Source organism: Oncorhynchus keta, chromosome 14 (genome assembly GCF_023373465.1).
Source record: "Oncorhynchus keta strain PuntledgeMale-10-30-2019 chromosome 14, Oket_V2, whole genome shotgun sequence".
NCBI classification, from domain to species: Eukaryota; Metazoa; Chordata; class Actinopteri; order Salmoniformes; family Salmonidae; genus Oncorhynchus; species Oncorhynchus keta.
In genome coordinates, this window is record NC_068434.1 from 52,155,091 (window position 1) to 52,299,269 (window position 144,179).

At 41.1% G+C, this 144,179-nt stretch overlaps 5 protein-coding genes and 1 non-coding gene across 10 annotated transcripts; 2 read left to right on the forward strand and 4 right to left on the reverse strand.

The window, feature by feature from the left end:
- Positions 1-7,943: 7,943 nt before the first annotated feature.
- On the forward strand, positions 7,944-14,083 carry tti2 (TELO2 interacting protein 2). 2 transcript variants are annotated; one of them, XM_035786432.2, is made up of 8 exons: positions 7,944-7,961; positions 8,528-9,236; positions 9,426-9,612; positions 9,726-9,818; positions 9,985-10,169; positions 10,321-10,464; positions 10,559-10,715; positions 13,776-14,083. In XM_035786432.2, exons 2-8 carry the CDS (start codon positions 8,539-8,541, stop codon positions 13,851-13,853), a joined length of 1,542 nt encoding a protein of 513 aa, XP_035642325.1. In that variant the 5' UTR covers positions 7,944-7,961; positions 8,528-8,538; the 3' UTR covers positions 13,854-14,083. The 2 variants fall into 2 exon arrangements, with proteins under 2 accessions (XP_035642325.1, XP_035642324.1); XM_035786431.2 differs by lacking the exon at positions 7,944-7,961 and adding an exon at positions 8,042-8,421.
- Positions 14,084-14,151: 68 nt separating this feature from the next.
- On the reverse strand, positions 14,152-17,748 carry mak16 (MAK16 homolog (S. cerevisiae)). Its single transcript, XM_035786433.2, has 10 exons — positions 17,581-17,748; positions 16,954-17,003; positions 16,697-16,806; positions 16,502-16,566; positions 16,261-16,412; positions 16,057-16,111; positions 15,801-15,875; positions 15,558-15,659; positions 14,825-14,890; positions 14,152-14,714 (listed from the first exon to the last, which is right to left on the reverse strand). Exons 1-10 carry the CDS (start codon positions 17,593-17,595, stop codon positions 14,505-14,507), a joined length of 900 nt encoding a protein of 299 aa, XP_035642326.1. The 5' UTR covers positions 17,596-17,748; the 3' UTR covers positions 14,152-14,504.
- Positions 17,749-26,010: 8,262 nt separating this feature from the next.
- Positions 26,011-26,106, reverse strand: LOC118394337 (small nucleolar RNA U13). The gene has a single exon (XR_004827754.1). It is a non-coding gene; the product is annotated as a small nucleolar RNA U13 (small nucleolar RNA).
- Positions 26,107-28,436: 2,330 nt separating this feature from the next.
- On the reverse strand, positions 28,437-33,050 carry spinb (spindlin b). 2 transcript variants are annotated; one of them, XM_035786434.2, is made up of 6 exons: positions 32,884-33,050; positions 31,576-31,781; positions 31,365-31,413; positions 30,982-31,232; positions 30,544-30,777; positions 28,437-29,860 (listed from the first exon to the last, which is right to left on the reverse strand). In XM_035786434.2, exons 2-6 carry the CDS (start codon positions 31,625-31,627, stop codon positions 29,661-29,663), a joined length of 786 nt encoding a protein of 261 aa, XP_035642327.1. In that variant the 5' UTR covers positions 31,628-31,781; positions 32,884-33,050; the 3' UTR covers positions 28,437-29,660. The 2 variants fall into 2 exon arrangements, with proteins under 2 accessions (XP_035642327.1, XP_035642328.1); XM_035786435.2 differs by having other exon boundaries at positions 32,800-33,045.
- Positions 33,051-43,023: 9,973 nt separating this feature from the next.
- mfsd14bb (major facilitator superfamily domain containing 14Bb) lies at positions 43,024-70,567 on the forward strand. The gene is made up of 12 exons (XM_035786437.2): positions 43,024-43,264; positions 56,443-56,535; positions 61,540-61,602; positions 62,162-62,289; positions 62,744-62,858; positions 63,172-63,390; positions 63,686-63,799; positions 64,355-64,426; positions 64,593-64,705; positions 64,891-64,988; positions 65,272-65,426; positions 67,215-70,567. The coding sequence occupies exons 1-12, from the start codon at positions 43,232-43,234 to the stop codon at positions 67,428-67,430; spliced, it is 1,419 nt and encodes a 472-aa protein (XP_035642330.1). The 5' UTR covers positions 43,024-43,231; the 3' UTR covers positions 67,431-70,567.
- Positions 70,568-77,380: 6,813 nt separating this feature from the next.
- lrrc2 (leucine rich repeat containing 2) lies at positions 77,381-126,752 on the reverse strand. 3 transcript variants are annotated; one of them, XM_052462643.1, is made up of 12 exons: positions 126,663-126,752; positions 114,181-114,243; positions 102,186-102,222; positions 101,130-101,277; positions 95,086-95,216; positions 93,829-93,890; positions 93,556-93,712; positions 93,239-93,372; positions 84,227-84,372; positions 83,547-83,699; positions 77,831-77,955; positions 77,381-77,640 (listed from the first exon to the last, which is right to left on the reverse strand). In XM_052462643.1, the coding sequence occupies exons 4-12, from the start codon at positions 101,264-101,266 to the stop codon at positions 77,591-77,593; spliced, it is 1,095 nt and encodes a 364-aa protein (XP_052318603.1). In that variant the 5' UTR covers positions 101,267-101,277; positions 102,186-102,222; positions 114,181-114,243; positions 126,663-126,752; the 3' UTR covers positions 77,381-77,590. The 3 variants fall into 3 exon arrangements, with proteins under 3 accessions (XP_052318603.1, XP_035643382.1, XP_035643381.1); XM_035787489.2 differs by lacking the exons at positions 114,181-114,243; positions 126,663-126,752 and adding an exon at positions 105,498-105,902; XM_035787488.2 differs by lacking the exons at positions 102,186-102,222; positions 114,181-114,243; positions 126,663-126,752 and adding an exon at positions 101,537-102,161.
- Between the last annotated feature and the right edge of the window lie 17,427 nt (positions 126,753-144,179).

Here is a 144,179-nt window from a genome sequence, read left to right on the forward strand (position 1 = left end):
AAGTTAAGACGAAATTAGATTCTTGAAAATAAAGTTATTGGATTTGTTCTTAATTCCAAGATGGCTAAACCCTTGTCCTAAACTCTGGGCAGTGAGAGAATAAGATCATGAAAGCAATGGAACATGTTTAATTCACTCATTGATTATTTTAAACCATTAAAATCACTAAGATACTGCTGAGGAATTGCACTTAAGAACTATCTTATTAACTTTTTTTGAAGCTTAAGTTTTTCCATGAAAAGTGTTTTGTGAATTTGGGCCCATGTGTTCATAATGTTTTGTACACTGTGGATATGTAAACGATACGCTTTACTTTTGGTATACACTATAGAATTTGTTTTACTAGTTATCAGTTTTGAGCTAATTAATTGTCATATTTAGTATGTATTTTAACAAATGACAAGAAAATCATATCAAAACTTTTGTGAATAATTCATTGAGAAAAGCAGATACTTAAATGTAATATGTATGCAAATTGTATGAATGATTTGGTGCAGTGAACAAGTGACTTTGTGAATATGTTTGTTGTATTCAGTCAATTGAAAATATACTTGTTTTAGAAACATGTCCCATTTTGATGATCTGTTGATTTATGTGCTAATAGTTGTGAAGATTTACCAGATAATTGCACCAGTGATTGAAGAAAACTGTAATAAAACACCCTGGGAGACCAGGAGCAGGCTTTTGTACGTTACTCAATCCCACTGACATCCTACTACAATATAACTTCTCTATTTGCCTAAATGAATCAGTTTACAGTGTATGGTAACACTAATTTTGATAGTCTGTGGAGCGTTGACAGATGGACAGTAACATTTCAACTAACTGCTAGCCCTTAACCTATCCTTAACCCTTACTCTTACCATAATCCTTATTCTAAACCTAACTCTAACCGTAACAAACAGTTGCTTGTCAACACATAGTTTATTATTAGTATGACTATCTGTAGAGCATCTACCGATGGACAATCCAGACTAAATAAATGTGACCCAGTGTATTGATTAAAATGATTTAATGAATCAAATACACACTTAACCAGTTCCAGCAGTGCATTGTAAAATACACCATAACTTTCAATTGTGTCTCGTTCCATTGTGCCACATGATTTCTCCATACAGCCGAATGGCTTGCTCCGTTTCAAGCATGGTTTCAAGCCATTCGGCTAATAGCTTTTAATAAAAATATAAAGTGAAATATAACCCCTACCCCTAACTTGAGTTTACTGTCGGTAGCCATTTACAGTGTGAAATGCTCAGTCTGAAGCCATTCAGCTATGGGTTTCAGAGCCCTATCATAATAATACAAATCAAACCAACCTTTAAAAAGGTTTGATTTACAACCTCTGGGGTATAACGTGTTGGGCAAAGTGGTAAAGGACCGGCTGACCCATATGATGTGGACCATTGTCATGCTATTTGATATACTGTATAAGCTTCAGTAAAAATAACACCATGGTTGCAATAAGACTTTAAAAAGGGAGTTTATAAATGTGTAGAATGTGTGTGTTTTGGGTCCACGCCGGTAAGTTAACCAACCTTATGTAAATTAGACAAGGATTTTCTTCTGAATAACTGGTCAGGGCACAAGACTTTCCATTCTGCTTCAGGCAACTTTGATGTAAGGCTTGTATTGATAACTTCTCTCCATCACGCCCAACCAGTGCAGTTCAGCATTGCGTATCCAATGTTCACTAGATCTATCAATGGAATTACACCCAACAATATTTAAAAACCATTTATTAAAAAACAATTAATCATGGACAAGTAATAATGGAGTTCATTGCAACTGCAAGGATGCCTGTTGTATGACTGAAAAAAAATAGACAATTACAAAGTGATAAATTGTAAAGTAATAAAGTGTAAAGTAATAAAGTATGTTCTTCATAAAATACAAAATACAGGTTGACTTGTTGGCTACATTTACAGTACATTTTGAACAAATAACAAACAGATGTGTTTTTAATTTAGTGTCTGCACTTGAAACACCTCATCCATTATGTAGTGTGGTAAATGAGCTCACACAAATTTACCCAATTTCTAATTCTGAAATGGCTATATTCAAAATCAGCAGACACATTGGCCCAAAAGACAACAAGTGGTGGATGGCCATTTATAGCAAAGCCCACCGTTGCCTTTAATGAGAGTCAATCACCACCTTCCGGAGACACCTGAAACCCCACCTCTTTAAGGAATACCTAGGATAGGATAAGTAATCCTTCTCACCCCCCCCCCCCTAAAAGATTTAGATGCACTATTGTAAAGTGGCTGTTCCACTGGATGTCATAGGTGAATGCACCAATTTGTAAGTCGCTCTGGATAAGAGCGTCTGCTAAATGACTTAAATGTAATGTAAATGTTAGGGCATCTAGCCTCGGGGGATGCCTTGCTTGACCATTACCCTCCTTCCTTCCTTCCTTGCTCCTGCCTGCCTCTTCCACCAAGCCTATTGTTTCTTATAGACAGAAAAAAGCAGCGGCTCTGAGCTGTCCGATCAGGTCCATTGTCTACTGAGCGGCGTACATATGAGGGGAAACAGAGGGTTAAATACACAACATGTAATTGATGGGATTGGAACTAGGTGTGAAGGAAGACAAGACCAAACTAATGGAAAATGATAAATTGATCAGTGACGGCTAGAAGATCGGTGACGTCGACCGCCGAACACCACCCGAACAAGGAGAGGGACCGTCTTCGGAGGAAGTCGTGACAGGATATCCCCAAAAATATAGTTAACTGACAAATTCCAAGAATCCTTAAATAATGTGAAGTCAACTAGGAAAATCATCAATCAACTGTTGAATAAGAAAAAGGCATCTACAACTAGTAGGCATCTATAACTATTTCTGTTATTTCACGTGAATTCAATAACTTTTTTGTGAATGTGGGTTCCTCTCTGTCAAAGAAAATGTTGGAAATTGATGGAAATCCCTTGGACTAAATTAATGGACATTTCCCTTCTCTTCTTCAGTTTGATCCTCCTGTTGTAATAGAGGTGATGGAGGTAATTGCTAACTTAAAGAGCAGGTCATGATGAGATTGGTGCCTCTTTGGTGAAATCAGGGTTTTCCTCGATTACTGAGCCTTTAAAATACAGTACCAGTCAAAAGTTTGAGCCTACTTACTCATTGCAGGGTTTTTCATTATTAGTACTAATTTCAACATTGTAGGATAATAGTGAAGACATCACAACTATGAAATAACATATATGGAATCAAAATATATTTTATATTTGAGATTCTTCAAAGTAGCCAACCTTTGCCTTGATGACAACTTTGCACACTCTTGGCATTCTCTCAACCAGCTTCATGAGGTAGTCACCTGGAATGCATTTCAATTAACAGGTGTGCCTTTAAAAACATTTTTTTTGTGGAATTTCTTTCCTTCTTAATGCATTTGAGCCAATCAGTTGTGTTGTGACATGGTATGGGTGGTATACAGAAGCAAGAACAGCTTAAATAAGCAAAGAAAATCGACCATCCATCATTACTTTAAGACATGAAGGTCAGTCAATACGGATTTTGAAAGTTTCTTCAAGTGCAGTCGCAAAAACCCTCAAGTGCTATGATGAAACTGGCTCTCATGAGGACCGCCACAGGAAAGGATGACCCACAGTTACCTCTGCTACAGAGGATAAGTTCATTAGAGTTAACTGCACCTCAAATTGCAGACCAAATAGAGTTCAAGTAACAGACACATCTCAACATCAACTGTTCAGAGGAGACTACATGAATCAGGGCTTCATGGTCGAATTTCTGCAAAGAAACCACTACTAAAGGACACCAATAATAAGACTTGCTTGGGTCAAGAAACACAAGCAATGGACATTAGACTGGTGGAAATCTGTCCTTAGCTCTGATGAGTCTAAATGTGAGATTTTTGGTTCCAACCACTGTGTCTTTGTGAGACGCAGAGTAGGTAAACGGATGATCTCCGCATGTGTGGTTCCCATCGTGAAGCATGGAGGAGGAGGTGTGATGGTGCTTTGCTGGTGACACTGTCAGGGATTTATTTAGAATTGAAGCCACACTTAACCAGCATGGCTACCACAACATTCTGCAGTGATACACCATCCCATCTGGTTTGCACTTAGTGGGACTATCATTTGTTTATCAACAGGACAATGAACCAAACACACCTCCAGGCTGTGTAAGGGCTATTTGACCAAGAAGGAGTGATGTAGAGCTGCATCAGATGATCTGGCCTCCACAATCACCCAACCTCAACTCAATTGAGATGGTTTGGGATGTGTTTGACCACAGAGTGAAGGACAAGCAGCCAACAAGTGATCAGCATATGTGGGAACTCCTTCAAGACTGTTGGAAAAGCATTCCAGTTGACGCTGTTTAGAGAATGCCAAGAGTTTTTAAATTTGTTTAACACTTTTTTGGTTACTACATGATTACATATGTGTTATTTAATAGTTTTGATGTCTTCAGTATTATTCTACAGTGTAGAAAATAGTACAAATAAAGAAAAACCCTTGAATGAGTAGTTGTCCAAACTTTTGACTGGTACTGTATATCTATACATTTTTTGCTCAGAAAACTTAGGTGGCCAAATTTACATAAATGCTGTCTGCCATTTTCCTGGTACAGTTGAAACAAGGATTAATCCGTGAAGAGCACACTTTTCCAGTGTGTCAGTGGTTATCGAAGGTGAGCATTTGCACCCTGAAGTCAGTTGCAATGCCTAACAGCAGTCAGGTCAAGACCCTTCACTGAGATGGTTTCTGACCATTTGTGCAGAAAATCTTCGGTTGTGCAAAACCCCAGTTTCATCAGCTGTCTGGGTGACTGGTCCCAGACGGTCCCGCAAGTGAACAAGCCGGACGTGGAGGCCCTGGGCTGCCATGGTTACACGTGGTCTACGGTTGTGAGACCAGTTGGACGTACTGCCAGATTCTCTAAAAACTATATTGGAGGTGGCTTATGGCAGAGAAATGAACATAAAATTATATATTTGACCCCTTTTTTGTGAAATCCAATTGGTAGTTACAGTCTTGTCCCATCGCTGCAATTCCCATACGGATTTAGGAGAGGTGAAGGTCATGTGTCCTCCAAAACACGACCCTGCCAAGCCGCACTGCTTCTTTACACACTGCTTGCTTAACCCGGAAGCCAGCCGCACCAATATGTCAGAGGAAACACCGTCCAACTGGTGACCGTGTCAGAGTGCATGCACCTGGCTCGAACCCAGATCTGTAGTGATGCCTGTAGCACTGTGATGCAGTGCCTTAGACAGTTGCAACACTCGTGAGGCCCGCCCCCTCAGAAACTTTAGACAACTGTGGCATTGTGTTGTGTGACCAAACTGCACATTTTAGAGTGGCCTTTTATTGTCTCCAGCACAAGGTGCACCTGTGTAATGATCATGCTGTTTAATCAGCTTCTTGATATGCCACACCTGTCAGGTGGATGGATTATCTTGTAAAAGGAGAAATGCGTAAACAAATGTGTGCACAACATTTGAGAGAAATAAGCTTTTTGTGCATATGGAACATTTCTGTTATCTTTTATTTCAGCTCATGAAACCAACACTTTACATGTTGCGTTTATATTTTTGTTCAGAGAAGAAAAGGCTTTTCTTCCAAAAATACCTTTGGTACCATTCAAATCAGACACCAGAAACTCTTGAGAATCAGACTGGTTCCAGGCCATGTCATATCATCTGACCCCTTACATAGTCTCTGGTACTGTCCTCTGTCAGTGCCACCTCTGTTCAATACATCTGCACTTCATGAATGAATACAGGAAAAGTATTTAGACTGGCACTTGTATTCTGTTTGGGTTATAATTTTCCACTGTTGTTTTCAAATAATAGTATATGGTGTTGTCATCCATATTGAGTGCAGTTGAACCATCCAAATATACAACCTTCATTGTGCATTGTATCTTAGTAGTTTCTATGTTCACTTGCAGACATGGCCACCTGCTTGGAGGAACAAACAGAGTGTGCTGCTCCTGACTAACAGCCTGTGCCCAATGACAATGATGAGGGTGAATTGTACTTCTAAGCAGTTCACACTGACATTATATTGACAGTGACACATTTTATGTGATATATTACGTGACTTTTACATTGCACAAAAAACATGTGTTTATTTGACAGATTCTGAATTATCACCAACTGACCTGGTTGCTGGAATGCTGGATGACTTAAATAGGCTGAGTATCGATGACAACTTCAGTGAGGCACTGGAGGCAATGGCAAAGCAATTTAATGTAATTAAAGGCAATCCATCAAGTCTTGTGTCTGCCATCCATTGCTTTGGGAAGTCTCACATCAGCCCAGCAGCCAACAGAGCAGCAGCACTCCGAAAAGCTGCCAGATGACCAGGCACTATGATTCCCTGTCAGCCTACAGTTGTTGCCTGTTGTTCCACCAAGGTTGGTACAAAAGGCCAGAACAGTGGCTTTAAGAACCCATACTGTTCACATGCTAAAAGGAAAAGGCCATCAGAAATTAGACACAACAAGTTGTCTGACTCAGTGTAATGCAAATAGTTCTCACCCAAAGTGAATAAAACACATGTGAAGTAAAATTATGTTCCCCTTGAAGTTCCTACTGTCTTAATAATATACAAAATGCTCAATGGGAGTGGTTAGCCACTGGCATAGAAAAAAATATGTATTAAGGATTTAACGAATATGATGTGAAACATAACTAAATCAGTAGAATACGCTATGCTACAGACATGGAATGTGTCTGAGCATTAATTAAGGGACGTTAATGGCTAGCTCGGTCCACAACATTATGCTATTATATTTTTCAATCTTGAAATACAAGTGCAAATGTTATTAATCAGGGACTGCATTCCAAACACTTGCCAGACACACCCTCTCCCCTCAAATTAAGTGGACACTTCCGATAAGGGACCATAACATCTGCCGAGTTTACACTTGCAGGTGAGATGGAGGAAGGAATGGTTTTCAAATGGACCGACCGGTAGTTTGTGGGTGCTTTATGCGCTACAGTCAATTATGATTACATGTCTACTTATATTAACTATATAATTATTAATATATGATAGTTCTGTATGATAGCTAGGAAATTAATTAGCTAACTAACGTTAGCCTGCATAGCTGGAACTTTTGAAGAAGAAAACGTTTTATTTAAAAAAAATTCCAAAGGCTAACCAAACAAAAACATCATTACTTTTACGAGACGAGCTACCATACAGTAGGCGTATATTAATAATTATATAGTTAATATAAGTAGACATGCAATCATAATTGACTGTGGTGCATACAAAGCACCCACAAGCTATAGGTGGCTGAAAACACAATGATCGTGGGATGAACGATCGACGAATTTCCGGGAAAAGGCGTCCATTTAAAAATCATTCAAAAAATAATAATAATTCCTTCCTCCCTTGCAAGTGTTTTCTCGACAGACGTCATGCAACGTCATCAAAGGTGTGCACTTAATTTGAGGGCTGGGGAGATATAGGTTGTCTATTTTAACTGTTTGAAATGTAACCGAAAATTCGCACTACGTGATATTCCCTTCCGGTCTTGGAGACTTGGCGAGCACTCAAAGCGTCGTAGAATGCCCCTCTGAATAACGGGTCGTGGTTTTGGCTTATCTGTGTTGGAAAAAGAAAGACGCGGAAATGACACCATGTTATGGTTCCCGGGAAATTAAAGCCTGCTCATGCAAAATTGCAAATCCTTTTAAATGTATGATATATTCAGATCGAATTGCACTCAATAAATGTTATTCCATAGTATGGCTCATATTAGCGGGCTATCCCGGGGTAAAAACACTTTTAAATCCATTACATTAGCTTTGTAAAAAAATAGTTTACAAAATAATGCGATTACGTAAATTTGACGAAGGGAAAGGACGTCAGAAGATCTTTAGGTTTGTTACAGCGTAATTATAATCATCATTACCGCCACCAACGTATACGGGGTGTAATAACAGCCGTGGTTGATGCTATTTGTCTACTCGCAAATTATGGTATGAAACGTTGATTTGAACCTTCCGACCAACTAGTGGATCAGACGGCGCCCCACTGATTAATATCGCGTGATTTCTGATGATTGTTGTCGATTATATCGACTGTTTGTTTCTGTATGGGGTGCACGTATCTGTTATAGCGTGAGCCAGAGAAGCTCCGCCTACTTCTCTCATTCCAGGAAGTATATTGCCGCGGTTTCGCCCTTCGTCAAATCATATGCTGCAAATCAAGAGTCCCTCTGCTATCAATACTAGAGCTATGAATACGAATGGCTATAAAGTATCACTCAACGGTGGCTAGCTTTAGTTTAACGCAGGTTTTATAGTATGTCTAGGTAGCGAGCTTGTTAGTCCATGTGGTCCCATCGTAAACGGCTAACTTTAGCTAGCTAGTTGACAGGTTTAACTTTTACGGATAAGCGTGCAATTTATTTTTTAGCTGGCACACATCTACAATAAGGTATGCTTTTGTGCTGAGTCAGAATTGTGAGCTGTGCCATTAATATTGCATGCATGTCTTCTATGTTTTATTGTCACAAAAACAACATAATTCCATCACCAAACAGATATTTCAAAGATGGACTTGTCCCATATGCTGCAAGACCTACAACAATGTAAGGCTCCTGAAGAGGGACATTCCCCAGCAGAACCTGATACGCTGCTCTCCCGTCCAGTGGCTGAGGTCCTGCTTCATGTCCAGGAGAAACTCAAGGCACCAGGACTTACCACAGACCAAAGTGGAGAAATCCTTCATATTGTGGAGCAGCTATTCAGACTGGGGGACAGACACTGGCTTTTTTCTGAGTGTTGCAGCAATCAGAGCACAGACTTGACAAGGGAGTATGTAGACTTTGTGAGCTCCCTGACACTGTATGCTGCTTTGCCATTGTGTGACAATGACAGTGGCACACTATCAGAGAGTTCCTTTGAGGCCATCCCGGCCCGAGCCTGTGTCGTGAGTTCAGTAGTCCTAGCCCTGGTACAAAGACTTGGGAATGGAGGAGAGGTTGTTTCCAGCCACTGCCAAGCCACCTCCTGGGTCTTCCTCACAGGTCCACTTGCCCCCCTCTTGTGTGTGTTTGCGTTGACTCATATGCAAGAGCAGGCATGGACCAGTGAGGCCTCCAGAACAGCTGCATCTAACCTCCTGGACACAGTGGTTCAGGCAGGGGACTGGGAGACCACCTCACAGCTTCTGTTTGGGAAGAACAACACAGAGCGCCAACCAGGAATCCTTGGCTCCATCTTGGAGATCCTGCAGTCTGATTTAAAAAGGTGAGTTCCATCATAATGACTTACTAGTAAATAGTGCAAGTTGAAATTATTCAGAACATTTCAAACACTTTAACCTCTGTGTTGTTGACCATATTTCATCAACAATCCCAATCTCAAAAATGAACATCCTTTGCATTAGATTTTCAATGCTGTGAATGTTCTAAATGTGTTGTTTATAATGTTTTGCAGGGATAGCTGGAAGCGAAACCAGGCCACTAAGCATGTATTTGCCTGGATCGTCATGCAGGTGGGCCGGCCGTGGCTGACCGACTATCTGGAGAAGGTTTTCCCCCCTTCACTGCTGATGTCAGATGATTACTGCACTGACAACCAAGTGCTGGGAGTACGCTGCCTGAATCACATTGTCCTCAATGTGGTGAGATGTACTATATCTCTCTGAACTTCCAGATAATGCCGTTATCTACAGTAATGGGTTGTAAAACTGTTTGGTGTTTTGTGTATCTGTTCAATTAACGTCTCCCCTTTCAGCCTGCTGCCGATCTCTGTCAGTACAACAGGGCCCAGGTGCTCTACCATGCCCTCTTCAACCACCTCTACACATCTGAGCCTCAGCTTATTGAGGTAATGCTGTGGCTTTCAATGGCATTAACAGCTTTTGTATGTACAATGCACCGACCAACATCTCATAATACACTTTGTATGTACTAGTTGAGCTGGTGACCAAGTAGCCTCATTCACATCATGGTATTCTATTGTTCCATATACTGTATCTTCCCCTCTGTCTCAGGTGGTCCTTCCATGCCTGATAGACCTTTTGCCTGTGTTGGAGAAAGACCCTGCTTGCACTGGGCTCCCCAGGAAACCTAACCGTTATGATGAGGTGCTGCGGCTGACCCTCACCCATATGGAGATGGAGCATACACTTGCACTTCGGAGTGTCTATGCCAAGTTTCTGGAACACTTCATTGAAAAGTGCGGTCTATCTCCTCTTGCTAACAATTAACTATTATTACATTGAGTATCTGTGAGAAATTGCATTTGTTGTGATCTGGTAAATGCCACTTTTTTAAATTTAAGAAATATCTAGGAAATTTACTTTTGGATTGTACTTTTCTTTTGTTAGGATGGGTATCGTCATTGTTCGCCATCTGAAACGATTGGAAAGAGTAATCATTGGGTATCTAGAGATCTCAGACGGTCCTGAAGAACAGACTAGACTAGCTATCCTGGATGCTTTAGAAAAGACCCTGCTCATCGCCTGGCCAAGGTTGTCATTACCCCCAGCAAATAAATTAGACTAATGGAAATCCCATCTCTGTTTTTGTTGTCATACTGAGTGTTTGTGTCCTCTGGACTTGCAGAATGGAGTGCCGTCTTTCCGCCCTGGTGCAGAGTCTGTTGAGGCTAGTGTGTGACCTGTCCACAGAGTCCATACCCCCAGCAGTGAGAGAGGAGCTTGTCACCAAGGCCACTCATTGTCTGCTGCTGTTGGACCACTGCACCCAGGGCAAGCTCAAGGTAGGCATAAAACAGTTTCACTACTACTCAGGGTGTTGAGTTGGCTTTTAACCTCCAAGTATATTTCCTGTTGAATACAACTTGGCAATAATCAGAAATTGATTTAGGGCTTGATTCAATGCATTGTGCTGAAGAGCTGCACTAAAGTGTATTAGGTATATAAAGGCAACGTTTCAGCGCTAGCGGAGACTGCATTCACGGTAAACGCTACATACGTCAGCTCAATCCTAAAATTACCTTTACATTTCAATCTAGCAATAAAGCTGATTTTCAGCGATACTGATTGATATGAGCCCCTAGAGCAGCCATATTCAACAGATCCGGACCCAGAACTGGGTCAATACGGACTACGAGTCCTGCATATACAGTGCATTCATGAAGTATTCAGACCCCTTTTTCAAAATTATGTTATAGCCTTCTAAAATTGATTAAATTGCTTTTTCCCCCCTTAATGTACACTACCCTATAATGACAAAGCAAAAACTGTTTTATTATTTTTGCAAATTTGTAATAAAAATCAGATCACATTTAAGTAGGTATTCAGACCCTTCAATCAGTACTTTGTTGAAGCACCTTTGGCAGCAATTACAGCATCGAGTCTTATTGGGTATGACACTACAAGCTTGGCACACCTGTATTTGGGGAGTTTCTCCCATTCTTCTCTGCAGATCCTCTCAAGCTCTGTCAGGTTGGATGGAGAGCGGTGCTCAGCTTTTTTCAGGTCATTCCACAGATGTTCTGGCTGTGCCACTCAAGGACATTCAGAGACTTGTCCTGAAGCCACTCCTGTGTTGTCTTGACTGTGTGCTTAGGGTCGTTGTTCTGTTGGAAGGTGAACCTTGGCCCCAGTCTGAGGTCCTGAGCCCTCTAGAGTAGCTTTTCATCAAGGATCTCTGTACTTTGCTCCGTTCATCTTTCCTTGATTCTGACTAGTCTCCCAGTCTCTGCCTCTGAAACATATCCCCACAGCACCACTATAGAGATGGTGCTAGGTTTCTTCCCGACGTGACGCTTGGCATTCAGGCCAAAGAGTTCAATCTTGGTTTCATCAGACTAGAGAATCTTGTTTCTCGTGATCTAAGTGTCTTTTGGCAAACTCCAAGCGGGCTGTCATGTGCCTTTTACTGATTGGTGGAGGGCTGCAGAGATGGTTGTCCTTCTGGAAGGTTATCCCATCTCCACAGAGGAACTCTGTCAGTGACCATTGGGTTCTTGGTCACCTCCCTGACCAAGGCCCTTCTCCCTTGATTGCTCAGTTTGGACGGGCGGCCAGATCTAGGAAGAGTCTTCCAAATCATGTCCAATCAAGATGTAGAAACTTCTCAAAGATGATCAATGGAAACAGGATGCACCTGAGCTCAATTTCAAGTCTCATAGCTCAGGGATAGCATATTATGTAAATAAGGTATATTTAATAAATTAGCAAACATTTCTACAAACCCGTTTCTGGTTTATCATTATGGAGTATTGTGTATAGATGAGATTTTTTAAAATTCCATTTTAGAATAAGGCTAACCTAACATGTGGAAAAAAGTTGAGGGGTCTGAATACCTAGTGTGTGTGTATATATAGATATACATTCATTTTTATCAGTCTGGCTTTTAGCTGCTGTTGTAGTCGTAAAAGGTGCCATTTTGAAATGTGGTAGTGCATGGGCAGTTTACCTCGTTATGTAATTTACTGACAGACCTTAGAGCTATTCATAACCTGTCAAATATTCAGAGCTAGGTGGGTAAATTAGGCTAACCAGCTATCTTGTAGTTAACATGGTCAGATTACACCGTGTTTGTTCACAGGCCACGACCACAAGCCCCCCCCCCCATTTGATTTTGTTGAGTCATTCGGATGACACTGTAGAATGTGTAGAATTGCAAGAAATTTGCTTTAAAATGTATACATTTTCTCTGCCAACAAGGGTGTGAACAGTTTGGGGTTAAATGTGTTGCGAGATGGGGGTTTGTTACTTTGTCAAAGAATGACAATATCCAGCTGCACCTTTGCCACCTAGGACTGGACCTTCTCAAATTGTAGTTAAATACCCCTCTAGCTTAACTAGTAATACATTTATGTATTTCAAGTTGTGTATGATATAAATCTGAGCTCAGAACTTCTGAGATAAAGGGGCAAGTTATTGCCACTTACACTGAACAGAAATGCAACTTATGTGTTGGTCCCATGTTTCATCAGCTGAAATAAACGATCACAAAAAGATTACTTCTCTTATTGTTGTGAACAAATTAGTTTACATCCCTGTTTGAGCATTTGTCCTTTACCAAGAGATAATCCATCCACCTGACAAGTGTAGCATATCAAGAAGCTGATTGAACAGCATGATCATTACACAGATTCACCTTGTGCTAGTGACAACGGTACTCTAAAATGTGTAGTTTTGTCACAACGCCACACCCATCTCAAGTTGAGGGAGTGGGAAATTGACATGCTGACCGCAAGAATGTCCACCAGAGCATTTCATTTCTGTACCTTAATTAAGCCGCCTCCGAAGTTTTTGAAAATTTGGCAGTACGCCCAACCAGTCTTACCACTTGATGGCAACAGAGTGCCCCATGGTGGCGGTGGGATTATGATATACGCTAACAAGGAACACAATTGTATTTTGCCAATGGCAATTTGAGTGCTCAGATACTGTGATGAGATCGAGGCCCATTGTCGTGCCAGTCATCCACTGCCATTATCTCACGTTTCAGCATGATAATGCGAGGCTCCATGTCGCAAGGATCTGTACACAATTCCTGGAAGCTGAATGTGACAGTCCTTCCATGGAATGCTCTGGGTCAATGTGTGCAACAGTATGTTCCTGTCAATATCCAGCAACTTCTCACAGCCATTGAAGTGTGGGACAACATTCCACAATCAATGTGTTCAACTCTGTGAAGATGTCATGTCAGATACTGACTGGGTTTCTGATGAATGTATTCCCAGTCATGTGAAATCCATAGATTAAAGGCCTACTTTATTTCAATTGAGTTCATAAGAAAATCAGTCAGTTTGAAATAGTTGTATTTTTGTTCAGTATATTAATGGTAACTATTCTTTCTTCAGATGCTTCTAAAGGATGTCGACAGCAGCTGCACCTATGTGCTGAGATGCATAGAGACAGTCACAATGGCCCAAAGATGACATATCTACAGTGTTCATTCCTCCATTGGAAATTAAACCCATGGATATCTGGAACAGTGATATGATCAAGATGAATGTGGTTAATTGAGCAGGACTGACAGAACCTGGATCATCATCTATGTAGTCTGGCAATATAAGACTGACCCAAGTGCTATTATACAGTAAACTGACATGTTCCATTCTGTGTGTCATGGATCCACTGTATTTATTAAACCATCGCTGGCTGGGGAGATTTGGTAAGTCATTCTTTATCAAACAGCAGAAACTCTTTTTCAGCCAGGTTTAAGACATTACACTATTGTCAGGCTACTCGAGATTGAGATTTATTCATTTGAACAAATGGGCAGAAGAGGACCTGTATGTGGAAAAACTGAATTTAAGACAGCAAATAATTAGAAATGGCTTTAATGGTGGGTCTAAATTTGCTTATTTCAGACTTGTGAAAATTGAATGGGGTCAAGTCTGATCACAGGATTTACGCCCCATCCTCATAATCCACCCAGGAGAGATACATTGACAAATTACTGGAAGTACAGTCCCATTAGGCAAAACATGCTTGACAGCATACCAGTAGTAATCGTTCCAGACAACATAACCAGGTTAACCTTCCAAACTAAGAAAGGCCTAGAGTCCATGTCAGTGGAAGTCTGACTATGTTGCCTTGCTTTTGGGGACAGGCTCCATCTCCTGTTCATACTCAATCTCCACATAGGCCCTTTTCTTCCTGAATACAGCGCCTTTGAGGGGCATCTTTCCTTTGGAGCCTGAGGCCTCAGGCTCCTCTTCCATCTCTTCTTCAGACTCATCCTCTTCACTGGATTCTTCATGTTCATCGCTGCCTGCCTTCAGATTGTCCATGTCCTTCCAAATGAGACATGTATAGTCTTAAAGCATATCAAGCAATATCACACCCTATTAGTCAAAATGTGAGTGATCTTTAGATGTGATCATGCTATATATTTTTAAGTTACCTCAAAGTCACTGAGATCGCTCTCTTCTATTTCATCCGCAGCAACAAATTCTTTCTTTCCAACATCCTGCAAACACATTCACTTGATTAAAATACATCAGATGGAATTGGGCCTCCTACTTGGGTTTCATTTTGATCAGTGCCAATGTCCTGCACCAGACGCTGCCCAATAAACAAGAGGTATCTTATTGGTTGTGCTGAAAGGAACACTTGCAGTCCAAGGACCAGTCTAAACTTAAGTTCAGAAGATAGTTCTTAAGTGCAATTACTCAATATCTTAAGATTGAATGATTATCTTAAGATGTGTTTCTAATCAACCTATCAAGCAATGGCAATCATGTTAGCATATTTCATACTGAGATTACTGTTCTAAAACATGTTCTTGGGTTTGAAATAAGCAATAATGAAACTTTCAAATGAAGTTTGAGTGAATTAAACATGTTCAATTGCTTTCATGAGCTTATTCTCTCACTGCCCTGAGTTTAATACAAGGTTTATCTACCTTGGAATTAAGAACATATCCAATAACTATTTAAGAAACATTTCTTAACTTGTTGCTTAAAGAGAAACATACATAATGCAATAATATTTCCAAGAACCTTTTGAGGAATAGCAACTTTGCTTAACTTTCTTCATAAGTCTATAGTTAAGGAACAAATGGCAGTTAAGACATTTCTTAATTTTGTTAATCTGGGCCCTGCTCAATAGAAACTCGATTAAGGAGCCGTTTTCACCTCATCATCCTCCTCCTCCTCTGAGTCAGTCTCACTCTCCTCATCCTGGTGCTCCAGTGCCTTATCAAAGGCATGGATGGGGAAGTTGTAGATGTCACCATACTGAAAGAAATAGAACATTAATACTCAATCTCCTGTTATGAACATACCATTTGTCTCATGCAGTTTTACTTTGTCTGAAAGTATTCTTCAGGTGGTGACAAATTGTGGAGTGATTGACACTGTACATAATCATATATTTACCGTTCCTTGTTTCAGTCTCTCCAGCAGTTCTTTCTCTATTGCGTTATCAAGCTGTGCAGCAATCAGGGCCTTTTCCTGTAAAACAATAGAATATGAATCTCATGCTTAGATCACATGACATTTTTGTAAATCATACCCTTTGACAGGAACTCTTGAGTCGCCAATGCCTTACGGTCTATTCACCAACACTCCTTGGAGCATAACAGTTGAATGCCAAGGACAAAAACACTACTGAACTGTTTAACTAAGTACGTACCTCTTTCCTTTTCTCTCTTGCCTCCACCTTTCTGCTAAGGGGGACCAGTTTCCTCCTGAAAGATCATACATTTACAGTTCACACATCATTTAAATAACAAAAAAATACAATTTGACCTTTACAAGCTAAAGGAAACCAAACTAATTTCTGCAAAGATCAGTTTGAGTGTGTGAAAGGAATGGTGTATATAGGTTGGATGCTTACTGTCGTTTGAGTGTGAGCTTGCGGATACGGATGAGGTACTGTGTGATCTTTGTGAAGCGCTGTTTACATTTGTGTCTGATGAAACGGTGCCAATAGATCAAGTTCTGGTCAATCTGTTCCAGAGCCTTCTCATAGTTCTTACTAAGTTTCACCTACGAGACAAAGTTGAAGTTAAAGAAAATACATCAAATATAAACCAATGTCTATTAACAGACAGTTCTTTAGTTCTATTGTCACTTACCTTCTCCCACATTCGGGCAGGGAAGGCTGCCCTCTCAATAACCTTCATATATAAGAAACATTGACCTAAGAAAAAAGGTAAGCAGATACATTAAACCTCAATTTGCATTGTAATCTCAATACCCTTAACTACTAAAAACATACTTCCTGGTGTAGCTAAATATTTTTGATACTTATTTCACAGGAGACAACGTACCTTTCTCCTCTCTTATAGTTGCATACTGACTGTTTGCTAATGGGCAAGATGACCTATTACAAAGCCCAGTTATATTGTATTCATTCCGGCAGAAGTTCTGAACCTTTGTCCTATTAAAAGACCAACAGAAACATTATTTTGTAAGTTAACCACCTTATCTTGATAGCTACAACAAATGAGCTGGCGTTAAAAGCAATGAATGGGTTCCACATCCACACACTTGTGAAAAGATGAAACTTCAACAGTGGGTAACTTACTTGACTTTGAAGGAACAGAACGCTCTGTTTCCTATGACATCCCAGATAACCTAGAAATTACGTGTTCGATTAGTTACCTGGTCACTTTCCTCCAAAACCATCTACCAAATATCTAACTAGGGGCAATTGTACGGTAACAGTGATGCTTAGACTGATTTTTTACTTAAAAATGTAGTTTGTGCCATCGTTTGATTCTGTCCTGTTACTACGCAGGTTAATACATTTTTGCTAAATGTATAGTAGATTTTTTTTCCACAGCAGTCCTTGTGTATAGTTTGTTTTACTTTGCAATCTTCGGTTTTTGCTTGACATACATTTTAAAGGAAAATAATATTGAGTCTCAGCATCACTCAATCACCCTGGAATTGACCCAGCTAGCAAATTTAGCCTGTTTGCTAGGTATATGGCAGAATACACATTGAGCAAGCTAACTGGCAAACCAACAAGCTGACATTTTATGTATCATTGTTAGTCGTTGAAAGATTAGATAATCTATGTGAATGCATAATTACAAGTCAATATTGTAGCTACAAGTGTAAAATAAACTGATGTCCAGAACTCGCTAGATAACGCGTGGCGTCGACACAATCGTGTCGGACATCAGCTAGCTGGTATCTCTTCACTTACATCGTCGTGCTGCATTTTTAGTTCCCCACACGAGTGTTGTGAATTCTCCGATTGTTTTAAATATATATATATATTTTTATAAACTCCAAATAGTACAACTTTACAGGCTAGGTGTAGTTAGGTTTTATCTCAGTACAACCACATGGAACAATAGGAAACGGACGTTATTTTTTTTTTTTACAGTTGTATTGCTGGATCGCAAACGTGAGGTGCCTACACCGCCACCTACTGTACTGGAGTGTGAGGACATTCACGGGGTGGTGGACCGAAGCCTTAAAACGTGAAGTTGATCGATTTCCGTCGATGTAGGGGCTGATTTTTTTTGTGTGACATTAACATATTTTGACTATAAAATATGTTGGCACCTTCAATTATTGCAATTTATGTTTATAAAAAGTATATTCCAACACTCGGACGCTCAGGCAAATATGCCGAACGCCTAAACATGGAACCAATCAGAACTCCCGTACCAACCCGTCATGACGAAGTCAACCAATGGCATGCTTATACTGCAAAAAATGGGTTTCCCGGACAGGTTCTTAGCTTGGGTGGGACTGCTGTACGGGGATATCACCAGCAAAATCCTTGTAAACGGGCATTTGTCAAAAGCAGTGGGAGTACACTGCGGCGTCCGTCAGGGCTGTCCCGGGGAGTGGGGGGGATGACCGCCAAGTGCGTATTTTACATGGACGACGTCAACATTTTATGCACTGACCTTTTATCCGTCGACAGGACTCTGGACAGGTCTGACTGGTACGGATGAGCCTCTGGGGCGAGACTGAACAGAGACAAGACAGAGGCCCAATTCTTCGGACCGTGGGCAGACCCAGACTTGACCAGACTACCTTTGACAGTTAAACTGACGGACATAAGGGTACTGGGGGTAAAGTTTGACCAGGAGGGAGGAGGGAGTGGGAACTGGAGTGGGATCCTGGGGACAGTAAGACAGAGACTGGGTTTTTGGGGACTATGACAGCTGACTTTTGAGGGCAAGGTTTTAATCATTAAAGCTGTGATTTTACCTGTGCTTTTATTAATCAGTTCTGTTTTTATCCCCCGAAGGAGTATTTTAGCCCTGGAGCGGATGCTCTTCTACATTCTGTGGGGAAGCAAGTGGGAGAGGCTGAGGAGGGAGGTGGTCAAGAGGCCCAGGTCCAAGGGGGGGAAAGGCTTGCCTGACCTCTACTTGTTCCTGGGCAGCCGCTATACAGCGTTACATCTGACTCTTGCCACCTCCCCGGTCAATAACAAGACACAGGTTCTGGCTGGGATCTTACCTCAGGACACTGAGGCTGATCCCAGTCGACCTGCGAGCCCCAGTCTCTTTCCTGCTCCCCACCCACTACGTCCAGCTCCAGAAATTTTTAAGACATTTCAAACTGGAAAAGGAAGCAGTCACGGTTTTAACTAAACACCGCTCTCTTCTCTCTCTTGTGCAGGAACGGGAACCAGTGTGTCCAGTGCGCGGGCTCGCTATAGGCGAGCCCACAACAGTCTGGCGCAACGTGGCCCATCCTGCTCTCCTGAATCGGCATCGGGACCAGTCCTGGATGGTCGCCCACGAGATCCTCCCGGTCAGGGCCGTTATGCACTCACGGGGCTGGCGAGGACATCCGCGTGCCCCCGACCGGGCTGCGGCCAAGAAGAGTCGGTGAGGCACATGCTCTGGGAGTGCAGAGCCGCCAGGGACCTGTGGAAGGAAGCAGGCCCCCTGATCACCTCGTGTCTGCCAGCAGGGGAGGACCTAACACCTCAGCTCGTGCTGTACGGGGTGGGCCGAAGGCCCATTCCACCGAAGGCCTTCACCAAGTTCTGGCCCACCCTCACGTGTCTGAAGGAAGCACTGTGGTCCTCCCGTAACCTGCTGGTAGCAAAAAGCGTAGAGACCACCCCCCAGGCAGTGGCCATGGTAGCCACGGAAGCCCTGGGGTGGTACGAAAGGAAGGGGGCCTCGACCCCAGGCGAAGGGTCCCCCACAGCACCCTAGGTCCCGGCGGCCACGGCCTGACAGCGCTGCGGCACCTAGGGCGATGCACCTAGGGGAGGGATCTCCTCTGGGCCCCGAAAGATGGGACGATGGTCTATTCAGGAGAGCAGGATGAGGCGAGCTTGATAAGGACTCACCCCGCTCCTGTACAAGCGATTGAAGACAGCCTTTTAACAAAGTGACTTTTTAACATGTTTCTAACGTCTTAAAAATGTTTTATCTTTGTTAAATCATTTCTTACACATTTTAAAAGGCTTTTACAGATTTGATGTTTTTACAAAGAAAGTATTTTTATTCATAGTTGTTGTCATTGGTTTTAACAACACGTACTTTTAACAAATTTAAATGTAAATTTCAAATGCTGTGTTTTATGCTTTGTTGCCGTTTTTATGTGTATAAATGATTAAATTAATGTATGAGCTGTTTTTAAAGGAATTGTGCAAATAAAACTTTTCCAAAAGAAAAAAAAATGGCATGCTTATATCTACGATGTAAACACAGCCTCTTGTGAAAACGTGAGCTGCTGTCTGATTGAAGGAGAACATAATCTTGCTAGCTAGCGCCCAGAATGAAGTACTACACGTATCTGTTTTCGAGTGCACTAGAAATATGTCGCATGCAATACTAATTGTCTTGATTGTATGAAGAGGTAACACTCCTTTGACCATTTAGCCAATCTATGAAAAGCTAGCCAATGTTAGACTAGCCTAGCCCGCTACTTTAAATGTCAATTTATGTTTCATTAGCTATCCCTGTCAGTAAATTCAATTGCTGAATCATGTTTTGGCATGATTATTTTTGTCTCATTTCAAGTACCTCGCTGCAGGCTTAAATTAACATTCAATCATATACTTAGCATAGAAACCCAAATAAAAGCATGCAGATAGACAGATGTGTCATGTATGCCAGAATGGAGGTTTAAAAACGACAACTGCATATTAGCCAATACATATGGCATAGCCTACACATATAGCATTGTGCTCTGCAATAAGATAACCAGTTTGATTTCTAATGAGATGAGATGAGTTCTCAAATAGCAGCTGCCCAAAACCAAGGTGGGCATGCATTGGAATGTAAAATGGAGAATGATAAAAAGCCTGTAAGATTATATAAAATGCAGTTGGGAAATGAATGTTTGCGTTTCAAATATTACATGTTCAGTGTATTTAGGTGGTTTAAATTATTAACTTTCCTACTAACCTTTAAAGAAACTCTTGCCAAATCCATTTGTTATTCTGCTATGACCGAGTGAGACTTGTTTCATGCATATACTGAACCAGTCAAAAATTTGGACACACCTACTCAATCCAGTGTTTCTTTTACCACACATGCGGAGATCATCCGTTCACCTACTCTGCGTCTCACAAAGACATGGCGGTTGGAACCAAAAGTCTCACATTTGGACTCAGACCAAAGAACAGATTTCTACCGGTCTAATGTCCATTGCTCGTGTTTCTTGGCCCAAGGCAACTCTCTTCTTCTCATTAGTGTCCTGAACAGTTGATGTTGAGATGTGTCTGTTAATTGAACAATGGAAATGCTACCAAATACTAATTGAGTGTATGTACAGTACAGTGCCTTGCGAAAGTATTCGGCCCCCTTGAACTTTGCGACCTTTTGCCACATTTCAGGCTTCAAACATAAAGATATAAAACTGTATATTTTTGTGAAGAATCAACAACAAGTGGGACACAATCATGAAGTGGAACGACATTTATTGGATATTTCAAACTTTTTTAACAAATCAAAAACTGAAAAATTGGGCATGCAAAATTATTCAGCCCCTTTACTTTCAGTGCAGCAAACTCTCTCCAGAAGTTCAGTGAGGATCTCTGAATGATCCAATGTTGACCTAAATAACTAATGATGATAAATACAATCCACCTGTGTATAATCAAGTCTCCGTATAAATGCACCTGCACTGTGATAGTCTCAGAGGTCCGTTAAAAGCGCAGAGAGCATCATGAAGAACAAGGTACACACCAGGCAGGTCCGAGATACTGTTGTGAAGAAGTTTAAAGCCGGATTTGGATACAAAAATATTTCCCAAGCTTTAAACATCCCAAAGAGCACTGTGCACGCGATAATATTGAAATGGAAGGAGTATCGGAACACTGCAAATCTACCAAGAACTGGCCGTCCTTCTAAACTTTCAGCTCATACAAGAAGAAGACTGATCAGAGATGCAGCCAAGAGGCCCATGATCACTCTGGATGAACTGCAGAGATCTACAGCTGAGGTGGGAGACTCTGTACATAGGACAACAATCAGTCGTATATTGCACAAATCTGGCCTTTATGGAAGAGTGGCAAGAAGAAAGCCATTTCTTAAAGATATCCATAAAAAGTGTTGTTTAAAGTTTGCCACAAGCCACCTGGGAGACACACCAAACATGTGGAAGAAGGTGCTCTGTTCAGATGAAACCAAAATTGAACTTTTTGGCAACAATGCAAAACGTTATGTTTGGCGTAAAAGCAACACCCTGAACACACCATCCCCACTGTCAAACATGGTGGTGGCAGCATCATGGTTTGGGCCTGCTTTTCTTCAGCAGGGACAGGGAAGATGGTTAAAATTGATGGGAAGATGGATGGAGCCAAATACAGGACCATTCTGGAAGAAAACCTGATGGAGTCTGCAAAAGACCTGAGACTGGGACAGAGATTTGTCTTCCAACAAGACAATGATCCAAAACATAAAGCAAAATCTACAATGGAATGGTTAAAAAAATAAACATATCCAGGTGTTAGAATGGCAAAGTCCAGACCTGAATCCAATCGAGAATCTGTGGAAAGAACTGAAAACTGCTGTTCACAAATGCTCTCCATCCAACCTCACTGAGCTCGAGCTGTTTTGCAAGGAGGAATGGGAAATAATTTCAGTCTCTCGATGTGCAAAACTGATAGAGACATACCCCAAGCGACTTACAGCTGTAATCGCAGCAAAAGGTGGCGCTACAAAGTATTAACTTAAGGGGGCTGAATAATTTTGCACGCCCAATTTTTCAGTTTTTGATTTGTTAAAAAAGTTTAAAATATCCAATAAATGTCATTCCACTTCATAATTGTGTCCCACTTGTTGTTGATTCTTCACAAAAAATACAGTTTTATATATTTATGTTTGAAGCCTGAAATGTGGCAAAAGGTCGCAAAGTTCAAGGGGGCCGAATACTTTCGCAAGGCACTGTAAACCACTGGGAATGTGATTGAGTGTATGTAAAGTTCTTGACATTTTCCAGATTGACTAACATTTCTCTTTGCTTATTTGAGCTGTTCTTGCCATAATATGGACTTGGATTTTTACCAAATTGGGCAATGTTCTGTATACCAACCACCCCTACCTAGTCATATAACAACTGATTGGCTCAAACGCACTAAGAAGGAAAGAAATTCCACAAATGAACTTTTAACAAGACGCACCTGTTAATTGAAATACATTCCAGGTGACTACCTCATGAAGCTGGTTGAGATAATGCCAAATACAACACTTTTTTGGTTACTACGTGATTCCTTATGTGTTATTTCATGGTTTTGGTGTCTTCACTATTATTCTACAATGTAGAAAATAGTAAAAAAAAAAAAAAAACCCTGGAATGAGTAGGTGTGTCCAAACTTTTGACTGGTACTTTACATACAAACAATGAACACCATCAACTAATATTTCACCATTTATTCAGTAAGAAGACAAATTGCAAAGGTGTCAGGCAGTATTTGAAGTATCTAAATATTGTGTAACCAACCAATGTATGTCTGTATGAATGAAATTAGTGGGTCCTGCCATGATCACGATTAGATGTACACTAGTTGTCAGTGGTGTAAAGTACTTACGTAAAAATCCTTTAAAGTACTACTTAAGTAGTTTTTTGGAGTATCTGTACTTTACTATTTATATTTTTGCCTACTTTTACTTTACTACATTCCTAAAGATAACAATGTACTTTTTACCCATACATTTTCCCTGACAGCCAAAAGTATTCATTACATTTTGACAGGAAAATGGTCCAATTCACACTTATCAAGAGAACATCCCTGGTCATCCCTACTGCCTCTCATCTGGCGGACTCACTAAACACAAATGCTTTATTGGTTAATTATGTCTGAGTGTTGGAGTGTGCCGCTGGCTATCCGACAATAAAAAAATAACTGGAAAATTGAGCCGTCTGGTTTGCTTAATATAAGGAATTTGAAATGGCTTATACTTTTGATACTTAAGTACATTTTCGCAGTTGCATTTACTTTTTATCCTTAAGTATATTTCAAACCAAATACTATTAGACTTTTACTCAAGTAATATTTTACTGGGTGACTTTCACTTTTACTTGAGTTATTTTCTATTAAGGTATCTTTACTTTTACTCAACTATGACAATGGAGTACTTTTTTTCCACCACTGCTAGTTGTCCTATAGATTTTTGTAGTCTTAAATTATTACTTGAAATAAATTGAAAGCTAAAATGCATGTGACCGAACGTACAGTTGAAGTTTCACGTTTACATACACTTAGGTTGGTTGGAGTCATTAAAACTAGTTTTTCAACCACTCCACACATTTCTTGTTAATTAACTATAGTTTTGGCAAGTCGGTTAGGACATTTACTTTGTGCATGACACAAGTCATTTTTCCAACAATTGTTTACAGACAGATTATTTAATTTATAATTCACTGTGTCACAATTCCAGTGGGTCAGACGTTTACATACACTAACTTCACTGTGCCTTTAAACAGCTTGGAAAATTCCAGAAAATTATGTCATGGCTTTAGAAGCTTCTGATAGGCTATTTGACATCCTTTGAGTCAATTGGAGGTGTACCTGTGGATGTATTTCAAGGCCTACCTTCAAACTCAGTGCCTCTTATCTTGACATCATGGGAAAATTAAAAGAAATCAGCCAAGTCCTTGTAGGTGACCAAATACATATTTTCCACCATAATTTGCAAATAAATTCATAAAAGATCCTACAATGTGATTTTCTGGATTTTTTTCCCTCATTTTGTCTGTCATAGTTGAAGTGTACCTATGATGAAAATGACAGGCCTATCTCATCTTTTTAAGTGGGAGAACTTGCACAATTTGGTGGCTGACTAAATGCTTTTTTGCCCCACTGTATATCCACAGTAAAACGTATATCCACAGTAAGGAAGAAGCCACCGCTCCAAAACCGCCATAAAAAAAGCCAGACTACGGTTTGCAACTGCACATGGGGACAAAGATTGTACTTTTTGGAGAAATGTCTTCTGGTCTGATGAAACAAAAATAGAACTGTTTGGCCATCATGACCATCGTTATGTTTTGAGGAAAAAGGGGGAGGCTTGCAACAAGAAGAACAAGCCAAAGAACACCATCTCAGCCGTGAAGCACGGGAGTCGGCAGCGTCATGTTGTGGGGATGCTTTGCTGCAGGAGGGACTGGTGCACTTCACAAATTAGATGATGATCATAGAAAATGATGTGAATATATTGAAGCAACATCTCAAGACATCTGTCAGGAAGTTAAAGCTTGGTTGCAAAGGGTTCTTCCAAATGGACAACGACCCCAAGCATCTTTCCAAAGTTGTGGCAAAATGGCTTAAGGACAACAAAGGCAAGGTATTGGAGTGGCCATCACAAAGCCCTGACCTCATTCTCATAGAAGATTTGTGGGCAGAACTGAAAAAGCATGTGCGAGCAAGGAAGCCAACAAACCCGACTCAGTTACTCCAGCTCTGTCAGGCGGAATGAGACAAAAATGTTGACCCAAGTTAAAAAATGTTAAAGGCAATGCTACCAAATACTAATTGAGTGTATGTAAACCACTGGGAATGTGATTGAGTGTATGTAAACCACTGGGAATGTGATGAAAGAAATAAAAGCTGAAATAAATCATTCTCTCTACTATTATTCTGACATTTCACATTCTTAAAATAAATGATCCTAACTGACCTAAGACAGGGAATTTTTACTAGGATTAAATATCAGGAATTGTGAAAAACCGAGTTTAAATGTATTTGGCTAAGGTGTATGTAAACTTCCGATTTCAATTGTATGTTCGACCTAGCATAGCATCATTCGGGATTGGGTCGTGGGAGGGGTTCAAGTGCGTCGTAGGTTGACATTTTTGGCATGTAATAAATGAATCCATTATAGTGTCAGTCAGCCCCTTAAAACTGACCAGATTTAAGATCTTTATAAAACTAAATGTTCTGAAGCTGAGGTTTTATTTTGTACTTATTATTTCGGCCCATATTTTACACCGCTATTCTCTATTGGGTTGTAACAACTCGGGCACGTTGTTTTAGTAGTTCACGAAGCCAAAAACGCGTGGGAACCCCAAAAACGAATTAAAGCCTCAGCTGTATTTACCCTTCAGCGAAAACTGCTTGTGTGCAGAGGTTAACCAAAAATCGAACCTTTCAATGTTTCGAATATCGGTCACATTTTTTTAACCATTTAATGAAACCCTGGTTCATGATCAGACGGCTGAGGTGCATTGCGTAACAATGAGGTCACACCTGTCACAGAAACACTATGACGCTCCCGATCATCACATTAATGAACCGAAGGATCAATGTTGGTAGAGGTCCCAAAAGTATTAGAGGAATGCTCATAGTCTTTTACAAACTGGTTTGGAAACAAAGTCCACGTTTTCATGTATAATTAACTACATTAAACGATCAGTACAAAAATATAATTACAATTTCTCAACATGAAAGAAGCTCAAATGTTTGTGAATTTCCAATAAAGTACAGCAAACCGTCAGTAGTTCGCATTATAATATATTCACAAATGATGCATTATGGGACATTGGATATAGTTGGCAGAGAGGAAGAGGCGACGCGAGAGCGAAAAAATCCGTCTTCTCCAGCAGGTGCCGTTTTTTAGTTTTTGTATGGAGGTCAATGAAAGTGAATTTGGTTAACAACACATCTTATGGCCTATTTGCTATGTGTGGCTTATTTGATCGAATATATGTTTCGTAATGATTAGGTTGTTTAGAGTTTACTGATAAATCTGGGACTCGTAAACTTTGAGGAAAAACATTTATCGGAGTTGTGCCTCGTCGTCATTAGTTACCACAGTCATAACGTCATACACCTCGCCTATTTTCGCAATTTATCTTCTTAAATTGTGATTTTAAACCTTAACCTCACTGTTAACTTTATGCCTAACACTAACCTCAAATAAAAAACACATTTTCGTTTTCATGAATTTTACAGACTATTTTGATTTTGGCTGTAGTAACTAATGGGCACCGTTGAGCCGGTTTTTCACGCGAGTATATGCTCTCTCATTGGCTAGAATGTGCCCACCTGATCTTGCCTCCTCCCGACTGCCTCTATTTTTTTAAGACATGTATTTTCATTGTTAGAGTGGCTAGTAGAGTATCTGGTCAATATAATGGATAATATGTGTAGTTGCTCTGTCCCTTGACATCCAAATCGACCAATAGCCCCTCCTCCCTAGATCTAAAGGGTTTAGAGAGGTGTAAAATCAGTGACACGTCTTCTTTACATTATACGACCTCATGCTATGGAAAAAAAGAGGTTTCTTATTTACTTGTTTTTATGCTCGTTCATAACCAACCGGGAAGGGGGTAATTACAGTTGGGAAGTTGTAAATACCAGTTGGATGCATTCACATGCTCTGAACTCGTTGAGAAACGCTGATTGGCTAATGGCCAACAACCTAGTGTCAACCATAACCAAAAGTACAACTATCATGCTTGTAAAGAAATTATGGTGCTAAAAAAAACGAATTAATAGAGTGCTTTTCATAAATAAAGTGTTGTTGTAATTACCATAGTAAGTGATGTCAGAGGTCAGCATGTGGGAGAAGTCAGTGCTCAGTGTTGGAAGATGAGTTTCCCACTAGTAATTACCAGTTGAAGGGGCATTCAAATGCGCAATGTAGTGATTTTGTCTGTGTGTGTGTGTAAATGTATGGAGATTCTTCCTCCCCCTGGTTTAACGACATTCAGGTGCGCCAGTCGTATGTGGTAAATACCACTTTCTCACTTTGTTATGAACGCAGCACTAGTGCCTAAGAAAACTCAAGTGAGACAAGATTAGGATCTGAAAACAAGAAACATGACATCCTTCCTCTCAGCCTTACCCTACGATGGCAGACGTAAAAGTGACAAGTGGCAGAACCGGATCTGAGGGCCTAGTTCCTTGACTATTGTTTTCGCTCATGATGTGCTAAAGTATTGATAAAGTAATCATCTAATAAATTATACAAGTTTGACAATATCTTGCTGCTAAATACACAGCAATCCTATAATTCATATTATATATGTAATTCTATTGCTAAGTATTTCTCAGAGTTAGCATGACAGAGGGAATGGCTAGCTAGTATTTGTGTTTTGCAACACTCAATGTTATGAGAGCTTTTCCATGGACCCCATTTGGACTACTACACCCCGCTACACAAACAATCGACAATCTTCCAAGGTTGTTAAAATTAAACATAACATTAAAACATATGACATACTTGTTTTAATATTCAGAGTAGTCTTTAATTATAAAATGTCCTTACAGAATTATGTAACATTAAAGTGTTTGTGCCAAATGACAAACTGTAACCATTTTCATTATTCAAAAATAATGCATTAGGTATATTAACTGAATGTAGAACACACAATGCCTTTAAGAACACATTTTACCTCTATATTGATGTATAAACAGGACTTCACTACTGTTCCTTAGCTATATCTAAATTCTCTTCCATTTCAACTCAAAATATGTTAGTCCTATTTTGACATACAACCACTGTGACTGAATATGTACACACAAGCTCCATCCTTACATGCACACACATTTCTCCCAATCAAATAAGGCAAGCTCTTTGTTGATACATACAAATAAGCCATGTTTTTGTGGAAAAAACAAAAACAAAAAACAGACAACTGATTTATTTAGAAATGTTACCCATTAAATGCTGTACAACACTGGCACCATTAGTTGGCACTCACTTAGCATTACCAGTCAACTGGTTTCTGTAATGCATGGTACAAAAACAACAAAATAAATGTCACAGTTTACATAAGCTCATAACCTTGAAAAGAACAAACTGACATGCAACTCACATCAACTTACATTTAGCTATAAACATGAAAACACACGTCTGCTTTTCAGAAGTGGAACTGACATTGCACACAATACAGCACAACAGTAATGTAAAATGTTAAATGCCCTGATGCCTCTCACAGCCATTGACAGCATGTGATGATTTCCACACCTTGTGGAAATCATGAAGGGGCCATCAAGGATCTAGCATTTTGACCAAAGTATATCCAGGTGCACATGGTTCAGAGACCTGTTGCAGACCTTCAAGATGTCTTATCAATAATACTACATTGAGGTTAGGCAGGAGCTGATCTTTGTACACAAGAGTGACTGTAGTAGCGGTAAGTAAACCTGCAGCAGCATCAGAAGAGCTGCATAGGACAACAGTGACATAGGCTTCAGTAACACAAGGTGAACAATTGAATTGTGTTAACAATACAACAATTATCTCGTAAAAGAACCATGACATGGTTCTTTTTAGGTGAGAATTAGTTAAAATTCAAAAAGCTGCAAGCAGGGTTCTAAGGAATGCAACTAAATATTTTGCTGTGCGACCTGGAGTTTTAATTTGGGAGCACTGTGCGAAATAATTATAATCCCATATATATATTTTTAATAATTGCTGTAATGATAAAGTGTCACTGTAACATTGTTTCCAGAGTGCAGATTAGTTAGCGTCATGCTTGCACCATTAATACAGTGAAAACTAAAGTTAAAAAGATCTGACCCATATTACCAGCGCAATTATTTTTTTCTTCCCACATTTTACATTCATAAACCATGTCGCACATGGCGTCTGGCCCAATTGAACAGTGTAAATGTTCAGACATGCCGAAATCTGCAGAGGTTTCCCTTCTTTTAGAAACAAAGTGGACTTGAAACAAAGTACACTAAAAGATTTCGCATTGGAAGCAGTGACACAGGAAACGACAAGTTCCACATTTGCAGCCTGTGAAGGAATTGTCCATTTTGAATGGAAATGTATGTTGTTTCAAAGAAAGCGTCAGAACATTTGCCAAGGTCTGTGGATCAATGATTTTCTCAATGCCTATGCCCTAAGACGTTTTTACTAAATCGTAGACGTAGATGTGAAAGTCATCATCAAACTTGATGAAATAAACAGAGGGTTTGGCTTCAACCTGATGGATAACCATGCCAGTCCTTTTGCCGCCATCCTCTTTGGCATACTCCACTTGTTTGCCAACAAGGCTATCCACCACTTCTCCAGGCTCTCTCTCTGCTGGAGGCGAGTCATCTGCAAAAGCATAGAATATTACCAGCTTTAGTGAGATAATTGGTTGACTACATCTATGTAGTATGATTGTATTTACAGTAAAACAATTTAGAATGAAATGTTGTTTTTTAAAAGAGATAGAGACATTAAACAATGAGCACGGTTACATGCACACAATAATGTGATTATTGTGGATAGGTTAATATAATAGTTTGTTTAAAATGTTTACATGCTTTGCAAGAAGAACGGTTTCCCTAATAATACACATCAGGCTACTGATAGGCCTTTTGATAAGTGCAGAAAAATCGTCAATAAAAATATATTTGATTCTGTGTTCAGACAAAGTTTGTATGTGAAAACTATTTATAAGACGCATACTTTCAGTTTTTCCAGAACTCACTTCACTTGCACTACCTGGTGCTGGCACAGGCGCAGATCAAATACACCACCGGAACACCGATTAAGCTGTTTAAATGTCCTAATAATTCAAAAGATTGCTCAGAAAACTATGTGTTCTAATCTGTGTATGCTTACTTCAATTTTGAGCTTATGCTGATTAAAATAAGCAGAGTACGGTGTTTACATGACTATTGCATAATCTGCCTGCTGCCATAATCAGTTTAATACCAAACTATTACTGTGCATGTAAATGTACTCAATGTCTACATTTTAAACACTGAAGATAATTTCTGATGGACTCTCACTTGAATCAGGCATTATCCGGAGATCCCCCTCTTTGTAGTCATCCAAGAGTTGGTACATGTACAAAACAGGGTCCTTTTCGTAAGTGATGTAGAACCATGTGTTCATAATGGGAGCCTGTGCTAGCACCATGCCCCTCCACTCCTCCTTTGGTCCTTCATCTTGCTCAAACATGTGCTCCACTGCTTTACCTATCATGGTTTCTGCTAGCTGGGAATCGCTGACACGAGCTGGAGCTACAATACAGAGAGCACTTTCAAATGGACAGCTAATATGGCTATGAAAAGACACATTTACTAATCTGTGATATAAGGTATGCATGATCAAACACACATCAAGCACATAAGTATATTGGTTATACCATACTGAACAGACATAAGAGTAATATGCTTTTTATGGCAGAGCAAAGCCGATTTTTGTCATGTCTTCACAACACATACCAACTCGGTCTGGTAAAACCTCCAGGCCTTGCACCCGCTCATCTTTGTGAAGCTCAAGTCCATAGATGCAGTCAAATCCATCATACTTGATTAGGTAGAGAGAGGGGTTAACAGGGACTTGGTCGAGAACTGTTCCTTTCCACTGGGAAACCTTGGAGTCTTCCTTCCACTGGTGTGTTATCCTGCAACCCACTATGTTTCGTCTGGGTTGGGCAATAGGCTTGCTTGGACCAACATTATTCTTTTGCTTCCTATAGAGATCCCAATTTTGAGAGTCAAGGACAGCAATATGTAAATGAATGTCAAATCAATCTATGTAGTATCAGTTTGTAAGCCAACCTGCTTTTGGTCTTATGCTGTGTCTACACAATGAGAGAACTTACTTGTGGGAATTTTTCTTCTTCATCATATTTGCAGATACCCCAATATTCCCTAAAATGACAAAACAAACGTGTGCATGAAATCTCTCCAATCAGTATTTATTACTGTATCATATTTATATCTTCAAAATTACAGCCATATAGTGTAGCAGGCTATATGTAATGTGTAACGTTCCTGCTGCCTTCATGTACACAAGGCGAGAATGTGTCTCACCCCCATCAGCTCTGGGGCGCTGGCCTGGCCTCTTCCCAAATGGGGTCTTCATTGATATACATGTAGGTAAGCAGCCAGGCTGCCAGACTAGGGTGACAATGTCTCTACTAGGTAATCAGGAGAAAGAAGGACAGTGTGCAGGTGGTGGCCCCAGGTGGGAGGATCACTCCCCTCCAGGGCAGGAACACTTAATGTGGCAGTTCAAACTGTTGAAAAATGAGCATGTGTTAAACATGGCAACATTATGATGAAGAATGACTTTGGGGTAGAAAATGTCATAACTAGCAAGTATCACATTGCAAATGTAACTGTTATGAACCTATTCAGTCATGCTGACTCGTGTGCTATAGACCTGCCTTTTATACAATCATATATAGCACCCGTAGCTGCCTAAAAACAATTGCAGAACAATATATATTTTTTGTTTTTGCAGGATGGCTTAGTCTTGCACACCATGTTCAACGAGTCATAAGTACAGTAGAGACCAAGTAGGCCTACCAACACAGGTCAATCAGACTCGATTTACTATTAGTGGTCCATAGAGAAAGTAGGCCCATCTTGGCTCAATTTGTCACAATTCTGATGTCATTTCTACAACGTTAGGTGTAATAGAATAATGTATACTTATGAAAATAGACAACATAGGCTGTATTTCCTGAAAATGTATAAACAATAGGGATTTACACCCGTCCCCCCCGATTTTTTTTTATCCAGACAGCAGAAATTATTTTTTAGTAGACGAGGATTAGACCCGCCCCCTTCAGACATGTTTTTTCAAACATTACTTACCTACAGGTAACATTGAAATAACGTTCGTCTCATTTCCTCGAACTCACTGTTGTATACTTTTATTTAACAGAAATGACAAGCAGTTCAAGCTAAGTAAAACTACTCAAGATGCTCTAGAGTGACCCAAGAAAGTATAGGATTGTCATTTTGTTTACAATGAATAAAGTCAAAGGGAGGAAATATGTTGCTTGACGTTGCATACATGTGCATCCTGAAGCACCGATTCGCTTGATTGTCAAATAGGCGGATTGACTGGATTTTAACTGAGGAGGTATGGTACCTCAATGTCAGCCATGTTGCACCAGTATATACAAACCCCGCATCAAAACCAGCGCAAGCGAACAAAGGAGGGGAAGGTTTGGGTCTGTCTGACATGCATTTGAAATGCAAACAACAAAGCAGGTTTATACACAAATTGCTCATGCACATGCATACCTCCCAATGAACTAGTGTAGTTAGTGGTCGTCTGAGTCCATGCATTTGATTACCAATCGAGTGATTCGTTTGGGGGTTGCTTACCCGATGAATTGTACAGCTAAATTGATCCCATCTCGCTTTTCCTCTGACTCCGTTTGCATACAACCCAAATCCTATGGCCGAGTCCCACCTATCCCGCTTTCTACCAAATAGTGATCTGGAAATGTGGATGGGGACGCGGGAATCTCGGTCTTCCTGCCAAATAGTGGGTTCTTCGACCGCAAATTGCGCATGCGCGGACAATACAACACCATTCGTAGAAGCCTACAAGTATTTGAAAACATCTGTATTTCTGTTTTATACAAGCAACTGTGATTGGCTACCACTTGCAACTTTGTGATGAACATGAAATATGAATACAGGTACATGAATATAAACAAGTAAACAGTTGTTATTACTTATTGTAGTACCGATATTGAAAAATACCACACTTTACTTTAGAATAATTGCTACATTACTTATTATAGAATAGAGTAGTAAACTGTAATATGGTATACTACACACTGTAGTACCCCTTGATTGTGTAGTGCTTACTTTAGAATGTTGTAGTATATTGTGGAATAATATACTACACACTGTAGTATCCCTCGATCATGTGTAGTACTTACTATAGAATGTTGTAGTATACTGTAGAATACTATTATCTGAAAAAAAAACAATGTAGTAAATATTACAGTAATGTCCGCAAAAACACTACATTCCACAAAAACACTACAATGAAACTATAGTAAATATTACAGTATTTAATTTGCATATACCCTGCCCATTCCCCCATATCACAATTTGTGCCACTCATAAGTGAGAAACCTATATGCCAAGTACATACCATTTATTGTGTTCCCTACAGTTCTAGAATGAAAATGGTCCCTTGAGAAGGCACAAACAAGAGGTATGTCAGGAGAAGTGCAGTGTTATCATAAGGAGCTGTATACTTGGAATACGGAGGAGGCAGAGGAGGTCAAAAAGAGCAACGGAGGAAGAGGGTGAGCTTGAATCAGTTAAAAAGGGCTTCTATAAAGAACAATGTCAGAAAGTGTAAGCAGAGTGAGCTGGACATCGGATCGAAGACAGGAGGAGGGCGAAGTATTGGAGGGTTAGGTGTGGTGAAGTTCTCGGAGCCCTAGGCACCAAGGGATAAATATCAGTCTGTGACGGTAGGAGTGACATTTTTGGAAAAAGTGGACCCTTGCCTTTTGGCTGATCCATTTGTGGTTTCAGGGTAGGTGAAAACAGAGTTGGGTGCAGTGGAATCGGTGAGGGTTACCAGAAGTGGTCTTGTGATAATTGTTTGTATTTCTGCAGGTCAGAGGGAGCAGGCGTTCCGGGTTAAATAAATGGGGACAACCGATGTGAATTGTTTTGCTCTCAAGAAAAGGGCACCATTGAAAGGAGTGATTACTGGGGTAGTGATAAATGTGAAAATTGATCAACTGAAAGGGAAGATTCCCGGTGTTTGTGATGCTCATCGTTTTGTGCGACGCAGACAGGGTGGCGTGACTGGTGAAACAGAAGAGTCGTCTGTTCTTTTGAGTTGTGATGTTGCCTTTTCCCTACAAAGTGATGTTATTGTATTTATGTTGTCCTGTATAAGCTTTTGTGCCGAATACATTACGTTGTTACAGCTGTCAAGCTTATGGGCATGTGGCAGCACTGTGTAGGAGGGAGGTTCTTAGCTGTGATAAGTGTGCAGAAGTCATGAGACAAAGGGATGTATAGCATTGGGGAAAGTGGTATGTGTTAGTTATAGGGGTGCCCATGGGCTATGGATCAGAAATGTCTGGTGTGAGCGAGGCAGGTTGAGGTTTCCAGGGTGAGAGCAGTGCAGAAGTCGATGTATTCTGAGGCAGTGAAGAAAGTCGATGAAGATGGGTCAACGGGGAGGGATCCTGAGAGGAGTGGTGTGAGTAGTATATCTGTACCAGTACAGAGGAATAGGCCAACAAGTGATATATGCTTCAGCAAGATTGGATTTTTAGCGTTTATAGCAATGGTTATCTACTGTACTGCAGGAATGGAACGTAAAGTCGTAGAAAATGTAGGTTGTGGTGGCAGCTGCAGAGAGGTATTTGGGTATACGAGACTTGACGTCAGAAGAGTTACAGGGTTGTGTTGTCCTAGCCTTTCAGGTTGTTAGCCTGAGGTAGGACTAAATAGATTTAAATAGTGGAGTAGGGTGGTGGGTATTTAGTTAGTGTAGTGTTAAATTGTAGGTTATTTGTTGAGTTATTTTTTTGAGTTATATGCAACATATATTGGATGCCAACCGCCATTAAACCTCATCGAAGAAGAAGTATAGTTATTTTAATTCAACCTTTATTTAACTAGGCAAGTCAGTTAAGAACAAATTCTTATTTACAATGACGGCCTAGGAACAGTGGGTTAACTGCCTTGTTCAGGGGCAGAATGACAGATTTTTACCTTGTCAGCTCAGGGATTTGATCTTGTAACCTTTCGGTTACTGGCCCAACGCGCGAACCAAATAAAATCAAATCAAAGCAAATCACAGTTTTTTTGTCACGTGCGCCGAATACAACAGGTGTAGACCTTACAATGAAATGCTTACTTACAGGCTCTAACCAACAGCGCGATTTCTTTAAAAAAAGTATTAGGTGAACAATAGTTAAGTAAAGAAATAAAAACAACATTAAAAAGACAGTGAAAAATAACAGTAGCGAGGCTATATACAGTAGCGAGGCTATAACAGTAGCGAGGCTATATACAGGCACCGGTGAGTTGGGCTGATTTCGGTAGTATGTACATGTAGACATGGTTAAAGTGACTATGCATATATGATAAACAGAGAGTAGCAGTAGCGTAAAAGAGGGGTTAGCGGGTGGTGGGTGGCGGGAGGCGGGACACAATGCAGATAGCCCCATTAGCCAATGTGCGGGGCACTGGTTGGTCGGGCTAATTGAGTTAGTATGTATATGAATGTATAGTTAAAGTGACTATGCATATATGATAAACAAAGAGTAGCAGCAGCGTAAGAGGGGTTGGGGGGGCACAATGCAAATAGTCCGGGTAGCAATTTGATAAATCTCCTAAATTTTCAGGAGTCTTATGGCTTGGGGATAAAAAAACTCTTGAGAAGCCTTTTTGTCCTAGACTTGGCACTCCTGTACCGCTTGCCATGCGATAGTAGAGAGAACAGTCTATGACTGGAGTGGCTGGGTCTTTGACAATTTTTAGGGACTTCCTCTGACACCGCCTGGTGTAGAGGTGCTGGATGGCAGGCAGCTTATCCCCAGTGGCCACCACTTGGCTACCTGCCACCCCAAAGTTATAGAACAGATCAGAAGCTCTGAACTATCTAGTCAGACCCCAGTCTGACCTACCTACAGGATATGGAAAATTTGCTCTATTAGTTTTTCTCCCGTAGGTTTCCTGAAGGAGAAAGCTTCCACTTCTATGTCAAAGATAATAAAACAAAAACAATATAGTAAATACTACAGTAAAGTCTGCAAAAACACTGCAGTAAATAATAGTGTACTTCAAGCCGCAAAAACACATTTAATTACTATAGTGTATACTATAGTTATTTTACTACAGTCTTTATACTAAAGTTAACTGTACATACTACAGTATACTACAGTAAATACTACACAAAGTATTACAGTATTCACTGTAGTGTTTTTGCACTACAGTGAATACAACAGTAAAATCAGCAAAAACACTAAAGTGAATACTATAGTATTTATACAATAGTATACTGTAGTATACCTTCCCCCAAATGACAGTGTATAATGTAGCGACCTGAGTACAACACAACAACCTAGTTGGACTGTTGGACTGACAGTTGTAAGGACTGTAAAGCGAATTCCCCAAGACATTCAGACCACTTGGTGTATTGGTGTATGTTGGACTGACAGTCGCAGGGGCTGAGTTAAGAGTTATGTTCTGGCTACTCTGCTATATATTTTCAAAGTCAACAAAGATTTTCTAAATATAATATTGTAGGCCTCTCATTTCCACTAGAAGACATTAGATGGCATATGCACATTTTGAAATCAATGATTTGAACCAATGAGGAAGATCCCAATGCCCCAGGGCAGTGATTGGGGACACTGCCCTGTGTAGGATGCCGTCTTTCGGATGGGACGTTAAATGGGTGTCCTGACTCTGTGAGGTCATTAAAGATCCCATGGCACTTATCGTAAGAGTAGGGGTGTTAACCCCGGTGTCCTGGCTAAATTCCTAATCTGGCCCTCAAACCATTCACTGTCACCTAATAATACCCAGTTTACAATTGGCTCATTCATCCCCCTCCTCTCCCCTGTAACTATTCCCCAGGTCGTTGCTGTAAATGAGAATGTGTTCTCAGTCAACTTATCTGGTAAAATAACGGAGATTTTTTAAAAATTAGTATTATATTTATTTTTTTTAAATAAAGAAAGCTGCTGTAAAAGTAGCTGCTGTTCTAAAGTCATGCTACCAAGTGTCATATTTGAAAATATATAATTCCCGTTGCGTTCATGATGGAAGCGGGGGCAAGAGGAAGAAGAATGTCATACCTCTGATAACTCTGAGGCCAGCAAGAATATGCAAGACCAAGCAAGAATAAGGCCGTGACCTCAACGATTTCTCTTCAAAATAAAAGTCCTGCAAAGAAGATGGTAAAAAAGAATACAAACGTTCGAAATTCGTAACATTTTATTAGGAAATGTTAGAAGACTAAGATTGTTGTTTAACAATATTTTTAAAAATGAATATAGCATTGACAATATGTGTTACAGAATTAGAAGTAATGATTACTAGATCGTTATTATGGTAGCAACAGTCATCCAAATAACAAAACATTATTTATAATGCAACTGTTAATGATAATATTAATATCAATATTAATAATAATATTAATATTATAATAATCAACTTTAGAAAACCCATTTAAATCCCATTGTTATTTAGTCCATTAGTATTGCATGATGTTCAGTATGCTTTTCAATTTGCACCGTACATAATTGCCTGTACATTGTATCGCAGTAAAAGGGGGTCCATTCTACTCAGGAGCACTTTTACTTTCCAAAAGGGCCAGAGTTGCTGTTCATTTTGCGGCCCTTAAAGTAACAGTCCAGCGAAAATCTCACTTTTAAAAGTTAATCATCTGTTAACTCATACCCAAATAATGTTGTTGACTCATCATGATAACTAGCGTTGAAAAAGTGAATCCATTGTTCTCTAATTCCCTAATTTTTGAATCATACCTGTAATGTCAGTAGCTATAGTGAACTATGCATGCTTCAGAGGAAGGGGGAGGGGCAGGTAGCCTACACACATACACACACACACACACACACACACACACACACATACACACGGGCAAATCATTTTTCTCTGCCAGGAGTACCCCCTCATGTACATTGTACTAGTAGGCCTATGGTCTCATGAGTCTTCTCAAGTACCTCCTGTGGATAGGCCAAGTACCCACAGGGGTCCTAGTACACCTGGTTGGGAATCATTGACGTATAGCACCGCCCACCGGGTGAAATGGCTTGAAAAGAGTGGGCACATACGAGCAGATTGACCAATGTTGATCACTGCCTTTCAATGTGTGTTGCATTATGGGTATAAAAATTGTCTGACTTGCGGCTACTTTCCCTCGGGGGAATCCCTGTTGAAACCGGATGCAGTTTGATTGCCATCTTAAGTGGAGGTCCAATTCACAAATGTTGCCCTCTCGTTCCCTCGATTTAGTTCGAGGGAGCGAGTTAAGAACTTTGATCTCTTGTGGGGTTGATATGACCCACAATTCAATGCCAATTGTAGTCACTTGTCAAGCTCTGGTGACTGCGAAGTGTGAAATGTAATCAACACGGCTGCATTGTCGGCATGTCAGACAAAATTATAATGCTAGCGTGCTAAAATATATATATTTACAAGTAGATGACATTGATTTTAGCATTGGCAAAGTGGCTTAGTGTCGTAGTGAAGAGCCTGTAAAATGTAGCTAGCTTCATGAACATATTTTTGGGAATTCTGAAATGTTATTGGAATAAATGACCAAACTGTAAAACTAGCTAGCCAGCTATGGGTAACTGTAGCTACTCCTGACAGGAGTGCTAGCTAGCTACATTAGCTTGCTAAGTACATTAATAGCTTTAGGTTGGTTGTTTTTAGCTCAACTTCAAGATTTCTACCAAGAATGCTGCCTCTCCGATCATCACTCGCATGGGCAAGAGACATTTAAGGTACACTTGGATGTGACGATGTAAAACGTCATTCAAGGGCTGAGGGTTTAGGGCCGAGGGCTGTCTACTTTGAGTTTGGACTGCAGCCAATGTTGCCGGTATGACCTTTATAACAAGCATGTGATCAAAGGTGATGAACTTTCTACAGCAGTTGACTGGAAATTTCTGCAGTTGCTTCCACAACTGCTACTTGAAGTCGGAACCAAAGCATTGTGGGAGACAACCTTTTTATGTTCGTTTTTTTTAAACGCAAAAGGCACTACAAGCTCATAAATGGTTGATTTCACCACCTATCATTGGTTATTATCAATGCATGTTTAGTGTTTTGGGTCTATGACTATTTAGAGCTTAAATACATATTTATCCTTACAATCTAAATACATTGGCCTACATATGCTGCACATTTCTAACATAAATAAATACAATATCCAGTTTGCAACAACATAGCTAATGTATTTATCTGTTTGGCCCTGTCCGGGGGTGTCCTCGGATGGGGCCACAGTGTCTCCTGACCCCTCCTGTCTCAGCCTCCAGTATTTATGCTGCAGTAGTTTATGTGTCGGGGGGCTAGGGTCAGTTTGTTATATCTGGAGTACTTCTCCTGTCCTATTCGGTGTCCTGTGTGAATCTAAGTGTGCGTTCTCTAATTCTCTCCTCCTCTCTTTCTTTCTCTCTCGGAGGACCTGAGCCCTAGGACCATGCCCCAGGACTACCTGACATGATGACTCCTTGCTGTCCCCAGTCCACCTGGCCGTGCTGCTGCTCCAGTTTCAACTGTTCTGCCTGATTATTATTCGACCATGCTGGTAATTTATGAACACTTGAACATCTTGGCCGTGTTCTGTTATAATCTCCACCCGGCACAGCCAGAAGAGGACTGGCCACCCCACATAATTCTCTCTTTCTCTCTCGGAGGACCTGAGCCCTAGGACCATGCCCCAGGACTACCTGACATGATGACTCCTTGCTGTCCCCAGTCCACCTGACCGTGCTGCTGCTCCAGTTTCAACTGTTCTGCCTTATTATTATTCGACCATTCAGGTCATTTATGAACATTTGAAAATCTTGGCCATGTTCTGTTATAATCTCCACCCGGCACAGCCAGAAGAGGACTGGCCACCCCACATAGCATGGTTCCTCTCTAGGTTTCTTCCTAGGTTTTGGCCTTTCTAGGGAGTTTTTCCCCTAGCCACCGTGCTTCTACACCTGCATTGCTTGCTGTTTGGGGTTTTAGGCTGGGTTTCTGTACAGCACTTTGAGATATCAGCTGATGTACGAAGGGCTACATAAATAAATTTGATTTGATTTATCTAGATGTTACTGTAATGTTTTGTCCCATGTTATAGCCTACACTTTCTCTTGTCTGTAATATTGTTCCCCAAACAAATTCACATTTTTTGATTGTTTATTTTATGTGAATAAAATGTAATACATATTGTAGGATATATGTGTTATTGTAGTGGATTTCTACACTGGGGATTTCTACACTTGCAATTTTGGAGAATTAATCTGTGTATGTGTCAGGACCCGGTTACGAACCCAGGTCTCCGGAGTGAGAAACAGTCACTTAACCAACTGAGCCACGAATAGTCGGCAGAACCCAGAAGATGAGGCAGACACAGCAATACTTGAGATGGTGTATTTAATGAAGTAAAAAGTGAAGTTCTTCAGGAAAACATGTAACTCCACAACCTCAAAAGGAATTCCACAAGAACAAAGGTAATCCTCCAAGACAAAAAAGGTAAATCCACAAGGTGGAAGGTATAGCACAAAAAGCCTCAAAAGATACTCAAAAACAAACAAGAACAAAAAAAAACAGAATTCCACAAGAGAGTCCACCGGGATCCACAAGAGAGTCCACCGGGATCAACAAGAGAGTCCACCGGGATCAACAAGAGAGTCCACCGGGATCAACAAGAGAGTCCACCGGGATCAACAAGAGTTCACAGAGTACTAGGGCTGGGTGCTAACATAGAAACACAGAGCAAAGAACTGAGGAAAACAAAGGGTTTAAATACAATCAGGGGAAACGAGGCACAGGTGCAAATAATAATGGGGATCAAGGGAAAACAAAAGGTCAAAAGGCACAATGGGGGCATCTAGTGACCAAAAACCGGAACAACCCTGGCCAAATCCTGACAGTATGGGGAACCGTCCCTTAATGAGCAAGTACCCCAGACACCAGTTGTGGAGTCAATACCAAGCGTTTTTGACTGCTTAGCATATTTCTTGGAATATTGTTTACCCAGTAACTTATGTGAACTGATGTACATGTATTGTCTAATACCTTTCTGCACAATGAGTGTTTTGTCCTTCATGTGATTGAATCAAATTCTGTTCTTTACATGCTTACTGACAAAAGCAACAACAGTTGAGAATTAAAGAAATACACTGCAGGCTGTAGTGATGCTGACATGCAATCAATTACCATACAGTAAGAATCTTTGTGGACTGCATTTAATCACATCTATTACAATTCCATGTTGCACAATCACAAATAATAATGAGGAAGGTACAAGGGTAAAGTAATGGCAAACAACAGAGCATAGCCCACAGGCTGCAAAACACCTATATGTTCTCGTTCTAGTAGCCTATGTACTAACTACCAGGTTATATTTTGAGAAACCATCACAAAAATACAAAACAAGTCTTGTGAATGTTAGAAAGAGCTTGGACTGGTATATAATTTCCTTATCATCAGGATATTCATTCATTGGAACATGTTGATAATGTTCTGCTTTGTGTAGGAAAGGTGAATTTTCGATACCATCAACTTCATCGGCAATAACAAAGACGAATGCCAATATGTGCCATTTTCGTCTGTCCAAGAAACATCAGAAGTTGTCCGACTTGCTATCGGGCAGATGTACCTCCCTCCACTTTACTCGTTGACTTCCGTCTACCGTCGGCTACTTTCGCCTTACCACTCAAACGTGTGTCCGTTATTTTGAAGGATTCCAAAAATCTTTGACCCAGACGTGCTTAGTTATTCTTGCCTGCTTCTCAAGGTCGTCACTAGATAACACAGCCACTGTCATAAACCTCACCTTTTTCTACAATTTATATTTTAAAACCTTAACTACACTGCTAACCTAATGCCCAACCCTAACCTTAAATTAAGACCAAAAAGTTAATTTTTGTTTTCATTAATTTTTACGGTATATCCAATGTTTACTTTGTAGCTGTGCTAGCTGATGGAATCTTCTTCACACAGCCGAATCAGGGACGGAAGAGGAAGCGAGACATCCCACTCCCTAAGCTTTTGTGCTGAACCCACTAAGGTGTTTCAGATGCCAAGCTTATGGTCATGTTGCATCAGTGTGTAGGAGGGAGATTCTGAGATGTGATAAGTGTGCAGTAGGGCATGGGACAAAGGAATGTGTAGTATTGGTGGGAAAAATGGTGTCAATTGTGGTGGTGTCCATGTTGCTGGGGATCAGAAGTGCCTGGTGCGAGAGAGTCAGGTTGAGGTTGCCAGGGTCAGAGTAGAAAAGAAGGTGTCGTATGCTGAGAAAGTGAAGAGAGTAGAGGATGATGGATCAAGGGTGAGTAGTAGCCCTAGGCCAATACAGAGTGATAGGAATGTGTGCTTTAAGGTTGGCTTCTTAGCATTCATTGCCAACTGTACTGCAGAAATTGAATGTAAATCAGAGAAAATAGATGTTTTAGTGGCAGCTGCAGAGAAGTACTTAGGTGTATGGCGTTTTACTGCAGAAGGGTTACAAGGTGTGTTGAACAAAAGAGGCCTGTCCTCCCAGGCAGTAGGCCTGGTGTAGAACCAGTTAAGATCAAGGTAGTGAAATGGGGTGATACCTTGTTTTTTGTAGTATTGGTATATACAGTAGGTGTAGGGTTAGTTGGTAGTGTATTATTTTCCTTCCTTTCCCCCTTTTTTATTTTTGTATCACAAAATGTAACGTGATCGACCACACACGACAGACAGCACAGTAGGTGACCTCATGCGCAAACAAAATGTGCGAACGCCACATAATACCAAAGAAGAAGAACGTCATGACGTAAATTCAGAATCTGACAGAAAAACTCACAACTGTTTACTCAGTCCGAGTAATAGTCATAATCATCAAGACAAACTGGAAGAGACAGATGTATCTAAGAATATTACACAGCATGGACTTTATGTAAATATCGTTACAGCAAGATGTGAATTGACCCAGGAGAAAATACCGACTGAGACCAAAGACGACATGTTGGTTCGAAACATGAGAGATGGGACCCCTGTAAGTTAAATTAACGTTACCCACGTTTGGACATCCTTCAAAAATATTTAGCTAGCTACTGTAGTTAGCTAGTAACGCGTTAGGTATGGCTATGCCGGAAGTGTCAATAACGTTATTTATAGCCGAAGTTAGCATGCGACTAGCTAGTACGTTAGCTTTCTAGCTAACGTTAGCTATCTCTTCTGTTTTCGCTAGATAATATCTCTGCCATTTCGACAATCGTATTTTCACGAGGTTTATGTGTCCATATAGCTACGTATTTTCACATGATTCGATACATACACGTTAGATAGCTTTGTCGCTACATTTTGCGAACTCGTTAGCAATAAAGTTTGCTGTCCGTGCTCTTGAATTCCAATCTGATATGATTAGCTTGGCGAGGGTCGGGGTCATATGAACAGGGTACACATGACAGTAAGTGGCTATATCTACCACAATAACATACAGCTGGGTGCCCTAAAATGTCTTTATCCAACATAACATTGTAGTAAAGCAAAATGTTTGGTCTGGAGCTATGCATGTAACGTTAGCGAACTATCAAATCCCATTACTTGGCTTTATTTTTTTTAGACTGATAGGACAGTTGAAAATACAACATTTTTGCTTATGGAAAATATATTCGACAGGTGTTTAGGTGTTACAATCATATTCTACACTATACTTGCTTGTTTTGTCACACAAAAAATAAATAGTCGAACTATTCGAACTTTAGCAACCAGGAAATGGCGACGCGATTTCTGCATAGTGCATTTTTAATTGATACAATCAAGATGTTTTGTGGCACTGGCCTACACATAATACCCCATAATGTCAAAGTGGTATGATCTTTTTCGAAAATGTTACAAATTAATTAAAAATGACATTGAATATCCCTTTGGGCATCGTAAAGTTAATAATTACACATTGGATGGTGTGTCAATATCAATACACCCAGTCACTACAAAGATACAGGCATCCTTCCTAACGCAGTTTCCGGAGAGGACATGAAGCCAATGGTGACTTTAAAACAGTTAGAGTTTAATGGCTGTGATGGGAGAAAACTGAGGATGGCTCAACAACACTAGTTACTCCACAATAGTGATTAACACCGGGATCCCGGGACCACTCTTCACATTTCCTGGAAAAATTTAATGACAAGACCTGGGAAATGACAAAATTGTCCCCCAATGTCGCACTAATGCAATTCCAAAAAATACACAACATACGCAACAGCAGATTGGCCACAATCTCCAAACAGGTTGTTGCATCGAAGCCTTTAGACTAGCGTATTTCCTTCACACGAAGATGCAATCATTTCAAAGCGCACGCATAATTGACACTGCCGGACTGCACACGAGAACCGAATGCAGTTTAGAGTTCTCATCAGAACTGAAAATTAGATTGTGGTCCGACCCATGCCCGGTGAGTTGAAGCCCGAGCCCCAGTGTGTTAGAATAAAGTAGACTAATGCAATTGAAGATATGTATCAAATTCTTGCTTATACTGAAACTCCCAAAGTCATATCCAACCGTTAACTAATTTAAAGCAATAGTCGTGTGTGTGTGTGTGTGGTCACCTAAATTATAATTTCAGCACCATTTTGATTGGGACAGCACCATTGTATTGCTTTCAGACAAGCGTGGGGGACATGTATAGATGAATCAATCCAAGTCAGTTTTTTGTTTTCACTAAATCTCTGTTTGAATATTTGGTAACCGACTGGGGAAATGTTAGCTAAATTGAGTTGAGCGCTAATGTTTGCTCATATATTAGTAGAGCAGAATCTTTTGCTAGCACATTATACAAATCTGCTTGGTCTTCAATCGTGTAGTAAGTAGCCTGTCCTACTCTTGACCAAAAGCCTTTGGTTAATTCATCTCTGGCTGGACAAGTGGAAGTGGTAGCTCATTTATTCGTTTACTCATCTATCTACTGATCAGAAACATTTAGCATAATGTAAATCAAGTGTATTATTTATCTATTGACTCATGTATTAGCCTTATAAAGCCTAGGCTATTTCCCCACTGAATCCCAGTGAAAGAGTAGGCAAAAACACATCTGCCACGCTGATCCTTAACACTGGGTCCCCTCAGGGGTGTGTACTTTGTCCCCTCCTGTATTCCCTGTTCACCCATGACTGCGTGGCCTAACACTACTCCAACATCATCATTAAGTTTGCTGACGACACAACCCTGATCACCGACAGCGATGAGACGGCCCATAGGGAGGAGGTCAGAGAACTGGCAGTGTGGTGCCAGGACAACAATGTGAGCAAGACAAAGGAGCTGATCGTGGACTACAGGAAAAGGCGTGCTGAACAGGCCCCCATTAACATCGACGGGGCTGTAGTGCAGCGGGTCGAGAGTTTCATGTTCCTTGGTGTCCACATCACCAGCGAACTATCATGGTCCAAACATACCAAGACAGTTGTGAAGAGGGCACGACAAAACCTTTTCTCCCTCAGAAGACTGAGAAAAGATTTGGCATGGGTCCCCAGAGCCTCAATAGGTTCTACAGCTGCACCATCGAGAGCATCTTGACCGATTGCATCACTGCCTTGTTTGGTAACTGTCCGGCATCTGACCATAAGGCGTCACAAGGGTAGTGCGAACGGCCCAGTTACATCACTGGGGCCAAGCTTCCTGCCATCCAGGACCTACTATATAATAGGCGGTGTCAGAGGAAAGCCCTCCAGTCACCCAAGTTATACTGTTTTCTCTGCTACCGCCCGGCAAGCTGTACCAGAGCGCCAAGTCTAGGACCAAAAGGTTCCTCAAAAGCTTCTATCCCCAAGCCATTAGACTGCTGAATAGTTTATAAAACTGCCACCGGACAATTTATATTGACCCCCTCCCCCCTTTTTGTATACTGCTGCTACTCGCTGTTTGTTTATTACCTGTGCATAGTCACTTCGCCCCCACCTACATATACAGATTACCTCAACTAGCCTGTACCCCCGCACACTGACTCGGTACCGGTGCCCCCTGTATATGTGTTACTTTTTATTATAACTTTTTATTTTAGCCTACTTGGTAAATATTTTCTTCTTCTTGTTCTGCACTGTTGGTTAAGGGCTTGTAAGTAAGCATTTCACGGTAAAGTCTACACTTGTTGTATTCGGCGAATGTGGCAAATAAAGTTTGATTTGATTTTGAAACCCAGAATCGCATGAAAATTGATAACTTTATTTTGTAATCCATAGGTTGCATTATCAAAGCACGTCTCACCTAGTCATGTCAAAATACCGTTATAACATTTACCCTGCTGTCTCCTGTTGCGGCCCATATGAGAGCTTCGGGAGAGGATGTGTGATCAACAGACTGAATGAGAGTAGGTATGGATAGTTTGTTTACAGAGTTGGTCCCTGTTAAGATACCTTGAAGAGAGGAAATAGTTTAAATATCATCTCCCTGTTTTATTCATGAGCTGATCTGTTTAATCAACAACTCAATTTAGCCAAATAGGGGATATTCTGTCATTTGTTGGGAGTTTATCGAGCAAGCTTAGCAACGTTGGTAATTTGATGTTTGTTTGACTGTTGTTACAAAGTTTGTATGACTCAAAAACGCTATAGCCTACTCTGGGTGCATCCTGAGCACACTCTGTGGAGATACCCTAGGCCTACTGCTTAATTGCGCTGAATTAATTGAGGAATATGATAACACTTGGAATTTATGAACAGCCTGTTTCACAATTGTCGATCAAAGTTACTCTATCATTACTAAATATCAGTTTCACTTGCTGTGAAATCTTAACATAGTGGTGTAGCCGGCAATGTGTCGCACCGACAATGTAATTTTGGGAGATCCCTGTCATAGTGACTGTATCTCGGTTTTAAACACTTTAAATGGGCACTTCTAATTTTTGCTGTATTTCCCGGGACACTAACCTAACTGACAGAGTGAAAAGAAGGAAGCCTGTACAGAATAAAAATATGCCAAAACATGCATCCTGTTTGCAGCTAAATGGCTCTAAATTAATACAGCAAAAAATGTGGCAAAGCAATTTAACTTTTTGTTCTGAATTCAAAGTGTTACTTTTGGGGTAAATCCAATCCAGTACATTACTGACTACCACTCCACATATTTTCAAGCATTGTGGTGGCTGCAGCATGTTATGGGTATGGTTGTAATCGATAAGAACTGTGGAGTTTTTCAAGATAAAAAATAATGGGAGTAGAGCTAAGCACAGGCAAAATCCTAGAGGAAAATTTTGTGGAGTCTGCTTTCCACCAGACACTGGGAGATTAATTCACCTTTTAGCAGGACAATAACCGAAAACACAAGGCCAAATATACACTGGAGTTGTGCATTTGGAAAGTATTCAGACCCCTTTTACACATGTTGTTATGCCTTATTTTAAAATGGCTTAAATACAAATTTCCCTTAGTAAATCTACTCACAATACCCCATAATGAAAAAGCATAAACAGGTTTTTATACATTTTTGCAAATATATTTTAAAAAACGAAACAGAAATACCTTATTTACGTAAGTATTCTGACCTTTTGCTATGAGCCTCAAAATTGTGCTCAGGTGCAACCTGTTTCCATTGATCATCCTTGATGTTTCCACAACTTGATTGGAGTCCACCTGGGGTAAATTCAATTGATTGGATATGGTCCCACAGTTGACAATTCAAAGGAATTGTCCGTAGAGCTCAGAGACAGGATTGTGTCAAAGCACAGATCTGGGGAAGGGTACCAAAAAATGTCTACAGCATTGAAGGTTCCCAAGAACACAGTGGCCTCCATCATTCTTAAATGGAAGAAGTTTGGAACCACCAAGACTCTTCCTAGAGCTGGCCACCCGGCCAAACTGAGCAATCAGGGGGAGAAGGGCCTTGGTCAGGCAGGTGGCCAAGAAACCTGATGGTCACTAACAGCGCTCCAGAATTCCTCGTCTGAAGGAAACCTGGCACCATACCTACGGTAAAGCGTGGTGGCAGCATCATGCTGTGGCGATGTTTTTCAGCAGCAGAGACTGGGAGACTAGTCAGGATCGAAGAAAAGATGAACGGTGCAAAGTACAGAGAGATCCTTGATGAAAACCTGCTCAGGACCTCATACTGGGTTGAAGGTTCACCTTCCAACAGGACAATGACCCTAAACACAGCCAAGACAACGCATGAATGTCCTTGAATGGCCCAGACAGAGCCCGGACTTGAACCCGATCCAACATCTCTGGAGTGACCTGAAAATAGCTGTGTAGCGACGCTCTCCATCCAACTTGAGTGTCTGCAGAGAAGAATTGAAGAAACTCCCCAAATACAGATGTGCCAAGCTTGTAGTGCCATACCGACAAAGAATTGATGCTGTAATTGCTGCCAAAGGTGCTTCAACAAAGTACTGAGTAAAGGGTCTGAATACTTATGTAAATGTTTTTATTTGCAATAAATTTGCAAAGATTTCTCAATGTGTTTTTGCTTGAATAGACCAGGGGAGGACCTTCCTCAGTGAATTTCATAAAAATAATGAAACATTTTTAGATAACGATGCTAAATATAGTCATGTCACCAAATAATTTATTAAAACATACTGTTTTGCAATGAAGGTCTACAGTAGCCTTAACAGCACTCTATAGGGTAACACCATGTTGTAGCCAGAGGACAGAGTTTCCATCCTCCTCTGGGTACATTGACTTCAATAAAAAACCTAGGAGGCTTGTTCTCATCCACTTCCATTCGGGCTGGGTGATACTGTATATCGGATTAATTTGATTTAATTCAAATTAGTTTTTGAGCTATGTTACAAATGTCTGTAGGTTTTGTTGTTTTTCTTTTTTATGAGCGCTTACGTCCACTTGCTCTGTTGTATTTTTGGTCTCGTCTCCTTCACTCACTGGGGCGGCAGGTATTCTAGTGGTTAGAGCGTTGGACTAGTAACCGAAAGGTTGCAAGATCGACTCCCCGAGCTGACAAGGTAAAAATCTGTCGTTTTGCTCCTGAACAAGGCAGTTAACCCACTGTTCCTAGGCTGTCATTGAAAATAAGAATTTGTTCTTAACTGACTTGCCTAGTTAAATTAAGATAAAATAAAACTCCTGTGCTGTGTACACCTTCTCATTTACATCAGAGATCTGTATATAATGACGAAAGGCACATCTCCGCCCTAACAATGGGAGTCGTTGTCTCAAATGCGGGAAGGCAGGCGTCAAGCTTAGGTCCAAAATAAGCCCACACTCTAAGCCTCTTCCCCTGCCTCTCACACCAAAGTTGAGAGTTCACATCTTCCTCTTTCACCAGGGTTGCCATGTTCACGTTTTTCCTGCAAAATTGGGATACGTTCAAAATGTATTGGTTGCAGGTTTTTGGGCTACTTCTAAGTTGCACTGCGGGCGCCGTGTGTGTGTGTGTGTGTGTGTGTGTGTTGAGAGAGCATGCAGCTTAGTCCACTATTGGCTGAGTCATGTGAGTGAGAGGAGACAAAGCAGCACACATGCTCGGCAACTTTTTACCAGTTGTAGGTAGACTATTTAACTAGTCATTATGCGCAAGTGAAACTTGAAATGGAAGTTATGGAACTCCCTCGCTTGCTTCTGTTATGGGGAAAAGTCCTCAATTAATATATTTTCATCTGTTGGCCATCAAGTAGCCTACCTGGAGCTGACAAACAGATTGAATAAATAGCCTATAACTTCAGTGCATTCTAGTTGTAGCCTTGTGTTATGCAATTATTAATGGCCACATTTAGTTATTCAAATTGGAAGTTATCAAAGCTGTATCGCAATTGCCAGTCAGTGGTTAGAATGCATTAGATTGATGGTAACAGACAGTCAGTCAGATTTAGGCCCCAGGTTTAAAAAAAAAAAAAAAAAAATAAGTTAAAAAAAAAAAGAGAATAATAATAACAATAAACACTGGCTGTTGACAAGCATATTCCGTTCATAAACATATTATTCATATTTAATTTGGTGATTGAAATTATGACCCCATTCTCAGTAGCCTATTCCAGCAGGCTATTGGGAAACAAGCACTTCTTATCTCGAAATCGGCAAACTATTCATGTTCAAATAAATTAGTCTGTAACTTTGAACTAAGCAAGCTGCTAAATCGTTCAGATGACATCTTGCCTACGTTAGGCTACTATAGACTGAAGATGTAGGCCAATCAGGGGCTATAGGCTACTTGCATCTATCTAAGCAAACCATGGCAAAGTTGAAGTACAATCGTAAACCCAGATTTTTAGTTTGTAGCCTATGCCTATTGAAATGACAAGTCAGTCTCTCAAATGGACCATTTATAATTGTTTGTAGTCTTAATAGCTGGCACATAATAACGGCACAATGGCCAGAAATTAGCCTAACATTTAAAAAAATGTAGTTCATCGAAGTGTTTCTTGCTCAGAGATTGAGATCCTTTGTCCATATTTTATTACTCAAACTCCCCTGTCAGATTTGTCTATAGTTATGCTCATGCACAAAAGGGATTTACTTATAATTATAAACCGGGTTCGAGCCCTGAATGCTGTTTGGTTGGCATATCAGACCATATACCATGGGAATGACACAATTACCTTTACGTTGGCAACCAGTTTATAATAGCAATAAGGCACCCTGCGGTATATGGCCAATATACAGTACCATGGCTAACGGCTCTATCCAGTCGGCCTGTTTGTGCCTTATTGCTTAATCATAGCAGTCAAACAAGTTCAATCGAAATCCATTGATGGAAAATTCTGGCGATGTTAAGTGCAAATTCTTTTCTCTTGCGACAATCAACTTAGTTTATTAAGTCTAGTCATAATTTGCAAGGCCACTTGATTTCAACATCTGAACGAAGTGGAAAGGCTAACATGCTTTTCAAGCAGTTGGAGACACACAGAAGGGTGTGTTTAACAATTCAACTGTTCAACCTTGTTAGCTAGCTAATAGATCCAAATAGGCTGAACTTGAAATATAAAAATTAGCTGGCTAATCACTAGCAGGTGGGTTTGACAGATTTTTGATGAGACCTGTGTTCATTTTTAATAGCCTAATACATGTTACAAGAAGTTTGTCATTTTTAGTGAATGTGCATTATGCATGGTTCTAGTTACATAAACAAAATAATTGAATTTTCGTGGATAGACTTGAAAGCCAGATCAGTGATTTTTTAATTTTTAATTTTTATTTATTTTTGCCCCAAAAAAGCAGGTTAAACTATTTTAAGAAAATAATTAAATTATTAGTGGGTCTTATGGTTGTGGAAGGCTTATATTTAGCCTAGTTATAACTTCACAAGCCCTGAATTCATTGGATTATTGCTGACTGTTTGAAATGCAGTGTATTTGACCTTTAATTGTAGAACAACACTTATTTAGAGAACATAAAAACCATCAAGATATATATATTGTGAATCTCCCATAAGTTTGAAAAAAAATCTGTATGATTTTTAGGCCATGTTGCCCAGCCTTTACCTTCCATAGACTTACACAGTAATTATGACATCACCCAGATGATGTCCTCCAACCTATCACAGCTCTTGCAACATGAACTGACATGTTGTCCACCCAATCAAAGGTTCAGAGAATGAATCTAGTACTGAAAGCTTAAGCTACAGCTAGATATCAATGCAATGGATGAAATGTGGTTGAGTAGTTTACTCAGAGAAAGTCAATAGTTGAACAGTTTTGAACAAATTAATTTGTTCAAAAATGAAAGAAGCGAGAGAGAGCTATATTTTGTATTTTTTTCACTTAGCTTGCGAAGGCTGTTAGCTAGTTTAGCATACTCAAGCAGACTGGGATCTTATGCTAGCTAGCTGGCTATGGCTATCCAACACTAGAACTCTTCCAAGTCAAGGTTTTATAAATGTATTGTCACCGGGGCCCGCCAGTGTAACTGCTAAAATACTTGCTGACTACACTGTACTGCATGACTGTAGCGGGTTTACTAACACGTTAGTTCTAGTGTAGATATGTTCTAGTGTAGATATGTGTGTTAGTGCCTGTCACCTTGATTACTCAAATTTCTCTCGACCTGTGCACCTACGTTTTAATCTTTTATTTAGGGCTGTCTCCAACTAAAAAAAATATTAGTTGCCCAAATACATTTTAAAATGTTTATGAATCTATTTTTCCATATTGACATCCTATGTGTTTTAACCTCTCTGGTACAAGTGGGATGCTAGCGTCCCACCTTAACAGCCAGTGAAATTGCAGGGCGCCAAATTCAAAACAGAATCCCATAATTAAAATTCCTCAAACATACAAGTATTTTACACCATTTTAAAGATAAACTTCTTGTAAATCCAGCCACAGTGTCCCATTTCAAATAGGCTTTACAGCGAAAGCACACCAACCGTGGTCTAGGTCACTGCAGCGCTAGCTGTGCCACCAGAGACTGGGTTCGCACCCAGGCTCTGACGCAGCCAGCCGCGACTGGAAGGTCTGTGGGGCGATGCACAATTGGCCTAGCGTCGTCCGTGTTAGGGATGGTTTGGCCGGTAGGGATATCCTTGTCTCATCGCGCACCAGCAACTCCTGTGGCGGGCCGGGCGCAGTCCGTGCTGACCAAGGTCACCAGGTGTTTCCTCCGACATTGGTGCAGCTGGCTTCCGGGTTGGATGCGCGCTGTGTTAAGAAGCACTGCGGCTTGGTTGGGTTGTGGACGCATGACTTTAGGCCTTCGTCTCTCCCGAGCCCATACGGGAGTTGTAGCGATGAGACAAGATAGTAACTACTAATAATTGGATACTACAAAATTGGGGAGAAAAAGGGGGTAAAAGAAAAAAAAGAAAAAATGCATTGTCTCAAACAAACATCTGGTGACAGTGCAGAGAGCCACATCAAATAACAGAAATACTCATCATAAACATTGATAAAAGATACAAGTGTTAAACATACGAATACAGAAACTTCTCCTTAAGCCTTTATTACAGCAAAGTTAAAAAGAATCGCTTTCATTTAATGAATGCAATTTCCGAAATGGAAAGGTTTATTTATTGTTTACTTGAATTATTCAAAAGTCTCTCTATTTTTGATATACTTTGCCTTGACAGTTTTGCACACTCTTGGCTTTCTCTCAACCAGCTTCACCTGGAATGCTTTTCCAACAGTCTTGAAGGAGTTTCCACATATGCTGAGCACTTTTTGACTGCTTTTCCTTCACTCTGCGGTTCAACTCATCCAAACCATCTCAATTGGGTTTAGGTCGGGTGATTGTGGAGGCCAGGTTGTCTGATGCAGCACTCAACCACTCTCCTTCTTGGTTAAATAGCCCTTACGCAGCCTGGAGGTGTGTTGGGTCATTGTCCTGTTGAAAAACAGATATTCTCACTAAGCTCAAACCAGATGGGATGGCATACTGCTGCAGAATGCTGTGGTAGCCATGCTGGTTAATTGTGCCTTAAATTCTAAATACGTTTCTGACAGTGTCAAAAGCGAAGCACCATAACACCACCTCCATGCTTCACGGTGGGAACCACACATGCGGAGATCATCCTTTCACCCACTCTGCGTCTTACTAAGAAGACACAGCGGTTTGAACCAAACATCTTAAATTTGGACTCATCAGACCAAAGGAAAGATTTCCACCAGTCTAATGTCCATTGGTCGTGTTTGTTGGCACTAGCAAGTATCTTCTTATTATTGGTGTCCTTTAGTAGTGTTTTCTTTGCAGCAATTTGGCCTTATTCACACAGTCTCCTCTGAACAGCTGATGTTGCAATGTGTCTGTTACTTGAACTCTGTGAAGCATTTCCTTGGCTGCAATTTCTGAGGTGCAGTTAACTCTAATGAACTTATCCTCTGCAGCAGAGGTAACTCTGGGTCTTCCTTTCCTGTGGTGGTCCTCATGAGAGACAGTTTCATCTTAGCACTTGATGGTTTTTGCCACTGCACTTGAAGAAACTTTCAAAGTTCTTGAATATTTCCGGATTGACTGACCTTCATATCTTAAAGATATGATGCATGGTCATTTCTCTTTCCTTATTTGAGCTGTTCTTGTCATAATATGAACTTGGTTTAAATAGGGCTATCTTCTGTATACCACCCCTGCCTTGTCACAAAACTGATTGGCTCAAATGTATTAAGAGAAGGAAAGAAATTCACTTAACAAGGCACACCTGTTAATTGAAATGCATTCCAGGTGACTACATCATGAAGCTGGTTGAGAGCATTTTTATTTAGTGTTTTTATTTTGTGTTTAACCTTTCATTTAACTAGGCAAGTCAGTTAAGAAGAAGTTCTTATTTACAATGACGGCCTACCAAAAGGAAAAAGGCCTCCTGTGGGGACGGGGGCTGGGATTAAAAATATATGACAAAATGCACATTACGATAAGAGAGACAACAACATAGCAAGGCAACAACACATGACAATACAGAATGCCAAGAGTGTGCAAAGCTGTCATCAAGGAAAAGGGTGGCTACTTTGAAGAATCTCAAATATAAAATGTATTTAGATTTAACACTTTTTTTTGTTTTTGTTGGTTACTACATGATTCCATATGTGTTATTTCATAGTTTTGATGCCTTCACTATTATTAGACCAATGTAGACAATAGTACAAATAAAGAAAAACCCTGGATGAGTAGGTGTGTCCAAACGTTTGACTGGTACTGTAGGTGCTGGGCTTATAAAGAATTCTAGTAAAGAACAGTAATTCCCCCACACTGTTAAAGCTCCCAAATCACTGCTTATTGACAAAGTTTCGATCCGGACAAACAAACAAACTGGGTGCTCACAACCCAAAATGTGATAACAATGAGATGGGTACATGTAGTAGTTCCAGATAATTACAAAATGTCCAAGTAGGTGACCTGGAAGACGAGACAAATCAAAGTGACATATTCATGTAAAAAATGGTCAGATATCAAACTCTTGGTTCAGACCTCTAGGAGATATTGTACACATGGTGAATCCAATCCATTACATTTCTCTTCTTCAATAATAGATTATCAGTATCTTCCCCCCCTCTTAGGAGTCTTAACATGTTCGATGCCAATGTATCTCAGAGCTAATGTGGTGACGAGCCTCCATGAAATTATTTAAACACCCAATTCTAATTTTCCCCTTAAAATCAGGGGTTCACATACTTTTTCACACATGGATATTGCATGTTGAATCATTTGTGGATAAATAAATGTTGAAAAAGTATCATGTTTTTGTGTAATTTGTTTAATCCGGTTATCTTTATCTATTATTAGGACATAGATTATGATCTAACATTTTAGGTTTGAAATATGTGAAAATGATAAGGGGTTCACAAGCTTTCTCCGCACTGTACATCTAATAGCCAATTAGCTATATTAGCTAGCTACTAGCTCCCTGTGTCCCCTCCACTGAGATTTATAGTCCCCTCTTGCAAACTCCTTGCGCACATTGTCTGTTTTTCTTCATCTGTGGGGTTTCACACTGGCTGTTGTTGCCTGGACAACTGGCTGCACACTGGCTGTTGCCTAAAAACACGCCACATCGATACAACTATGACTAAAAGTTACTGTTCCCAACAAGCATAGGCAACCTCTTCCGCCTCATGTTACCAAAACCCGCCCACAAGTCAAAACCGATAACCTAAACTGCAAAATTAAGAATTGCGATTGATTTAATTGAATTTGATCATTTGAATTTTGACATTCTTAAACCACACAGAGTATGGAAAAGCATTGTCAATTGCCAGTTGAGAATTCATTAGATTTGTCACAATTCATGTTATCACAACAATGCAATTTAAATGGCAAACATGAGAAATGATTTGTGATTTACACATTTACGTTAGATTTTTAAACGTGTCAGTGTTGTACTGGTTAGTACCATGGGAATTAAATGTCACACTTTTCTTTTTCAAATTGACAGACATGCGTACTCAATCATGAAAATGATAATGCAATTTATTTTACATTTCAATTTGAATTTCGTCACCCATTGAGGAAAAGGAATTGCAATCTTGATATTGATTTATCATTTGTCCATTTGCATTTCCAATTGAGTTTCGGCAGGTAACTCCTTCCATTAATATTAATCAGAATCAAGCAATAGGAAGCTTTAAGAGTCTACGTAACTAACTTACATTAATTCTGAGGTCCCGAGTTTCTGACATGACCTGAACGCGGCAGTAGTTCCCCTATTGTAGCATCTCCCCACGTTGACATATTTTCACTTTTAAAACAACAAGGAATGGTGTGGCAAGTTCTTGCTCAATGTTGTTATTACAGATCAGGCACTGCTATTTTGCACCGTGGAATGTCCTAAACCGCCCCTGTCACTATCTTCCCATTGCAGCACACCACCGGCCGTGCCAAGGTGTCCCATGCAGTTGTGGTCATCTTTCTAGAGTTCTTTGCTTGGGGGCTGCTTACAACACCAATGCTGACTGTAAGTAAACACACCAGACACCCAAGTTTTAAGTTTGATATTTTATTAGTAATTTTAACACAGGAGACAGTTTTATTACTCATCCTTGAGATGTTTCTACCTGTGGTAAATTCAATTGATTGGACATGATTTGGAAAGACACACACCTGTCTATATAACGTCCAATAGTTGACAGTGCATGTCAGCCAAAACCAAGCCATGAGGTCAAATGAATTTTCCCTATAGCTCCGAAACAGGTTTGTGTCAAGGCACAGCTCTGTGGAAGGGTACCAAAACATTTCTGCAGCATTGAAGGTCCCCAAGAACACAGTGGCCTCCATCATTCTTAAATGGAAGAAGTTTGGAACCACCAAGACTCTTAGAGCTGGCCGCCCGGCCAAACTGAGAAATCGGGGAAGAAGGGCCTTGGTCAAGGAGGTGACCAAGAACCCGATGGTCACTCTGACAGAGCTCCAGAGTTCCTTTGTGGAGATGGGAGAACATTCCAGAAGGACAACCATCTCTGCAGCACTCCACCAATCAGGCCTTTATGGTAGAGTGGCCAGACTGAAGCCACTCCCTATGACAGCCCACTTGGAGTTTGCCAAATGTTACCTAAAGGACTTTCAGACCATGAGAAACAAGATTCTCTAGTCTGATGACTTCTCAGGACCGAGGGAAAGATGAATGGAGCAAAGTACAGAGAGATCCTTGATGAAAGCCTGCTCAGGACCTCAGACTGGGGAAGAGGTTCACCTTCCAACAGAACAATGACCCTAAACACACAGCCAAGCCAAGCCAACACAGAAGTGGCTTCTGGACAAGTCTCAATGTCCTTGAGTGGCCCAGCCAGAGCCCGGACTTGAACCCGAATGAACATCTCTGGAGTGACCTGAAAATAGCTGTGTAGTGACGCTCCCCATCCAACCTGACAGAGCTTGAGGATCTGCAGAAAACAATGGGAGAAACTTCCCAAATACAGGTGTGCCAAGCTTTTAACGTCATACCCAAGAAGACTCTAGGCTGTAATCACTGCCAAAGGTGTTTCAACAAAGTACTGACAAAGGGTCTGAATACATATGTACATGTGATATTTCAGTTTTAAAAATGTCTAACAAACTGTTTTGCTTTGACATTATGGGGTATTGTGTAGATTGATAATAAAAATATATATTTTTAGAATAAGGCTGTAATGAAACTAAATCTGGAAAAAGTCAAGGGGTCTGAATACTTTCCGAATGCACTGTAAATAAGTAGGTGCTACCAAATGTCATTATTGGTGAGTTTGTACATTTTACATGTGAATGTGAACGAGAGACATTGTGCAAATGAACAGTACTGGCTATGGAGCAGCATGTGTACATGCTGTGTCTGTGTGGAGTCTGGAGTTGTTAGGGCAATGAGCCTGCCTGGAGAAGATGGCAAAAGAGCAGACAGGCTGAGAACGGAGAGGAGAAAAAATGCAAGGAAATCAAAAGGCAATTCATCCAAAGGGCTTTGACTTCTCAAACACGACAGAAAGCCCAAACAATATGATGCCCCGTCACCTTATTAATTCAGCCACTTACTTAGATAACTAGAAAGTTGAACTTAAGGGTTGCTTTAATGTAGAATTCTTTGTTTTTCACACTGGGAAAAAAAGTTAACGCATAAATATCTTTCTTCTCGGCATCAGACAACTTTGTGCTTTTTTTGCACTTCTCCAGTTGGATGAGAATTCAAAAACGGGCACTCTATCAGCAGACAGCGCTCTGACTGATGTGTAGCTACGTTTCTCTGGTACTTTTTGAGGTGTGGCCAGCCAACTTTTCTCCGGTAAAATGCAAGCCGGCTACATTCTTTCTGCGATCAACTGAAATATGATGGCCGTGCATTGATTTAGCAAAAAAATACCTTGCTTTTTCATTGTAAGCTAATTTAGCCTACTTCCAGCCAAATAGCGTTGCACTTCTGTTGTCATCCGATGAAAATGACTATTTTCTGCCAATTGTGTTGCACTAAAGTACTTTCTGTAATGGAAAACTATAGTTGCACGTCCCTGAACAGTCTCTTGAAGCAAAAAATAAAGACTTTCAATATAAAACGCATCTGCTGTCAATAAACAGCTGTACTCATCTGCTTCTGCTTTCTCCAGTTGTGCTATTTACAAACAAACACATGACTGGCTCAAATGTTCTGGGGAACTACGGTATGCTTCATAATGTTACAGGTGAAATGGAGAACGCAATCTGCTTTATCTTCTAACATATTGCACAAGTTGACTGCAGGTATTTACTTAAAAAGTAGCTAATAATGTTAAAATGTATAGAAAAACATGTAATAAATAGTTTTACCGGTATTGAAAAACCATCCCGTGGCTATTTTCAAATACCTTGGTATACAGTATACCACCCAAGCCTAGTGTTCACCACCCGCTGGCGGTAGTTAGCGGAGCAATTCCGGTACCAGGCTGCGATGCAACTGGTCAGGATGCTCTCGATGGTGCAGCGGTAGTATTTGGAGAGGACCCGGGGTGGCATGCCACATTTCTTCAGCCTGCCTTAGGAAGTAAATGTGCTGTTGCACCCTCGACGAGTGGTGGTGTTGGTCCATGTCAAGTCCTCTTTGATGTGGATGCTGGCCCACGTGTTAAGAGTCTGTATGGAGGAGGGTCTGTTGCTATTCCTGACAACCTGTGTTCTGCCCATCAGGAATTCTAGCGTCCAGTTTTAGAGGGTAGTGTCCAGAGTCGGGACTCTGACATTAGAGGGAACAATAGTGTTGAATGCTGAACTGTAGTCAATGAATAGCATTCTCACATAGGTGTTCCTCTTGTTCAGATGTGTTAGGGCCGTATGAATAATGGTTGTAATGACATCTTCCGTGGATCTGTTGGAGCAGTAGGCAAATTGGAGTGAGTCCAGTGTGCCTGGCATGCTGGCCTTGATGTGAGCCATTACCAGCCTCTTGAAACACTTCATGATGACCGGTGAGTGCGACTGGGCGATAGTCATTTGCGCATGTCAGCTTGTTTTTCTTGGGCACTGGGATGATGGTGGTCTCCTTGAAGCAAGTGGGGGGACTACAGCATGGGACAGGGACAGGTTGAAGATGGCAGAGAAGACGCCCCCTGGTCAGCGCACACTCTTGAGGACGTGGCCAGGGATGCCATCTGGGCCGGCGGCTTTGTGTATTCACTCATGAGAGTGCCTCACGTCAGACTCGGAGAGCAAAAACATCTGGTTCCGGAGCAGCGAGAGCCTTCCAGGATTGCTCAGTATTGTCTGCCTCGAAGAGTGCATAGATTGTGTTAATCTTATCTGAGAGGGAGGGCACCACACAGCTGGATTTGCCTTTGTAATCTGTGATAGCCTGTTCCTTGCCACATGCGTTGCCAGTCTGAGTTGTCAAACATCGATTTAAAATTTGAGTGTAGTGTCTTTTTGCATCCCTAAAGGATTTGTAAGAGCTTGTTCATTATGCTTGCCTTGTACGCGTGTCACGCCACCGAATTGTTGAGATTCGCGCTGCTGACATTGAATGCTGCAGTATGGGCTCTCGGCATGGTACGGATTTCTCTGTACTTCCAGGGTTTTGGTTGGGGCATGTCCGGATTGTTTTTGCAAGTACATCAACACATTTCATAATGAAGCCTGTGACTGACAATGTATATACCTCAATATTGATGGATGAGTCCTGGGTGAATGAATCTTTGAACATATTCCAATTAATATTCTTAAACCCTCCTACAGCATTGAGTCTGCATCTGTCCAGCACTTCACTATTCTTTGTGTTGGTGGCTCCCTCTTGAGTTGCTGCTTCTAGGCAGGGAGTAGGAACAGAGAGACGTGATCTGATTGGCCGTTGTGGAGGCGGGGAAGGCTTTATATGCATCACAGATGTTTGTGTACACATGGTCCAGCACGTTGCTTCCTCTTGTGGTCCCGGATACATTTTGATGATACTTTGAAATAATAAAAAATAAACTTGCTTTGTTAAAATCTCCCCCGTCTATAAAGACTTCTTCCGGTTGAGAGGATTCTTGCTGGCCAATCTTCTTGTACGATTCGCTGAGTGCTGCCTTGATGTTTGCTTCTAGCTGTATGTATGCAGCTGTGCTAATAACGCATGTGAATTCCCTCGGTATATCGTGGGGTCTGAATTTTAGCACCAAAAACTCCAGGTAGGGTGAACAGGAGCTTGAGATGTTTTTAACTTCGGTACACCATGAACTGTTGACGAGGAAGCCTATGCCTCCCCCTACTCTTACCAGAAGCCTGCGTTCAATCAATACGGAAAATTGAAAAGTTGTCTGGTTGAATAACAGAGTCAAGTGAATTGTCCATATGCCATGTCTCTGTAAAAACCAAGACTCAGCATTCCCTGAGGTCCCTCTACAATTTGAAGCCTTGCTCGGAGTTCACAAAGTTAATTTTCCAGCGATTGGACATTAGCCATCAGGATGCTAGAAAGAGGAGGCCATGTAGCCTGTCTCTTCAGCTTTGCTTGGAGTCCCCCTTTCGTTCTTCGTCACCGGCATTGTCTTCTGTCGTCTCGGCCAGGAGCAACAGGTAAGCCAGCTGTGCGAGACATTTATTATTCCAGATCTGGGAGGCTGAGCGATAAGTCTGTAGCTTCTGATTTTTTAAATATTTTTTTTACCTTTATTTAACCAGGCAAGTCATTCTTATTTTCAATGACTGCCTGGGAACAGTGGGTTTAACTGCCTGTTCAGGGGCAGAACGACAGATTTGTACCTTGTCAGCTCGGGGGTTTGAACTCGCAACCTTCCGGTTACTAGTCCAACGCTCTAACCACTAGGCTACGCTGCCGCCGCTCGTAGGAAATTATTGCACAAACATTCTGAGCAAACAGTCATAATTAATGCAAAAAATACCAATGAATAAAAGCAAAGTCGAGCAGGAAGCGGCAAGACGCGCGCCCTCCTCAGTGCCCCAAAGGACATGAATAAATGACAGCATCTGTAGAGACTTTGCAAATGACCTAACAAGGGTATTTATATTGTCTCATTCCTCTGTCCTCCAGGTTCTTCATGAAACATTCCCCCAGCACACATTTCTCATGAATGGTCTGATTCAAGGTGTTAAGGTAAGAGGCATTTCCATTTGGGTTGCTTTTAAGAATCAATGTTTACTATATATTTTTTAATTAGGAACTTTTAGTTGCGATGAGAGGATATTTGGTCACTATGCTCACTTTGAGAGGTGCAGGGGGGAAAACCTGTTTGTCAAGTTTCTACTAGGCATCGTCTTTTCGCCTATCTGGTTTGTTCAGATCAGCATTAGTCAATGGTGAAAAGAGCTCAGTATTACAGCATTGTAATATAACTTATTTTCATGTATGACATAGAGATGGTTGTCAGTCAAAATCACAGAGGATTGAGCTTGCCTGGTAACTCAGGTCTGCCTATGGCTTGGTCATGATCGTCTTTGTGCTGCATTTACTACCCACAGCAAGACCCCATGTTACTATACTTCAGTTAGCTATGTCACACTCTTTATGTGCTTAGGTGAGCAATTTTAACACTGGTAATGTAGCTCTTTCACACCTACATTGAGTTGTGTCAAACGCCTTCCCATATAGGTCTCGTGCTTGATGCATTTTTGGCGTAGCATTGTGATGACATTTTACCCACCCCCCTGTGTAGGGGTTGCTGTCTTTCCTGAGTGCCCCTCTGATAGGTGCCTTATCAGATGTTTGGGGCAGGAAGTCCTTCCTGCTGGTTACAGTGTTCTTCACCTGTGCCCCAATCCCCCTAATGAGGATAAGCCCATGGTAAGAGGCACCGGTAGACATAGCACCCTTTGTGCTCAGTCACATGCTTCTCATGTGAGTGATCTCTATAGCGCTCTCTGTGGCTTCTGCAAACCTGCTGGGAACAAGGGTTGTATGTGTGCAATGGGAAAATCTCAATTGCATACTCCTCGTGTCCTCTCTCTTCGCCTCCTTCTCAAAACCTATTGGATGAGAAAGCCATAGGTCCCTCCCCTCTGATCTTCTCCTCCAATGGGTTTTGAGAAGGAGGAAAGAAGCGAGGAGTATGAAATTGAGATTCTCCCTATGTGTTTTCTGCTGACTTCTCACACTGAGACAAATGTGTCTTTGCTGCTGAATTTAAACAACTTTGTTTTCAATATTGTTTTCAACTATACATTTCTATCAGTGTTGAATATATGTGACATTTCCTCTGTTTTGAGTAAGATTTTTACTTTTGAATGTCTCTCTACAGGTGGTATTTTGCCATGATATCAGTCTCTGGTGTCTTCGCTGTGACTTTCTCTGTAATATTTGCATATGTTGCTGACATCACTGAAGAACATGAAAGAAGCACCGCATATGGACTGGTAATGGCTCTTGTCTGTCCCCACCACCCTTATTTATTTTTTATTTTTGTAACCTTTATTTAACTAGGCAAGTCAGTTAAGAACAAATTCTTATTTTCAATGACGGCCTAGAAACAGTGGGTTAACTGCCTGTTCAGGGGCAGAACGACAGATTTGTACCTTGTCAGCTCAGGGGTTTGAACTTGCAACCTTCCGGTTACTAGTCCAACACTCAAACCACTCGGCTACGCTGCTGCCCCATATGACTTATATGTTAAAGAGGATCAAATAAATTAACACACAAATGTTGAGGATGTTCCACCTTCTGCTTCAGGTGTCAGCAACGTTTGCCGCCAGTTTGGTCACGAGTCCCGCAATCGGTGCCTACCTTTCTGCAAATTACGGCGACAGTTTGGTGGTGCTAGTGGCCACTATCATCGCAGTGGTGGATATCGCCTTTGTCCTTTTGGTTGTGCCAGAATCTCTCCCAGACAAAATGAGACTGACGTCCTGGGGGTCGCCTATCTCCTGGGAGCAAGCTGACCCCTTTGCTGTGAGTGACATTGACATAACCTTACCCAAATTGAATGAACTGTTATACCGTATGTACATATACAATGCAAGAAGGCAATTAGCTCCGTAAAATGGCCATTTTGCGGAGTAAAAAATTGAAGGGCTGCATACGTCTGCATATTTTGGCTACGCAGGATTGTCATTTTGCATTCTTGCGTATGTTGGTTGGGTACAAATTAGCCTCAAGTCTTACAGCTGTTCAATATGTTTAGAATTTCACTGTGATACTGAATGTTGACCACTTGGTTTTTCTTCCTCCCATGTCATTTGTCCAGTCTCTTAGGCGAGTGGGAAAGGACCCGACAGTGTTGCTTATATGTGTCACAGTGTTCCTGTCCTACTTGCCAGAGGCAGGCCAGTACTCCAGTTTCTTCCTCTACCTGCGACAGGTGCGACTGGTTATAAGTCAATTATAAGCATCATGGGAAGTCTTAAGTCATTCTAGCATTGTTATCAATCATTATGTAATGTTATCTGACCAGTGTTGCCAACCATTTTGCGGTGAGTTTCGCTATTGGCTCCTTGATTTGTCGCTAGAAGTCTCTAGATGTTTTGCCATTTCTGTGACGACGTCACAGCACATATTTGGCTTACTGCGGCATAGCTGCAGTCCCCGTTTTCGCACCCTCTCTCGCCGCACATCCTCTCCCCGTGTGCTTCTCAGCTGGTGTGTGTGTCGTTGCTGTGAATCCAACTCTCGTTTGCGGCAGAATTTAGTGTGCAAAGCTCTCGTGTCAAAACTTCCCAAAGGCACCCTGAAAAGTAGCTGAATTTGTCACTAGAACCAATAAAAGTCACTGGAGTGGTCTGAACAAAGTCACTCAATTGGCAACATTGCATCTGCCTTGTCTAAATTAATTGGATATGGGGAGGGTGACGTGTATACTTCACTTTTATCCACGCTGTGTAATATGAGATGCACTGTGCTTTGCGTTCCTTTTCAGGTTATTGAATTCTCGCCTGCGGCAATTGCTGCTTTTATAGCAATGGTCGGGATCCTCTCTATTATCGCTCAGGTATTTTGTTGCTATATTAGTATTTCCTCTATTCATCAACTGTGAAAAGTGTCACTATTTATGATGTTCCACGTCAATATTTACCTCAGTATACTATTAAAATATAATGAAGAATACAATATTTTGGATTTACTGTAATTTTTCCTCTACCCTTTTCTTTTAACAGACATTGCTCTTAACCTATTTTATGAGAACTATTGGAAATAAAAACACAGTGTTACTTGGACTGGGGTTTCAGCTGTTCCAGTTAGCCTGGTATGGCTTTGGATCAGAACCATGGTAAGTTTGTGTTTGATCCACAGCCAAAATGATATCTCATACGTGCTAGAATACATAGGGTTGGTCTTTTAGTCTTTAGTGTTGTCCAGCTGTCCAAGTGTTGGCACCGCGTCAGTGTGGAGGGGATTTGTCCATTGTCCGTGTGAAATAGCTCTAACCCCACTGTGGGACCTCCTGCCTTTCAGGATGATGTGGGCTGCGGGTACAGTCGCAGCCATGTCCAGTATCACCTTCCCTGCAGTCAGTGCTTTGGTGTCCCGGATAGCAGCCTCTGATCAGCAAGGTAAGACAACACTAGTCTCCTCTCTGTGGCTCTACCTTTTCCCCTCCACACATTGCCCTTACACGGAGCTGCAGAGGTCACTGCCACTGACCAACTAAAGAGCAACAGCTGACATGTGACAACTGATTCAAGCCTTGGTCTATGTAATCTCTACCTTGTTCTCCCTTTCACCATAACAGGCGTTATGCTTTTTATACCCTTTCTACCTGAGGTGTCTGAAAGGAGGTGAATTGTGAGTTTATCTGTGCCGTCAGAGTAAAATCTGGTTTTGTTACGCTTACAGGATGTGTCCAGGGAATGATTACGGGTATCAGAGGCCTATGCAATGGGCTGGGTCCAGCTCTGTACGGCTTCATATTCTTCCTGTTCAACGTGGAGCTGAACGAGCTTGACCCTATGACAGGAAGAAACAAAAGCACATCTCAGGAGCCCAGTGAGGTACAGAGCCCAGAATACGCTTACATCTTTAATTTCATGGCTGTGTAACTCTGAGATCATATGAGTACAGCTGTGATGGTGAATGTGATAGTCAGTTTGCTTTAGGCCCTTCGAGCACCTAAAACCCTTCTGTTGGCTAAAAAACAGTAGTTTTATTTTATGGAGTTGGATTAGAAAAACAAAAAGTTATCCCATTAAGAGAAGCTTCTTCTACTTTTTGATGATGGTTAAAATAATCATTATCAAAGTAAAACCTATCATCAATACATACACTGCATTACAAAAGTATTCAGACCCCTTCCCCTTTTCCATATTTGGTTATGTAAAAGCCTTATTCTAGAATGGATTAAATAAATAAAAAATCCTGATCTATCTACACACACTACCCCATAATGAAAAAGCAAAAGCAGAAATACCGTATTTACATAAGTATTCAAACCCTTTGCTATGAGACTTGAAGTTGAGCTCAGGGGCATCTTGTTTCTATTGATCATCCTTGAAATGTCCACCTGTGGCAAATTCAATTGATTGGACATGATTTGGAAAGGAACACGCATGTCTATATACGGTCCCAAAGTTGACAGTGCATGTCAGAGCAAAACCCAAGCCATGAGGTCAAAGGAATTGTCCATAGAGCTCCAAGAGGATTGTGTCAGCACAGATTTAGGGAAGGGTACCAACACATTTCTGCAGCATTGAAGGTCCCCAAGAACACAGTGGCCTCCATAATTCTTAAATGGAAGAAGTTTGGAACCACCAAGACTATTCCTAGAGCTGGCTGCCCGGCCAAACTGGGCAGAGAGGTGACCAAGAACCCAACGGTCACTCTGACAGAGCTCCAGAGTTTCTCTGGGGAAATGGCTGTCCTTCTGGAAGGTTATCCCATCTCTGCAGGACTGCACCAATCAGGCCTTTATGGTTGAGTGGCCAGACGGAAGTCACTCCTCAGTAAAAGATGCATGACAAGCCCGCTTGGAGTTTGCCAAAAGGCATCTAAAGACTCTGACCATGAGAAACAAGATTCTCTTGGTCAGATGAAACCAAGATTGAACTCTTTGACCTGAATGCCAAGCGTCACGTCTGGAGGAAACCTGGCACCATCCCTACGGTGAAGCATGGTGGTGGCAGCATCATGCTGTGAAGATGTTTTTCAGCGGCAGGCGCTGGGAGACTAGTCAGGATTGAGGCAAAGTACAGAGAGATCCTTGAAAACCTGCTGCAGAGCGCTCAGGATCTCAGACTGGCTTGAAGGTTCACCTTCCAACAGGACAACGATCCTAAGCACACAGCCAAGACAACGCAGGAGTGGCTAGAGGACAAGTCTCTGAATGTCCTTTAGTGGCCCGGACTTGAACCCAATCGAACATCTCTGGAGCGACCTGAAAATATCTATGCAGCGATGCTCCCCATTCACCCTGACAGAGCTTGAGAGGAGGATCTGCAGAGAAGAATAGGAGAAAGTCCCCAAATACAAGTGTGCCAAGCTTGTTGCGTCATACCCAAGAAGACTCGAAGCTATAATCCCTGCCAAAGGTGCTTCAACAAAGTACTGAGTAAAAGGTCTGAATACTTATGTAAAAGTGTAAGTGTAATATAACCCTGTTTTTGCTTTGTCATTATGGGGTATTGTGTGTTGATTGATGAGGGGGGGAAACAATTCAATCCATTTTAGAATAACACTGTAACGTAACACAATGTGGAAAAGATCAAGGGGTCTGAATACTTAACGACAGCATTGTACATGCAAGCGGTTCATTTTGGTAACCGTTATAGTGAATTTTCTTTCAGAAACCGACCATTCCCGGTCCGCCCTTCCTGTTCGGAGCCTGTTTAGTGTTGCTGGCTCTCCTTGTGGCCATCTTCATCCCTGACCACCACAGTATGGCAGTGAAGACCTACACGGACACGCGCAAAATCAGCACCAGCAACAACCTCCAGAGTTTAAACCCCCTGCCTGCCAGCGAAGAGGACATAGAGCCTCTCCTGCAGGACAGCAGCATGTGACTATCTGAAAGAGACTCCAACATGAGCCCCCCTAATGGCCCCTAAACTACAACCTCAACCAGCAGCAGCCGACATGGAGCCATGCCGGGTATATCCTTCAACCACGTTGAACACAGTTCTGTTTCTATGATTAGGGATCGGTCTTTTGTCCAGCGAGATGGTTTTATCGTTTATTGTGATTTTACATTGCGACAAGGACAGAAACACTTCTTAATGCACCGGGTTGAGTGACAATGTGTTTTGGTGTCAAACATTGGCCTAGACAGTGTTTGTGGAGTTGAAGAGATGACCGTAAACTCTGCTGGTTTCTCATGCTTAAAGAACTCCCCTCCTATTAATGGGTTTAAAATGCCAATCAATGCCCACTCCAGCTTTATGTTAATAAAATATTGACCTGTATCTCATCAAAGTTACTGTGCAATCTAGACTGTAAACGGATTGGTGTATAGTTAGGTAAATACACTACATGACAAAGTATGTGGACACCTGCTCTTAGACCATCTCATTCCAAAATCATGGGCATTAATGTGAAAGTCACTGAGCTCTTCAGTAAGGACATTCTACAGCCAATGTTTGTCTATGGAGATTGCATGGCGGTGTGCTTGATTTTATACACCTATCAGCAACGGGTGTGGCTGAAATAGTCGAATCCACTAATTTGAAGGGGTGTCCACATGCTTTTGTGTGTATATATAGTGTATGTACCTTAAAGGTGATGCAATTTATTATAAATGCTGTGCCATATATTATTTTTTATTTTTGCTTTTTGTCATGCATTGTTGAATCAGCCGAGTGAGACTTGACTTGGACTTGAATGTTACAGAAATAGTTGCTGAAAGAGTTGAACATGACATTCCAAATATGCCTATCCACCCTACAAATCCCAACCTGAGTATATTGTCAGCTACCTCAAATTTTTACCTCTTCATAAGATGTAAATTAAAGACAAATCTTGGCCCCCTGATTTGGTATAGCTTCTCATAACCTTTAAAAACTAAATCATCACTTTTACAGGAACTGTTACCTTTTTACATCTGAGTGTTAGTTCTTGTGTTGCATAAAGGTCTGGTGGGATTGTGGCTACCCGTGACGTATTAATGGATTAACTTGAGACCCACAGTACAGTTGTACTCCTCAGTTTTTAACTTGAGATTTTAACTGCCAATCCTGAATTGAAATTAAAACCCGTGATAATGGCATATTGTGGTACTTTAAAAATGTATTTTCAGTTGTTTGGCCTCATAACTATTGCAACTAGTTGGAAAGTGCTTTTTTGTGGTATGGTGACAGTAACTGTCAAAATAAAGGATACACTTGAGTAAATGAGGGTTTTGGCCATTCTGTTATGGTGCATTATCCTGGTATGGTTTAGTTCCACTCGACCCCTTTAGAGGACAAGGTAAACACCAATGAATACACAGCCATTGAGTGATCACCTTCAACCTATGGTGAATCCTTTCTGTCCTGATGGAAGTGGTCTCTTCTAGGATGACAATGCCCCCATCCACAGGGCACGAATGGTCACTGATTTTTTTGCTGAGCATGAAAATGATTTAAACCATATACCATGGCCGTCTGTTTCCAGATCTCAACCCTAATGAACACTTATGGGAGATTCTGGAGCGGAGTGTGAGACCGTTTTCCAACACCAACAAAGCACCAAATTATGGATTTTCTCGTGGAAGACTGGTGTCTCATGTAGTTCCAGACAGTTGTAGAATCTATTGTAGGCCAAGGTGTACTGAAGCTCTTCTGGCGTGGTGACCCAATGACCTATTAAGACACTTTGTTGGTGTTTCCTTTATTTTAGCGGTTTCCTATTATGACCCCAGACTGAATGGAGACCAAGATGTTGCTCTGTCAGATCTTAATATTTTTTAAATGTTGCTCTCAAAGATGGTTGGTGTAAAAAAACACAATACAACCTATATTTTTGCATACAATCATAACTAACCTGTAAAAGTGGAATTTAGTGTTACATTTTCCATGTTGTGTACTGTATTAATTTTGCCAGCAGGTTTGAATCTAACTTATGACATATCTCATGTTGATGAAACGATATGAATCTGTTCAATAACTTATGTAAGACCCAAGTCTTGGACTTTCGTAATGCAGCACTTAGTATATTTTAAGAACAAGGTTAATATATTTAGCCATTGTTATTGCTAAAGAAAACGATTCAATTATGCAGTTAAAATACCTATTTCTACTCTTGCAGTGTAAATTATGCATTCGTTTGCTGAGTACTGCACCTTAATTTCAATGAATATGTGTACCTAAAAATATATATACATGTTTAATATACTGAACAAAAATATAAGCGCAACTTGCAACAATTTCAAAGATTTTACTGAGTTACAGTTCATGTCAGGAAATTAGTCAATTGAAATGAATTAATTCGTCCCTAATCTATGGATTTCATATGCCTGGGCAGTGGTGCAGTCATGGATGGGCCTTGGAGGGGATAGGCCCACCCAATGGGGAACTAGGTACAGGCAATCAGAATGACTTTTTCTCCAGAAAATGGTTTTATTACAGACTGTAATATTTCTAACCCCCTACAGTTTTGAGGCCGGTTGGACGCACTTCCAAATTCCCTAAAACGACGTTGGAGGCAGCTTATGGTAGAGAAAGTAACATTCAGTTATCTGTCAACAGCTCTGGTGGACATTCCTGTAGTCAGCATGCTCCCAACAAACTTGAGACATCTGTGGCATTGTGTTGTGTGACAACTGCACATTTTAAAGTGGCCTTTTATTGTCCCCACCACAAGTTGCACCTGTGTAATGATCATGCTGTTTAATCAGCTTCTTGATATGCCACACCTGTCAGGTGGATGGATTATTTTAGCAAAGGAGAAATGCTCATTTACAGGGATGTAAACAAATTTGTGCACAAAATTTGAGAACATTTCTGTGCATATGGAACATTTCTGGGATTTCTTTTTATTTCAACTCATGAAACATGGGACCAACACTTTACATGTTGCGTTTTATATTTTTGCTCAATCTATTTTGAGGTCTTTTTTAAATTGATTTTGAATTATTTCTTCATGGGTTGTGCATTTGTAATAGCTTTGTTTTCTCTTAAATCATAATTCTGAATAATATCTACAATAATAAAGAAATGTATAGCCATTGTTGGATGTCTGATTTGGATGTACATAATTTATACTAGTATGTATGGATTTTATAATCTACACATTTTGACCACCATTATGTGGGTATTATATAAAATGTGCTTTTGTGAAAAGGATTCCTCATATTTGCTCTTGGTATCAGAGTGCAGACTTCGAAAGTGTTTAATCATACAGCATTGTCTATAACAAATCATACAAACTGCTCACTTGCAGAACACTCAGCATCCCAGACACTCATTCAGTAAACTTGATTGACAATTGTTGTCTTTGAGAAAAAAGTTAGAAAAATATAATAATATAAACCTAGATTCAGGCCTTTAACTATTGCAATGCAACAAGTGTTTGGTCACATCAGAACACATATACCATATTACAACTACCGTATGGTCTCCCATAACATGTGAGAGACCTTTAGTAAATATTGAAGCTAGTGCTAGCCCAATCTGCACAAATTCTACACCTAACAAATGTATATCGATATGGTCATGTCATTTACAAGCCTTATTGATCATGGATTAAAAAGTGGGGGACCATGCTTTCCTTTGCAAAATGCAAGGTCCCCAAAAGGCATTTGATATGTCAAGTAATAATCACACAGCATACTATATTGCAACATTTTAAAATGATATTGCACTCCAGCAGAGACTAGTAATCATGGCACAACATTAACCCATCCATAATCTTGAAAAACTAACTGAACTGTTCCAGGTCAACTTCATTGCAGACATTGCATTGCATCAACCAATGGTTGCGTTGGCATCAGATTGCAAAATCATATGATGGAGTTAGTTTATATGTTAAAACAGTGGCATGGGCCAATTTTGTGTTTTTTTTTTCATGGGGCAAAGAGAAAAATGTGCTGTTTTATAGCTAATCTCATGCTATTCTTTACATTTTGCCATAAGGCTGAGAGAGAATGTTGCTGTTTTAAAGATAATTTCCTGGAATTTTATAGCTAATTAAAGATCAAATTTAGGTGGTTGACTGTGATAAAGGCACTGGAATATGAGCTGTCTTGTTTGCTAAATTAACAAATGAAACCTGAAGTGGCATAGAAGCACAATGATATAAGCTTCATTGCAGTCATATTTGTGGCTTATTGGGGGTGTGGCTTCCAGTTAGTTATTTTTGGCAACCCATCCCATGAGAGTGAATGTCATTCACTGGACGGTTCTGACCTAGAATACGTGGACAACTACAAATACCTAGGTGTCTGGCTAGACTGTAAACTCTCCTTCCAGACTCATATCAAACATCTCCAATCCAAAATCAAATCCAGAATCGGCTTTCTATTTCGCAACAAAGCCTCCTTCACTCACGCCGCCAAACATACCCTAGTACAACTGACTATCCTACCGATCACCGACTTCGGCGATGTCCTCTACAAAATAGCTTCCAATACTCTACTCAGCAAATTGGATGTAGTCTATCACAGTGCCATCCGTTTTGTTACCAAAGCGCCGTATGCCACCCACCATTGCGACCTGTATGATCTAGTCGGCTGGTCCTCGCTACATATTCGTTGCCAGACCCACTGGCTCCAGGTCATCTATACGTCTATGCTAGGTAAAGCTCCGCCTTATCTCAACTCACTGGTCACGATAACAACACCCACCCATAGCACGCGCTCCAGCAGGTATATCTCACTGGTCATCCCCAAAGCCAACACCTCCTTTGGCCGCCTTTCCTTCCAGTTCGCTGCTGCCGGTGACTGGAACGAATTGCAAAAATCGCTGAAGCTGGAGACTTACATTTCCCTCACTAACCTTAAACATCAGCTATCTGAGCAGCTAACCGATTGCTGCAGCTGTACATAGTCCATCTGTAAATAGCCCCCCCAATCTACCTACCTCATCCCCATATTGTTTTCATTTACTTTGCTGGTCTTTTGCACAACAGTATCAGTACTTACACACCATCATCTGCTCATCATCATCTGCTCATCTATCAATCCAGTGTTAATCTTCTAAATTGTAATTACTTTGCTACTATGGCCTATTTATTGCCTTACCTCCTCATGCCATTTGCACACACTGTATATATATATAGACTTGATTAGTGTAGTGTTAGCTAGCTACATAGTTGTCTTTGCTGTCTTCGTATCCAAGATAATTGTGTAGTTTAGAGCGTGTAGTCTTAGAGTGATTATCTTAATTTACCGAGGTTAGCTAGCCAGCTATTTGTCGTCCTTAACGTAGGAGACACTGCTAGCTAGCCAACAGCTAGCCAACATCTACTGAATAGAACTTCCGCACTCAACAACCCGGTCGCATTCCGCTTCGCTCCACAGGTAGTATCACATTTTCATTTCATTTCATTACAGCACAACGGTTTGATTTGTTTGATCGTAGCTAGCTACATAGCTAGCTACATAGCCGTCTGTGTATCAAAGATAATTGTGTAGTCTAGAGCGATTTTCTAGGTTAGCTAGCCAGCTATTGTCGTTCTTTTAACGCAACGTAACGTAATCAACACTGCTAGCTAGCCAGCTAGCCCCCGAATAGCAGCACTGTAGAAACTATTACACTCAACGGAACGACTTGATTAGTGTAGTGTCAACAACGCAGCCACTGCCAGCTAGCCTACAAAGTCAACAACGCAGCCACTGCCAGCTAGCCTACTTCAGCAGTACTGTATCATTTTAATCATTTTAGTCAATAATATTCTTGCTACGTAAGCTTAACTTTCTGAACATTCGAGACGTGTAGTCCACTTGTCATTCCAATCTCCTTGCATTAGCGTAGCCTCTTCTGTAGCCTGTCAACTATGTGTCTGTCTATCCCTGTTCTCTCCTCTCTGCACAGACCATACAAACGCTCCACACCGCGTGGCCGCGGCCACCCTAATCTGGTGGTCCCAGCGCGCACGACCCACGTGGAGTTCCAGGTCTCCGGTAGCCTCTGGAACTGCCGATCTGCGGCTAACAAGGCAGAGTTCATCTCAGCCTATGCCTCCCTCCAGTCCCTCGACTTCTTGGCACTGACGGAAACATGGATCACCACAGATAACACTGCTACTCCTACTGCTCTCTCTTCGTCCGCCCACGTGTTCTCGCACACCCCGAGAGCTTCTGGTCAGCGGGGTGGTGGCACCGGGATCCTCATCTCTCCCAAGTGGTCATTCTCTCTTTCTCCCCTTACCCATCTGTCTATCGCCTCCTTTGAATTTCATGCTGTCACAGTTACCAGCCCTTTCAAGCTTAACATCCTTATCATTTATCGCCCTCCAGGTCCCCTCGGAGAGTTCATCAATGAGCTTGATGCCTTGATAAGCTCCTTTCCTGAGGACGGCTCACCTCTCACAGTTCTGGGCGACTTTAACCTCCCCACGTCTACCTTTGACTCATTCCTCTCTGCCTCCTTCTTTCCACTCCTCTCCTCTTTTGACCTCACCCTCTCACCTTCCCCCCCTACTCACAAGGCAGGCAATACGCTCAACCTCATCTTTACTAGGTGCTGTTCTTCCACTAACCTCATTACAACTCCCTTCCAAGTCTCCGACCACTACCTTGTATCCTTTTCCCTCTCGCTCTCATCCAACACTTCCCACACTGCCCCTACTCGGATGGTATCGCGCCGTCCCAACCTTCACTCTCTCTCCCCCGCTACTCTCTCCTCTTCCATCCTATCATCTCTTCCCTCTGCTCAAACCTTCTCCAACCTATCTCCTGATTCTGCCTCCTCAACCCTCCTCTCCTCCCTTTCTGCATCCTTTGACTCTCTATGTCCCCTATCCTCCAGGCCGGCTCGGTCCTCCCCTCCCGCTCCGTGGCTCGACGACTCATTGCGAGCGGAAATGGAGGAAAACTCGCCTCCCTGCGGACCTGGCATCCTTTCACTCCCTCCTCTCTACATTTTCCTCCTCTGTCTCTGCTGCTAAAGCCACTTTCTACCACTCTAAATTCCAAGCATCTGCCTCTAACCCTAGGAAGCTCTTTGCCACCTTCTCCTCCCTCCTGAATCCTCCTCCCCCTCCCCCCCTCCTCCCTCTCTGCAGATGACTTCGTCAACCATTTTGAAAAGAAGGTCGACGACATCCGATCCTCGTTTGCTAAGTCAAACGACACCGCTGGTTCTGCTCACACTGCCCTACCCTGTGCTCTGACCTCTTTCTCCCCTCTCTCTCCAGATGAAATCTCGCGTCTTGTGACGACCGGCCGCCCAACAACCTGCCCGCTTGACCCTATCCCCTCCTCTCTTCTCCAGACCATTTCCAGAGACCTTCTCCCTTACCTCACCTCGCTCATCAACTCATCCCTGACCGCTGGCTACGTCCCTTCCGTCTTCAAGAGAGCGAGAGTTGCACCCCTTCTGAAAAAACCTACACTCGATCCCTCCGATGTCATCAACTACAGACCAGTATCCCTTCTTTCTTTTCTCTCCAAAACTCTTGAACGTGCCGTCCTTGGCCAGCTCTCCCGCTATCTCTCTCAGAATGACCTTCTTGATCCAAATCAGTCAGGTTTCAAGACTAGTCATTCAACTGAGACTGCTCTTCTCTGTATCACGGAGGCGCTCCGCACTGCTAAAGCTAACTCTCTCTCCTCTGCTCTCATCCTTCTAGACCTATCGGCTGCCTTCGATACTGTGAACCATCAGATCCTCCTCTCCACCCTCTCAGAGTTGGGCATCTCCGGCGCGGCCCACGCTTGGATTGCGTCCTACCTGACAGGTCTCTCCTACCAGGTGGCGTAGCGAGAATCTGTCTCCTCACCACGCGCTCTCACCACTGGTGTCCCCCAGGGCTCTGTTCTAGGCCCTCTCCTATTCTCGCTATACACCAAGTCACTTGGCTCTGTCATAACCTCACATGGTCTCTCCTATCATTGCTATGCAGACGACACACAATTAATCTTCTCCTTTCCCCCTTCTGATGACCAGGTGGCGAATCGCATCTCTGCATGTCTGGCAGACATATCAGTGTGGATGACGGATCACCACCTCAAGCTGAACCTCGGCAAGACGGAGCTGCTCTTCCTCCCGGGAAGGACTGCCCGTTCCATGATCTCGCCATCACGGTTGACAACTCCATTGTGTCCTCCTCCCAGAGCGCTAAGAACCTTGGCGTGATCCTGGACAACACCCTGTCGTTCTCAACTAACATCAAGGCGGTGGCCCGTTCCTGTAGGTTCATGCTCTACAACATCCGCAGAGTACGACCCTGCCTCACACAGGAAGCGGCGCAGGTCCTAATCCAGGCACTTGTCATCTCCCGTCTGGATTACTGCAACTCGCTGTTGGCTGGGCTCCCTGCCTGTGCCATTAAACCCCTACAACTCATCCAGAACGCCGCAGCCCGTCTGGTGTTCAACCTTCCCAAGTTCTCTCACGTCACCCCGCTCCTCCGCTCTCTCCACTGGCTTCCAGTTGAAGCTCGCATCCGCTACAAGACCATGGTGCTTGCCTACGGAGCTGTGAGGGGAACGGCACCTCAGTACCTCCAGGCTCTGATCAGGCCCTACACCCAAACAAGGGCACTGCGTTCATCCACCTCTGGCCTGCTCGCCTCCCTACCACTGAGGAAGTACAGTTCCCGCTCAGCCCAGTCAAAACTGTTCGCTGCTCTGGCCCCCCAATGGTGGAACAAACTCCCCCACGACGCCTAGACAGCGGAGTCATTCACCACCTTCCGGAGACACCTGAAACCCCACCTCTTTAAGGAATACCTAGGATAGGATAAAGTAATCCTTCTCACCCCCCTTAAAAGATTTAGATGCACTATTGTAAAGTGGCTGTTCCACTGGATGTCATAAGGTGAATGCACCAATTTGTAAGTCGCTCTGGATAAGAGCGTCTGCTAAATGACTTAAATGTAAATGTAATGTATATAGACTTTATTTTTTTCTATTATGTTATTGACTGTACGCTTGTTTATTCCATGTGTAACTCTGTGTTGTTGTTTCTGTCGCACTGCTTTGCTTTATCTTGGCCAGGTCGCAGTAGCTTACCTTGTTAAATAAAGGTGAAATTTAAATAAAAAATAATAATAATTCCAGTTCATCTCTTCTGTTATATTTATTCAAATCTGACTAACCCAATGCACTCTCTTCTAGGGGCAGTATTTCATTTTTATAAAAAGACGTGCCCGTTTTTTATTTTTCGAAAAGAAATCTGACTAGTTTTTGGAAAGAAGACAACGTTTCCAGAATGCTGTGAGTGCCATAGAACAATATCTACAGGCAAAACCAAGATGTTTGAGTGAAATCAACAGGATTTTTGAAGGCACGTTTTCAATGATCTCCTTATATGGCTGTGAATGGCACAGGAATAGTGTCCCGCATGGTGTCTGCGTGGAAATTGGTGCGCAAAAGTCAGGTCCCAGTATTTTTCCATCCGAATCAGAGAAGACTGGCATTTCAATGAAGAGATATATGACCAAACACCTTGAGGATTGATTAAAGTTAATTCGGAAAAAAACGTTTAGGTGAAATAATAGTAACAAAACGGAACTTTGTGTCCTACACAAGCATCTTTCAGGAAAAACTGGAACATCTGACATGTAACTGAGAGTTCCTCATTGAAACATCTGAAGTTCTTCAAAGGTAAATTATTTTATTTGATCCCTTTGCTGGTTTTTGTGAATGTTGCGTGCTAAATGCTAACGCTAAATGCTACGCTAGCTATCACCACTCTTACACAAATTATTGATTTTCTCTGGTTCTAAAGCATATTTTGAAAATGACAGGATTGTTAAGAAAAGGATTTGAGGACAGGCATATTTATTTCATTTATTTTGCAATTTTCAGAAATCGCTAATGTTGCGTTATGGTAATGAGCTTAGGCTGTAGTCACAATCAGCCTAACAGGTAAATAATATCCCATTTGGAACACTGACAAGTAAAGAGCGTTACATGCCTACGCCCCTGTGTTAAACATCTATCCAGGTGATGTGAGTTTTGGCATGCATCTGCAATGTAGTCAGCCTGGAACTCGACCACTGTTTACAAGTGTTCAGAGGATTGACATGCAATGCATGCACAGCAGCATGGTTGTCCGTTTTCTTCTGGTCATCTGAATCTCCATTACAGACAGCATGAGAATGACACTTTGGTGGTGTATGTTGGGGCAGTTTCTGGAGAGAAATTATACATTTACATGTCGAACTCTGCATTTATAGGCTACACAATAATACAGTAATAGACATATGAGTGCCTTGAGTGGTAAAGAAATCGTCTGTGGTGGATGGATCTAATGTCTTGCTAAGTGATTGCTAACTTGGCCAACAGTGAAACAACCCACAAATATGAAAAGCGATGTCTTACCTCTGTCCTTCACTGTGTCAATGTATGTCTGCATAAATTCTTTGTGATGGTCTTGCCGTGTTTCCAATATCTCATCATCCCCCTCCATTATTTCATCAACCATGTTGTCATATAGCTTAATGAATCTGAAAAGAAAAGGCATATCAGATTGCAAAATTATATGATGGAGTTAGTTTATATGTTAAAAACAGTGGCATGGGCCAATATTATTATTATTTTTTCATGGGGCAAAGAGAAAAATGTGCTGTTTTATAGCTAAGCTCATGCTATTCTTTACATTTTGCCATAAGGCCGAGAGAAAATGTTGCTGTTTTAAAGATAATTTCCTGCAATTTTATAGCTAATTAAAGATCAAATTTAGGTGGTTGACTTTGATAAAGGCACTGGAATATGAGCTGTCTTGTTTGCTAAATGAACAAATGAAATAGGCAGTGGCATAGAAGCACAAGGATATAAGCTTAATTGCAGTCATATTTGTGGCTTATTGGGGGCGTGGCCTCCAGTTAGTTATTTTTGGCAACCCATCCCATTTGCAATCTTTTAAATTTTAATTTAATATTTATCATCTGGACCCAGTTTTTTAATACAGAAAAAATTATCCTGTGTTGTCCCAATCTTGTTCCCCCATTTGATTTAGTTCCCCCTTCATTAGAACAAATGTCATGGGATCATATAACATGATCTTTGTTGTAGTATATGATGTAATATGTTACAGATTTGATTCATTTTGATCTGGGAAAGCTTTCCACTAGATGTTGGAACATTGCTGCGGGGAACTTGCTTCCATTCAACCACAGGAGCATCAGTGAGGTTGGGCGATTAGGCCTGGCTTACAGTCGGCGTTCCAATTCATCCCAAAAATATTTGATGGGGTTAAGGTCAGGGCTCTGTACAGGCCAGTCAAGTTCTTCCGCACCAATCTTGACAAACCATTTCTGGATGGAACTCGCTTTGTGCACGGGAACATTCTCATGCTGAAACAGGAAAGGGCCTTCCCCAAACTGTTGCCACAAAGTTGGAAGCACAGAATTGTCTAGATTGTCATTGTATAATGTAGCATTAAGATTTCCCTTCACTAGAACTAAGGGACCTAGCCTGAACCATGAAAAACAGCCCAGACCATTATTCCTCCTCCACCAAACTTTACAGCTGGCACTATGCATTGGGGCAGGTAGCGTTCTCCTAGCATCCGCCAAACATAGATTAGTCCGTCGGACTGCCAGATGGTGAAGCATGATTCATCACTCCAGAGAACTTGTTTCCATTGCTGCATAGTCCAATGGTGTCGAGCTTTACACCACTCCAGCCGACGCTTGGCATTGCACATGGTGATGTTAGGCTTGTGTGCAGCTGCTCAGCCATTTCGTGAAGCTCCCGATGAACAGTTATTGGGCTGACGTTGCTTTCAGAGGCAGTTTGGAACTCGGTAGTGAGTGTTGCAACTGAGAACAGATGATTTTTATGCGCTACGCGTTTCAGCACTCGGCAGTCCCGTTCTGTGAGATTCTGTTGCTTGCAACTTTGTGGCTGAGCAGTTGCTGCTCCTAGACGGTTCCACTTCACAATAACAGCACTTACGGTTGACTGAGACGACTCTAGCAGTACAGAAATTTGATGAACTGACTTGTTGTTGTTGTTAAAAAAATGGTGCCGATAGAGAGGGCAGCCATGCTTCTAGCCCCTAGGCAACGTTGCAGCATTTTGTTTTGATTATGTGTTATTTCTTACATTATTAGGCCAGAATAATTTTTGTGTTATTACATACAGCCGGGAAGAACTTTTAGATATCAGTGCGGCGATATCTCACCAGCATTACCAGCATTACGACCAGGAATTCGACTTTCCTGAATCAAATCCTTTGTTTGTACCCCCCAGGGCAATTTAACTGATTCCAGAGGCTGACCCAAAACATCACCGTCTGACTCAGGAGGCGCGCACAGCACCAACCGCTTCTGAGTATATTACTCACTAATGTTTAGTCTCTCGATAATAAAGTTGATGACCTGAGGATTTCCTTCCAGATATACATCAGGGATTGTAACATACTCTGGTTCACGGAAACAATGCTCTCTTTGGATTTACGATCTGAGTCCGTACAGCCAGTTGGGTTCTCTGTTCATCGCACAGCCAGAAATAAATATCTCTCCAGGAAGAAGGAGGGCGGGGGTGTATGTTAAATGATTTACTAATCATTGTGTGATTGTGATAACAAACAGGAACTCAAGTCCTTTTCTTCATCTGACCTAGAACACCTCACAATCAAATGCGGGTATAGTCACAGCCGTGTATATTCTCCCTCAAGCCGATCCCACGACAGCCCTCAAAGAACTTCACTGGACTTTATGCATACTGGAAACCACATATCCTGAGGCCGCATTTATTGTAGCTGGATTTTTAACAAGGCAAATTTGAGGAAAGTGCTACCAAAATTCTATGAACACATCGACTGTAGTACTCGTGCTGCTAAAACACTTGACCACTGCTACTCCAACTTCCGGGATGCCTGCAAGGCCATCCTCCGCCCTCTATTCGGCAAATCTTATCATGACTCCATTTTGCTCCGCCCTTCCTATAGCCAGAAACTCAAAAAGGAAGTACGGACTATTCAACGCTGGTCTGACCAATCAGAATCCACACTTCAAGATTGTTTTGATCACACAGACTGGAATATGTTCCGGGTAGCCTCCAAGAATAACATTGATGAATATACTGATACGGTGACTGAGTTTATCAGGAAGAGTATAGGAGAAGTTGTTTCCACTGTGACTATTAAAACCTACCCTAAAAAGAAACCGTGGCTAGATGGCAGCATTCGCGTAAAACTGAAAGTGCAAACCACTGCATTTAACCATTGAAAGGTGACTGTGAATATGGCAGAATACAAACAATGTAGTTATTCCCTCTGCAAGGCATTCAAACAGGCAAAACGTCAGTATAGAGACAAAGTGGAGTCGCAATTCAACGGCTCAGACTCAAGGGGTATGTGGCAGGGTCTACAGACAATCACGGACTACAAAACACCTTCTTCTCCTGCTTTGATGATGAGCGCCACCGATGCGGCCCGCTTACCGAGGACTGTGGGCTCTCCTTCTCTGTGGCCGACAAGAGTAAGACTTTTAAACGTGTTAACCCTTGAAAGGCTGCCGGCCCAGACGGCATCCCAAGCCGCGTCCTCAGAGCATGTGTAGACCAGCTGGATGGTGTGTTTATGGACATATTTAATCTCTCCCTATCCCAGTCTGCTGTCCTCACATGCTTCAAGATGGCCACCATTGTTCCTGTACCCAAGAAAGCAAAGGTAACTGAACTAAATGACTATCGCCCCGTAGCACTCACTTCTCACAAGTGCTTTGAGAGACAAGTCAAGGATCATGTCACCTCTACCTTACCTGACACCCTAGACCCACTTCAATTTGCTTACCGCCCCAATAGATTCGCAGACGATGCAATCGCATTGCACTGCACACTGCCCTATCCCATCTGGACAAGAGGAATACCTATGTAAGAATGTTGTTCATTGACTATAGTTCAGCATTCAACACCATAGTACCCTCCAAGCTCCACATTAAGCTTGAGGCCCTGGGTCCTCGACTTCCTGACGGGCCTCCCCCAGGTGGTGAAGGTAGGAAACAACACCTCCACTTCGCTGATCCTCAACACTGGGGCCCCACAAGGGTGTGTAATCAGCCCCCTCCTGTACTCCCTGTTCACCCATGACTGCGTGGCCACGCACACCTACAACATAATCATCAAGTTTCCAGATGACACAACAGTAGTAGGCGTGATTACCAACAGCGACAAAGCCTACAAGGAGGAGGTGCGGGCTCTGGGAGTGTGGTGCCAGGAAAATAACCTCTCACTCAATGTCAACAAATCAAAGGAGATTATTGTGGACTTCAGGAAAGAGCATCCCCCTATCCACATCGAAAGGACACATCACTAACAAACTAAAATGGTCCACCCACACAGACAGTGTGGTGAAGAAGGAGCAACAGCGCCTCTTCAACCTCAGGAGGCAGAAAAAATTTGGCTTGGCACCTAAAACCCTCACAAACTTTTACAGATGCACAATTGAGAGCATCCTGTCAGGCTGTATCACCGCCTGGTATGGAAACTGCACCGACCACAACCTTAGGGTTCACCAGAGTCTGCCCAATGCATCACTGAGGGCAAACTACCTGCCCTCCAGGACACCTATAGCACCCGATGTCACGGTAAGGCCAAAAAGATCACCTGTCTCAGCGTCAACAGTGAAAGGCGACTCCGGGATGCTGGTCTTCTAGGCAGAGTTCCTCTGTCCAGTCTTCTTTTCCCCATCTTAATCTTTTCTTCTTATTGGCCAGTCTGAGATATGGCTTTTTCTTTGCAACTCTGCCTAGAAGGCCAGCATCCCGGAGTCGCCTCTTCACTGTTGACATTGAGACTGGGGTTTTATTTATTTAAGCTGCCAGTTGAGGACTTGTGAGGCGTCTGTTTGTCAAACTAGACACTCTAATGTACTTGTCCTCTTGCTCAGTTGTGCACCGGGGCCTCCCACTCCTCTTTCTATTCTGGTTTGAGCCAGTTTGCAGGTTCTGTGAAGGGAGTTGTACACAGCGTTGTACGAGATATTCAGTTTCTTGGCAATTTCCCGCATGGAATAGCCTTCATTTCTCAGAACAAGTATAGACTGACGAGTTTCAGAAGAAAGTTCTTTGTTTCTGGCCATTTTGAGCCCTTAATCGAACCCACAATTGCTGATGCTCCAGATACTCAACTAGTCTGAAGAAGGCCAGTTTTATTGCTTCTTTAAGCAGCATAACAGTTTTCAGCTGTGCTAACGTAATTGCAAAATGGTTTTCTTATGATCAATTAGCCTTTTAAAATTATAAACCTGGATTAGCTAACACAACGTGCTATTGGAACACAGGAGTGATGGTTTCTGATAATGGGCCTCTGTACGCCTATGTAGATATTCCATTAAAAATCAGCCCTTTCCAGAAACAAATGTCATTTACAACATTAACTGTATTTCTGATCAATTTGATATAATTTGATGTTATTTTAATTGACAACAAATGTGATTTTCTTTCAAAAACAAGGACATTTCTAAGTGACCCCAAACTTTTGAACGGTAGTGTACATAGACATGAAATCACTGGCCACTTTAATAAATGAAACACTAGTCACTGTAATAATGTTTACATATTTTGATTTAGTCATCTCATTTGTATATACTGTATTCTATTCTATTGTATCTTAGTCTATGCCGCTTTGACATTGCTCGTCCTTATATTTATATATTCTTAATTCCATTCCTTTACTTAGATTTGTGTGTATTGTGTGTATTCTTGTGAAATAGTTTGATGTTACTTGTTAGATAGTTTTGCACTGTTGGAGTTAGAAACACAAGCATTTCGCTACACCCGCAGTAACATCTGCTGAATGTGTATGTGACCAATATAATTTAATATAATTTTATCCTATGACAGTACCAAGTTGAAACTGAGCTCTTCAGTAAGGCCCTCCTACTGCCAATGTTTGTCTTTGGAGATTGCATGACTGTATGCTCGATTTTATACACTTGTCAGCAATGGGTGTGTCTGAAATAGCCAAATCCACTAATTTGAACGGGTGTCCACATACTTTTGTATATATAGTGTATATGTGACCACCAGGCGTAGTTATACAGTGATATTATGATACTAATCACTCTCAGTCATCTCGTCAGACTTACTTGATGGCAGGATTTTCTTTAAGCCCTGAAGGCCAGCAGATCAATGTGTCTCCACTAACAACAATCATCTTGAGTGTAGTGATATTTACCAAACACTTTGGCAAATATGACATGTTATTCTTATGAACAAACAAGGATTCCAATTCTTCCAACCTGAATCGGACACAGGAGATATTGGGAATAGTTAAAGAAGCGGCGGCCAACCCTCCTCCTAGAGAGCTACAAGGTACTGGGTTTTACCTTAACCCAACACATATCTAATTCAGGGGTGTACTCACTAGGAACTAAACCAAAGCAAATGCGACAAAACGTGGAGGGTCCTACCTGAATTTGTCCAAAAATTAACTAGTTTTTCTTGCAGAACATTTTTCGTTGCCAAATACTTTGCTACGATTTGCACTAGCAAATACACCCCAGCTAATCAAGATCCTGATGAGCAGCTGATTAACAGAGCATTCAGCAGGGTTGGAGAAAAAACCTGCACACTCAGTAGCTCTCCAGGCAGAAGGTTGCCCCCACCCAAAGTGGAAACATGTCATCATTATAACCATTTTAATATCATTTATGAATATGAAACTTTTATCATTAGATGATCATGATGATAATACATTATGGTAATGTGTGAGTGATGAATGATGAAATGGTAATCTGTTATAGTATTAAGGCTATGCTTCACATACCTGTCCATATCCTCAGGCAAATCCGTCAACATGTTGATACTCATATCCAACAATTGTAGGCTTGTCATACGAAGAGCACAGATGGGTATGCTGGCGAATTGGTTTTCTGCTATATCCAGATGTGTGACTTTCTTGAGATTGCTTAACTGAAACAAAGACTCTGATTTATTATGTGTTTACATAGAAGAACAATAGCAAGAAAACAAATCCCTACAATAAAGGCCTTATAAAACATTATCATCACAGAATGAGACCTTTTGCATTTTTGTTAAGTTTTCGCATGGTTGTGGTTCGCCATTGTTGCTTGTTGTACAGTATACATACTGAGTGTACAAACATTAAGAACACGTTCCTAATATCGAGTAGCCCCCCTTTAGGACAGCCTCAATTCATAGGGGTACGGACTTTAAGGTGTCGAAAAGCGTTTCACAGGGATGGTGGCCCATGTTGACTACAATGTTTCCCACAGTTGTGTCAAGTTGGCTGGATGTCCTTTGGGTGGACCATTCATGATACACTGTTGAGCTTGTAAAACCCAGCAGTGTTGCAGTTTTTGACACAAACCAGTGCTCTTGGCACTTAGTACCATACCCCATTCAAAGGCACTTAAATCCTTTGTCTTGCCCATTCACCCTTTAAATGGCACACATACACATTCCATGTCTCAATTGTCTCAAGGCTTAAAAATCCTTCTTTAACCGGTCTCTTCCCCTTCATCTACACTAATTGAAGTGGATTTAACAAGTGACATCAATAAGGGATAATAGTGTTCAACTGCATTCACCCGGTCAGTCTATATCATGGAAAGAGTGTTCTTAATGTTTTTTACACTCAGTGGAAATACCTGGTTCTAATACATTTAACTGACAAAATAATGGAAACACTTGAGTAAATGAGGGATACAAAGTATATTGAAAGCAGGTGCTTCCACATAGGTGTGGTTCCTGAGCAATAAACATCCCATCATACTTAGAGTCATATATAAAAATGATGGATAGGCCATTATTTTGGCTACCATGGCTATGCCCCCATAGGATGACAATGCCCCCATCTACAGGACACAAGTGGCCACAATGGTTTGATAAGCATGAAAATGATGTAAACCATATCCCATGGCAGTCTCAGTCACCAGATCTCAACCCAATTAAAGACTTATGGGAGATTCTAGAGAGGCGCCTGAGACAACATTTTCCACCTCCATAAACAAAACACCAAATTATGGAATTTCTCGAGAAATAATGGTGTTGCATCCCTCCAATAGACTTCCAGACACTTTTGGAAAGAACATGGACACTATAAACATCCAGCTAGAGGTCAGAGATCAGCGGAACAACAGTAATATAGCATGGCTGCTATTCAGAGGATTTTTGCTCTGTAACATAACTTGCAGCGACTGCCACGCAGTTGGCTGGTGTATATAAATGTGCATATTCACAACAACCTGAGCCCGTTGCAGACTCACAATGATGGGGCTTTCCTTAAAAAATACAGGGTCCCACGAGAGGAGATAATCAGACTGCTTGACCTTGTGTCTCCCTCAATAAGCCGACCAACCCACTGCAACTTTGCCTGAGTGCTGCAACCTGGGCTTAGGGTAGATGTAACATAGTAAACAAAAATCTGGGACACTCTAATTAGTATGATATGTTACGTTTGTATGTATTACTTTGTGGATGTCCATCATCCATTTCGTATGATATGTTACAAATTACAATTAGCATGATATGGTTTGAATTACAATCCGTATATGTCAGAAATTGCAATTCGTACAATATGTTCAATATATGCAATACATTATATTTTATGAATTCCAATTTGTTGTGGCTAATGTTAGCTAGGTGGTGTTAGGAAATTATGATTAATATGACTGAACAAATCATTTTAAATGGAACTGTAACTAAGTAAACTTATACTCTATTTTATTATATCTGATTAACTATATGAGTTCATAAGGTGGGATTGTGAGACACGGACAAGGAGTAATTAAAGTTAATGAACACCATTCCAACTAGGAAGAAACTAATGGGTTGGGGACTGTGTAAACAAATAATGTCGTTAACCTAACGTTGAACCTACAGAAACTTAGCTCTGGGGTTTTTAGATAAGGCAGTGAGTGCATTCCTGGGTTTTCTGTTAATTAAAACTGTCAATTCAGTGGTGATCGATAATGTTGAGGGGTCAAAAGTTATCTGGGAGTGTGTTAGTAAGTTAGAATGAACTTTTCACCTTACTTTGTCCCAGTCGAGAGGAGGGGATTCTGTTAAAGCAATGAAATGACTTCATGATCTGTATATAAACTGCTGCACGTGATTAAGTGGGAGCACGCTCCGAGAATAAATTCTATGACCTATTATTGAAAGACTGTTCTGCGTCTATTTTATGCAAACAAGAAATCTTAGAAATTCTCATAAAATAGATTAAGGGCTTTCAATTGATGAAAGCACATTGGCATAATTAAATTACAGTAACAGGTGGCTAACGCTAACATTAACTAGGTGGCTAACGTTAGGTAGGCTAGGGTTTAAGGATAAGGTTAGAAGTTAGGTTAAAGGGTTAATTTTGGATTTTCATTTATGATGTTACATCTAGTCTATGAGACCATAGTGGTATCATACAAATCAGGTTTGAGGAGTTAGTGACGTAACTTTGGTCAACTCTGAGTTCAACTCGGGATAACCAGTCATATGATTATGGCTTATCTTTTAGTCAGGTCAATTTCTATGGCAACAAATCCTTCAGATCTAACCTGCTCAGGGGCAGACTAACTCAGGGCTAACTCCATTTATCCTGAATGAAGTGTTTGAGCTGCGAGTTGAGGACCAATGAAATCAGAATGCCTCCCTCTTGCAAAGATTGTGTCATCACGCCCTTTGTTCGAGGAAGACAATTTATTAAATATTGTATTTTTCAACTGTTTTTGTGTGTAAATACATACAGTACCAGTCAAAAGTTTGGACACCTACACATTCAAGGGTTTTACTTTATTTAGACTATTTTCTACATTGTAGAATAATAGTGAAGGCATCAAAACTATGACATAACACATATGGAATCGTGTAGTAACCAAAAATGTTTTAACCTCTTTGGGCTTTTGAGTAGCTTGGATGAATAAGGTGCCCAGAGTAAACTGCCTGCTACTCAGGCCCAGAAGCTGAGATATGCATTTTAGGATGTCTGTGAGTATAACAGAACTCATATGGCAGGTGAAAACCTGAGAAAAATCCAACCAGGAAGTGGGAAATCTGAGGTTTGTAGTTTTTCAAGTGAGTGCCTATCCAATATACAATGTCCATTGAGTCCGATTGCACTTCCTAAGGGTTCCACTAGATGTCAACAGTCTTTAGAACATTGTTTCAGGCTTTTTCTATGAAGGGGGAGGGAATAAAAGCTGTTTGAATCAGGGGTCTGGCAGAAAGCCATTAGTTTAGTCACGCTTACAGCCGTGAGTACGAGCTGAGCTCCTATTCCTTTTTAAAGACAAAGGAATTATCCGGTTGAAACATTATACAAGATTTATGATAAAAACATCCTAAAGATTGATTCTATACATCGTTTGACATATTTCTACGAACTGTAATATAACTTTTTAGACTTTTCATCTGGACCTAGTGCTCTTGCCTTGTGCATTTTGGATTACTGGACTAAACGCGCTTACAAAAATGAGGTATTTGTACATAAATCATGGACTTTATCGAACAAAACAAACATTTATTGTGGAACTGGGATTCCTGGGAGTGCATTCCAATGAAGATCATCAAAGGTAAGTGAATATTTATAATGCTATTTCTGACTTTTACTGACTCCACAACATGGCGGGTATCTATATGGCTTGTTTTTTAAATCTGACACAGGGGTTGCATTAAGGAGAAGTATATCTTTAATTATATGTGTAACACTTGTATCTTTCATCAACGTTTCTGATGAGTATTTCTGTAAATTGATGTGGCTCTCTGCAAAATCACTGGATGTTTTGGAAGCAAAACATTACTGAACATAACGCGCCAATGTAAACTGAGATTTTTGGATATAAATATGAACTTTATCGAACAAAACATATATGTATTGTGTAACATGAAGTCCTATGAGTGCCACCTGATTGTCACGCCTTGGTCATTGTATTTTGTGTTTTCGTTATATTATTTGGTCAGGCCAGGGTGTGACATGAGTTTATGTTGTTGTATTTCGTATTGGGGATTTTGTATTATTGGGATTGCGGCTAGGGGTGTTGTATGGGCTTGGCTGCCTGAGGCGGTTCTCAATCAGAGTCAGGTGATTCTCGTTGTCTCTGATTGGGAACCGTATTTAGGTAGCCTGGTTTCGCTTTGTATTTCGTGGGTGATTGTTCCTGTCTCTGTGTAGTTTCACCAGATAGGCTGTAATAGGTTTCACGTTCCGTTTGTTGTTTTGTATTTTGTATTAGTTATTGCATGTGTCGCTTTTTTCCAATAAAGTCATGAGTAACCACCACGCTGCATTTCGGTCCGACTCTCTTTCGACAAACGAAGAACGACGTTACACTGATAAAGATCATCAAAGGTTAGTGATTAATTTTATCTCTATATCTGCTTCTTGTGACTCCTCTCTCTGGCTGGATAAATTGCGTTTTTTTGTGACTAGGCGCTGACCTAACATAATCGCATGGAATGCTTTTGTCATAAAGCCTTTTTGAAAAAGAACACTGTGGTGGGATTAACAACAGCTTTATCTTTAAAATGGTGTATAATACTTGTATGTTTGAGGAATTTTAATTATGAGATTTCTGTTGTTTGAATTTGGTGCCCTGCACTTTCACTGGCTGTTGTCAAATTGATGACAGCTTTGCACACTCTTGACAATCTCTCAACCAGCTTTATGAGGAATGCTTTTCCAACCGTCTTGAAGGAGTTCTCACATATGCTGAGGAGCACTTGTTGGCTGCCTTTCCTTTACTCTGAGGTACAACTCATCCCAAACCATCTCAATTGGGTTGAGGTCAATTGATTGTGGGGGCCAGGTCAACTGATGCGATCAGACGGATTACCACCATTGCCCGTGTTTCTTGGCCCAAGCAAGTCTCTTCTTATTATTGGTGTCCTTTAGTAGTGGTTTCTTCGTAGAAATTTGACCTTGAATGCCTGATTCACGCAGTCTCCTCTGAACAGTTGATGTTGAGATGTGTCTGTTACTTGAACTCTGTGAAGCATTTATTTGGTCTACAATTTCTGAGGTTGGTAACTCTAATGAACTTATCCTCTGCAGCAGAGGTAACTCTGGGTCTTCCTTTTCTGTAGAGGTCCTCATGACAGCCAGTTTCATCATAGTGCTTGATGGTTCTTGTGACTGCACTTGAAGAAACTTTCCAAGTTCTTGAAATTTTCCGTATTGACTGATCTTCATGTAATGATGGACTGTAATTTATCTTTGCTTATTTGAGCTGTTCTTGCCATATTGTTCTTGCCTAATTTGAGCTGTTCTTACCAACTACCTACCTCCTCCCCTTATTTGATTTTGTTTTTCTGCTATTTTGCACACCAGTATTTCTACTTGCACATCTTCATCTGCACATCTATCACGCCAGTGTTAATTGCTAAATTGTATTTACTTCGCCACTATGGCCTATTTATTGCCTTACCTCCTTACTTAATTTGCACACACTGTATACAGATTTTTCTATTGTGTTTATTGACTGTGCGTTTGTTTAACACATGTGTAACTCTGTGTTGTTGTTTTTGTCACACAGCTTTGCTTTATCTTGTCCAGGTCGCAGTTGTAAATGAGAACTTGTTCTCAACTGGCCTACCTGGTTAAATAAATGTGAGAAAAAAAAATAGACTTGGTCTTTTACCAAGTAGAGCTATCTTCTAAATACCACCCTTACCTTGTCACAACACAACTGATTGGCTCAAAAGCAATAAGAAGGAAAGACATTCCACAAATTAACAAGGCACACCTGTTAATTGAAATGCATTCCAGCTGACTACCACATGAAGCTGGTTGAGAGAATGCCAAGAGTGTGCAAAGCTGTCATCAAGGCAAAGGGTGGCAACTTTGAAGAATCTCAAATATAAAATGTATTTTATACACTTTTTTTGGTTACTACATGATTCCATATGTTATTTAATTGTTTTATATATTTTAAAAAAAATCACCTTTATTTAACCAGGTAGGCAAGTTGAGAACAAGTTCTCATTTACAATTTGATGTCTTCACAATTATTCTACAATGTAGAAAATTGTCTAAATAAAGAAAAACCCTTAAATTCGTTTTTTGTATGACTTAATCAAATTCAAACTTTTGTATGACTTAATCAAATTATTTTATTGATAGGATAGAAGCTGACACCAAGACACCCAAGACCCACTCCAATTTGCATACCACCCCAAAATATCCATAGATGACGCATTCTCAATTGCTCTCCACACTGCCCTTACCCACCTAGATAAGAGGAATACATATTGTATGTGAGAATGCTGTTCATTGACTACTGCTTGGCATTCAACACCATTGTCCCCTCCAAGCTCTCCACCAAGCTTAAGACTCTGGGTCTGAACACCTCCCTCTGCAACTGGATCCTGGACTTCCTGACGGCCCGAGCCCAGGTGGTGAGGGTAGGCGACGTCACCTCCGGCGAGCTGACCCTCAACACAGGGTCCCCACAGGGGTGTGTGCTTAGTCCCTTCCTGTTCACCCACAACTGCGTGGCCACGCACGACTCCAATACCATCATCAAGTTTACTGATGACATGACGGTGGTAGGCCTGATCACCGGCGATGATGAGTTAGCCTACAGGGAAGAGATCTGTAACCTGACAGTGTGGTGCCAGAACAACAACTTCTCCCTTAATGTCAGTAAGACCAAAGAGCTGATCATGGACTACAAGAAACGGGGGAGCGAGCACGCCCCCATCCACCTCGACGGGGCTGCAGTGGTGCAGGTTGAGAGCTTCAAGTTTTCAAATCACTAAAGACCTAAAATGGTCCAAACACACGCACAGTTGTGAAGAAGGCGCGACAGCTCCTCTTTTCCCCTCTGGAGGTTGAAAAAGTTTGGCATGGGCTTTCAAATCCTCAAAAAGTTCTACAGCTGTACCATTGAGAGCATTTTGACTGGCTGCATCACTGCCTGGTATGGCAATAGCATCGCCCTCAATCGCATGGAGCTACAGAGGTTGGTGCGGATAGCCCAGTACATCACTGTGTCCGAGCTCCCTGACATCCAGGACATCTATATCAGGCAGTGTAGTAGGAAGGCCAAGAATTTTTTTAAAGACTCCAACCACCCAAGCCATAGCACTATTCTCTCTGCTTCTGCACGGCAAGCGGTACCGGTGCATCAAGTCTTGCACCAACAGGCTCTTGAACAGCTTCTATCCCCAAGCAATACGACTGATAAATAGATAACAAAATAGCTATTTGAGTTAACCTTGTATCCTTATCGACCTTTTACTTTTTATTTTTGCACTGCACTCTCACAGGGCCCTACACACTCACACACACACTCACTCCATCATCTTCTCAATCACACATAATATGCACAAACATTTATACTGACTCTACACACACCCACTCACATACAAGCTGCTACTACTCTGTGTATCTTATATCCTGTTGCCTAGTCACCTTACCCCTATACATATCTACCTCCATCACTCCAGTATCCCTGCACATTGTAAATGTGGTATTGGAACTGACCCTGTATACAGTATGCTTACTTACTTATTGTGTTCTTCATATTTATTTGTATTTCTTGTGTTTTTTTCTTCTAGTTGTACATTGTTATTGATTATTGCATTGTTGGTTTTCGAGTTTGCAAGAAAGGCATTTCACTGTATTGCATGTAACTGTCACGACTCCTACCAAAGGTGGCTCCCCCTCCTGTTCGGGTGGCGCTCGGCGGTCGTCGTCACCGGCCTACTAGCTGCCACTGATCCCTTTTCCCCCTTTTCTGTTTATTAGTTACACCTGTGTTTAGTTTAGGATAATTGGTTGGGCTTTATTTACCAGCCGGCCAGCCTGCTTGTTGTGCGGGATTGTTTTCAGTGTACATGTTGTACACCGCTGTCGGTCACGGTTGTCAGTGTATTTTGTATTTTGCTGGACTGTTTAACTTCCCCGTGTTTGGGGCATTTGTTTGGGTTGCCGTCGTTTCCCCGTTGTGGTGCAAATAAAGTAGCGCTACCCTGAACTCTCTGCTTCCTGACTTCTTCCTCCACTACACCCTGGGCGTTACAGTGACATTAAAACTTCAAACTTCAATCTTGAAAAGAGGTGCTCGTGTATTGATAAGCACACAAAAGACGGCATTAATGATAAGGAAAAAAATAAAGATGACACTTCTAAAAGCCTATTTCACACCATAGCCTGCTTGATTTGATTGATCTCTAGAGAAACTGCGCAATGTGCACATTGAGCTCACAGAAAAAAATAATACCAAAATTCAATTAGCTCAGCACTAGAGCTTAAGCACTGTAGAAAAGAAGACGACGGATTCAAATCTTGAAATCAATGGATTGTTTGTTATTTATTTTTGTCATTTATTTTCATTCTTAAAAACGAATCTGTGAAATGTATTGACATAGTTTACATTTCACATGAAATGTGGGCTATTAGTTGTGTTTGCGATTTCAGCACCAGGGAACTGGACGGGATCACGTGAAAAAAACGAACATGGCAATGATGCTCTTAGCTGTCACACTTACAAATTCACTCTGCGTGCTTGTTTGGGAAACACTAAAAAGTAAATAACTTGGGAATTTAATTTGTGTCACAACTAGGAAACGAGGCCCAGATCTGTCTACAAATGCAAGATATTCAGATCCAATGTGTGCATGACTAACTCCGGAGGTGGGCAAGAAGATCTGATCACAATCAGATCACAATGTGTATTTTGATTGTCTACCCCTGTTAAAAAAATGTTGGGCACAATCAGAATCTGGATGAAATCAGGAAAATGGATGCATGTTAGAACAAGGTATAAATGGAGCTTTTGAAGATATCATACCACACAAGCCATTTCACACAAATACCCCTTACCTCAAAAGGCAACTGTTCAAGATAATTTCCAGTTAGCTCCAATCTCTCCAGATTCTCACATTCACCAAGTTCTGGAGGAATACTGGACAGCCTATTGTAATTAACTTTCAGCACCCTCAGCTTTGTTAATTGACCTTACAAAAAAACATTGGAAAGACATGTAATGGAATGAAGAAACAGATATGTTCTAAATCGCATTTAAATTAAATTCAAATGAAGGATGTTTAATGAGCTAATGTAACAAATAAAGAGTCATAGGAGAGACTTCAACTTTCATATTTTCAAATAGGAGGACATGCATGATACATAATAATTACCTATTTCAACAGGCAGCTTGTCAATTCCGTTTTGTGGTATATCCAATACGCAGAGGTCCGGAAACTGCACAATCCACTCTGGTAGTTTGCAGATTTTAGTTCTTCTTATGTGCCATTCTCGAAGGTATGTCATATCAAGAAGATTATCAGGAAGTTCCTGCATCGAAAGTAATACAACATGAAAACAACAATAATGCGGATACATACAATGGTAGTGATTTTATCTGAAAACAATCACGATGAAAAAGAATGAGATGGTATGAGCCAATTTACCATCCATTTATCACCATCCAGCTCAAAAATGAATTTGATGCCCTCAATTATGGAATTTGCATCTGTAGGATAAAAAAGTCAGTTAAAGAGTGGAGCATGGAATTGATTGAGAGTGAGAAGAGAGAGAGCACAGTAACTATGGCACAAGTACTTATTCAGATAAATATACAGTGCATTCGGAAACTATATTCCGACCCCTTCCCTTTTTTCACATTTTGTTACATTACAGCCTTACTCTAAAATTGATTAAATTATAACATGTACTCTACACACAATACCCCATATTGACGAAGTTTTATTGCAGTTTTTTTGCACAAATAAAAAACAGAAATACATACAGTAAGTATTCTGACCCTTTGCTAATGAGACTCGAAATTGAGCTCGGGTGCATCTTGTTTCCATTGATCATCCTTTAGCTGTTTCTACAACTTGATTGGAGTCCACCTGTGGTAAATTCAATTGATTGGTCATAATTTGGAAAGGCACACACCTGTCTATATAAGGTGCCACAGTTGACAGTGCATGTCAGAGAAAAAGCCAAGCCATGAGGTCAAATTAATTATCCGTAGAGCTCAGAGACGGGATTGTGTCGAGGCACAGATCTGTGAAAGGATACCAAAAAATGTCTGCAGGATTGAAGGTCCCGAAGAACACAGTGGCCTCCATTATTCTTAAAAGGAAGAAGTTTGGAATGACAAAGAATCTTCCTACAGCTGGCCGTCGGCCAAACTGAGCAATCGGGGAAGAAGGGCCTTGGTCAGAAAGTTGACCAAGAACCCGATGGTTCTCACTCTGACAGAGCTCGAGAGTTCCTCTATGGAGATGGAATAACTTTCCAGAAGGACAACCATCTCTGCAGGACTGCACCGATCAGGCCTTTATGAATGAGTGGCCAGACTGAGGCGAAGGTTCACCTTCCAACAGGACAACGACCCTAAGAGCACAGCCAAGACAATGCAGGAGTCTCTGAATCGAACACCTCTGGAGCGACCTGAAAATAGCTGTGCAGCGACGCTCCCCATCCAACCTGAAAGAGCTTGAGAGGATCTGCAGAGAAGAATTGGAAAAGCTCCCCAAATACAGGTGTGCCAAGCTTGTAGCGTCATTCCCAAAAAGACTCAAGGCTGTACTGAGTCTGAGTAAAGGGTTTGAATACTTATGTAAATGCATATTTGTTTTATTTTTATACATTTACAACATTTTCACGGGACATATTGGATTGCTGTCCTAATGATTTAATTGTTTTGCTGAGCTTGCCTGTGTTTGGTATATCCTGGTGGGGCTGAATTTCATTCAGAGCTGTTCTCGTCAGGTAGTGTTGGAGCACTTCCACCTCGTTGGACTTCAATGTCTTGCATGCTATGCGATACTGCCATTGTTGATTGATCCTTGGGAAAAACATTTAAAAGTTTTTCTGGAAATGTTGACATTTGCGTAGTAGCATATTTACAAAAGGCATGGTTCGACCAGATCATCACAGCACCATCAATTGTTGAAAATACATTGTCTGGATGAGAGCAACGAGAAAGACACTGCTGTTGAATGTCATTATTATCACATAGCTGAGGTGAATCTAGTTTACCGGGGTACCAGTCTTTTTTTGTGCCATCATGCTACTCGTCTTGTCACACCAAATATTTTGTCGCTCCAAACAAGGAGTTGCATGATGGCACAAAAAGACTGGTAATCTAGGTGACTTAAAAGGAAAACTCCACCCAAAAACTATCTTTTGGTATTTGTTTCATTAGAACATTGTTGGTATAGTTCCAAAATGTTTTGCATGCCAGAAATCAAGATATATATATAAGATATATACGAAATCAAGATATATAACTTTCAAAATACAGGAATACAGCTGGTATGATTAATTTTGCATCAAATAATGCTGCGTTCAAATCAAATCAAATTGTATTGGTCACATTGGTCACATGCACATGGTTAGCAGATGTAAAAAGGGCTGAAAATAAATTTGATTGCTGTTTTTGCAAGTGTAGCGAAATGCTTGTGCTTCTAGTTCTGACAGTACAACAATATCTAACATGTAATCTAATAATTCCATAACTAACTAATACACACACATCTAAGTAAAGGAATGGAATAAGAATATAAACATGCAAAGTCTGAAATTTACATACACCTTAGCCAAATACATTTAAACTCGTTTTTCACAATTCTTGACATTTAATCGTAGTAAAAATTCCCTGTCTTGCGTCAGTTAGGATCACAACTTTATTTTAAGAATGTGAAATGTCAGAATAATAGAAGAGAATGATTTCTTTCATCACATTCTCAGTGGGTCAGAAGTTTACATACACTCAATTGGTATTTGGTAGCATTGCCTTTAAATTGTTTAACTTGGGTCAAACGTTTCGGGTAGCCTTCTACAAGCTTCCCACAATAAATTGGGTGAATTTTGGCGCATTCCTCCTGACAGAGCTGGTGTAACTGAGCCAGGTTTGTAGGCCTCCTTGCTCACACACGCTTTTTCAGTTCTGCCCAAAGAATTTCTATAGCATTGAGGTCAGGGCTTTGTGATGGCCACTCCAATACCTTGACTTTGTTGTCCTTAAGCCATTTTGCCACAAATTTGGAAGTCTGCTTGGGGTCACTGTCCATTTGGGAGACCCATTTGCGACAAAGCTTTAACTTCCTGCTTGATGTTTTGAGATGTTGCTTCAATATATCCACATAATTTGTTTGCCTCATGTTGCCATCTATTTCGTGAAGTGCACCAGTCCCTCCTGCAGCAATGCACCCCCACAACATGATGCTGCCACCCACATGCTTCACGGTTGGGATGGTGTTCTTCGGCTTGCAAGCATCCCCCTTTTTCCTCCAAACATAACGATGGTCATTATGGCCAAATTGTTACATTTATGTTTCATCAGACCAGAGGACATTTCTCCAAAAAGTACAATCTTTGTCCCCATGTGCAGTTGTAAACCATAGTCTGGCTTTTATATGGTGGTTTTGGAGCAGTGGCTTCTTCCTTGCTGAGCGGCCTTTCAGGTTATGTCGATATAGGACTTGTGTTACTGTGGATATAGATACTTTGTACCTGTTTCCTCCAGCATCTTCACAAGGTCCTTTGCTGTTGTTCTGGGATTGATTTGCACTTTTCGCACCAAAGTACGTTCATCTCCAGGATACAGACCGCGCCTCTTTCCTGAGCGGTATGAGAGCTGCGTGGTCCTATGGAGTTTATACTTGCATACTATTGCTTGTACAGATGAACGTGGTACCTTCAGGCATTTGGAAATTGCTCCCAATGATGAACCAGACTTGTGGAGGTCTACAATTTATTTCTGAGGTCTTGGCTGATTTTCTTTTGATTTTCCCATGATGTCAAGATAAGAGGCACTGAGTTTGAAGCCATGACATAATTTTCTTGAATTTTCCAAGCTGTTTAAAGGCACAGTCAACATAGTGTATGTTAACTTCTGACTCTCTGGAATTGTGATACAGTGATACAGATAAGTGAAATAATCTGTCTGTAAACAATTGTTGGAAAAATGATTTGTGTCATGCGCAAAGGAGATTTCCTAACCGACTAGCCAAAACTATAGTTTGTTAACATGAAATTTGTGGAGTGGTTGAAAAACAAGTTTTAATTAATAACTCCAACCTACGTGTATGTAAACTTTCGACTTCAACTGTATAAATATATGGATGAGCAATGACGAAGCGGCATAGGCAAGATGCAATAGATCGTATAGAATAGAATACAGTACATACATATGAGATGAGTGATATGTAGACATTATTAAAGTGGACAATGATTTCAAGTCTGTATGTAGGAAGCAGCCTCTCTGTGTTAGTTTTGGCTGTTTAACAGTCTGATGGCCTTGAAATAAAAGCTGTTTTTCAGTTTCTCGGTCCCAGCTTTGATGCACCTGTACTGACCTCGCCTTTTGGATGGTAGTGGGGTGAACAGATAGTGGCTCAGGTGGTTGTTGTCCTTCCTGTGACATTGGGTGCTGTAGGTGTCCTGGAGGTCAAGTAATTTTCCCCCGGTGATGCGTTGTGCAGACCGCACCACCCACTGGAGAGCCTTGCGGTTGTGGCGGTGGAGTTGTCATACGAGGTGGTGATACAGCCCGACAGGATGCTCTCAATTGTGCAGCTGTGAAAGTTTGTGGGTTTTAAGTGACAAGCCTAATTTCTTCAACATCCTGAGTTTGAAGAGGCAATGTTTCACCTTCATCACCACACTGTCATGATAACACCCACCCGTAGCACACGTTCCAGCAGGTATATCTCACTGATCATCCCCAAAGCCAACACCTCATTTGGCTGCCTTTCCTTCCAGTTCTCTGCTGCCAGTGACTGGAACGAAATGCAAAAATCGCTGAAGTTGGAGACTTTTATTTCCCTCACCAACTTTAAACATCAACTATCTGAGCAGCTAACGGCTAACCGATCGCTGCAGCTGTACATAGTCCATCTGTAAATAGCCCACCCAATCCACCTACCTATCCCCATACTTTATTTATTTGATTTACTTTTCTGTTCTTTTGCACACCAGTATCTCTACTTGCACATCATGAGAACTTGTTCTCAACTAGCCTACATGGTTAAATATAGGTGAAATAAAAAAAACTGTCTGTGTGGGTGGAACACTTCAGCTTGTCCATGATGTGTACGCCAAGGAACTTAAAACTTTCCACCTTCTCCACTGCTGTCCCATTGATGTGGATAGGGTGGTGTTCCCTCTGCTCTTTCCTGAAGTCTTTATTTTTTATTGACGTTGAGTGAGAGGTTATTTTCCTGACACCACACTCCGAGTGCCCTCACCTCCTCCCTGTAGACTGTCTCGTCATTGTAGCTAATCAAGCCCACTAATGTTGTGTCATCTGCAAACTTGATGATTGAGTTGGAGACGTGCATGGCCACGCAGTCATGGGTGAACAGGGAGTACAGGAGGGGGCTGAGCACATACCCTTGTGGGGCCCCAGTGTTGAGGATCAGTGAAGTGGTTTCCTACCTTCACCACCTGGGGGCGACCCGTCAGGAAGTCCAAGAACCGATTGCACAGGGCAGGATTGAGACCCAGGGTCTCAAGCTTAATGATGAGCTTGGAGGGTACTATGGTGTTTAATGCTGAGCTACAGTCAATGAACAGCATTCTTACATAGGTATTCCTCTTGTCCAGATGAGATAGGGCAGTGTGCATTGTGATGGCGATAGCATCGTCTGGACATATTTGGGCGGTAAGCAATTTGAAGTGGGTCTAGGGTGACAGGTAAGGTGCAGGTGATATGATTGATCCTTGAGTAGTCTCTCAAAGCACTTTGTGATGACAGAAGTGAGTGCTACGGGCGATAGTCATTTAGTTCAGTTACCTTTTCCCACTTGGGTACAGGAACAATGGTGGCCATCTTGATGCATGTGGGGACAGCAGACTGGCATAGGGAGAGATTGAATATGTTTGTAAACACACCAGCCAGCTGGTCTGCGGCATGCTCTGAGGACGCGGCTAGGGATGCCGCCTGGGCCGGCAGCCTTGTGAGGGTTTAAATGTCGTTTAAATGTCTTACTCACGTCGACCACAGAGAAGGAGAGCCCACAGTCCTTGGTAGTGGGCCGTGTCGGTGGCACTGTATTATCCTCAAAGTGGGCAAAGAAGGTGTTTAGTTTGTCTGAAAGCAAGACGTCAGTGTCCGTGATGTGGCTGGTTTTCCTTTTGTAGTCTGTGATTGTCCTGCCACATACGTGTGATGTCTGAGCCATTGAAATGCAACTCCACTTTGTCTCTATACTGACGTTTTGCTTGTTTGTTTGCCTTGCGGAGGGAATAACTACACTGTTTGTTTTCGGCCACATTGCCAGTCACCATTCCATGGTTAAATGTGGTGATTCATGCTTTCTGTTTTGTGCGAATGCCACCATCTATCTATGTTTTCTGGTTAGGGTAGGTTTTAATAGCCACAGTAGCTACAGCATTTCCAATACACTTACTTATAAACTCACTCTCCGAATCAGCGTATACGTCAATATTATTGTCTGAGACTACCCGGAACATGCCTAATCCGCGTGATCAAAACAGTCTTGAAGTGTGGATTCCGATTGGTAAGACTAGCATTGAATAGCCCTTAGCACGGGTACATCCTGTTTGAGTTTCTGCCTCTATGAAGGGCGGAGCAAAATGGAGTCGTGGTCAGATGTTTCGAAAGGAGGGCGGGGGCCTTGTATGCATTGCAGAAGTTAGAGTAGCAGTTATCCAGTGTTTTATCAGTGTCAGTACTACAGTCAATATGCTGATTGAATTTAGGTAGCTTTGTTCTCAAATTTGCTTTGTGAAAATCCCTGGCTACAATAAATGCAGCCTCAGGAATGTGGTTTCCAGTTTGCATAAAGTCCCGTGAAGTTCCTTGAGGGTCGTCATGGTATCGGCTTGAGGAGAATTCCCTTGGGTGATAAATATGGTTGGCATTTTATTGTGCATTTTATTGTAGGTCAGGTGTAGGTCAGCTGAACAAAAGGACTGTATGTTGTTACAATTACACTATGAGACGTTAATCATGAAACATACACCCCCACCCTTCTTCATCCCGGAGAGATGTTTATTCATGTTGGCACTACTCACAAAGAATCCATTTGGCTGTACCGACTCCAACAGCATATCCCGAGAGAGTCATGTTTCTGTGAAACAGACTATGTTACTATCCCTGATGTCTCCCTGGAAAGCAACCCGTGCCCTAATTTTGTCTACCTTGTTATCTATAGACTGGACACTAGCGAGTAATATACTCGGGTGGGTGGTGTGCGCGGAAGTCTGACCAGAAGACCGCTCCGTCTGCCTCTTCTCCGGCGGCGTTGTTTTGGGTCAGCCTCTGGAATCAGTTCAAATGCCCTGGGTGGTTTGAACAAAGGATCCGCTTCGGGAAAGTCGTATTCCTGGTCGTGGTGCTGGTAAGTTGACGTCGCTCTGATATACATAGTTCTTCCCGGCTGTATGTAATAACACTTAAGATTTTCTGGCCTAACAATGTAAGAAATAATACATAAAAAATACAAAATACTGCTAAGTTTCCTCAGGACTAGAAGTGAGGCAGCCCTCTCTGTCGGCGCCATATTTTCTCCACAATGCATCATACCAGCGGTACTCTACTTTGAAAGTTATGTATCTTAAAAACTTGATTGCTGTCATGCAAAAAAATGGGACCATATTAACAATGGACTAATGAAACAAATACCTTAAATATAGTTTTGGGGTTTAATTTTCCTTTAAGTTAAAAATAATATGAGAATATATCTAGACTATGGTTGTCAAACCTCTGAGCTTTGATTAATAAACATACTTTGCCAGAGCGCTTTTCTGTACTCGCTCGTGTTCCTTCTTCTGCTTGTTTTTGTATTTTTTCTCTCTGCCTTCCCAAATGTTCCTGAGCAGTGAGATGTCATAAACTGGTATATCAACCGTCCTGTCCACCCTCATGTTAATTTCCCCTGTGGAAAAGTGCATACATTTAGGGTAAGTAAAAAACATGACATTATAGCCACAAACAAAAATATATTTCACCTCAAGCCTCTATCCTTTTGAGAAAATCTGTTATAAAATTATATTTAAAAAAGGATTGTGTTTAGCTAAAAGTTAAGCAGCATCAAGGGGGTAAAATGTAATATCTTGTTAGAAATAAGATGACAATCTACCATAAAACAAGGGCAATCCAAAAATTGTGTCTAGCCGTTTGACCCACCATCTTACCTCTGGAACTGTTAGATTGAATTTCACAGTTCATTGTTGATTCCATGTTATGTGTTTTAAACGTGTCTGCCAATATGAATGACACTGTACAAGTTCAGATGTAGAGTTGTAGATCTTTGATTCCATATTGAAATTGGTATCAATTGACACTCCTTTTTTGGGCTCCCGGGTGGAGCAGCGGTCTAAGGCACTGCATCTCAGTGCTAGAGGCATCACTACAGAACCTAGTTAGATTCCAGGCTGTATCACAACCGGCCTTGATTGGGAGTCCGATAGGGCGGCACACAATTGGCCCAGCGTCGTCCGGGTTAGGTTTGGCCATTAGGGTAGGCCGCCATTGTAAAAAAGAATTTGTTCTTAACTGACTTGCCTAGTTAAATAAAAATGTATTAATTAATACCATAGTGCAGGAAGTGCCTTTGAAAACAAACATTGGTTTTGTGCCCTTTGTCTTTTATGTGTACTTTAGATTTTAGTCAATTAGCAGAAACTTTTATCCATAGCGACTTGACATGCATTTTCTAGAGCTTTGGGAGAAAATCTTACACAAATAATTTACTCTACAGTTGTTAAGACAAGTATTAGCATCAGAAGCACAGGCTTCCCCAAGCGAGATTGGACAAGAACAAACATGCTTTACCATGCTTACTTTTCAGTGCGCTGAATAGGAAAAGTCTTGATTTCTCCTGTAAAAAAAACATTTGATATTGATTAAAAAAAGGATCATGCTATATAAAATAAATGCTTAATTTATTATTATTTTTTACTATTTTCCACATTGTAGAATAATAGTGAAGACATCAAAACTATAAAATAACACATATGGAATCATATAGTAACCAGAAAAGTGTTAAACAAATCTAAATATATTTGAGATTCTTCCAAGTAGCCACCCTTTGCCTTGACAGCTTTGCACACTCTTGGCTTTCTCTCAACCAGCTTCAAGAGGTAGTTAACTGGAATGCATTTCAATTATCAGGTGTGCCTTCTTAAAAGTTCATTTGTGGAATTGCTTTCCTTCTTAATGCATCTAAGCCAATCAGTTGTGCTGTGACAAGGTAGGGGTGGTATACAGAAGATAGCCATATTTGGTAAAAGACCAAGTCCATATTTTGGCAAGAACATCTCAAATAAGCAAAGACAAATTACAGTCCATCATTACTTTGAGGCATGAAGGTCAGTCAATGTGGAAAATTTAAAATCTGAAAGTTTCTTCAAGTGCAGTCACAAAAACCATCAAGCGCTATGATGAAACTGGATCTTATGAGAACCACCACAGGAAAGGAAGACCAATAGTTACCTATGCTGCAGAGGATAAGTTCATTAGAGTTACCAGCCTCAGAAATTGCAGCCCAAATAAATGCTTCACAGAGTTCAAGTAACAGACACATCTCAACATCAACTGTTCAGAGGAGAGTGCGTGAATCAGGCCTTCATGATTGAATTGTTGCAAAGAAGGCACTACTAAAGGACACCAGTAATACAAATAAGAGACTTGCTAGGGCCAAGAAACATGAGCAATGGAGATTAGACCGGTGGAAATCTGTTCTTTTGTCTGAGTCCAAATATGAGATTTTTGGTTCCAACCGCCGTGTCTTCGTAAGACACAGAGTAGGTGAATGGATGATCTCTGCATGTGTGGGTCTCACTGTGAAGCATGAAGGAGGAGGTGTGATGGTGTGGGGGTGCTTTGCTGGTGACACTGTCAGTGCTTTATTTAGAATTCAAGGCACACTTAACCAGCATGGCTACCACAGCATTCTTCAGCGATATGCCATCCCATCTGATTAGCACTTAGTCCCACTATCATTTGTTTTTCAACAGGACTATGACCCAAAACACACTTCCAGGCTGTGTAAGGGCTATTTGACGAAGAAGGAGAGGTATTGAGTGGTGCATCAGATAAACTGGCCTCCACAATCACCCGTCCTCAACCCAATTGAAATGGTTTGGGATGAATTGGACCATAGAGTGAAGAAAAAGCAGCCAACAAGTGCTCAGCATATGTGGGAACTCCTTCAAAACTGTTGGAAAATCATTCCAGGTGAAGCTGGTTGAGAGAATATCAAGAGTGTACAAAGCTGTCATCAAGGCAATTGGTGGCTACTTTGAAGAATCTGAAATCTAAAATATATTTTGATTTGTTTATGTCACGCCCTGACCTTAGTTTTCTTAGTTTTCTTTATTATTTGTTTAGGTCAGGGTGTGACAAGGGTGGTTTGTTTAGTTTTTGTATTGTGTAGGGGTTTTCATGTCTATAGTTTTTTGTATGTCTAGGTTTTTTTTAGGTGTTTATAAGTCTATGGTTGCCTGGATTGGTTCTCAATCAGATGCAGCTGTTTATCGTTGTCTCTGATTGGGAACCATATTTACGTAGCCATATTCCTTGGTTATTTTGTGGGTTGTTATTCTATGTTTAGCTGCCTGTTTGCACTCGTCATATCGCGTCACGGTTCGTTTTGTATAGTTTTGTTCAGTGCTCGTTCTTTTCATTAAAATAGTTATGTACGCTTATCACGCTTCGCCTTGGTCTCCTCACTATGACGACCGTGACAGAACAACCCACCATAAAAGGACCAAGCAGCGTGAAAAGGAGGAGCAGCGTTTGATGGAGCAGACAGCAATGACATGGGACGAAATACTGTACGTGGGAGGAAATACTGTCAGGAGAGGATCACCTACCATGGAGGCAGGTGGAGATTGCACTGGAGGAATGGCGACGATATGAGGGTACACGTCTAGCAAGGAAGCCCAAGAGGCAGCCCCAATACATTTTTTTTTGGGTGGCACACGAGGAGATTGCATTACTCCTCATGCTTACTGTGGGGAGCGTGTTACTGGTCAGGCACCGTGTTATGCGGTAGAGCACGTGGGGGGGGTGTACTGTCACGCCCTGACCTTAGTTATCTTTGTTTTCTTTATTATTTGTTTAGGTCAGGGGTTTTTCTAGTCTAGGTGTTTATAAGTCTATGGTTGCCTGGATTGGTTCTCAATCAGATGCAGCTGTTTATCGTTGTCTCTGATTGGAAACCATATTTAGGTAGCCATATTCCTTGGTTATTTTGTGGGTTGTTATTCTATGTTCAGTTGCCTGTTTGCACTTGTCATATAGCTTCACGGTTCGTTTTGTTCAGTGTTCGTTCTTTTCATTAAAAGAGTTACGTACGCTTATCACGCTGCGCCTTGGTCTCCTCATTATGATGACCGTGACAGTTTAACACTTTATTGGTTACTACATGATTCCATTCCATGTAGAAAATAGTCACACAAAAAAATAAAAAATTGAATGAGTAGGTGTGTCCAAACTTTTGACTGGAACTGTATACAGTATATATTATGTATGCTAAAGGTAACCATGCCCTATATGTGGAGCACATCAATCATCACCACAGCACAACAGTCACAGCAGTCAGCTTTGCTAAGCTCACCTCGCTCTCTAATGCCTCTGACCACACTGATACATTTGGTCTCTGATCACAGTCATACCACACTGAAACCTAGAGAATATGTGACTTGTCTTTAACCCTGTTGAACAGTCTGAACTGAATATTCATTCATGGGGAATTTCAGGATTGTACAACTTTATTTTAGATGGTTTTAAAGAAAAACAAACCATTGGGGATAGTTTTTCCTGGTCCATAGACTACAGGAGGGTGTAGTAGCAAGCACTTGAACCGGCTTGAATGCTTTCATAAATGTATGTCTTCATATATGTTACTTTCAGCTCAAGAGTCGGTTCATTTATCAATCTAACTTGGAAACATATTGGTTTCTCTCTACTTTTAGATCCAAAACAGTTGTTTGCTGTAGTTTGTCTGTACCTTGAATTGCACAACACACATTTATTGTTTGAAAATAACCAGATTTCCCCCTAAGCTATAAATCCTGTATGAAAACAATGAAGACATCCATAGGTACGATTAGTGATAAGACAATGCGTACAACAAATACATTTTCTTACCTGTGTAAATTGACCACTTCTGTGTAACTTCAACTGCTTGTTTAGATGTTTACAAAGTTGTTAGGCTAAAATACAGATGACTAATAACGGTCTGCCTCTCTGTGACCAAGGTGCTATTTTTACACTGGAGATATGATTCCATGGGTCACATGGAGGCACTCTCATGAGTACCAACATTACAGCATGAGCCCTACCGTCTGTCACCTTATGGAATCTCTTATGGAAACTGTTCTACTAAACCGCTCTCAAGTTTCAGTGGTTAAGAAACTAAAAAGCTCTCATATTGCAGTGGTTCCAAGTGATTAGAAGTGATACATTACAAGTTATAAAATGGGTGGTTCGAGCCCTGAATGCTGACTGGCTGACAGCTGTGGTACAGTATATCAGACTGGGTATGACAAAACATGTATTTTTACTGATCTAATTACGTTGATTACCAGTTTATAATAGAAATAAGGTACCTCTGGGTTTGTGGTATATGGCCAATATACCAAGCCTAAGGCTGTATCCAGGCACTCTGTGTTGGGGTGCGCATAAGAACAGCCCTTAGCCATAGTATATTGGCCATATACCACACCCCCTTGTGCCTTATTGCTTAACTATACATTCTACATCCGTAAAGAAAACAGTTGGAATGTTAAACTTACATAGGCAGGTGCGTGCGTGCAAATGTGTGTGTGTGTATGCTTGCATGCAAGAATACTCAACCCTCAGGATGCATGCATGAATGGTATTTCACATTGGATGTTGTGACCTCTGTCCTACCTTCTCTGACCTACAGTACCAGTCAAAAGTTTGGACAGCTACTCATTCAATGGTTTTTCTTTATTTTTAATATTTTCTACATTGTAGAATAATAGTGAAGACATCAAAACTATGAAATAACACATGGAATCATGGAGTAACCAAAAAAGTGTTAAACAAATCAAAATATATTTTATATTTGAGATTCTTCAAAGTAGCCTTAATGACAGGTTAGCACACTCTTGCTATTCTCTCATGGATAATGAACAGCGAGTAGCAGCAGTGTACAACACAACTATTGGGGGGACGTCAATGCAAATAGTACAGTGATTAATTGTTCAGCAGTCTTATGGCTTGAGGGTAGAAGCTGTTAAGGAGCCTTTTGGTCCTAGACTTGGCGCTCCGGTACCGCTTGCTGTGCGATAGCAGAGAAAACAGTCTATGACTTTGGTGACAGGAGTCTCTAACAATTTTATGGGCTATCCTCTGACACCGCCTATTACTTCCTGGATGGCAGGAAGCTCGGCACTAGTGATGTACTGGGCCGTACGCACTACCCTCTGTAGTGCCAAGCAGTTGTCATACCAGGCGGTGATGCAACCGGTCAGGATGCTCTCAATGGTGCAGCTGTAGAACTTTTTGAGGATCTTGGGATTTATGCCAAATCTTTTCAGTCTCCTGAGGGGAAATAGGTTTTGTCGTGCCCTCTTCACGACAGTCTTGGTGTGTTTGGACCATGATAGTTCGTTCTTGACTCTCTACCCGCTCCACTACAGCCCTGTCGATGTTAATGGGGGCCTGTTCATCCCTCCTTTTCCTGTAGTTCACAATCAGCTCCTTTGTCTTGCTCACATTGAGGGAGAGGTTGTTGTCCTTTCACCACACTGCCAGTTATCTTACCTCCTCCCTATAGGCTGTCTCATTATTGTCGGTGATGAGGCCTACCACTGTTGTGTCGTCAGCAAACGTAATGATTGTGCTGGAGTCTTGTTTGGCCATGCATTCATGGGTGGACATGGAGTACAGGAGAGAACTAAGTACACACCCCTGAGGGGCCCCAGTGTTGAGGATCAGCATGGCAGACGTGTTGTTGCCTACCATTACCACCTGTGGGCGGCCCGTCAGGAAGTCTAGGATCCAGTTGCAGAGGGAGGTGTTTAGTCCCAGGGTCCTTAGCTTAGTGATGAGCTTCGTGGGCACTATGGTGTTGAACGCTGAGCTGTAGTCAATGAATAGCATTCTCACATAGGTGTTCCTTATTTCCAGGTGAGAAAGGGCAGTGTGGAGTTCAAGAAAGTTCCCTTTGTAGTCATAGCCCTGCCACATCTGACGAGCATCAGAGCCGATGTAGTAGGATTCGATTTTAATCCTGTATTGACGCTTTGCTTGTTTAATGTTTTGTCTGAGGGCATAGCGGGATTTCTTATAAGCATCCGGATTAGTGTCCCGCTCCTTGAAAGCAGCAGCTCTAGCCTTCAGCTCAATGCAGATGTTGCCTGTAATCCATGGCTTCTGGTTGGGATATGTACGTATAGTCACTGTGGGGACGACGTCATCGATGCACTTACTGAGGAGGTGGTATACTCCTCATTGCCATTGGATGAATCCCGGAACATATTCGAGTCTGTGCTAGCAAAACAGTCCTGTAGCGTAGCATCCGCTTCATCTGACCACTTCCGCATTGAGCGAGCCACTGGTACTTCCTGCTTTAGTTTTTGCTTGTAAACAGGAATCAGGAGGATAGAATTATGGTCAGATTTGCCAAATATAGGGCGAGGGAGAGCTTTGTATGCTTCTCTGTGGGTGGAGTAAAGGTGGTCTAGAGTTTCTTTTGCACATGTGACATCCTGTTAAAACTGATTTAAGTTTGCCTGCATTAAAGTCCCTGGCCACTAGGAGCGCCACTTCTGGATGAGCATTTTCTTGCTTGCTTATGACCTTATAGCGTTGGTTGAGTGAGGTCTTAGTGCCAGCATCGGTCTGTGGTGGTAAATAGATGGCTACAAATAAAATAGATGAGAACTCTCTGTGTAGGTCTTGTGGTCTACAGCTTATCATAAGGTACTCTACCTCAGGCAATCAATACCTCGAGACTTCTTTAATATTAGACATCGCACACCAGCTGTTATTAACAAATAGACACACACCCCCACCCCTCGTCTTCTCTGTTCTGCCGGTGCAAGGAAAATCCCGTCAGCTCTTTATTATCCGTGTCATCGTTCAGCCACATCTCGGTGAAACATAAGATATTACAATTTTTTATGTCCTGTTGGTTGGATAATTGTAATCATAGGTCATCAATTTTATTTTCCAATGATTGCACGTTAGCCAGTAGAACGAATGGCAGTGGGAGTTTACTCGCTTGCCTACGGATTCTCAGAAGGCAACCCAACCTGTGTCCGCTTTTCCTTCATCTTTTCTTCATGCAAATGACAGGGATTTGTGCCTGTTCCCGGGAAAGCAGTATATCCCTCTCGTCGGACTCGTTAAAGAAAAAGCTTCTTCCAGTTTGAGGTGAGCAATTGCTGTTCTGATGTCCGGAAGTTATTTTTGGTTGTAAGAAACGGTAGCAGCAACATTATGTACAAAATAAGTTAAAACATAAGTTACAAACAACACACAAAAAAACAGCACAGTTGGTTAGGAGCATGTAAAACGTCAGCCATCCTCTTCGGCGCCATCTTAAATGAAGCATGGAGGAGGAGGTGTGATGATGTGGGGGCGCTTTGCTTGTGACACTGTCGGTGATTTATTTAGAATTCAAGTCACAGCATTGCTATCACAGCATTCTGTAGCGATACTCCATCCCATCTGGTTTGCGTTTAGTGGGACTATAATTTGTTTTTCAGCAGGACAATGACCCAACACACCTCCAGCCTGTGTGAGGGCTATTTGACCAAGGAGAGTGATACTGTCATACCAGTCTTCGCTTAGGCTCCCCCTCTTGTCCAGCTCAGGCGTTTGGCGTCACCGGCTTTCTAGCTGCTGCCGAACCTACTGCTGGCAAACGCCCTTCACTCATCAACCCCGGACTTGTCCCGTCATCATTACACACACCTGGTTCCAATCCACACTCTATTACTGTATACAGTACCTTGCAAAAGTAGTCATCCCCCTTGGCGTTTTTCCTATTTTGTTGCATTACAAACTGTAATTTAAGTAGATTTTTATTTGGATTTCATGTAATAGACACACAAAATAGTCCAAATTGGTGAAGGGCAATGAAAAAAATAACTTGTTTCCAAAAATTCAAAAGAATTTCAAACGGAAAAGTGGTGCATGCATATGTATTCACCCCCTTTGCTATGAAGCCCCAAAATTAGATTTGCTGCAACCTATTACCTTTAGAAATGTCACGTAAGTAGTTAGATTGCACACAGGTGGACTTTATATAAATGTCACATGATCTCAGTGTATATATACACAGCTGTTCTGAAAGGCTCCAGAGTCTGCAAAACCACTAAGCAAGGGGCACCACCAAATAAGCGGCACCATGAAGACCAAGGAGCTCTCCAAACAGGTCAGGGACAAAGTTGTGGAGAAGTACAGATCAGGGTTGAGTTATAAAAAAATCTTTGAAACTTTGAACATCCCACGGAGCACCATTAAATCCATGATTAAAAATGGAAAGAATATGGCACCACAACAAACCCGCCAAGAGATGGCCGTCCACCAAAACTCATGGATTAGGCAAGGAGGGCATTAATCAGAGAGGCAACAAAGAGACCAAAGATAACCCTGAAGGAGCTGCAAAACTCCACAGCGGAGATTGGAGTATCTGTCCATAGGACGATTTTAAGCCGTACACACCACAGGGCTGGGCTTTATGGCAGAGTGGCCAGAAAAAAAGCCATTAGTTAAATAACAAAATAAGCAAACACGATTGGTGTTCACCAAACGGCATGTGGGAGACTCTCCAAACATATGGAAGAAGGTACTCTGGTCAGATGAGACTAAAATTTAGCTTTTTTGCCATCAAGGAAAACACTATGTCTGGCGCAAACCCAATACCTCGCATCACCCCGAGAATACCATCCCCACAGTGGAGTATGGTGGTGGCAACATCATGCTGTGGAGATGTTTTTATCGGCATGGACTGGGAAACTAGTCAGGTCAGTCAAAAGTTTGGACACACCTACTCATTCAAGGGTTTTTAATATTTTCCACATTGTAGAATAATAGTGAATACATCAAAACTATGAAATAATGCATATGGAATCATGTAGTAACCAACAAAGTGTTCAACAAATCCAAATGTATTTTATATTTGAGATTCTTCAAAGTAGCCACCTTTTGCCTTGATGACAGCTTTGCACACTCTTGGCATTTTCTCAACCAGCTTCATGAGGAATGCTTTCCCAACACTCTTGAAGGAGTTTCCACATATGCTGAGAACTTGTTGGCTGCTTTTCCTTCACACTGTGGTCAAGCTCATCCCAAACCATCTCAATTGGGTTGAGGTCGGGTGATTGTGGAGGCCAGGTCATCTGATGCAGCACTCCATCACTCTCCTTCTTGTTCAAATAGCCCTTACATAGCCTGGAGGTGTGTTTTGGGTCATAGTCCTGTTGAAAAACAAATGTGCAATGTGCAATGGTATGGTATGGCGTATCGCTGCAGAATGCTGTGGTAGCCATGCCGGTTAAGTGTGGCTTCAATTCTAAATAAATCCCTGACAGTGTCACCAGCAAAGCACCATCACACCTCCTCCTCCATGCTTCACTGTGGGAACCACTCATGTCGAGATCATCCGTTCACCTACTCTGCGTCTCACAAAGACACAGCGGTTGGAACCAAATATCTCAAATTTGGACTCATCAAACCAAAGGACACTTTTCTATTGGTCTAATGTCCATTGCTCATCTTTCTTGGCCCAAGCAAGTCTCTCTTTCTTATTGATGTCCTTTAGTAGTGGTTTCTTTCCAGAAATTCGACCATGAAGGCCTGATTCACGCAGTCTCCTCTGAACAGTTGATGTTGAGATGAGTCTTTCACTTGAACTCTGAAACCAACTAAGTGGACTTTTCAGGGGGTTAAAACACTACTACGTGTATTTACTGGTGGCACAGACACTGTTTCCTACACTTAAATTGCCCTTGTCTACGATTTGCGTCTGATGTCGAGCTTGCAACTAAGCTATCCTCACCATAAGGTGATAGTTCTCCTTTATATTAAGAGTACAGTGACTGCAATAAGAAGGCATAATGTTACTTAGCTTTCTTTCGGCAAGAGTAGGTCCTGCTCAGGCCTCCCGGGTGGCGCAGTGGTTAAGGGCGCTGTACTGCAGCGCCAGCTGTGCCACCAGAGACTCTGGGTTCGCGCCCAGGCTCTGTCGTAACCGACCGCGACCGGGAGGTCCGTGGGGTGACGCACAATTGGCCTAGCGTCATCCAGATTAGGGAGGGTTTGGCTGGTGGGGATATCCTTGTCTCATCGCACACCAGCGACTCCTGTGGCGGGCCGGGCGCAGTGCACGCTAACCAAGGTTGCCAGGTGCACAGTGTTTCCTCTGACACATTGGTGCGGCTGGCTTCCGGGTTGGATGCGCGCTGTGTTAAGAAGCAGTGTGGCTTGGATGGGTTGCGTATCGGAGGACACATGACTTTCAACCTTCGTCTCTCCCGAGCCCGTAGGGGAGTTGTAGCGATGAGACAAATAGCTACTAACAATTGGATACCACAAAATTGGGGAGAAAAAGGGGTAAAATTCAACACAAAGAAGAAGAAGAAAAAAAAGAGTAGGTCCTGCTGACCTATGTCCAGATTAAGCATCCAGGGTGAAAAAGTATCTTCAAAAATGTTGTGTGAGGACAAAACTAAGACCTTGGTAAACTTGTTAAATACAGAGTTTGATTAAATAGTTATTAAAAAAAACGAAAAAGTTTTGCAGGTAGCCAAGTAGCAACAAACAGTACAGCAGTACAGAGACAACACGGATGTGCGTTGCTTCGCCAGTCACGTGATCCAACTCAACAGTGAGGCTAAGAAACATAACTCTACACACAGGCACACACATCCACATATGGTCATCATATACAGTGCATTCGGAAAGTATTCAGACACCTTGACTTTTTCTTATTGTTTTGCTTCTTCCCAGCTGCATCCAATTCATTGACAACTGTAACTAAGGTTGGGATCCTTTAAGAAAACAGATCTAATACCAGTGTCATCCCAGATAAGACACTATTTTAAAGCATAATGTTTCCCTAAGTACAATGTTGTTACACTTAATTTTAACTAGCTAAATCCTGTGTAACTAATGTGTACTTATACAGTACATTACCCATCCTGACAACCTGGCCCTAATTTAAGTTTCTGGAAGCGCCATCCAAGTAGGAGAATAAATGCACTAATACACCATAGAGTACATGTAATATTTGTATAAGTACAGTGTAATTACTAGTTGTTACACAGGATTTAGCTGGTTAAAATGAAGTGTATCTTGAGGGGTACACACTTGTAAAAATGTGTATTTACATAGTACGTTACCCATCCTGACTCTCATTTTAAGGCTTCCGGAAGCTCCATCCAGGTGGGAGGATAAACATAATAGTACATGTAATATTTTTTTACCCTTATTTTACCAGGTAAGTTGACTGAGAACACATTCTCATTTATAGCAATGACCTGGGGAATAGTTACAAGGGAGAGGAGGGGGAATAAATGAGCCAATTGTAAGCTGGTGATGATTCGGTGACCATGATGGTATGAAGGCCAGATTGAGAATTTAGCCAGGACACCAGGGTTAACACCCCTACTCTTACAATAAGTGCCATGGGATCTTTAGTGACCACAGAGAGTCAGGACGCCGATTTAACATCCCATCTGGAAGACAGCACCCTGCACAGGGCAATGTCCCCAATCACTGCCCTGGGGCATTGGGATATTCTTATTCTTATTCTTATTATTCTTATTATTCCTCCTACTGGCCCTCCAACACCACTTCCAGCAGAAACTGGTCTCTCATCCAGGGGACAACCCTGCTTAGCTTCCGAAGCAAGCCAGCATTGGGATGCATGGTGGTATGCTGCCTGCAAAGTACAATCTAATATCTGCTTAAGTACAACGTAATTACTGGTGTTAACACAGAATTTAGCTAGTTAAAATTAAGTGTACATTTAGGGGTACGTATGTGTAATTATTGTGTACCTACATAGTACATGAACTACATATATAGCTTACCAATGAGCAATTACCATATACAGTACCTACTTACTAATCATTACCAAGTGAAAATACCAACAAACAAAATATGAGCTTCTAGTTAACTCTATTACAACATGTAAAACAACCTTACATTTCTTACAAAGTAATAAGGATTGTATTATTGGATTAATCATTTGATTAACTAGATTAAACAAAGATATGGGCTTACTCAATTAACTGTTTTAGTGGTGATTCAAATCTGCAGCCTATATATAGTATGTTGAGTAGCCTAGGTAGCTAGGTAATTCAGAGAGGACAGAAATGTATTCCCCCTTTTACAAGCAACAATATAAATAACAATGGAAACATCTATGTCTTCATCTGTTTGATTCTTGTAAACATTTTTCCTATCCTGGTGTCACGCCTTGACCTTAGATATCTCTGTTTTTCTATATATTTTGGTTAGGTCAGGGTGTGACTAGAGTTGGTAATCTAGTTTTTGTATGTCTAGGGTTTTTTGTATGTCTAGGGGTTTTTGTATGTCTATGTTGGCCTGATATGGTTCCCAATCAGAGACAGCTGTTTATCGTTGTCTCTGATTGGGGATCATATTTAGGTAGCCATGTTCCTCATTTGTGTTGTGGGATCTTGTCTATGTATAGTTTCCTTAGTGCACATCAGTAAGCGTCACGATTCGGTCGGTCGGTCGGTCGGTCGGTCGGTCGGTCGGTCGGTCGGTTGTTGTTTTGTTCAGTGAGTTTCGATTTATTACAATTATGTGGAACTCTACTCACGCTGTGCCTTGGTCCGATTCTTATGACGAATGTGACACCTGTAGTCTGAAAACTTGTGGAAATCTGTGGTAAAATTAGAGAAAAATAATGCATCGTTAGCAAAGACAATTAGCCTACTAGTTAGCTATCATCAGACTCAGACGCAGTATAGCTAGAAACCTTCCTCTGTAATGATCATTATCATGATTTCTATCATTTAGGGTCTAGTCCGTAGCTTTGCATAGATACCTAGTTGTGTTATTCAACTAGTATTATACAAATAATGGTTGCTTAATAAGTTAAGTAGTGTTTCCATTGAAAAGGACATAGCCTCAGTGGTGTAAAAAGTACCCAATTGTCATACTTGAGTAAAAGTAAAGATATCTTAATAGAAAATGACTCGAGTAAAAGTGAAAGTCACCCAGTAAAATCCTACTTGAGTAGAAGTCCAAAAGTATTTGGTTTTAAATATATTTAAGTATCAAAAGTGAAATTATAAATCATTGAAAAATCTTTATATTAAGCAAACAAGACTGCACAATTGTCTTTTTTTAAATTTACAGATAGCCCAAGTACTTTTGGGTGTCAGGGAAAATGTATGGAGTAAAAAGCACATAATTCTCTTTAGGAATTTAGCGAAATAAAGTAAAAGTTGTCAAAAAACAAATAGTAAAGATACCCAAGGAGTGTATACACAGGTGTGTTGACACATGTAGCTAGCTACCTAAGGTTAACATGCTGAATGTGCTTCACGTAATACTCTTGGGTACAGATACCCTGAGAACAAGGTTCAGGGAAGAACTTGACCGTAGAGCCCAGCTCGCTAGCTATTTGCCAGCTTTAGGTAGTTTGCTAGGTAACTAATGTTAGCTGTCAAGGTTAGAAAACTAGCTAGCGTGGAAAGTATGTTCTGTGGAGATGTTAACTAAGTTAGCTAGCCCCCTGTCTAGCCTAGTTGGTAGGCCTACCAAAAATGGCAGCTAATGTAGCTAGCTAGTTTTTGGTATTCTGCTGGACGATTTAGCATAGATAATGTTAGCTGGCTAGCTAGCAAGCTATCGTTAGCAAGCTAGCCAACACTAGGCTGGCTAGCTGGCAAATACTAACTAGCTACCTGTGCTAAATCATCCAGCACAATTACTGTATCCAAAAAGCTAAAACAAATTTCATCGAAAAACCTACGTTCTCTCTCATTTCTTCTTCTATGGTATATTGGCGCCAGTACACCTTGAAAGTCTCCAATATAAACTCCTAAGTCCCAAAAAAATTGCTGCCGCAGCCACAATAATGTCTAGTTTCTTTGACACTCAAGCCGTACAGTTTATAACTGTGAATGAACACCACAAAATCGCCCTTAACACACATGGTATCTTTTGACTGGCAGCAAACATTTACATGGTCTACAGGCAAAGTCACTTGTTTTCTCAACTCTTTTAATCACCTCCGCATAGGAGATTAGATTGACCACCCAAACTTTTGCCACCTGAATTTCCTTCACCCTTACAGGGTACTCCCGGAACTCGGGATCATGATCCCCACCACTATTGCAACACCGTTGTTCTTCTACACACTGTTCTTGATGCTGCTCTTATGTTCAGTAGTTCTTCTCGACTGTATGTAATGAAACCTAAGATGACCTGGGGTACTAATGTAAGAAATAACACGGAAAAAACTAAAAACTGCATAGTTTCCTAGGAACGCGAAGCTAGGCGGCCATCTCTGTCGGCGCCGGAAGTACACTAACGGAGCGGTCTTCTGGTCAGACTCCGGAGACGGGCACATCGTGCACCACTCCCTAGCATTCTTCTCGCCAATGTCCAGTCTATTGACAACAAGGTTGATGAAATCCGAGCAAGGGTAGCATTCCAGAGGGACATCAGAGACTGTAATGTTCTTTGCTTCATGGAAACATGGCTCACTGGAGAGACGCTATCGGAATCGGTGCAGCCAGCTGGTTTCTCCACGCATCGCGCCGACAGAAACAAACATCTTTCTGGTAAGAAGAGGGGCGGGGGCGTATGCTTCATGATTAACGTGACGTGGTGTGATCATAACAACATACAGGTACTCAAGTCCTTCTGTTCACCTGATTTAGAATTCCTCACATCAAATGTCGACCGCATTATCTTCCAAGGGAATTATCTTCGATTATAATCACAGCCGTATATATTCCTCCCCAAGCAGACACATCGATGGCTCTGAACGAACTTTATTTGACTCTTTGCAAACTGGAATCCATTTATCCGGAGGCTGCATTCATTGTAGCTGGGGATTTTAACAAGGCTAATCTGAAAACAAGACTCCCTAAATTTTATCAGCATATCGATGATATCAACCAGGGCTGGAAAAACCTTGGATGACTGCTATTCTAACTTCTGAGACGCATATAAGGCCCTGCCCCGCCCTCCTTTCGGAAAAGCTGACCACGACTCCATTTTGTTGATCCCTACCTACAGACAGAAACTAAAACAAGAAGCTCCCGCGCTGAGGTCTGTTCAACGCTGGTCCGACCAATCTGATTCCACACCCCAAGACTGCTTCCATCACGTGGACTGGGATATGTTTCGTATTGCGTCAGACAACAACATTGACGAATACGCTGATTCGGTGAGCGAGTTCATCAGAACGTGCGTTGAAGATGTCGTTCCCATAGCAACGATTAAAACATTCCCAAACCAGAAACCGTGGATTGATGGCAGCATTCGCGTGAAACTGAAAGCCCGAACCACTGCTTTTAATCAGGGCAAGGTGACCGGAAACATGACCGAATACAAACAGTGTAACTATTCCCTCCGCAAGGCAATCAAACAAGCTAAGCGTCAGTATAGAGACAAAGTAGAATCTCAATTCAACGGCTCAGACACAAGAGGTATGTGGCAGGGTCTTACAGTCAATCACGGATTACAAAAAGAAAACCAGCCCAGTACCAGACCAGGATGTCTTGCTCCCAGGCAGACTAAATAACTTTTTTGCCCGCTTTGGGGACAATACAGTGCCACTGACACGTCCCGCAACTAAAACATGCGGACTCTCCTTCACTGCAGCCGACGTGAGGAAAACATTTAAACGTGTCAACCCTCGCAAGGCTGCAGGCCCAGACGGCATCCCCAGCCGTGCCCTCAGAGCATGCGCAGAACATGTTGGCTGGTGTGTTTACGGACATATTCAATCAATCCCTATCCCAGTCTGTTGTTCCCACATGCTTCAAGAGGGCCACCATTGTTCCTGTTCCCAAGAAAGCTAACTGAGCTAAATGACTACCGCCCCGTAGCACTCACTTCCATCATCATGAAGTGCTTTGAGAGACTAGTCAAGGACCATATCACCTCCACCCTACCTGACACTCTAAACCCACTCCAATTTGCTTACCGCCCAAATAGGTCCACAGACGATGCAATCTCAACCACACTGCACACTGCCCTAACCCATCTGGACAAGAGGAATACCTATGTGAGAATGCTGTTCATCGACTACAGCTCGGCATTTAACACGACAGTGCCCTCCAAGCTCGTCATCAAGCTCGAGACCCTGGGTCTCGACCCCGCCCTGTGCAACTGGGTACTGGACTTCCTGACGGGCCGCCCCCAGGTGGTGAGGGTAGGCAACAACATTTCCACCCCACTGATCCTCAACACTGGGGCCCCACAAGAGTGCGTTCTGAGCCCTCTCCTGTACTCCCTGTTCACCCACGACTGCGTGGCCACGCACGCCTCCAACTCAATCATGAAGTTTGCGGACGACACAACAGTGGTAGGCTTGATTACCAACAACGACGAGACGGCCTACAGGGAGGAGGTGAGGGCCCTCGGAGTGTGGTGTCAGGAAAATAACCTCACACTCAACGTCAACAAAACTAAGGAGATGATTGTGGACTTCAGGAAACAGCAGAGGGAACACCCCCCTATCCACATTGATGGGACAGTAGTGGAGAGGGTAGTAAGTTTTAAATTCCTCGGCGTACACATCACAGACAAACTGAATTGGTCCACCCACACAGACAGCATCGTGAAGAAGGCGCAGCAGCGCCTCTAAAACCTCAGGAGGCTGAAGAAATTTGGCTTGTCACCAAAAGCACTCACAAACTTCTACAGATGCACAATCGAGAGCATCATGTCGGGCTGTATCACCGCCTGGTACGGCAACTGCTCCGCCCACAACCGTAAGGCTCTCCAGAGGGTAGTGAGGTCTGCACAACGCATCATCGGGGGCAAACTACCTGCCCTCCAGGACACCTACACCAGCCGATGTCACAGGAAGGCCATAAAGATCATCAAGGACAACAACCACCCGAGCCACTGCCTGTTCACTCCGCTATCATCCAGAAGGCGAGGTCAGTACAGGTGCATCAAAGCTGGGACCGAGAGACTGAAAAACAGCTTCTATCTCAAGGCCATCAGACTGTTAAACAGCCACCACTAACATTGAGTGGCTGCTGCCAACACACTGACTCAATTCCAGCCACTTTAATAATGGGAATGGATGGGAAATGATGTAAAATATATCACTAGCCACTTTAAACAATGCTACCTAATATAATGTTTACATACCCTACATTATTAATCTCATATGTATATGTATATACTGTACTCTATATCATCTACTGCATCTTTATGTAATACATGTATCACTAGCCACTTTAACTATGCCACTTTGTTTACATACTCATCTCATATGTATATACTGCACTCAATACCATCTACTGTATCTTGCCTATGCCGCTCTGTACCATCACTCACTCATATATCTTTATGTACATATTCTTTATCCTCTTACACTTGTCTCTATAAGGTAGTAGTTTTGGAATTGGTAGCTAGATTACTTGTTGGTTATTACTGCATTGTCGGAACTAGAAGCACAAGCATTTCGCTACACTCGCATTAACATCTGCTAACCATGTGTATGTGACAAATACAATTTGATTTGATTTACTCTGTCCATCTGCACACATTTGAAACATGGCCAAATCCTTCTTCTTATTTTTTTTACACTGCAGTGATTTGGGGACGAAAGCTTTCACAGCTAACATAAACAAGCTTCACATGCATAGGTAGGTGCTCTTCATTAAAAAAAAGAACAGGACCATGAAATGTTCTTATTTAATTACATTCAGTTAAGTTAAGATCTCCCTTCACTGAAATGTAAGGGGATTAAGGGGACTAGCCCGAACCATGAAAAACAGCCCCAGACGAGTATTCCTCCTCCACCAAACTTTACAATTGGCACTATGCATTCGGGCAAGTAGCATTCTCCTGGCATCTGCCAAACCGAGTCGGACTGCCGGATGGCAAAGCGTGATTTATAACTCCATAGAGCATGTTTCCACTGTTCCAGAGTCCAATGGCGGCCAGCTTTCCACCACTCCGTCCGTTGCTTGGCATTGCACATGGTGATCTTAGGCTTCTGAGCGGCTGCTTGGCAATGGAAACAACCTTTCATGAAGCTCAGTTAGACTAACAGTTATTGTGCTGACATTCCTTCCAGAGTCAGTTTGGAACTCGGTAGTGAGTGTTTCAATCCAGGACAGACAAATTGTACGTGCTACGCGCTTCGGCCCTCATCGGTCCTGTTCTCTGAGCTTGTGTGGCCTACCACTTCGTGGCTGAGCCGTTGTTGCTCCTAGACGTTTCCACTTCACAGTAACAACACTTACAGTTGGCAGCTCTTGCAGGGCAGAAATTTGACGCGCTGATTTGTTGGAAAGGTGGCATCCTATGCCGGTGTCATGTTGAAAGTCACTGAGCTCTTGGCAGTAAGGCCATTTTACTGCCAATGTTTGTCTATGGATATTGTATGGCTGTGTGCTCGATTTTTATACACCTGTCAGCACTGGGTGTAGCTGAAATACCCAAATCCTCTCATTTGAAGGGGAGCCCACATACTTTTGTGTACACAGTGTAGACTGACCAGGTTAATCCAGGTGAAAGCTATGATCTCTTATTGATGTCACTTAAATCCACTTCAAATTACTGTAGATGAAGGGGAGGAGACAAGGTAAAGGAAGATTTTTAATCATTGAGACAATTGAGACATGGATTGTGTATGTGTAACATTCAGGGGATTGTTTTTTTTGGGGGGGGGGGTTGTTTTTGTTGTTTCCGCCTTATTGTAGGCAATATCAAGTTGGTGTATGAACGAATGGGTTATAGAGCAAACAAAGCAATTATCATAACATGGGTTGTAAATATAGCTTTTTTTACTGGCTTGGCTTCCCCAGTAATTTTACCCATGTACCGCTACTTGCAACCCTGGCATCCACTTCTGCCATCTTCCCTTTTCCTGCTCAAACACTTGGTTCTTTCGTAGCAATCTCTTATGTCTGGATTTTGCACACAACCTTTGTCTCAATCCCCATTCTTTGCGTACTTTCATGTCAGTGTCAACACAAATTGTGGGCAAGTTTGAGGTCTTCCTTTTTTAGAGCGCGTTGCACAGATGGGCAGATCTTGACATGATGCCTTAATTTCTGTGACATATAAATGCACCAATGCATCTCATCCAAAAATGAGAATGGGCTTCAACCGTGAAACCCTTAAAAAAGAGGTTGTCTTATGACTATTTAAAGTGCATTTATAAACCATTAATCAACCAAGCCTAATAGGCTCACAATTTGGCAAGCACTGAATGACTATCTCTCAATTTGAACCATAACTGTTTATTATGTCTAAAAAATATATTTATAGTTCTAGTCCAAGGGCCACCCACCAAAAAAGAAAAGGCATTCAGAAAAGGCATTCTGTGACACCAAGAAACAAAAAAGTTTCAACATCATTATGTGGATAATTTTATTAATATGAACACTGTGGTTGAAAACTTGTGAAAGTTGCACATTAATTAAATATTATAAATCAAAGGTACAATTTTAAAAGCATAGTGCATTTGGGGGAATTTCCCCTAACAACATTATGAGGTTGCCATGTCACACCTTGGTTTCAATTGTACACACTTTCCATCCCACTGGGCAAATATTTGTTGAATCAATGTTTCCACATAATTTCAACAAAATTCAATGTGACGATGCTGAATCAACGTGGAAACTGATTCAATTTCAAAAAAGTCAACAATGTAAAGGAATTTGGTATTTGTTTCACCTAAATCCAATGACATCGTGACCTTTTTTGTTGACAAGACGTTGAACTGACGTCTGTGCCCAGTGGGGTTGTCCATACTTACAGAAAGCAACGCATGTACCGGCCTGGAGGAATCACAAAATAATTTGAGATAAGAAGCTGTTGAAATGTTCATTTTAGAGACTCCCATGGTAGCGATAACAAGTTGAAAGGCCACTGTGGAGTGGATTTACAGTGGTTTAAATAGACACCTAAAATCAGATTTTTTATTTGTCAATAACTCAGCCATCTCTTAACCAACGCCTTAGCTTTTTATCAAACTAAGTTAAGAGATATACCATGGGCCTACATACACATTGTGGTGTTATTTGAACTTATGGATCATGAGAATACGTTTTTCAAAGGTTTTCCAAAATTTCCAAGATGGAGGAAAATATATCCTGACAGACCTACAAACAAGGCCCTAGGTCAAACGGGGCAGTGGATATGAGGGGTTATGTGAGACTGCTTATAACGACGCCACCTATAGGCCAATTGGTGCCATTATTTTTGACCAAGTTACTCATGTCCTCTAGTGTGCCAAAAAAAAAAAAAAAAAATCTATGCTTGAGTTAATTGATAAGGTCAATAATTGTTTTTTTTAACAACAATAGGTTTCACAGTTTACTGTGAACCCCTAATTACACTGTAATAAGGACCCCATAAATGTGTTACCAATCTTATGCTACACCCAGAGAGACCCCATTTTGATATTTAAAAATATCTAAATAAAAAAGTGATGTAATCAATGGCCAATGTTTACTATTTTAATTGAGGCTATGACAGTCTATTACAAATTAGTCTGACAGTACTTTTGACAGTATTTCAATCTGAAGGAAGTATGGTTTGAAGTGACTGAAATGCATCAGAAAGGTATGTATTGTTCAGAAGATCATCAGGCAATAATTATGTATGATCTTATGTATAGAAAAGAACATCAGTAGCTAGGTTTCCATCCAATTGGGAATATATTTTCATGTGAATATTCTGGAATTTGAGCATTTTCCTCCAAACGGACTTATTTATTGGAAAGCAGCATCAAGCTCATCACTGTGTTCACTTTCACCACACTGTGAAGTTCAGCATCATTTATTCCATCAAATGGCGATTTTAGCATGTACATCTTGGTGGGGCAATCTCCCCAAAACATTATTTGATGTATGCCAGCAAAGCCATTAATCAACACAACACTAAACAATACATCAATTGCACTTTAATGGTGACAAACGGTGCCTACAAACTGTTAGGACATACAGTTGAAGTCGGAAGTTTACATACACATTAGCCAAATACATTTAAACTCAGTTTTTCATCATTCCTGACATTTAATCCTAGTAGAAATTCCCTGTTTTACGTCAGGTAGGATTACCACTTTATTTTAAGAATGTGAAATGTCAGAATAATAGTAGAGATTTATTTCAGCTTTAATTTCTTTCATCACATTCCCAGTGGGTCAAAAGTTTACATACATTCAATTAGTATTTGGTAGCATTACCTTTAAATTGTTTAACTTGGGTCAAACGTTTAGGGTAGCCGTCCACAAGCTTCCCACAATAAGTTGGGTGAATTTTGGCCCATTCCTCTTGACAGAGTTGGTGTAACTGAGTCTGGTTTGTAGGCCTCCTTGCTCGCACATGCTTTTTCAGTTCTGGCCACAAATGTTCTATAGGTTTGAGGTCAGGGCTTTGTGATGGCCACTCCAATACCTTGACTTTGTTGTCATTAAGCCATTTTGCCACAACTCTGGATGTATGCTTGGGGTAATTGTCCATTTGGAAGACCCATTTGCGACCAAACTGTAACTTCCTGACTGATGTCTTGAGATGTTGCTTTGAAATATCCACATAATTTTTTGCCTCATGATGCCATTTATTTTGTGAAGTGCACCAGTCCCTCCTGCAGCAATGCACCCCCACAACATGATGCTGCCACCCCTGCTTCACGGTTGGGATGGTGTTATTCGGCTTGCAAGCCTCCCCCTTTTTCCTCCAAACATAACGATGGTCATTATGGCCAAACAGTTCTATTTTTGTTTCATCAGATCAGAGGACATTTCTCCAAAAAGTACGATCTTTGTCCCCATGTGCAGTTGCAAACCATAGTCTGGCTTTTTTATGGTGGTTTTGGAGCAGTGGCTTCTTCATTGCTGATCGGCCTTTCAGGTTATGTGAATGTAGGACTCGTTTTTACTGTGGATAAAGATACTTTGTACCTGTTTCCTCCAGCATCTTCACAAGGTCCCTTGCTGTTGTTCTTGGATTTATTTTCACTTTTCACACTAAAGTACATTCATGTTTAGGAGACAGAACACGTAGATGTCCTAACCGACTTGCCAAAGCCATAGTTTGTTAACAAAAAACTTGTGGAGTGGTTGAAAAACGAGTTTTATTGACTCCAACCTAAGTGTATGTAAACTTCTGACTTCAACTGTACATAAAGCTATCCCAACAGCAGTCCCAACACCTTACCTCTGCTACACCTGGCTATCAGCAGAGCCTTGTCTGGCAGCGAAACATTTAATTCAGCCTAATTTACTGCCTTTAAAAAAACATAGCTGATATGGCTGACTTGCTTAAACAAATGTGGTTTCTAATGACATACAATGGGGATGGGGAGCATCGCTGCAAAGCTAGTTTTTGCTCTCTCCAGCGATGTTCGATCGGGTTCAAGTCCGGGCTCTGGCTGGGCCACTCAAGGATATTCAGAGACTTGTCCTGAAGCCATCCCTGCATTGTCTTGGCTGTGTGCTTAGGGTCGTTGCCCTGTTGGAAAGTGAACCTATGCCCAAGTCTGAGGTCCTGAGCGATCTGGAGCTGGTTTTCATCAAGGATCTCTCTGTACTTTGCTCCGTTCATCTTTCCCTCGATCCTGACTAGTCTCCCAGTCCCTGCCTCGGAAAAACATCCCCACAGCATGACACTGCCACCACCATGTTTCACCATAGGGATGGTGCTAGGCTTCCTCCAGACGTGACGCTTAGCATTCAGGCCAAAGAGTTCAATCTTGGTTTCATCAGACCAGAGAATCTTGTTTCTCATGGTCTGAGAGTCTTTAGGTGCCTTTTACAGGGCTCCGGGCAGCCGAGCGGAAATGGAGGAAAACTCGCCTCCCTGCGGACCTGGCATCCTTTCACTCCCTCCTCTCTACATTTTCCTCCTCTGTCTCTGCTGCTAAAGCCACTTTCTACCACTCTACCACACTTTCTACCCCCCCTAAAAGATTTAGATGCACTATTGTAAAGTGGCTGTTCCACTGGATGTCATAAGGTGAATGCACCAATTTGTAAGTCGCTCTGGATAAGAGCGTCTGCTAAATGACTTAAATGTAAATGTAAATGAGTGGCTTCTGTCTGGCCCCTCTACCATAAAGGCCTGATTGATATTTAATCCATTTTAGAATAAGGCTGAAACAAAATGTGAAAGAAGTCAAGGGGTCTGAATATTTTCCGAATGCACTGTATACCAGTTTAATCTTTGGATTCATTTGCACTTCCTAAACTGTTTCCACCTTCATATTATGATATTCTGTATAGAACAAAGGAGCGATGAAATGCGAGTTCCTTTTAATGCAGCACTATTATCATTTGGAATTATTTCAAATCATGTTTTTTTCATCAACAAGAAATGTTCTAGCCTTTCACAAAATATTTGTCTCTTGTGCTTTTGTTTTAAATGGAAGATGAGTCTGAAGTGTGTGAGTGAATGCTCTCTTCACTCTCAGTCCCAACTAATTCCTTGAGAGTTTGCATATCATTCACATAGCTGGATATCTTCAATAATGATTGATGCCTATATTATTATAACTGTACTTATCGTGGTAATTATTGATTGATTACTCTTCAAAATTGTATCCAATGACAACTGAATCAGTATATGGGAATGATAGTGTAATTATAGTACATTAGCAAAGGCTCTGGCTGTACCCAAAATAGACCACATGACAACCCTTGTTACCTATTTTTAATACTGTTGGCGTACAGTGTGTCACACCCAGAGGAAATTAAATGTCAGACATGTGTTATCACATTTATCATCACAGCTACCCTCTCAAAAAAGTATTCGCTACACTGACCACCAGTGTTAATTGCCTCATGGCCAACATAGATCACTTTCTCGCTCCACACAATGTTCTCTGTGCCCCTTTCACTGATTGGCTGAAGTAAATGTTGTCGTCGTTCTGCCTTGGACATGTCTGGTGCAATACTATGGGAGTGGATTACCAATTGTCTTAATTTTAGACCTCATTCAGCATGTGAGTGGTGGCTTGATTGTTGTGGTTGATTTATATGGCAATGATTTATTGAGCTTTTTAGATGTTATAACCTATTCATATTAAAAAGATCCATGTGATGAAAAGTTATTTTGGATTTTATAGCCCTGTTTATCTGAGACAGGTTAAGTTCACTATACAAAGAAAACAAAAATGTTCTATGGACAAAGAGGAGAAATTATAATAGTAAAATTCAATTAATGAATCAGATTTATTGTGAAATGTATCTATATTGTATACATCAACCAGTCATGTCAAGGTGGCATAGATGACTATATAAAACTTACAGTTTTTAAGCAAAGATAAAATAAATGCAATTCAATTTTAAGAATTTGTAGGGATATCAAAACATTTTCTGTGGGGCACATTTAAACATTTTTTAGGCTAAGTGTTGTCTTGCGCAATTGTTTTCAGAGAGATAAAACAAAGGAGTAGTAGCAGTATAACATTTTCAGAACAATTACTATTACCACTCATCTGCAGTCAGTTAACACACAAAAAACACTTAATATCAATTGTAGCTTCAAACAGTGGCTGCGGTCCAAACACTTAAAATACACCCTCGTCCACTTAGGGGGAATCTCAATGATTGGATGGCATTGAGGTAAAGTGAACTGTTGCACTTGCAATATAAAGACACTGGTTGCGGTCCAAACACTAAGAAGACACACCCTATCCCCTCAGTCCTCAAATTAAGTAGACACTTCTGATGACGTGTCATGACGTCTGACGAGAATAAACTTGCAGGGCAATGGGCAAGAGAGGAAGGAATGATTTTTAAATGGACCACCCTTGGCCGGAAATTCGTCATTCATCCCGCAATGATTGTGTTTTCAGCCACCGGTAGCTTGTGGGTGCTTTATATGCACCACAGTCAATTATGAGTGCATGTCTACTTATATTAAATATATCATTAATATAAGCCTACTGTATGAAACCTAGCAAATGAATTAGCTAACTAACATTTGCCTGCCTAGCTGGAACTTCTGAAGAAGGAACATTTTTTTATTTCTACAATTTCCAAAAGATAACCAAACAAAAACACATTTACTTTTTACCAGACGTGTTTGTGTCGTCATGTGCATTAGTAGCACAATTTCAAACTTATTTGCATTTGTTTCTACTTACATTTGTATGTTGACTTCTCCATTGACGTTGTTTTGAAGTTTTCACAGACTTTTCTTAGCGGATGTACTATTGTCGCAAATTGAATTATGGGGAGTTTCAGGCCCCGGAGTGAACATAATTGTACACTTGCAACGCCGACTAAACACGAGGGCTGAGGGGCTTACGTTGCAAACTTCCCTTGCTTGGCTAATCATTTGGACTGCCCTCATTTTACCTCAATGCCATCCAATCATTGAGGTTGTCATAAGCAGTCAAGGAGTTGTCAAGAAGATGTCAAGGATTTTCTGGTCATAAATTAGAACCTGATACATTCATCAGTTTTACAAGTAACACGATCCACAGCTACCCAGTCTAGCCTTGCTGCTCTAGCCTCTCAGGGGCCACCGTCTTAAAATGTGGCGCGAGCCATTCAAATTGAATAAAAGGGGATGATATCAAATGACTGATGCCAGAATGAACAGAACAAGCCAATCCTTCTTTTGGTGCTGGTGTCATTGGAGTAGTGGGGGCGATTAGAATAAGGCCAGTGTGGGAGGCCCCTAATGCTGAGCTGAGCACTACTACAGCTCTACTATAGGTCCCCTCTAAACATAATGTCATCAGACGTAACAAAGGGAAGTAACGTTATGTTTCCCCCTCCCTTCCAAACTCTTCTCAAAAAGGCCAGATGACACGAAGGTCTTATGTTGTCTCCACTTAAATAAAGCTCAGCAGGGGGCGCGGAAGAGGGGAGACTTTCATCGGCACCACATCCACCACGACAGGACTATACAGTACATCCTGTGACATTGAGGCTCTTTGGGAGAAGAAGATTCATACCCACAGAAGGTTTGTTTTTAATGATCTATGCATGCTGTTCCTCTTATTAGTCCAGCTGTTTGGAACTCATTGTCTCATCACTAATATCTGACTACATATACTGTAGCTACTATCTACTACTATACAAATACATATTCAAGATGAAAAATGTATTACTGTCAAGAGTAAACATAATTGACATTGATTTTTTGAGCCATTGAGAAATGTGGGACATTGCGTAGCTTTTTCAAACCAGAATCAAATCTAGCAGAATTTATTTGAGTCCATGTTAACTAATTAGATGTGTATTTTCTTCTAGGAAATGAATGTGGCTCTTATTCATGATAAGCTTTTTATAAAAGATCTCTGGGAACAAAAAATTGCTAAACACGACCAAAGGACAGAAACTGAAGACATGAGGAAGAAAAGTAGTGCTCTCACCAAGTAAGAATTGTTGGACATTCTGAAGGGATACACTTTTGTGCTATAAGAATACTGCACAGGATATGAGGAAAGGTTACTCAAGGGAAACAAAGGTCTATTTATTTATGTTTTTGCAGAACTTTTCTTCTTCATATTTGGATTAGGAATACATCCTGCTATGAGTGATAAAACTTCCACAATTTAGGCGATATCACTTTCGACGCACATGCTACATGTAACAGATCATGATTTTGTTACGAGCAAAATGTTAACACTAAGGGCATCTCAGGACAACTTACACTGACAATCATATTAAAGTACTTGGCCATAAGAATCTCTAACCACAAAAGCAAAAGCGCACTCTAATATCTCATAACCCCATGGCTTGTCCATAGCTAGTCCATGTAATCATGTGTATATCCCTGATCTGAGAAGGACTGGAAAAACTTTAGGGAATCCGATATGATAATCAGAGAGTGTTGAGTGATATTAGGGGATGCCATATTCCATGCTTAGCTGTCCTACAATAACCTGTGCTGCTTTAAGGTTAGAGGATTATCAGACACAGCAGTGTCATAGCAGTGTCACAGCAGCAACAAATGCAATAAGCCAAGTAGATGTGAGGAAGGTGGCAGAGCCATCCTCACAATACTGGGCACAAGAGCATGGTGTCACAAATAATAAACCCATTGGAATTCCTAGAGGAATTGTCGTAGAAATTTTGCCTGGGTAACAATACACATACTATTAAGTAGCCTAAAGCAATATTGGAAACATATGGCTTATGGAATGTGTCTGACTTTTAAAAAATTATAATACTTTGTCTTTACATAGGCTGCGAGACGAATGGCACCGAAGGCTTGAGAGTCGAACAAAACATCTGAAGAAATTAAATGACGAACTTCTGAGGAAGAGCAAGCTTGCCAAACAGGCAGATGACACATAACGGAGTGTTGCATTTGTCCCCTCTGTTCTCGTGAAGAGTGATGTATTTTTTTCTGATATGAATAAAAACATGTTTTATCATGATCACTCCTGTTTTGTCTCACACTGAAGGAAGATTCACTATTGACCATACTTTTTAGTCTAGCATTATCTATACTTAGGTTTAAGGCTTACGCATAGGCTTAAGTAGGCTTAAGTGAACGAAGTGTACACACTTGCAGTTAAAACAGGTTGAAGAGTGTTGGAAACTGACCCGAGGAGTTCAGTTTTCTCAAGTGTATTCTAGTATCACTGTAAAAGGACTGCAGAAGTCAACTATATACATTGTGCCATTTCTACATGGAACAATGACACTATTGGTATGAATATAGGAAGTTTTACTGAGATCATGTATAAAAATATGGAAGTAAATGTTAGTTTGGGACAGATTACGTTGGTAAATATGCCAAATGATTTTGCAAGTTGATTTATTTCTGTTGGAAAATACTCAGTATCCTAAGCAGTCGGTGAAGGCATGTAGGTATTTATCACGTTATAAACTATAGGCTATGAGTAGATCTTTTTAAATTCTAAGGCCTAAGACACTTATGCTGATATATTTGTGATACCTCCTCAGGAGCAGCCGAAGCATCACCCAGAGGCGGGTGCTACACTGTTGTCGGTGGTGCACTAAGACATTCAGAGGAAGTATGGGGGAATGAATGTTGGAGATGGCAAGGTGCCTTGAAGAAGAGCCTGTCTGTCAGGCTGACTTTCTCCCGGACCCTGGCTACTGTAACTATCAATACCCTTATCTTCACTCAATCCTGCCTTTCCGAACTCCCTCTACTTCTATCTGAAGTAGGCTAGAGACACCATTTGCGTTACATTTTTTTATATATCTATAAATTGCTGTGCCTGTGTTTATTTTTTGCTTTGCTGTCAGGCTGACAGGGACTACAATGCAGTTTTGTCACAAAACACAATGCCAAAGATGCAATTGGAATGCTGACTGCAGGAATATCCACCAGAGATTTTGCCAGAGAATTGAATGTTAATTTCCCTACCATAAGCTACCTCCAAAATTGTTTTAGAGAATTTGGAAGTACGTCCAACCGGCCTCACAACTACAGAACACGTGTAACCACGCCAGCCCAGGACCTCCACGTCCAGCTTCTTCACCTGCGGGATTGTCTGTAATAAAGCACTTCGGTGGGGAAAAACTCATTCCGATTGGCTGGGCCTAGCTCCCAAGTAGGGCCTCATGAATTTATTAAAATGTTCTGATCTCTTTATATGAACTGTAACTCAGTAAAATCTTTGAAATTGTTGAGTGATGCATTTATATTTTTGTTCAGTGTAGTTAGAACAAGTTGTCAGAGCACTACCACTGTGACATATTCACACAATGAATAGCCTAAAACATTGGAATATCTCAGCTGTTAGCTATTACTGTACCGACCACTTGTCAGTCTATAGAGTAGTCCTAGCCAATTTTGCATGCTGGTATTATTTTCCAAGACCAATGCTAGTTGTCCATCTTTCAACATCACTATATGGAAAATCAACAGTTTGTCATGTACAAACATTTTCAATTACAGAATGGTCAAAGAACATAAAACATATAACACAGGAAGATCATTGAAATTAAGTAAATACAGCACAACTAGAGGGCACAAGGCTCCCCAAACGCTTCTGACATGCAGCCGTTTGCACCCAACAGGTGGTCTGAAGGGCATTCATTATCATGTCATGTGTACTCTCTGTGGTAGGCAAATATCTGACTGACAGCAGTGGCAAAATGTGTTTACTGCCCTGTCAAACTACAGATGGTATGTCACTGTATCACACTCAAAATATTGATTCCTTGTGCCAATGCTGAAAGATGTTGTCATGAGCATGATTCACTGCTACTCAGCAATAGCCCAGGTTCTCACCCTGTGTATCTTGTATAGTATGAGAGTCAAAGTCTAGACCCATGTTGACAAAAAAAAAAATCCCAACTCATTATAGCAAAATAGGTATTGTAATAAAGGCAAAGTCAGCTATGCACAAAGTAAACAGCTATATGCGGCCAACTTATCACATCATATCGTCGAGTCTCAGTTTAAAGTAAGCCGTAACAGTTGGAGAGTCTGACCTCTATAAAATAATTTAAACCTTAAACATCACCACTCAAAGTACAATTTTATTTATACACTACCGGTCAAAGATTTTAGGCATTCTCTCAACTAGCTTCACCTGGAATGCTTTTCCAACAGTCTTGAAGGAGTTCCCACAATTACTGAGCACTTGTTGACTGCTTTTCCTTCACTCTGCGGTCCGACTCATCACAAACCATCTCAATTTGGTTGAGGTCGGGAGATTGTGGAGGCCAGGTCATCTGATGCAGCACTCCATCACTATCTTTCTTAGTAAAATAGCCCTTACACATTATTGAGGTGTGTTGGGTCATTGTCGTGTTAAAAAACAAATTATTGTCCCATTAAGCCCAAACCAGATGGGATGGTGTATCGCTGCAGAATGCTGTGGTGGCCATGCTGGTTAAGTGTGCCTTCCAAATAAATCACAGACAGTGTCACCAGCAAAGCACCCCACACCATAACACCTCCTCCTACATGCTTTACATTGGGAAATACACATGCAGAGATCATCTGTTCACTCACACCACGTCTCTCAAAGACACATCAGGTGGAATCAAAAATATCAAATTTAGACTCCAGACCAAAGGACTAATTTCCACCGGTCTAATGTCCATTGCTCATGTTTCTTGGCCCAAGCAAGTCTCTTCTTCTTATTGCTGTCCTTTAGTAGTGGTTTCTTTGCAGCAATTCGACCATGAAGGCTTGATTCACAGTCTCCTCTGAACAGCTGATGTTGAGATGTGTCTGTAATTTGAACTCTGTGAAGCATTTGGGCTGCAATTTCTGAGGTTGGTAACTCTAATGAACTCATCCTCTGCAGCAGAGGTGACTCTGGGTCTTTCATTCCTGTGGTGGTCCTCATGAGAGCCAGTTTCATTATAGCGCTTAATGGTTTATGCGACTGCACTTGAAACTTTTAAAGTTCTTGAAATGTTCCGTATTGACTGACCTTCATGTCTTAAAGATACGATGGACTGTCTTTCTCTTTGCTTATTTGAGCTGTTCTTGACATAATATAGACTTTGTCTTTTACCAAATAGGGCTATCTTCTGTATACCACCCCCACCTTGTCACAGCACAACTGATTGGCTCAAACGCATTAAGAAGGAAAGAAATTACACAAATGAACTTTTAGCAAGGCACACCTGTTAATTTAAATGTATCCCAGGTGACTACCTCATGAAGCTGGTTGAGAGAATGCCAAGAGTGTGCAAAGCTGTCATCAAGGTAAAGGGTGGCTATTTGAAGAATCTCAAATATAAAACATATTTAGCTTTGTTTAACACTTTTTTGTTTACTACATGATTCCATTTGTGTTATTTCATAGTTTTGATGTCTTCACTATTATTATTCAATGTAGAAAATAGTAAAAAAATAAAGAAAAACCCTTGAATGAGTAGGTGTTCTAAAACCTTTGACTGATAGTGTACACCAATATACCACCTGGACCCAGGCCCACTCAATCAGTGTTTCAAATCAGACATCATTTGTCTTTTTACCAAAACACAGTATTTGATTTGGGCAGGAGCTCACTGGAATTGAGTACCGGCACCTCAAATTTTCTTCTGCTTGACTTCCTCTATCTCCTATAGAATATTAGCTCAAAAGTATTGAGGAGTTCCTGCACCTAAATAAAAAAACACCCAAAATGAGTACTGGCACCTATTTCAGTCCGAGTCAAGCACTGGCCTAAACAAGCATATGCCATCAGATAGAATTCATAGCAAGAAGTAGGATGGGGTGGGAAAGGGATATATACTGAATAAAAATATACATGCAATATGCAACAATTTCAAAGATCTTACTGAGTTACAGTTCATATGATAAAATCTGTCAATTGAAATGAATTAATTAGGCCCTAATCTATGGATTTCACATGGCTGGGCAGGGGTGCTACCATGGGTGGGTCTGGAAGGACATAGGCCCATTCACTTGGAAGCCAGGCCCACCCACTGGGGACTCAGGTCCAGCCAATCAGACAGAAATACCCCACCCCCCAAAGACATTTCCGCCAGTGAAGAAGCCGGATGTGGTCTTCGGCTGGTTGGACGTACTGCCAAATTCTCTAAAACGACATTGGACGCAGCTTATGGTATAGAAATGGACATTCCTGCAGTCAGCATGCCAATTGCACACTCCCTCAAAACTGGAGACATCTGTGGCATTATGTTGTGTGACAAAATTGCACATTTTAGAGTGGCCTTTTATTGTCCCCAGCACAAGGTGCACTTGTGTAATGATCATGCCGTTTAATCAGCTTCTTGATAATCCATCCACCTGACAGGTGTGGCAAAGGAGAAATGCTCACTAAATGCTCACTGTAAACACATTTCTGGGAAACATGGGACCAACACTTTATATTTTTGTTCAGTGTATATTGACAATAATAATAATAGTAATAAATGTTATTTGGCAGATGCCTTTCAGGACAGTCAAGAACATTGTACATTAAAAGTAGGCCTACATAAAATCTACTGCTGTACATAAAATCTATTTAATGTAGACCTATGTAATGAAATTGAATTATGGTTGATTATTAACTTGCTTTATCTTTTTGCTTTATCTTAGCCAGGTCGCAATTGTAAATGAGAACTTGTTCTCAAATTGCCTACCTGGTTAAATAAAAGTGAAATAAAAAAATAAAAAATAAAAATGATTAACCAGTAAAAACAAAGCCCACAATTTTTTTTTAAAGAGACCGAAAATAGAAAAGGATGCTGGAGCATTTGCTAAGTTATTTGATATCAGTGATTTCACTATGAAGGGCCTCCAGTCACCCTCCATATCAATCACTGATTATACCAATCTAATCAAGGGTCGTAAAGACAGTTTCAGTATATTCACAGACAATTCTAAAGGTGATTTTGATAAACTCATTAAGCTTAAAGATGATACTACAGCCCCATTGATGTGAATGGGGAGCTTGTTCGGTCCTCCTTTTTCTGTAGTCTACGATCAGCTCCTTTGTTTTCCTCACGTTGAGGGAAAGATTGTTGTCATGGCAACACACTGCCAGGTCTTTGACCTCCTCCCTATAGGCCGTCTCATCATTGTCGGTGTTCAGGCCTACCACCATTGTGTCGTCAGCAAACTTAATGATGGTGTTGAAGTCGTGCTTGGCCATGCAGTCGTAGGTGAACATGGAGTAAAGGGAGTACAGGAGGGGACTAAGCCCGCACCCCTGAAAGGCTCCCGTGTTGAGGATCACTGCGGCCGATGTGTTGATGTAAACTGACCCACTAGACTTGTGATGCAGTGAATTATAAGTTAAATAATCTGTCTGTAAACAATTGTTAGAAAATTGCTTGTCATGCACAAAGTAGATGTCCTAACCGACTTGCTAAAACTATAGTTTGTTAACAAGAAATGTGTGGAGTGGTTGAAAAATAAGTTTTAATGACTCCAACATAAGTGTATGTAAACTTCCGACTTGAACTGTAAACCCTTAAAACATAGAAGGAAATAACTTCAAAACAATGGTTCTTTTGCATTTGGTTGTATTATTGTAATGTCTACTCCCGAGTGGTGAAGCGGTCTAAGGCCCTGCATCTCAGTGCTTGAGACTTCACTACGAACACCCTGGTTCAATTCCAGGCTGTATCACAACATGCCGTGATTGGGAGTCCCATAGGGCGGTGTACAATTGGCCGGTGTAGGCTGTCATTGCAAATAAGAAGTTGTTCTTAACTGACTTGCCTAGTTAAATATATATATTTTAATTACTCCCATTCCTCCCCTCCGGCGTTCGACGTCGCTGGTATACCAACCACAAGTCCTGGGATCCATCATTACTCACACCTGGCATCCATCATTATGCACACCTGCAGATCATTTTGATACTCACCTGGACTCCATTTCCTTTCTGATTACCTCCCCTTTATCTGTCACTCCCTTGGGTTCCTTCAACAGTCGGTATTGTTCCTGTGTACATGCATTATCGCCACTGTTGTGGTGTCTCGGTTCATGCTTGTTGTTTTATTAAATGTTGCACCTGCTTCTCGACTCACAGCGTCTACTTTACAGAATACCGACTCTAACTATGGAAGCAGGAGGAACATTGAATATTTCTGACGGTTGACGAACAGGGTTACCTTCTACTTCAACACCATAACCAGCTGGCACAACTGGGGATGGCAGGGTAGCCTAGTGGTTAGAGTGTTGGACTAGTAACCGAAAGGTTGCAAGTTTGAATCCCCGAGCTGACAAGGTACAAATCTGTCGTTCTGCCCCTGAACGGGCAGTTAACCCACTGTTCCTAGGCCGTCATTGAAAATAAGAATTTGTTCTTAACTGACTTGCCTAGTAAAATAAAGGTAACATTTTTAAAAAATATGGAGGAGGTGTTGCCTTCAACCAGCAGAGGATACTCTACAACCAGTCAACCCAGCGAGCCAGCACAACAGCCCATTCAGCAACCTGCTCAGGTCAGCTATGGCCATTTATCCCTCCCGGATGAGTATGATAGTACACCATCCACAAGCCGTGGCTTCCTACTTCAGTGCTCCCTCTACTTTACACACCAGATGGGAGCCCCCACCACCAAGAGGTCCAACGTTGCCGCGGTTATTTCTCTACTGACTGGCGGGTGTTGGAATGGGCTACGGCCATCTGGGAGACAGGATTCCTGTGAGGGGTTCATGGCTCTGTTTTAAATGTATTTTTGATAATTCCCCAGAGGGTAATGCTCTATTGCAATTACGACAGGGGAACATGACAGCTTCTGAGTATGCGTTCAACTTCCGGACAGTAGAAGCATCCAGTGGATGGAATGAGCCGGCACTTCGTATGCTATTCAGAAGAGGTTTACTCAAAGAAATCCAGATGGAACTGGCCTGTCGAGACGACAACCTCACCCTGGACACACTCATTGCGATGGCTGTCCGGATAACCAACTTCAGGAAAGCCGGTACTCATCGCTTCTCTCCTTTCCAGTGAAGCATGGTGGTGGGAGAATCGTGATATGTGGATGTTTTTCAACAGCAGGAACTGGGTGACTAGTCAGAATCAAAGGAAAGATGAACGGCCCAAAGTACAGAGAGATCCTTGATGACAACCTGCTCCAGAGCGATCAGAACCTCAGACCTTCCAACAGGACAACAACCCTAAGCACACAGCCAAGGCAACGCAGGAGTGGCTTGGGACAAGTCTCTGAATGTCCTTGATTGGCCCAGCCAGAGCCCGGACCCGATTGAACATCTCTGGGGAGACCTGAAAATAGCTGTGCTTGAGACTGCCAAAGGTGCTTCAACAAATACTGAATAAAGTGTCTGTATACTTATGTAAATGTCATAATTCAGTTTTTTATATTTTTTGTAAATGTGTGGACTCTGTGTGGAATTATAGTGTTTAACATGATTTTGAAGGACTGCCTCATCTCTGTATCCCACACATACAATTATCTGAAAGGTCCCTTAGTCGAGCAGTGCATTTCAAACACAGATTCAACCACAGACCAGGGAGATTTTCCAATGTCTGGCAAAGAAGGGCACCTATTGGCAGATTGGTAAAACACAATAAAGTAGACATTGAATATCCCTTTGAGCATGATAAAGTTATTAATTACACTTTGGATGGTGTATCAATACACCCAGTCACTGCAAAGATACAGATATCCTTCTGTAACTGTTAAGGTTCCAGAGTTTAATGGTTGTAATAGAAACCTGAGGATGGCTCAACAACATTGTAGTTAATCCACAATATACTAACCTAATTGACAGAGTGAAAAAAAGGAAGTTTGTACAGAAAACAAATATTCCGAAACATGCATCCTGTTTGCAACAATTCACTTTTTGTCATGAATACAAAGTTTTATGTTTGGGGCAAATCCAACACAACACATTACTGAGTACCACTCTCCTTATATTGAAGCATAGTGTCACGCCCTGGTCGAAGTATTTTGTGTTTATCTTTATGTATTGGGTCAGGCCAGGGTGTGGCATGGGGTTTGTATTGTGGTGTGTTTTGTCTTGGGGTTTTGGTATATAGTGGGATTGTAGCTAGTGGGGTGATCTAGCAGAGTCTATGGCTGTCTGGAGTGGTTCTCAATCAGAGTCAGGTGTTTATCGTTGTCTCTGATTGGGAACCATATTTAGGCAGCCATATTCTTTGGTTGTGTAGTGGGTAATTGTCCTTAGTGTCCTGATGTCCTTGGGCTGTGTTAGTTGACACAAGTATAGGCTGTTTTCGGTTTTTGTTACGTTTATTGTTTTTGTAGTGTTTTGTATTGATTTGTGTTTACGTGTGTTTTTTCCATTAAACATGGATCGCAATCTACACGCTGCATTTTGGTCCGACTCTCCTCCACCACACCTAGAAAACCGTTACACATAGTTGTAGCTACATCATGTTATGGATACTGTGGTGTAAAGTTACAAATTAGACATGCCATGTATTTTGTTACTTAGAGTACTGTCTATTGTTATATGATAGTGTTTTTTCTACTGATACAAACTGTCTTTGAGTAACTTAGTCATGTGGCCAAGGGCCGTTTGGGGGTGACCACAATAAGTGATACATCCTGTTATTTTGGTATCTACCAAGGGCACAGCTGTGTAGAGATATGCAAGAGAACAGAAACTAGCTGGAGCAGCAGCACCTAAATATCAGCAGAAATAGTAACAAAACATCACTTGTCTGCACTCTATTCTTCCACCCATGTCTTCACACATCTGCTAACTGCCACGTAGACATAGGTTGTACTTTTCTATAAAAGCTGAAACCCAACTCTGTTTGTTGGGCTCCTAACTCTGCACCATTGAGTGATTTGTTTACCGCTTCAGATTTAAAAGTCTTATAATAAAGTTGATGTTTTAAGAATCTACAGCGTCTCTTCATTTGGGTTAGAATTTCCACAACAATTCTTGGAGACAAGGATGAGATAGCTAATTCCGCTTGCTGATCGTTCCCAGGGACACCAAAGTTAACTGTGCATAGAGGCTAGGTTATAGACGTGGCTCAGGGAGCCCACACTCCGATTGAGAGGAGCAGAAGGGAACTGCCTCGGACCCGGCAGGGAGTGAGGCGCCATCCCGAAAATACAGAGTTCAGGGTGAGACCGATTTTCTTAAACACAACCTCCATTTGGGGAAAGTTCTGTTAACTTTTAGAAAATCTTGTTCTGGAAACAGGTCATGTGTGTTAGAGATACCAGGACAGTCCTGTTGAAAGCGATTCCATGATAAGATCCTGTGGTACTATAGAGATACCAGGACAGGATCCTGATGAATGTATTCCAGGACCAGGTCCTGAAGTAATATGCCATGGGTTACGATCGTTAGATGTAAATGCATGAGCTATGTGATTCCAGGACAGGGTCCTGAGGTAGAAATAAGAAATATTCCTGAAGGTTAAAACATTTTTTATTGTAGAAAATAAGGTATCAATTAAACAGTTGATTATAATTGGGATTTGACTGTGGTGGAAGAAGAGGAGGACCAATATGCAGCTTGGTAAGTGTCCATATTGATAATTTATTATCAAATTAAAGAAATATAAATATTTAACATTCATGAAAATACAAGTATTATACATCAAAATAAAGAGTGACTTCTTGTTAATCCAGCCGCTGTGTCAGATTTCAAAAAGGCTTTACGGCGAAAGCACACCATGAGATTATCTGAGGACAGCGCCCCGCATACAAACACATGAAACACATTTTTCAACCAGGCAGGTGCGACACGAAAGTCAGAAATAGCGATATAATAAATGCCTTACCTTTGAAGATCTTCTTCTGTTGGCACTCCAAAAGGTCCCAGTTACATCACAAATTGTCTTTTTGTTCGATAAAGTCCTTCTTTATATCCATAAAAACTCAGTTTAGCTGGTGCGCTTCATTCAATAATCCACTTCTCTTCTTCAAAATGCATACAAAATGAATCCCAATAAACTTATCCAAACAAGTCAAACAATGTTTATAATCAAACCTCAGGTACCCTAATACGTAAATAAACCAAATTTAAGACGGAGAATAGTATGTTCATTACCGGAGATAAATAACAAAGAACGCGCTTTCACCCACGCGCTTGGAAACACTACAGCCAAAATGGGAGCCACTTAGAAAAACTACAACTTCTAGCTTATTTTTCCAAAAACCAGCCTGAAACTCTTTCTGTTGACATCTAGTGGAAACCCCAGGAACTGCAATCTGGGAGGACTTTGCCTCATAATAAGTATGAAAGCCATTGGAAACAGTGGAAGGCTGTAGTCATTGAATGCTTATAGAGTATCTAATTGGTTAGGACCCAGATTGCAGTTCCTATGGATTCCACTAGATGTCAACAGTCTTTAGACATTGTTTCAGGCTTGTTTTCTGAAAAATGAAGAAGAATGAGACCTTTCTCTCAGTGGACTGTAGAATCATGCAGTGCTGGTTTTGCACATGACCGAGTGTGCGCCCTTCGTTGTTTATCATTTCTATTGAATATGCAATTGTCCGGTTTAAATACTATCAACAATTGACAACCTGAGGATGAATTATAAACATTGTTTGACATGTTTTGACAAACTTTACTGGTACTATTAGGATGTATTCGTCTGCATGTTTTGACTGCCTTTGAGCCAGTGGATTACTGAACAAAACTGAGTTTTTGGGATATAAAAAGTGACTTTATCGAACAAAACTAACATTTATTGTGTAGCTGGGACTCTTGTGACAGCAACCATATGAAGATCTTCAAAGGTAAGTGATTCATTTTATTGCTATTTCTGACTTTTGTAATTCCTTTACTTGGTTGTAAAATGTTGTATGCTTTCGTAAGCAGGGCGCTGTCCTCAGATAATCGCATGGTATGCTTTCGCCATAAAGCCTTTTTGAAACTGACAAAGCGGCTGGACTAACTTCTCTAGGGTAGGGGGCAGCATTCTGAATTTTGGATGAAAAGCGTGCCCAAATTAAATTCTACTCAGGCGCAGAAGATAGGATATGCATATAATATATGCATAAAATTGTTAAAATAGTGTATGTGAGTATAACAGAACTGATTTTGCAGGCAAAAACCTGAGAAAAATCCATTCAGGAAGCAGGATTTTCTTTTGCTACTGTAGTTTTCTATTCAATGCCATTACATTACAATATCCATTGATTTAGGACTCAAATTGCAGTTCCTATGCCTTCCACTAGATGTCAACAGTCTTCAGAAATGGTTTCAGGCTTGTATTCTGAAAAATGAGGGAATAAGAGCAGTCTGAATGAGTGGACCCTGCAGTGTCACAAAACTTTTTAATGCTTGCGACCGAGAGTGCCTTTCTTGTTTACCTTTTATATTGACAACGTTATTGTCCAGTTGAAATATTCTCGATTATTTAGGCTTAAAACAACCTGAGATTAGAATATAAACATTGTTTGACATGTTTCTATGTTACATGTTACAGATACAATTTGGATTTTTTTGTCTGCCTGTTGTGACTGCGTTTGAACCTGTGGATTACTGAAGAAAACGCGCAAACAAAATTGAGGTTTTTGGATATAAAGAGAGACTTTATCAAACAAAACAAACATTTATTGAGTAAATGAATGTCTTCTGAGTGCAACCATATGAAGATCATCAAAGGTAAGTGATGATGGCGATGGAAATGCATTTGGCAGTAAATCTACTTCAATTCGGTAAATGGCACTGTGTGCTCTTTTCAAAGGATGGATCCCAGTCGGTTATGGGTTATGGGATACAGGGGTCGAGGGTGGTCTGCCGGGCATTGGGATGACATACCAACTCGGGATGAGGAGGGCTTTTAACGGGTGGAATAGTAGGGACCAATTGGAGGTTTACTTAGTAGAAAGGCAAAGATCATGGTACAGCTATATAGACACTCAATCATCATGTTACTTTTTAATGGTACGTTTACAAACATATATTTTGATAAAAATAATTTAAAGATGTGTCTCATTATGGTAGGTGGTGAACTAAGTATAGCCAGTTACAATTGTAATGGCCTAGCAGATAATAAGAAAAGACAATCAGTATTTACCTGGCTAAAAGAGAAGGAATATAATATATATATTGTTTATAGGAAACACATTCAACAGTTTGAGATGAAGTTTTGTGGAAAAAGAACTGGGGGGGGCGAAATATACTTCTCCCATAGGTAAAGAAATTCAAAAGGGGTGATGGTTTTAATTAAGAATAATTTTGATTCAAATGTGCAAATTGTCCAAACAGATCCTCAAGGTAGATGGATTATTTTGAATATGTTATTGGACAATAAACAGATATGGCTTATTAACCTATACGGTCCGAATAATGATGATCCAAGCTTCTTTGAAAATATATATAAGAATCTATCAACTCTACAAGCAACACTAGACTCTATTATTATGTTGGGAGAATTTCATATGGTCTTAAATACCTCTGCTTGAGGCAATTGGAGCCTTTAAGGATGGGAAAACTCCAGGGCTGGATGGCATACCAGTGGAAGTATACAAAACTTTTTTTTGGTATATTCAAAGGACCATTATTGCCTTGTTTTAACCACTCCTATATAAATGGTAGATTATTAGACACGCAACAAGAAGGTCTGATATCATTATTACTGAAACCGGACCCAAGTGGCATATATAAAGATATATATAAAAAAATTGGAGACCTCTTACACTTCAGTGTTGTGATGCAAAAATCCTAGCAAAATGCTTGGCACATAGACTTAAAAAAGAATTGTCAGATATTATTCATCCTAATCAGACAGGTTTTTTTACATGGACGATACATTGGTGATAATATAAGACAAGTACTGGAAACAATAGAACACTATGAAATATCGGGGACACCAGGCCTGGTTTTCATAGCTGATTTTGAAAAAGCTTTTGATAAAGTACGACTGGAGTTTACATATAAATGCCTAGAATATTTCAATTTTGGGGAATCTCTTATAAAATGGGTTAAGGTTATGTATAGTAACCCTAGGTGTAAAATAGTAAATAATGGCTACATCTCAGAAAGTTTAAAACTATCTAGAGGAGTAAAACAAGGTTGTCCACTATCAGCATATCTATTTATTATTGCCATCGAAATGTTAGCTGCAAAGATTAGATCAAACAATAATATTAAGGGATTAGAAATCCGTGGCTTAAAAACTAGTGTCATTGGACGCTGATGATTCATGTTTTATTTTAAAACCACAATTGGAGTCTCTCCATGGCCTCTTAGAGGATCTAGATACTTTTGCTATCCTCTCTGGATTAAAAGCAAATTATGATAAATGTACCATATTACGTATTGGATCACAAAAAAATGCACATTTTACATTACCATGTAGTTTACAATTAAATGGTCTGACGGAGATGTGGACATACTCGGTATACAAATCCCAAAAGAAAGAAATGATCTCACTCCAATACATTTTTATAGAAAGTTAGCAAAAATAGATAAGATCTTGCTACCATGGAAAGGAAAATACCTGTCTATTTGGGGAAAAATCACCCTGATAAACTCCTTAGTTATATCACAGTTGACCTATTTGCTTATGGTTTTGCCTACACCTAGTGACCTGCTTTTTAAATTATATGAACAAAACATTTTCACATTTATTTGGAACGGCAAACCAGATCAAATTAAAAGGGCCTATTTATATAACGAATATGAATTCGGTGGGCAGAAATTCTTAAATATTAAAGCATTAGACTTCTCACTAAAGGCATCAGTCATACAAAAGTTATACTTAAATTCAAACTGGTTCTCTAGTAAATTGGTACGAATGTCTCATCCTATATTCAGGAAGGGCCTTTTCCCCTTTATTCAGATTACACGTGCTCAATTTCGGTTGTTTGAAAAGGAAATAATCTCCAAAATATCTTTATTTTTTAAATAAGCCTTAGAAAGTTGGTTGCAATTTCAGTTTAATCCACCTGAAAGGACGAAACAAATAGTACAACAAATATTGTGGTTACATTAAAATATACTAATTGATTAAAAAAACTGTATTTATCGAATATTTTTTTTTTTAAAGGCATACTTTTAGTGAATGATATCATAAATAGGACTGGTGGAGTTATGTCACACATGCAGCTAACACAGACATATGGAAATGTCTGCTCTACCCAACATTACAACCAATTAATTGCAGCATTACCACAAAAATGGAAGAGCCAAGTAGAAGGGGAAAAAAGCAAGGAACTTGTATGTCGGCCCTGTATTAAAGAACATAAATGGTTAAACAAAAGTGTGATAAATAAAAACATATACCAATTTAATTTAAGGACCAAAAAACTGACAGCTGTGCCATATAAATTGCAAAATAGTTGGGAAGAGATGTTCGATGTACCCATTCCATGGCACAATGGTTTTTGAATTGATACGCAAAACAACGCCGGATTCAAAACTTCAAATTTTTCAATATAAATTACTATACAAAATTCTTGCAACTAATAGAATGTTATATATATGGGGGATACAATCTTTCCAGCTCTGCAGATTCTGCTGTGAGGAGGCAGAGTCATTAGATAATTTATTTTGGTATTGTAGCTCATTTTTGGTCACAGGTCCAGGAATGGCTGAAGAATTGCAACATTTGCCTAGAACTAACACTACAGATAGCAATACTGGGTGATTTGAAAAGCCATAGTCAATCAATCAATCAATAATATAATAATTATTTTGGCAAAACATTTTTTTTATTTTTTACAATCTGTAGAAGCTATGAGAATAGGAAGGTTCAATTATTTTGTGAAGCATCACAGCACAGTTGAAAAATATATGGCAAGTAGAAATCCAAAATGGATGATGTTGAGAGACAGATGGGAGGGGTTGAATGGAGCTGAAGGGTGGGACTAATAACAAGATAAACAATGTAAAGCATACGGGATCTGTATATAGGTTCGGAACTTTTGTGAAATAGCATAGTTACAAATAGAAATCAAACTGGATGGACATCAGAAATAGGGGAAGGACTAAAAACAAACACGAGAGAACTATTGTAAAGTAGACTGTGTCTGTAGAATGTATATAAGATGTATGGATTGAAGGTAGAAGCAGAAGTGTTTGTTAGTTTACTTCAATTGGGGGATCGGCGGTAGAGTTTGCGGGGAATAATAATAAAGGTATATTCTAAAAGTATGTATGAGTATGTATATTATAAAAGTATGTATGTCTATATAGGTATGTGTATGTATATATGTGTATATATATGCATGCGTGTTTGGATATATATATTTACCCCAAAAATATGGGGGATTGGAAATGATGCAGACAATTACATTGGAAGCAACATTCTTTCCGCAATATTAAGCTGATCCACTGTC

What these genes read in the sequence shown, in the direction of transcription:
- tti2 (XM_035786432.2), top strand. Translation starts at nt 8,539, where the DNA reads ATGGACTTGTCCCATATGCTGCAAGACCTACAACAATGTAAGGCTCCT. An exon ending in ATCACATTGTCCTCAATGTG is followed by an intron (nt 9,613 to 9,725) that starts GTGAGATGTACT and finishes CTCCCCTTTCAG; the next exon opens with CCTGCTGCCGATCTCTGTCA. An exon ending in CTGAGCCTCAGCTTATTGAG is followed by an intron (nt 9,819 to 9,984) that starts GTAATGCTGTGG and finishes CCTCTGTCTCAG; the next exon opens with GTGGTCCTTCCATGCCTGAT.
- mak16 (XM_035786433.2), bottom strand. An exon ending in TTCTGTTCCTTCAAAGTCAA is followed by an intron (nt 16,807 to 16,953) that starts GTAAGTTACCCA and finishes GTCTTTTAATAG; the next exon opens with GACAAAGGTTCAGAACTTCT. An exon ending in AAGCTCACACTCAAACGACA is followed by an intron (nt 16,112 to 16,260) that starts GTAAGCATCCAA and finishes ATGATCTTTCAG; the next exon opens with GAGGAAACTGGTCCCCCTTA.
- spinb (XM_035786434.2), bottom strand. Translation starts at nt 31,627, where the DNA reads ATGAAGACCCCATTTGGGAAGAGGCCAGGCCAGCGCCCCAGAGCTGAT. An exon ending in GGTTTTACCAGACCGAGTTG is followed by an intron (nt 30,778 to 30,981) that starts GTATGTGTTGTG and finishes TCTGTATTGTAG; the next exon opens with CTCCAGCTCGTGTCAGCGAT. An exon ending in CCGGATAATGCCTGATTCAA is followed by an intron (nt 29,861 to 30,543) that starts GTGAGAGTCCAT and finishes ATGCTTTTGCAG; the next exon opens with ATGACTCGCCTCCAGCAGAG.
- mfsd14bb (XM_035786437.2), top strand. Translation starts at nt 43,232, where the DNA reads ATGTTGGTTCGAAACATGAGAGATGGGACCCCT. An exon ending in GAAGCACCGCATATGGACTG is followed by an intron (nt 62,859 to 63,171) that starts GTAATGGCTCTT and finishes CTTCTGCTTCAG; the next exon opens with GTGTCAGCAACGTTTGCCGC. An exon ending in TCCTCTCTATTATCGCTCAG is followed by an intron (nt 64,427 to 64,592) that starts GTATTTTGTTGC and finishes TTCTTTTAACAG; the next exon opens with ACATTGCTCTTAACCTATTT.
- lrrc2 (XM_035787488.2), bottom strand. Translation starts at nt 101,582, where the DNA reads ATGGAATCAACAATGAACTGTGAAATTCAATCTAACAGTTCCAGAG. An exon ending in TGGATGGTGATAAATGGATG is followed by an intron (nt 93,713 to 93,828) that starts GTAAATTGGCTC and finishes CTTTCGATGCAG; the next exon opens with GAACTTCCTGATAATCTTCT. An exon ending in CAAGCTGCCTGTTGAAATAG is followed by an intron (nt 93,373 to 93,555) that starts GTAATTATTATG and finishes TTTTTTTGTAAG; the next exon opens with GTCAATTAACAAAGCTGAGG.